This window comes from Ciconia boyciana, unplaced genomic scaffold, assembly GCF_034638445.1.
Source record: "Ciconia boyciana unplaced genomic scaffold, ASM3463844v1 HiC_scaffold_38, whole genome shotgun sequence".
Lineage (NCBI taxonomy): Eukaryota > Metazoa > Chordata > Aves > Ciconiiformes > Ciconiidae > Ciconia > Ciconia boyciana.
In genome coordinates this window covers 509,827-624,831 of record NW_027328406.1, presented here as the reverse complement: position 1 = coordinate 624,831, position 115,005 = coordinate 509,827, and the positions used below count along the sequence as shown (strand labels likewise).

Genomic DNA, 115,005 nt, shown 5'->3' with positions numbered 1-115,005 from the left:
GCGGGGAGGGGCGGGGTGGGGAGGGCGGGGCCGGTTTTTTTAATAAAAAGGCGGAGAAACGGCACGAGGCGACGGCTCTTCTTGGGGAGGGGCGGCGGGTCCCCACCCCCGGTAATTGGCCCTCACCCCTTCATTAGCCCCTCCCCTTCATTAATGAGCCCCCGGATTAATTTACCCCCCTTAATTACCCCCTTAATTACTCTCTCTTAATTACCCTCTCCTTAATTACCCCCTTAATTAATTACCCCCTTAATTAGCCCCCATTAATTAGCCCCATTAATTAATTAGCCCCCATTAATTAACCACCTTAATTGGTCCCCTAGGATTACCCCTCCCAATAAATGACCCCCGATTAATTTACCCCCTTAATTACCCCCCTTAATTACTCTCTCTTTAATTACCAGCTCTTTAATTAGCCCCTTAATTAATTACCCCCTTAATTAGCCCCCATTAATTAATTAGCCCCATTAATTAATTAAACCCCATTAATTAACCACCTTAATTAGTCCCCTAGGATTACCCCTCCCAATTAATGACCCCCGGATTAATTTACCCCCTTAATTACCCGCTCCTTAATTACCTCCCCTTAATTACCCCCTTAATTAATTAGCCCCATTAAATAATTAAACCCCATTAATTAACCACCTTAATTAGTCCCCTAGGATTACCCTCCCAATTAATGAACCCCTGGATTAATTTACCCCCTTAATTACCCCCCTTAATTACCCTCTCCTTAATTACCCTCTCCTTAATTACCCCCTTAATTGCCCCCATTGATTAATTAAACCCCATTAATTAACCACCTTAATTAATGAGCCTCCCGGATTACCCCTCCCAATTAATGAACCCCTGGATTGACCCCCTGGATTCATTAATCCCCCTTAATTAATTACCCTCAATTAATTAACCCCTTAATTAGTTAGCTGCCATTAATTAATGAGATGCCATTAATTAACCCCCTTAATGAGCCCCCTGAATTACCCCTCCCAATTAATGAACCCCCGGATTAATGAACCCCCCGGATTAATTAGCCCCCTTAATTAGCCATTAATTAACCCTCTGGATTAATTAGCCCCCCTTAAAGAACCCCTCATTAATTCACCTCTATTAATTAACCCCTTTAATTCATTACCCGCCCTTAATTAATTAATCCCCCTGGATTAACCTCCCGTGTATTAATTAATCCCCTTTAATTAACCCCTTGCATTAAGTAGTCCCCCTTAATTACCCCCTTAATTAATTAATACCCTTAATCCCCCTTAAATACCCCCCCTTAATTACCCCGTAATTAATTAACCTCTCTGGATTAATCCCTTGGATTAATTAACCCCAGAATTAACCCCTTAATTAATACCCCTTAATTACCCCTCTTAATTAATTAACCCCCTGGATTAACCCCTCCCAAATTAATTAACCGCCTTTAATTAATTATCCCCCTTAATTAATCAACCACCTCAATTAATGAACCCCCCGAATTAGCCCTCCCGAATTAATTAGTCCCCATTAATTAATCCTCCGTAATTACCCCTCAATTAATTACCCCCTGAATTACCCCCCCCAATTAATTAGCCCCCTTCATTAAGCCCTTTGAATTAATTAGACATTAATTAACACCCCCTTAATTAATGAGCCCCCTGGGTTACCCCTCTCAATTAATGAACCCCCTGGATTAATTAACCCCGGATTAATTAGCCCTCCCTTAATTAATGAGCCATTAATCACCCCCTGAATTAATTAGCCCCCATTAATTAACCCCTCTTAATTACCCCTTTAATTAATTCCCCTCAATTAACGCCCCCTTAAATAATTAACCTCTTAAATAATTAATCCCCCTTTATTAATTAGCTGCCAATAATTAACCCCCTTAATTTATTAGCCCCTTAATTAATTAATCCCCTGGTCCTCCATTAATTAATCCCCTGGATTGACCCCCCGAATTAATTAGCCCCTTAATCAACCCCTTAATTAATTAACCCTCGTTAATTAATCTCCCTGAATTAATTAGCCCCTGAATTAACCCCCTTAATTAATTAACCCCATTAATTACTCAATTAGCCCTCCTTAATTAATCTCCGTGAATTAATTGACCCCTGAATTGATTACCCCCTTAATTACACTCCTTAATTAACCCCTTAATTAGCCCCTTGTATTAATTAGCCCCCATTAATTAACTCCTCCTTAATTTAATAGCCGCCTTAATTAACCCCTTAATTAACCCCCTTAATTACCCCGTATTAATTACCCCTATTAATCCCCTTAACTAATAACCCCTTAATTAAGCCCCTTAATTAAGCCCCATTAATTAACCTTATTTATTACCCCCATTAATTATTGCCCCCGGGTATTGACCCCTGCGGTTGCCCCACCCCCCGTAATTAACCCGCTATTAATTAACCCCTCATTAATTAACCCTCCATTAATTAAAACCCCCTTAAGTAAATCCCCATTAATTAAATCTCCCGTTAATTAGCCCCCATTAATTAGCCCCATCAATTAAACCCCTATTTATTAGCCCCTTAATTAAATCCTCATTAATTAAATCCTCATTAAATCCCCCATTAATTAAACCCCACATTAATTAAACGCCCAATAATTAATCCCCTCATTAAACCCCCATTAATTAGCCCCATTAATTAATCCAATAGCCCCCATTAAACTCCCTCATTAATTAAGCCCCCGTTAATTAACCCCGATTGATTAAACCCCATTAATTATCTCGCCCGTTAATTACCCCCACTAATTACCCCATCAATAATTAACCCAATTAGCTCCCATTAACCCCTATTAATTAACCCATTAATTACCCCTCCCATTAATTACTCAATTAATTACCCCATTACCTTCCCCCTCACAATTACCCCCCATTAATTAACCCCCCATTAATTAATTAACCCCCTCATTAATTACCTCTCCCGGGGCAGAGCCCCCTGCAATTACTCCCCATTAATTACCCCTAATTACCTCCCATTAATTACCCCTCACTAATTTAGTCCATTAATCACCACCCATTAATTACCCCTCACTAATCACCCCATTAATTACTCTCCCTCATTAACCCCCCTCACTAATTACCACCGTTAATTACTCTCATTAGTTACTCCCTCATTAATTACCCTCGCTGTTAATTACCCCTCACTAATCACCCCCATTAATTGCGCTCTTATTAATTACTTCTCACTTATCACTCTCATTAATTACCCTTCCTCATTAATTACCCCTCATTAATTACTCCTCACTAATCACCCCCATTAATTATCCCTCCATTAATTACCGTCTCATTAATTACTCCATTAATTACCCCTCACTAATCACCCCATTAATTACCCTCCCTCATTAATTACTCCATTAATTACCCCCTCACAAATCACCCATTGATTACCCCTCACTAATCACCCCCATTAATTACCCTCCCCATTAATTACCCCTCACTAATCACCTTCATTAATTACCCCTCACTAATTACCCTCATTAATTACTCCCCATTAATTACCCTTCACTAATCAGCCCCATTAATTATCCCTCCATTAATTACCCCATTAATTACCCCTCACTAATCACCCCATTAATTACCCTCCCTCATTAATTGCTCCATTAATTACCCCTCACTAATCACCTTCATTAATTACCCCTCACTAATTACCCTCATTAATTACTCCTCCATTAATCACCCCTCACTAATCACCCCCATTAATTACCCTCCCTCATTAATTACCCTCATTAATTACCCCTCACTAATCACCTTCATTAATTACCCCTCACTAATTACCCTCATTAATTACTCCTCCATTAATCACTCCTGACTAATCACCCCCATTAATTACCCCTCACTAATTACCCTCATTAATTACTCCTCACTAATCACCCTCATTAATTACCCCTCACTAATCACCCCCATTAATTACCCTCCCTCATTAATTACTCCATTAATTACCCCTCACTAATCACCTTCATTAATTACCCCTCACTAATTACCCTCATTAATTACTCCTCCATTAATCACCCCTCACTAATCACCCCCATTAATTACCCTCCTCATTAATTACTCCATTAATTACCCCTCACTAATCACCCCATTAATTACCCTCCCTTATTACTCCATTAATTACCCCTCACTAATTACCCTCATTAATTACTCCTCACTAATCACCCCCATTAATTACCCTCCCTTATTACTCCATTAATTACCCCTCATTAATTACTCCATTAATTACTCCTCACTAATCACCCTCATTAATTACCCCTCACTAATCACCCCCATTAATTACCCTCCCTCATTAACCCCCTCACTAATTACCTCCCCGTTAATTCCCCCCCCAGGGGCAGAACCCCCTAATTCCGCCCCCATTAACCCCCTCATTAATTAATTAATCCCCCATTAACCCCCTCATTAATTAATTAATCCCCCATTAACCCCCTCCCTAATTAACTCCCCATCAATGACGGCCTCCGCCCACCAGGCGGCGCTCTCTCCCCTTTCCCGCCTCCCCCGTCACGTGACGCGGGCGCCGCCGCGCTTTCCCGCCGCCGCGCATGCGCCTCCCCCACCCCGTCTCTCCACACACACACACACGCACTCCCTCCCCCCCCGCCCCGCGGGCTGCTCACCCCGGAAGCGGAAGCGCCGCGCCGGGAAGCATTTCCGGGGGGAGCAGCGCGGGAGGAGGAGGAGGAGGAGGGAGGAGGAGGAGGAGGAGGAAGGCGGCGGTGCGGGGGTCCCGGTCCCGGCCCCGGGGCCTCCCCTCATGGCGCTCAGCCTCGACCGCGAGGCCTACTACCGCCGCCTGAGGCGGCTCTACGGCAGCTGGCAGGTGGGGGAGGGGCGGGGGAGGGGCCTGAGGGGGTGGGGGAGGGGTGGGGAGGGGAGGGCTGGCGGGGGAGAGGGCCTGGGAATGGGGGGGAGGAGGGCGGAAGGGTTGGGGCGGAATGGGGCGGTGGGGGGAATGGGGGAGGGGTTTGGGGGGTGGGGAGGGGTTTCGGGGGCTTGGGGGTGGGAGGAGGGGCTCGAAGAGGGGTAGAGGGCCTGGGAGGGGGAGGGAGGGTTTGGGGAGCAGGGGTGGGGTTTGGGGGGTGGGGAGGGGCTTGAGAGGGTAGGGGTCTGGGAGGGGGGAGGAGGGTTTGGGGGTGTTGTGGGGTGGGGGAGGGCCTGAGGGGGTAGGTGCTGAGGAGGGGGGAATGGGAGAGGGAGGGGTTTGGGGGGACGGGGGGTGGGGGAGGGTTTGGGGGGTGGGGAGGGGCCTGAGGGGGTTTAGAGACTGAGGAGATGGGGAGGGGAGTTGGGGGCGTTGTGGCGTGGGGGAGGGGTTTGGGGGTGGGGGAGGGCCTGAGCAGGGTTTAGAGGCTGGGGGAAGGGCAGGGGAGGGGTTATGGAGGGGGTGGGCTTGTGAGGGGTGGGGAGGGGCCTGAGAGGGGGTATTGGGGAGGGGAGGGGCCGGGGGGTGTGTGGGGTGGGGAGGGGCGGGGGAAGTATGTTGGGGGATGGGCCTGAAAAGGGGTGGCAGAGGAGTGGGGAGGGGCAGAGGGATGGGGGTTCGCAGGGGAGGGAGGGGTGAGTGATGGCGCTGCCCCTCCCCCCCCCCCCCCCATCTTTTTCGCAGAAGGGGGAGGAGGAGTACGGGGGGGTGGACGCCATCGTGGTGGCGGTGGGGGTGGACGAGGAGATCGTCTACGCCAAGTCCACCGCCCTGCAGGTGGGTGGGGGCCCAGCACCCTTGGGTGGGGCCTCGTCACCCTTGGGTGGGGCCTCGTCACCTTTTTGGGGGGTCCCACCACCCTTGGGATGTTCCTCAGCATTAGGAACGGTCCCACCACCACCCCTGGGGGGTCCCACCAACCCTTGGGGGGGTCCCAGCACCCTTGGGTGGGGTCTCGTCACCCTTGGGTGGGGCCTCGTCATCTTTTTGGGGGGTCCCACCACCCTTGGGACGTTCCTCAGTCTTAGGAACGGTCCCACCACCACCCCTGGGGGGTCCCACCAACCCCTGGGAGGTCCCACCAACCCTTGGGGGGGTCCCAGCACCCTTGGGTGGGGGCTCGTCACCTTTGGGTGAGGCCTCGTCACCCTTGGGTGGGGTCTCGTCACCTTTTTGGGGGGTCCCACCACCCTTGGGATGTTCCTCAGCATTAGAAAGGGTCCCACCACCAACCCCTGGGAGGTCCCACCAACCCCTGGGAGGTCCCACCAACCCTTGGGTGGGGCCTCGTCACCCTTGGGTGGGGCCTCGTCACCCTTGGGTGGGGTCTCGACACCTTTTTGGGGGGTCCCACCACCCTTGGGACGTTCCTCAGCATTAGGAACGGTCCCACCACCACCCTTGGGAGGTCCCACCAACCCCTGGGAGGTCCCACCAACCCTTGGGGGGGTCTCGTCACCCTTGGGTGGGGTCTCGTCACCTTTTTGGGGGGTCCCACCACCCTTGGGAGGTTCCTCAGCCTTAGGAACGGTCCCACCACCACCATTGGGAGGTCCCAGCACCATTGGGAGGTCCCAGCACCCTTGGGTGGGCTCCCAGCACTCTTGGGTGGGGTTCTAGCACCCTTGGGAGGTCCCACCACCACTTTTGGGTGCATCCCACCACCCTCAGGAGGGGTCTCATCACCTTTTGGAGGAGTCCCACCACCCTTGGAGGTTCTCACCGTCCTTGGGTGGTCCCACCACCACTCTTGGATGGGTCCCACCACCCTTGGGTGGGGTCTCATCACCCTTTTGGGGGAGTCCCACCACCCTTGGGAGGTCCTAGCACCACGCTCAGGGGGTCCCACCACCCTTGGGTGGGGTCTCGTCACCTTTGTGGGGGTCCCACCACCCTTGGGTGGGTCTGTGTCACCCTTGGGTGGGGTCTTGTCACCTTTGAGAGGTCCCACCACCACCCCTACATGGGTCCCACCACCTTTGGGGGGATCTCATCACCTTTGGGGGGGTCCCACCGCCCTTGGATGGGTCCCACCACCCACAGGAGAGGCCTCACCACCTTTTGGGGGGGTTGCACCACCCTTGGGAGGTCCCACCACCACCCTTGGATGGGTCCCACCACCCTTGGAGGAGGTCTCATCACCCTCAGGATGGGTCTCACCATGGTTGGGGGGGGGGTCCCATCACCCTTGGAGAGTCCCACCACCACCCTTGGATGGGTCCCACCGCCACCCCTGAGAAGGGTCCCACCGCCACCCTTGAGAAGGGTCCCACCACCACCCTTGAGAAGGGTCCCACCATCACCCTTGGACAGGTCCCACCACCCCCTTTGGGAAGGGTCCCACCACCCCCCTTGGGAAGGGTCCCACCACCCCTTGGACAGGTCCCACCACCTTTGTGTGGGTCCCACCACCCCTTGGGAAGGGTCCCACCACCCTTGGGTTTTCCACCACCATTTGGGAAGGGTCCCACCACCCCTTGGGAAGGGTCCCACCACCCTTCTGTGGGTCCCACCACCCTTGGGTTTTCCACCACCCCTTGGGAAGGGTCCCACCACCCCTTGGACAGGTCCCACCACCCTTGGGTTTTCCACCACCATTTGTGAAGGGCCCCACCACCCCCTTGGGAAGGGTCCCACCACCCCTTGGACAGGTCCCCCCACCTTTGTGTGGGTCCCACCACCCTTGGGTTTTCCACCACCCTTTGGACAGGTCCCACCACCCTTTGGGAAGGGTCCCACCACCCCTTGGACAGGTCCCACCACCCTTGTGTGGGTCCCACCACCCTTGTGTGGGTCCCACCACCCTTGGGTTTTCCACCACCCCTTGAGAAGGGTCCCACCACCCCTTGGAGGGGTCCCACCACCCTTGGGTTTTCCACCACCCCTTGGGAAGGGTCCCACCACCCCTTGGGAAGGGTCCCACCACCCCTTGGGTTTTCCACCACCCTTGAGAAGGGTCCCACCACCCTTGGACAGGTCCCACCACCCTTGGACAGGTCCTACCACCCTTGGGTTTTCCACCACCCCTTGGAGGGGTCCCACCACCCTTTGGGAAGGGTCCCACCACCCTTTGGGAAGGGTCCCACCACCCCTTGGACAGGTCCCACCACCCTTGGGTTTTCCACCACCCCTTGGGAAGGGTCCCACCACCCCTTGGACAGGTCCCACCACCCCTTGGACAGGTCCCACCACCCTTGAGAAGGGTCCCACCACCCTTGGACAGGTCCCACCACCCTTGGGTTTTCCACCACCCCTTGGAGGGGTCCCACCACCCCTTGGACAGGTCCCACCACCCTTGTGTGGGTCCCACCACCCCTGGGAAGGGTCCCACCACCCCTTGGGGGGCCACCTCACCCCCCCAGATGGCTAACGTGTGTGTGTCCCCACCCCCACCCCAGACGTGGCTGTTCGGCTACGAGCTGACGGACACCATCATGGTGTTCTGCGAGGAGAAGATCCTCTTCATGGCCAGCAAGAAGAAGGTGGAGTTCCTCAAGCAGGTGGCCCACAGCAAAGGCGGGGAGAGCGCCAACGGCGTCCCCGCCATCACCCTCCTCGTCCGGGAGAAGGTGAGGACCTGCCGGTGGGGTCCTCAGGGTGGAGGTTGGGGTGGGGATGGAGGTGGAGATGAGGTGGAGGTGGAGATGAGGTGGAGGTGAAGATGATGAAGCTGGAGATGAAGGTGGAGGTGGAAGTGAAGATGAACATGGGATGGAGGTGGAGATGAAGGTGGACGTGAGAGAGATGGAGATGAAGGTGGAGGTGAAGGTGGACATGGGATGGAGGTGGAGATGAAGGTGGACATGAGATGGAGGTGGAGATGAAGGTGGACGTGAGAGAGATGGAGATGAAGGTGGAGGTGAAGATGAAGATGAACATGGAATGGAGGTGGAGGTGGAGATGAAGGGGAGGTGAAGGTGGAGGGGAAATGGAGATGAAAGTGGAGGTGACAACGAACATGGGATGGAGGTGGAGATGAAGTGGAGGTGAAGGTGGACCTGAGATGGAGGTGGAGATGAAGGTGGAGGTGAAGATGAACATGGGATGGAGGTGAAGATGAAGGTGGAGGTGAAGGTGGACATGAGATGGAGATGAAGATGAAGGTGGACGTGAGAGAGATGGAGATGAAGGTGGAGGTGAGATGGAGGTGGAGGTGAAGATGAACATGGGATGGAAGTGGAGATGAGATGGAGATGAAGTGGAGGTGAAGGTGGACCTGAGGTGGAGATGGAGATGAAGGTGGAGGTGAAGATGAACATGGGATGGAGGTGAAGGTGGACATGAGATGGAGGTGGAGATGAAGTGGAGGTGAAGGTGGACATGAGATGGAGATGAAGGTGGAGGTGAAATGAACGTGGGATGGAGGTGGAGATGAAGGTGGACATGAGGTGGAGGTCGAGATGAAGGGGGAGGTGAGATGGAGGTCGAGATGAAGTTGGAGGTGAAAGTAGACGAAGTGGACGGTGGGACGGAGGTGTTGGAATGGAGAAGCAGAGATGGAGATGAGGTGGAAGTGAAGGTGAAGATGAGGACGGGGATGAAGGTGGACAGGAGATGGAAGTGGAGATGAGGTGGAGGTGGAAGTGGAGATGAAGATGATGGAGCTGGAGATAGAGGTGGACGTGAAATGGAGGTGGAGATGAAGGTGGAGGTGGAGATGAAGATGGGATGGAAGCGGAGATGAAGGTGAAGATGGGGATGAAAGCGGAGGTGAAGGTGGACGTGAGGTGGTGGTGGGGATGGAGGTGGAGGTGAAGGTGATGGAGCTGGAGATGAAGGTGGAGGTGAAGGTAGACAGGAGGTGGAGGTGGGATGGAGCAGTTGGGATGGAGAAGTGGAGATGGAGATGAAGGTGAAGATGGGGCTGGGGATGAAGGTGGAGGTGAAGGTGGACATGAGATGGAGGGGGAGATGAAGATGAAGGTGAAGATGGGGCTGGGGATGAAGGTGGAGGTGAAGGTGGACATGAGATGGAGCTGGAGAAGAAGATGAAGGTGAAGATGGGGCTGGGGATGAAGGTGGAGGTGAAGGTGGACATGAGATGGAGCTGGAGATGAAGTGGAGGTGAAGATGAATGTGAGGTGGAGGTGAAGGTAGACGAGGTGGACGTTGGGATGGAGGTGTGGGGATGGAGGTGGAGATGGCAGTGAAAGTGAAGATGAGGACGGGGATGAAGGTGCACAAGAGATGGAAGTGGAGATGAAGGTGGAGGTGAAGATGAACATGGAATGGAAGTGGAGATGAGATGGAGATGAAGTGGAGGTGAAGGTGGACCTGAGATGGAGGTGGAGATGAAGGTGGAGGTGAAGATGAACATGGGATGGAGATGGAGATGAAGGTGAAGATGAGGATGAAAGCGGAGGTGAAGGTGGAGATGAGGTGGAGGTGGACGTGGAGATGAAGGTGATGGAGCTGGACATGAAGGTGGAGGTGAAGGTAGACAGGAGGTGGAGGTGGGATGGAGAAGTGGAAATGGAGATGAAGGTGAAGGTGGGGCTGGGGATGGAGGTGGAGGTGAAGGTGGACATGAGATGGAGGTGGAGGTGAAGATGAACGTGGGATGGAGGTGGAGATGAAGGTGGACGTGAGATGGAGATGAGGTGGAGGTGAAGGTGGACATGAGATGGAGGTGGAGATGAAGGTGGAGGTGAAGATGAACGTGGGATGGAGGTGGAGATGAAGGTGGACGTGAGATGGAGATGAAGTGGAGGTGAAGGTGGACATGAGATGGAGGTGGAGGTGAAGATGAACGTGGGATGGAGGTGGAGATGAAGGTGGACGTGAGATGGAGATGAGGTGGAGGTGAAGGTGGACATGAGATGGAGGTGGAGGTGAAGGTAGACGAGGTGGAGGGTGGGATGGAGAAGTGGGGATGGAGGTGGAGATGAGGTGGAGGTGAAGATGATGGAGCTGGAGATGAAGGTGGAGGTGAGATGGAGATGAAGTGGAGGTGAAGATGGACATGAGATGGAGATGGAGGAGGTGGGATGGAGAAGAGGTGAAGGTGGACATGAGATGGAGGAGATGGGATGGAGAAGTGGAGATGGGGATGAAGGTGGACGCGAGATGGAGGTGAGGATGAAGATGAAGATGAGAGGATGGGGGTGAAGGTGGAGGTGAGATGGAGATGAGGTGGAGGTGAAGGTGGTGGAGCTGGAGATGAAGGTGGAGGTGAAGGTGGACGTGAGATGGAAATGAAAATGGAGGTGGAGGTGGGATGGAGAAGTGAAGATGGGGCTGGGGATGAAGGTGGAGGTGGGGATGGGGATGAAGATGGACGTGGAGATGAAGATGAAGGTGACAAACAGAGCATGGGGGTGGAGGTGGAGGTGAGGTGGAGATGGAAGTGGAGGTGATGGAACTAGAGATGAAGGTGGAGGTGAAGGTGGACACGAGATGGAGATGAAGGTGGATGTGGGATGGAGGAGTTGGGATGGAGAAATGGAGATGGAGGTGCAGATGAAGGTGAAGATGGGGCTGGGGATGAAGGTGGAGGTGGGGATGGAGGTGGACATGAGGTGGAGGTGAAGATGGACATGAGATGGAGATGAAGGTGGAGGTGAAGGTGGGATGGAACCGTTGGAATGGAGAAGCGAGGGTGAAGATGAAGGTGGACGTGAGATGGAGATGAGGATGGAGATGAAGGTGAAGATGAGAAGATGGGGATGAAGGTGGAGGTGGAGATGAGGTGGAGATGGAGCTGGGAAAATTGGCGTGAAGATGGAGGTGGACATGAGATGGAGGTGGGATGGAGGTGGAGGTGAAGGTGGAGGTGGGATGGAGGTGGAGGTGAAGGTGGAGGTGGGATGGAGGTGGAGGTGGGATGGAGGTGAAGGTATGAAGATGGGAATGGAGGTAGGGTGGAGGTGGAGATGAAGGTGGACATGGGGATGGAGAGGTGGAGATGAGGTGGAGGTGGACGTGGAGCTGCGGATGGGGGTGGGGGATGGAGGTGGGGTGGAGGTGGAGATGGTGATGGAGAAGTTGGAGTGGAGGTGGAGATGGAATGAAGGTTGACGTGGAGGTGGGGTGAAGGTGGAGGTGGGATGGAGGTGGAGGTGGAAATGGGATGGAAGTGGAGATGGGATGAAGGTGGAGGTGAAGGTGGAGGTGGGATGAAGGTGGAGGTGGAGACGGGATGGAGGTGGGATGGAGGTGGAGGTGGGATGGAGGTGGAGGTGGGATGGAGGTGGAGGTGGGATGGAGGTGGAGATGGGATGGAGGTGGAGATGGGATGGAGGTGGAGATGGGATGGAGGTGGAGGTGAAGGTGGAGGTGGGATGAAGGTGGAGGTGGAGACGGGATGGAGGTGGGATGGAGGTGGAGGTGGGATGGAGGTGGAGGTGGAGATGGGGTGAAGGTGGAGGTGGGATGGAGGTGGAGGTGGAGGTGGAGGTGAAGGTGGAGGTGGGATGGAGGTGGAGGTGGGATGGAGGTGGAGGTGGGATGGAGGTGGAGGTGAAGGTGGAGGTGGGATGAAGGTGGAGGTGGAGACGGGATGGAGGTGGGATGAAGGTGGAGGTGGGACGGAGGTGGAGATGGAATGAAGGTTGACGTGGAGACGGGATGGAGGTGGAGACGGGATGGAGGTGGAGGTGGAATGAAGGTTGGAGGTGGAGGTGAGGTGAAGGTGGAGGTGGGATGGAGGTGGGATGGAGGTGGGATGGAGGTGGAGGTGGGATGAAGGTTGACGTGGAGGTGGAGGTGGGATGAAGGTTGACGTGGAGGTGAAGGTGGAGGTGAAGGTAGAGGTGGGATGGAGATGGAGATGAGGTGAAGGTGGAGGTGGGATGGAGGTGGGATTGAGGTGGAGATGGAATGAAGGTTGACGTGGAGGTGGGATGAAGGTGGAGGTGGGATGAAGGTGGAGGTGGGATGGAGGTGGAGGTGGGATGAAGGTTGACGTGGAGGTGAGGTGAAGGTGGAGGTGAAGGTAGAGGTGGGATGGAGATGGAGGTGGAGGTGGAGGTGGGATGAAGGTGGGGGTGGGATGAAGGTTGACGTGGAGGTGGGATGAAGGTGGAGGTGGGGTGGGATGGGATGAAGGTGGAGGTGGGATGAAGATGCAGGTGGAGGTGGGGCGGGACGGGATGAAGGTGGAGGTGGAGCTGGGACGGAGATGGAGCAGAGCTTCGGAGATGGAGGTGGTGGCGGAGACGGGATGGAGACAGACCTGGCGAGAAAGAGATGACACGAGACGGAGGACGGCCACCGTGGTTGACCCTTCGAGGGTGACCCACCCCAGGGCGGGGCCGAGCACCCATTTTTTCCCCGTTTTGCCCCAGAACGAGAGCAACAAAGCCAACTTTGAGAAGATGATCGAAGCCCTGAAGGCCAGCAAGGGCGGGAAGCGCATCGGGGTCTTCAGCAAGGACAAGTTCCCCGGGGACTTCATGAAGAGCTGGAACGACTGTCTCAGCAAGGAGGGCTTCGAGAAGGTCCGCGGAGGTGCCACCACCCCCAACGTCCCCTGTGGGGCCACCTTGATGGTGTCCCCCCCGACGTTGGTGTCCCCCCCGACGTTGGTGTCCCTCCCGACGTTGGTGTCCCCCCGACGTTGGTGTCCCTCCCGACGTTGGTGTCCCTCCCGACGGTGGTGTCCCTCCCGACGGTGGTGTCCCCCCCGACGGTGGTGTCCCCCCCGACGGTGGTGTCCCTCCCGACGGTGGTGTCCCTCCCGACGTTGGTGTCCCTCCCGACGGTGGTGTCCCTCCCGACGTTGGTGTCCTCCCAACGTTGGTGTCCCCCCCAACGTCGGTGTCCCCCCGACGTCGGTGTCCCTCACAACGTTGGTGTCCCTCCCGACGTTGGTGTCCCTCCCGACGTTGGTGTCCCCCCCAACGTTGGTGTCCCTCCCGACGTTGGTGTCCCCCCCGACGTAGGTGTCCCTCACAACGTAGGTGTCCCCCCGACGTTGGTGTCCCTCCGACGTTGGTGTCCCTCCGACGTTGGTGTCCCCCACAACGGTGGTGTCCCCCCCGACGTTGATGTCCCTCCCGACGTTGGTGTCCCTCCCGACGTTGGTGTCCCTCCCGACGTTGGTGTCCCCCCCGACGTTGGTGTCCCCACAACATTAATGTCCCAATGACGCTGGTGTCCCCAGCGTTGGTGTCCCCTACAACGTTGGTGTCCCCAACGTTGATGGCAACATCGTTGGTGTCCCCCGGACGTTGGTGTCCCCAACGATGTTGGTGTCAACAACATTGGTGTCCCCAGCGTTGGTGTCCCCCACGATGTTGGTGTCCCCAACAACCTTGGTGTCCCCCGTGACGTTGGTGTCCCCAGCATTGATGTCAACGACGTTGGTGTCCCCATGACGTTGGTGTCCCCATGACGTTGGTGTCCCCCCAGTGCTGGTGTCCCCCCAGCATTGGTGTCCCTCACAACGTTGGTGTCCCCAGCGATATTGGTGTCCCCCCGACGTTGGTGTCCCCAGCAATATTGGTGTCCCCAGCGATATTGGTGTCCCCAACGTTGGTGTCCCTCACAACGTTGGCGTCCCCAACAACGTTGGTGTCCCTCACAACGTTGGTGTCCCCAATGATATTGGTGTCCCCAATGATATTGGTGTCCCCCCGACGTTGGTGTCTCCCCGACGTTGGTGTCCCCAACGATATTGGTGTCCCCAACGTTGGCGTCCCTCACAACGTTGGCGTCCCTCACAACGTTGGCGTCCCCCCAACGTTGGTGTCCCCACAACGTTGGTGTCCCCACAACGTTGGTGTCCCCACAACGTTGGTGTCCCCAACAACGTTGGCGTCCCCAATGATATTGGTGTCCCCCCGACGTTGGTGTCCCCCCGACGTTGGTGTCCCCAACGATATTGGCGTCCCTCACAACGTTGGCGTCCCTCACAACGTTGGGTGTCCCCAACTTTGATGTCCCCTACGTTGTCCCTCATAGGTGGACATCAGCGCCGTGGTGGCCTACACCATGGCGGCCAAAGAAGATGGGGAACTCAACTTGATGCGCAAGGCGGCCGCCATCACCTCCGAGGTCTTCACCAAGTTCTTCAAGGAACGGGTGATGGAGATCGTCGACGCCGATGAGGTCAGGGAGATCGCTTTTGCGGGGGGGGGGGGGGTCCTAAAAAAAAAAGCCACCGCCGAGGTCAGGTGATGTCATAACGATGTCATCACCCCCAGAAAGTCCGGCACAGCAAATTGGCCGAGTCGGTGGAGAAGGCCATCGAGGAGAAAAAGTATCTGGCGGGGGCCGACCCCTCGGCGGTGGAGATGTGTTACCCCCCCATCATCCAGAGCGGTGGCAACTACAACCTCAAGTTCAGCGTCGTCAGGTGGGGTGGGGACAATTCTCCAAGAAGTCCAAGAAAAGGGAGTTTTCTCCTCAAAATCCACCGGGGGGGGGGGGATGGGACTTTTCTCCACCCCGATTTGTCCCCGTGGGGTGGGGTGGGACACCCCAAGTTGACGTCTCCACCCAACGCGTAGTGACAAGAACCACATGCACTTCGGGGCCATCACCTGCGCCATGGGCATCCGTTACAAGTCCTACTGCTCCAACCTGGTGAGGACCTTGATGGTGGACCCACCTCAGGAGATGCAGGACCACTACGCCTTCCTCCTTCAGCTCCAGGAGGAGATGTTGAAGGAGATGCGACACGGTGAGGACCAGCCTTGAAGTTCTACGAGGGGGTGGACCTCCTCGAGAGGCCGCCACCACCGATACGTGGACGGTGACGGTGGTGGTGACATCTCCTTCTCCTTCCAGGAACCAAGCTCTGCGACGTCTACGGCGCCGTGATGGACGTGGTGAAGAAGCAGAAGCCGGAGTTGTTGAGCAAGATCACCAAGAATTTGGGGTGAGGATGGGGGGTTTTGGGGGTGAGGAGGGACACAGGTGAGGAGGTTGGGGACCTCTTGATGGCCATCTCTCCGTATCTCACCAGCTTCGCCATGGGCATCGAGTTCAGGGAGGGTTCCTTGGTCATCAACAGCAAGAACCAACACCGGCTGAAGAAGGGTGAGGAGCACTTCATCCCACCTCCAGTGGTCCTCTTCCCCCAAAAAGAGGTCCTCTTCCACCCCAAAAGAGGTCTTCTTCCCCCAAAAAGAGGTCTTCTTCCCCCAAAAAGAGGTCCTCTTCCCCCCCAACGAGGTCCTCTTCCCCCCAACGAGGTCCTCTTCCCCCCGAGGTCCTCTTCCACCCCAAAGAGGTCGTCTTCAACCCAAATGAGGTCTTTTTCCACCCAAACGAGGTCCTCCTCCACCTAAATGAGGTCCCCTGCTTCCACCCCAACATTGTCCTCCACCCAAAATTGTGTCCCACCACCCCAAAATTGTCCTCTTCCACCCCAAAATTGTGTCCCACCACCCCAAAATTGTCCTCTTCCACCCCAAAACTGTGTCCCACCACCCTAAAACTTCTCCCACCACCCCAAAATTGTCCTCTTCCACCCCACAACTTTGTCCCACCACCCTAAAACTTGTCCCACCACCCTAAAACTTGTCCCACCACCCCAAAATTGTCCTGTTCCACCCCAAAACTTTGTCCCACCACCCCGAAACTTTGTCCCACCACCCCAAAATTGTCCTGTTCCCCCCAAAACTTTGTCCCACACCCCAAAACTGTCCTCTTCCACCCCAAAACTGTCCTCTTCCACCCCAAAACTTGTCCCACCACCCCAAAACTTGTCCCACCACCCTAAAACTTGTCCCACCACCCCAAAACTTTGTCCCACCACCCCAAAATTGTCCTCTTCCACCCCAAAACTTTGTCCCACCACCCCAAAATTCTCCTCTTCCATCCCAAAACTGTGTCCCACCACCCCACAACTTTGTCCCACCACCCCAAAATTCTCCTCTTCCACCCCAAAATTGTCCTGTTCCACCCCAAAACTTTGTCCCACCACCCCAAAATTGTCCTCTCTCACCCCAAAACTTGTCCCACCACCCCAAAACTTGTCCCACCACCCCAAAATTGTCCTGTTCCCTCCCAAAACTTTGTCCCACCACCCCGAAATTGTCCTCTCTCACCCCAAAACTTGTCCTACCACCCCAAAACTTGTCCCACCACCCCAAAATTGTCCTGTTCCCCCCAAAACTTTGTCCCACCACCCCAAAATTGTCCTGTTCCCCCCAAAACTTTGTCCCACCACCCCAAAATTGTCCTCTTCCACCCCAAAAATTCTCCCACCACCCCAAAACTTTGTCCCACCACCCCAAAATTGTCCTGTTCCCCCCAAAACTTTGTCCCACCACCCCAAAATTGTCCTCTTCCACCCCAAAACTTCTCCCACCACCCCAAAACTTCTCCCACCACCCTAAAACTTGTCCCACCACCCCAAAATTGTCCTCTTCCACCCCAAAACTTGTCCCACCACCCCAAAACTTTGTCCCACCACCCCAAAATTCTCCTCTTCCACCCCAAAACTTGTCCCACCACCCCAAAACTTGTCCCACCACCCTAAAACTTGTCCCACCACCCCAAAATTGTCCTGTTCCCCCCAAAACTTTGTCCCACCACCCCAAAACTTTGTCCCACCACCCCAAAATTGTCCTCTTCCACCCCAAAACTTGTCCCACCACCCCAAAATTCTCCTCTTCCACCCCAAAATTGTCCTGTTCCCCCAAAACTTCTCCCACCACCCCAAAATTGTCCTCTTCCACCAGGCATGGTCTTCAGCATCAACGTCGGCTTCTCCGACTTGACCAACAAGGAAGGCAAGAAGCCGGAGGAGAGGACCTACGCCATGTTCATCGGGGACACCGTCCTGGTGGATGAGGTGGGGGACGAGGGTCCCTGTCCCCGAGTGTCGTCCGTGTGTCCGTCCCCCCCAAATTCTTCCTCCCCAACCCACGCTCTTCCTCCTCCAGGAGGGTCCCGCCACCGTCCTCACCGCCGTCAAGAAGAAGGTCAAGAACGTCGGCATCTTCCTCAAGGTGAGGCCGCGAGGTGGAGGGAGGGGGGGGACACACAAAAAAAGGGGTGACCCCCTCGATTTTGGGGCAGGAACCCCGTTTTGAGCTATTTGAGACCCCCCTTTTTCTTTCACCCCCCCACAATTTGGGGTTGTTTGGGGGGTTTGTTTTTGACCTCCAAAAAAGAACGAAGACGAGGAGGAAGAAGAAGAAGAAAAAGACGAAGCCGAAGATCTTCTCGGCCGCAGCTCCCGGGCGGCTCTGCTGACCGAGAGGACGCGGGTGAGTTGTCCGCCCCGCCGCCAGAACCCCCAAAATTTTTTTTTGGGGGGGGTTCTGAGGTCATCTCTGTCCTCAAGAACGAGCTGACGGCGGAGGAGAAGCGCCGAGCCCACCAGAAGGAGTTGGCGGCTCAACTCAACGAAGAGGCCCGCCGGCGGTTGACGGAGCAGAAGGGCGAGCAGCAGATCCAAAAGTAACCCAAAATCGAGGTGGTTTTGGGGGGGTAAAATGGTTTTTTTTGGCCTCGATTTTGTTTTGGGGGGACCCACCCCCTCCCGCGTACATCACCCCCCCACACCCCGTCTCCTGGTAGGGCTCGCAAGTCCAACATCTCCTACAAGAACCCGGCCTTGATGCCCAAGGAGCCCCACATCCGGGAGATGAAGATCTACATCGACAAGAAGTACGAGACCGTCATCATGCCCGTCTTCGGCATCGCCACCCCTTTCCACATCGCCACCATCAAGGTGAGGGGGCACCCCCCAAAAAAAATGCCCAAGACACCCCAAAAACCTCCCAAGAAACTTCAAAAACCTCCCAGGAAAACCCAGAAACCTCCCAAGAAATCCCAAAAATCTCCCAAGAAACCCTCAAAACATCTCAAGAAACCCCAAAAACATCCCAAGAAACCCCCAAACCTCCCAAGAAACCCCCAAAACATCTCAAGAAACCCCAAAATCTCCCAGGAAACCCCAAAAACATCTCAGGAAACCCCAAAAACCTCCCAAGGAACCCCAAAAACCTCCCAAGAAACTTCAAAAACCTCCCAGGAAAACCCAGAAACCTCCCAAGAAATCCCAAAAATCTCCCAAGAAACCCTCAAAACCTCCCAAGAAAGCCCAAAAACCTTCCCAGAAACCCCCAAAATGTCTCAAGAAACCGCCAAAACCTCCCAAGAACCCCAAAAACATCTCAAGAAACCCCAAAACCTCCCAGGAAACCCCAAAAACATCTCAAGGAACCCCAAAACCTCCCAAGAAACCCCAAAACCTCCCAAGAAACCCCCAAAACATCTCAAGAAACCCCAAAACCTCCCAAGACACCCCAAAAATGTCTCAAGAAACCCAAAACATCTCAAGAAATGCCAAAACCTCCCAAGGAACCCCAAAAACCTCCCAAGACACCCCAAAAATGTCTCAAGAAACCCAAAACCTCCCAAGAAACCCCAAAAACATCTCAAGAAACCCCAAAACCTCCCAAGAAACCCCAAAAACCTCCCAAGACACCCCAAAAACGTCTCAAGAAACCCAAAACCTCCCAAGACACCCCAAAAATGTCTCAAGAAACCCAAAACATCTCAAGAAATGCCAAAACCTCCCAAGAAACTCCATAAACGTCTCAAGGAACCCCAAAACCTCCCAAGAAACCCCAAAAACCTCCCAAGACACCCCAAAAACGTCTCAAGAAACCCAAAACCTCCCAAGAAACCCCCAAAACATCTCAAGGAACCCCAAAACCTCCCAAGAAACCCCAAAACCTCACAAGACACCCCAAAAACCTCCCAAGACACCCCAAAACGTCTCAAGAACCCCAAAACCTCCCAAGAAACCCCAAAACGTCTCAAGGAACCCCAAAACCTCCCAAGAAACCCCATAAACGTCTCAAGGAACCCCAAAAACCTCCCAAGAAACCCCCAAAACATCTCAAGGAACCCCAAAACCTCCCAAGACACCCCAAAAACCTCCCAAGAAACCCCCAAAACATCTCAAGGAACCCCAAAACCTCCCAAGACACCCCAAAAACCTCCCAAGACACCCCAAAAATGTCTCAAGAAACCCAAAACATCTCAAGAAATGCCAAAACCTCCCAAGAAACCCCAAAACCTCCCAAGACACCCCAAAAACCTCCCAAGAAACCCCATAAACGTCTCAAGGAACCCCAAAAACCTCCCAAGAAACCCCAAAAACCTCCCAAGACACCCCAAAAACCTCCCAAGAAACCCCATAAACGTCTCAAGGAACCCCAAAAACCTCCCCAGAAACCCCAAAACCTCCCAAGAAACCCCCAAAACATCTCAAGGAACCTCAAAACCTCCCAAGAAACCCCAAAACCTCCCAAGACACCCCAAAAATGTCTCAGGAAACCCAAAACCTCACAAGAAACCCCAAAACCTCCCAAGAAACCTCCAAAACATCTCAAGAAACCCCAAAACCTCCCAAGAAACCCCAAAAACCTCCCAAGACACCCCAAAAACATCTCAAGAAACCCCAAAAACCTCTCAAGACACCCCAAAAATGTCTCAAGAAACCCAAAACATCTCAAAAAATGCCAAAACCTCCCAAGAAACCCCAAAAACATCTCAAGGAACCCCCAAACCTCCCAAGAAACCCCAAAACCTCCCAAGACACCCCAAAAACCTCCCAAAGAACCCCAAAAACCTCCCAAGACACCCCAAAAACGTCTCAAGAAACCCAAAACCTCCCAAGAAAGCCCCAAACCTCCCAGGACACCCCAAAAACGTCTCAAGAAACCTCCAAAACCTCCCAGGACACCCCAAGACCTTCTGAGGTCCTGGTTCTGGACGTGGTGGGACAAGGAGAAGGTCAGCTGGTCCTGGAGAGCGGGGGATGGGGAGGTGGGGGGGTGGATTTTGGGGTGCAGCTTGAGCCCAGCTTGGAGATGTTGAGGTTTTGGGGTTCCACCTGACCCCCAGCGGTGAGTGGTGGGGTTTTGGGGTTCCACCTTCTCCCCACCTTCAACCTGAGGTAGTTTTGGGGTTCCACCTTCTCCCCACCTTCACCCAAGGTGCTTTTGGGGTTCCACCTTCTCCCCACCTTCACCCAATGTAGTTTTTGGGGTTCCACCTTCTCCCCACCTTCACCCATGGTGCTTTTGGGGTTCCACCTTCTCCCTACCTTCAACCCAACGTAGTTTTTGGGGTTCCACCTTCTCCCCACCTTCACCCAAGGTGGTTTTGGGGTTCCACCTTCTCCCTACCTTCAACCCAACGTAGTTTTTGGGGTTCCACCTTCTCCCCACCTTCACCCAAGGTGCTTTTGGGGTTCCACCTTCTCCCCACCTTCACCCAAGGTGCTTTTGGGGTTCCACCTTCTCCCTACCTTCAACCCAACGTAGTTTTTGGGGTTCCACCTTCTCCCCACCTTCAACCTGAGGTAGTTTTGGGGTTCCACCTTCTCCCTACCTTCAACCCAACGTAGTTTTTGGGGTTCCACCTTCTCCCCACCTTCACCCAAGGTGCTTTTGGGGTTCCACCTTCTCCCCACCAAACTTTTGAGGTGACATCCCTCCACCTCTTCATTTTTGGGGTGACACCCCCCCACCACCCTTTTCTTCTGTCCTCCTAGAACATCAGCATGTCGGTGGAAGGTGACTACACCTACCTACGCATCAACTTCTACTGCCCGGGCAGCGCCTTGGGACGCAACGAGGGCAACATCTTCCCCAACCCCGAGGCCACCTTCGTCAAGGAGATGTGAGCCACCGCTTTTGGGGGGGCGGGTGGGGACTTCATGAGGTCCCCGAGGTCACCCTCAACTTCTTCTGATCTTCTCCACCACCAGCACCTACCGTGCGTCCAACATGAAGACCCCGGGCGAGCAGACGGTGCCGGCGGTCAACCTTCAAAACGCTTTTCGGATCATCAAGGAGGTCCAGAAACGCTACAAGACCCGAGAAGCTGAGGAGAAGGAGAAGGAGGTGAGGACCAAGGAGAAGGTTTTTTGGGTTTTTTGAGGTCTCCTTGGTCTCTTGAGAAGTTGAGGACCTCCCACCCAACTTCTTCTGGTCTTCTTCAGGGTATCGTCAAGCAAGACTCGTTGGTCATCAACCTCAACCGCAGCAACCCCAAGTTGAAGGACCTCTACATCCGTCCCAACATCGCCCAGAAGAGGATGCAGGGTTCCTTGGAGGCCCACGTCAACGGTATGGACTTGGGGTGGGACGGATGGACCTCCTGAAGGTTTGAGGACAACCTTTGTCCCTCTCACCCCTAATTGTCCCCACCCCAGGTTTCCGCTTCACCTCGGTGCGTGGAGACAAGGTGGACATCCTCTACAACAACATCAAGCACGCCGTCTTCCAACCTTGCGACGGGGAGATGATCATCGTGCTCCACTTCCATCTCAAGGTCTTCTTCTGGTGGGGGATGAGCGGTGGCTTTTTTTTTGGTTTTGGGGTGGGGGGGGGGGGTTTGGTGGAAGGAGGTGACGGACCTTCTCCGGTGACACCTTTTGTCCCCCACCCCACCGCCAGAACGCCATCATGTTTGGGAAGAAACGTCACACGGACGTCCAGTTCTACACGGAGGTCGGGGAGATCACCACCGACTTGGGCAAACACCAACACATGCACGACCGCGACGACCTCTACGCCGAGCAGGTTGGTGGAAATGAGGACCGAGAAGAAAAAAGGTCCTTCGAGAAGCTTTTTGGGGTGGCACCGGCATGGAGATGACCTCTTCCTCCTCTCCAAAAAAACCAACCCCACCCCAGATGGAACGGGAGATGCGCCACAAGCTGAAGACGGCCTTCAAGAACTTCATCGAGAAGGTGGAAGCGCTCACCAAGGAGGAGCTGGAGTTCGAGGTGCCCTTCCGGGAGCTGGGGTAAGTGGAGACCAACCCCACCGGTGGCTTTTGGGAGGTCCACCATCTTCTTTGGGGTCTCCTCAGGTCTTTTTGGGGTCTCCTCAGGTCTCTATGGGGTCTCCTCAGGTCTTTTTGGGGTCTCCTCATCTCTTTTTGGGGTCTCCTCAGCTCTTTCTGGGGTCTCCTCAGGTCTTTTTGAGGTCTTCTCAGGTCTCTATGGGGTCTCCTCAGGTCTCTATGGGGTCTCCTCAGCTCTTTTTGAGGTGTCCTCATATCTTTTTGAGGTCTCCTCAGGTCTTTTTGAGGTCTCCTCAGGTCTCTATGGGGTCTCCTCAGGTCTTTTTGGGGTCTCCTCAGCTCTTTCTGGGGTGTCATCAGGTCTTTTTCAGGTCTCCTCAGGTCTTTTTGGGGTCTCCTCAGGTCTTTTTGGGGTCTCCTCATCTCTTTTTGAGGTCTCCTCAGCTCTTTCTGGGGTCTCCTCATCTCTTTTTGGGGTCTCCTCAGGTCTCTATGGGGTCTCCTCAGCTCTTTTTGAGGTCTCCTCAGCTCTTTTTGAGGTCTCCTCAGGTCTTTTTGGGGTCTCCTCAGGTCTCTATGGGGTCTCCTCAGCTCTTTCTGAGGTCTCCTCATCTCTTTTTGAGGTGTCCTCATCTCTTTTTGAGGTGTCCTCAGGTCTTTTTGGGGTCTCCTCAGCTCTTTCTGCGGTGTCCTCAGGTCTCTATGGGGTCTCCTCAGGTCTCTATGGGGTCTCCTCAGCTCTTTCTGGGGTCTCCTCATCTCTTTTTGAGGTCTCCTCAGGTCTTTTTGGGGTCTCCTCAGGTCTTTTTGAGGTCTCCTCAGCTCTTTTTGGGGTCTCCTCAGGTCTCTATGGGGTCTCCTCAGCTCTTTTTGAGGTCTCCTCATCTCTTTTTGAGGTCTCCTCAGGTCTTTTTGAGGTCTCCTCAGCTCTTTCTGGGGTGTCCTCAGCTCTTTTTGAGGTCTCCTCAGGTCTTTCTGGTGTCTCCTCAGGTCTTTCTGAGGTCTCCTCAGGTCTTTTTGGGGTCTCCTCAGCTCTACTGGGATGTCCTCATATCTATTGGGGTGTCCTCAACCATTTTTGAGATGTCTTCATGGATTTTTGAGGTGCCCTCATGTTTTTTGGGGTCTCTTCATGGTTTTTTGGGGTGTCCTCAGCTCTCTTTGGGGTCTCCTCATCTCTTTTTGAGGTCTCCTCAGCTCCTTCTGGGGTCTCCTCAGGTCTCTATGGGGTCTCCTCATCTCTTTCTGGGGTGTCCTCATCTCTTTTTGAGGTGTCCTCAGGTCTTTTTGGGGTCTCCTCAGGTCTTTTTGAGGTCTCCTCAGCTCTACTGGGGCGTCCTCATCTCTATTGGGGTGTCCTCAACGATCTTTGAGGTGTCCTCATGGTTTTTTGGAGTCTCTTCATGGTTTTTTGAGGTGCCCTCATGATTTTTGGGGTCTCTTCATGGTTTTGGGGTGTCCTCATGCTTTTTTGGGGTGTCCTCATGGTTTTTGGGGTGTCCTCACCTGTTTTGAGGTGTCCTCCTGGATTTTTTGAGGTGCCCTCATGGTTTTGGGGGGTCTCTTCAGGGTTTTTGGGGTGTCCTCATGCTTTTTCGAGGTGCCCTCGAGGCTTTTTGGGGTGTCCTCATGGTTTTTTGGGGTGTCCTCATCTCTTTTGAGGTGTCCTCCTGGTTTTTGGGGTCTCTTCATGGTTTTTTGGGGTCTCTTCATGGTTTTTTGGGGTCTCCTCATGGTTTTTTGAGGTGCCCCCATGGTTTTTTGGGGGCTCTTCATGGTTTTTGGGGCTCTCTTCACGTTTTTTTTGGGTCTCCTCACAGTTTTTGGGGTCTCCTCACGGTTTTTTGGCATCTCTTCACAGTTTTTTGGGGTCTCTTCATGGTTTTTGGGGCTCTCTTCACGGTTTTTGGGGTCTTCTCATGGTTTTTTGGCATCTCTTCACAGTTTTTTGGGGTCTCTTCATGGTTTTTGGGGCTCTCTTCACGGTTTTTGGGGTCTCCTCACAGTTTTTGGGGTCTCCTCACGGTTTTTTGGGGTCTCCTCACGGTTTTTGGGGTCTCCTTATGGTTTTTGGGGTCTCTTCACGGTTCTTTGGGGTCTCTTCGTGGTTTTGGGGGTCTCTTCATGGTTCTTTGGGGTCTCTTAACGGTTTTTGGGGGTCTCTTCATGGTTTTTGGGGGTCTCATTGGTTTTTGGGGTCTCCTCATGGTTTTTTGGGGTCTCCTCACGGTTTTTGGCGTCTCCTCATGGTTTTTTGGCGTCTCTTCATAGTTCTTTGGGGTCTCTTCATGTTTTTTGGGGGTCTCTTCATGGTTCTTTGGGGTCTCTCCATGGTTTTTGGGGGTCTCCTCACGTTTTTTTGGGGTCTCCTCACGGTTTTTTGGGGTCTCCTTATGGTTTTTTGGCGTCTCCTCACGGTTCTTTGGGGTCTCTTCGTGGTTTTGGGGGGTCTCTTCATGGTTCTTTGGGGTCTCCTCACGGTTTTTTGGCATCTCTTCACAGTTTTTGGGGGTCTCATTGGTTTTTTGGGGTCTCCTCATGGTTTTTTGGGGTCTCCTCATGGTTTTTCAGGGTCTCTTCACAGTTTTTTGGGGTCTCTCCATGGTTTTTTGGGGTCTCTCCATGGTTTTTTGGGGTCTCTTCATGGTTTTTGGGGACTCCTCAGGGTTTTTTGGGGTCTATTCACGATTTTTTGGGGTGTCTCATGGATTTTTTGGGGTGTGTCCCCCCCGGCAGCTTCAACGGCGCCCCGTACCGCAGCACCTGCCTTCTCCAACCCACCAGCAGCGCCTTGGTCAACTGCACCGAGTGGGTAAGTTGAGGTAGGGTGGTGATTTTGGGGGGGGGGCGCGACCACCAGAACTTGGGGGGCTGCCCCACTGATGTCTTCTCCTCCCGCCCCACCCCAGCCCCCCTTCGTGGTGACCTTGGACGAGGTGGAGCTGATCCACTTCGAGCGGGTCCAGTTCCACCTGAAGAACTTCGACATGGTCATCGTCTACAAGGACTACAGCAAGAAGGTCACCATGATCAACGCCATCCCCGTCGCCTCCCTTGACCCAATCAAGGAGTGGCTCAAGTAAGCTCCGCCCCTTCCCTCGCCTGCCCCGCCCGCCCCACCCGCCCCGCCCACTCACCCTCCTCTTCCTCCTCCAGCTCTTGCGACCTCAAGTACACGGAGGGCGTCCAGTCCCTCAACTGGACCAAGATCATGAAGACCATCGTGGATGACCCCGAGGGCTTCTTCGAGCAGGGGGGATGGTCCTTCCTGGAGCCCGAGGGCGAGGTACCACGCTTGGGGGTTGTCCCCACCCCTGGGTGTCCCCACCTCCAGGTTCTCCAGGTTGTCCCCACCATTGGTGTCCCCATCTCCAGGTTCTCCAGGTTGTCCCCACCCCTTGGTGTCCCCACCTCCAGGTTCTCCAGGTTGTCCCCACCATTGGTGTCCCCACCTCCAGGTTGTCCCCATCTCCAGGTTCTCCAGGTTGTCCCCACCCCTTGGTGTCCCCACCCCTTGGTGTCCCCACCTCCAGGTTCTCCAGGTTGTCCCCACCATTGGTGTCCCCACCTCCAGGTTGTCCCCATCTCCAGGTTCTCCAGGTTGTCCCCACCCCTTGGTGTCCCCACCCCTTGGTGTCCCCATCTCCAGGTTCTCCAGGTTGTCCCCACCATTGGTGTCCCCACCTCCAGGTTGTCCCCACCTCCAGGTTCTCCAGGTTGTCCACACCCCTTGGTGTCCCCGCCTCCAGGTTCTCCAGGTTGTCCCCACCTCCAGGTTGTCCCCACCCCTTGGTGTCCCCACCTCCAGGTTCTCCAGGTTGGCCCCCCCCTTGGGGTCCCCACCTCCAGGTTGTCCCCATCTCCAGGTTCTCCAGGTTGTCCCCACCCCTTGGTGTCCCCACCCCTTGGTGTCCCCATCTCCAGGTTCTCCAGGTTGTCCCCACCCCTTGGTGTCCCCACCTCCAGGTTGTCCCCATCTCCAGGTTCTCCAGGTTGTCCCCACCCTTGGTGTCCCCACCCCCAGGTTCTCCAGGTTGTCCCCACCTCCAGGTTGTCTCCACCTTTGATGTCCCCACCTCCAGGTTCTCCAGGTTGTCCACACCCCTTGGTGTCCCCGCCTCCAGGTTCTCCAGGTTGTCCCCACCTCCAGGTTGTCTCCACCTTTGATGTCCCCACTACCAGGTTCTCCAGGTTGTCCCCACCATTGGTGTCCCCACCTCCAGGTTCTCCAGGTTGTCCCCACCATTGGTGTCCCCACCTCCAGGTTGTCCCCACCTCCAGGTTCTCCAGGTTGTCCCCACCTCCAGGTTGTCTCCACCTTTGATGTCCCCACTCCTAGGTTCTCCAGGTTGTCCCCACCTCCAGGTTGTCCCCACCCTTGGTGTCCCCACCTTTGATGTCCCCACCCATAGGTTCTCCAGGTTGTCCCCACCCCTTGGTGTCCCCACCCTTGGTGTCCCCACCGCCTCCTCCTGGTTGTCCCCAGGGCAGTGACGCGGAGGTGGGCGAGTCCGAGTCGGAGATGGAGGACGAGACCTTCAACCCTTCGGAGGAGGACTACGAGGAGGAGGAGGAGGACAGCGATGAAGATTACTCCTCCGAGGCCGAGGAGTCAGGTGCGGGGGGGGTGGGATGTCCCCAAGGGTGGTGGCACGTCCCCAAGGAGGACGTTATGGCCTCAAGGAGAGCGTGGTGTCCCCAAGGAGGGTGGCCCATCCCTCAAGAGGCCACCACGTCCCCATGGAGGCCCACCAAAACCCCTGGGAGATACCAACCATGTCCTCTTGGAGGCCACCACGTCCCCAAGAAAGGTGTCACATCCCCTTGGAGGCCACCGCGTTGCCTTGGAGGCCACTAGGTCCCCATGGAGGCCCACCACAACCCCTTGGAGATAACAACCATGTCCCCGTGGAGGCCACCATGTCCCCAAGGAAGGTGCTACATCTCCTTGGAGGCCACCACGTCCCCATGGAGGCCACCACATCTCCATGGAGTCCCACCACAACCCCTTGGAGATCCCAACCACTTCCCCTTGGAGGCCACCATGTCCCCAAGGAAGGTGTCATGTCCCTCTGGAGAGTGTCACATCCCCATGGAGACCACCACGTCCCCATGGAGTCCCACCACAACCCCTGGGAGATACCAACCACCTCCTCTTGGAGGCCACCATGTCCCCAGGAAGGATGTCACGTCCTTAGAGGCCACCACGTCCCTGTGGAAGCCCACCACATCCCCATGGAGGCCACCACGTCCCCATGGAGTCCCACCACAACCCCTGGGAGATACCAACCACCTCCTCTTGGAGGCCACCACCTCCCCTTGGAGGCCCCCCCGTCCCCATGGAGGCCCCCCCGTCCCCATGGAGGCCCCCCCATCCCCATGGAAGCCCCACCCCCTTGGAGATCCCACCCCACGTCCCCATGGAGTCCCACCACAACCCCTGGGAGATCCCCTCTCTGCCATCTTCTAGAATATTCCAAGGAGTCCCTGGGCAGCGAGGAAGAGAGCGGCAAAGACTGGGACGAGCTGGAAGAAGAAGCCCGAAAAGGTGAGTCCAAGGTGGGGGGGGGGACCCCCCAAAAAATTTGGGGGGGACCTCCCTGACCCCCCCCCCGCGTCTTCTCCTCACCGCAGCCGACCGGGAGAGTCAGTACGAGGAGGAGGAGGAGCACGGCCGCAGCCGGAAGAGGAAGGCTCCCGCCGGCCGGGGCGCCCACCCCCGCAACCCGGGGCCCCCCAAAAAGAAGAGGAAGTAGGGGACCCCCCCACCCCCACCCCACCCCGAGACATTTTGGGGGGCCCCCGGAAAAAAATCGGGGGGGGTCCTCTGTGGAATTTTGGGGTCCCCCCGGAACAATTTGGAGATGTTTCCCCCCGAAAGTTGGGGTTCTCCTCAAAAGTTGGGGTTCTCCTTAAAAATTTTGGGGTTCTCCTTAGAAATTTGGGGATTCTCCTTAAAATTTTGGGGTTCTTCTTCAAAATTTTGGGGTTCTCCTTAAAAAAATCGGGGTTCTCCGTAAAATTTTGGGGTTCTCCTTAAAATTTGGGAGTTCTTTTTCAAAATTTTGGGGTTCTCCTTAAAAAAAATGGGGTTCTCCGTAAAATTTTGGGGTTCTCCTCGAAATTTGGGGATTCTCCCCAAAATTTGGGGGTTCTCCTTAAAAATTTTGGGGTTCTCCTTAGAAATTTGGGGATTCTCCTTAAAATTTGGGGGTTCTTTTTCAAAATTGTGGGGTTCTCCTTAAAAAATTTGGGGTTCTCTGTAAAATTTTGGGGTTCTCCTTAGAAATTTGGGGATTCTCCTCAAAATTTTGGGGATTCTCCTTAAAATTTGGGGGTTCTTTTTCAAAATTGTGGGGTTCTCCTTAAAAAAATTGGGGTTCTCCTAAAATTTTGGGGTTCTCCTTCAAAATTTGGGGGTTGTCCTCAAAATTTGGGGGTTCTCCTTAAAAAATTTGGGCCTCTCCTTAAAATTTTGAGGTTCTTTTTGAAAATGTTGGGGTTCTCCTCAAAATTTGGGGGTTCTTTTTCAAAATTTGGGGGTTCTCCTTCAAAATTTGGGGCTGCTTCTTAAAATTTTGGGGGTCTCCTTCAAAATTTTGGGGTTCTTCTCCTAAATTTGGGGGTTGTCCTTCAAAATTTGGGGGTTCACCTCAAAATTTGGGGGTTCTTCTCCAAAATTGTGAGGTTCTCCTTCAAAATTTTGGAGCTCCTCAAAATTTTGGGGTTCTTTTTCAAAATTTGGGGGTTCTCCTTCAAAATTTGGGGTGTTCTTACTGAAAATGTGGAGGTTCTTCAAAATTTTGGGGTTCTTCTCTAAAATTTGGGGGTTCTTCACCACAATTGTGGGGTTCTCCGTCCAAATGTTGGGGTTCTTCTCCAAATTTTGCTATTTTTGCCCAAAAATTTTGCAAAAATTGGCAAAATTTGAGCAAATTTTGCAAAAATTTGGCATTCTCCTGAAAATTTGGGGGTTCTCCAGAATTTGCGGGTTCTCCTTCAAAATTTGGGGGGGGTTCTCCTAAATTTTGGGGTGTCCCCCCCAAATTTTTGAGGTGTTTCCCCTCAAATTTGGGGTTCTCCTCAAAATTTTGGGGTTCTTCTCCAAAATTTGGGGGTTCCCCTCAAATTTTGGGGGTCCCCCTATAATTTTGGGGGGTTCCTCTCAAAATTTGGGGTTCCCTGCCCCTCCCCGACCATTTTTTTGGGGGGGGAACCCCCAAAATCTGATGGGGGACCCCAAAAATGGCGGGGGGACCCCAAAAATCGGCCAGGGGGTCCCCAAAATTTATCGGGGGTCCCCAAAAATCCAGGGGGGTCCCCCCAAAATGCCACTGGAGGGGGAACCCCCCCAAAAACCACCTGGGGAACCCCAAAACTCGGGGGGGGCCCCAATTTCTCACCGAGGGGACCCCAAAATCCCACTGGGGGATCCCCAAAACCCCCTGGGGGACCCCAAAATCCATTGGGGGAACCCCAAAACCCCACGGGGGGACCCCAAAATCCATTGGGGGACCCCAAAATCCCCCTGGGTGACCCCAAAATCCCCACGGGGGACCCCAAAACCCCACGGGGGACCCCAAAACCCCACAGGGGACCCCAAAATCCATTGGGGGACCCCAAAACCCCACGGGGACCCCAAAATCCATTGGGGGACCCCAAAATCCCCCTGGGCGACCCCAAAACCCCCGGGGGACCCCAAAATCCATTGAGGGACCCCAAAACCCCCGGGGGACCCCAAAATCCATTGGGGGACCCCAAAACCCCACGGGGACCCCAAAATCCCCTGGGCGACCCCAAAACCCCCCGGGAGGACCCCAAAATCCATTGGGGGACCCCAAAACTCCACGGGGGGACCCCAAAATCCATTAGGGGGACCCCAACCACCCCCGGGGGGGACCCCAAAACCCCGCCGTGGGGGTGTCCCCCCCTCTTTTTTTTTTGTTTTTTTTTTGTTGTTTTTGTTTGTTTTTTTTTTTAATTTAGCTGTATTTATCGGCGGGGGGGAGGGGTCCCCCTCTTTTTTGGGGGGTCCCTCTTTGGGGGGCCCCCTCTCTTTTTTGGGGTGCCCCTCCCCCCCCCCACAGGCGTCTCTTTTCCGTAGCCGGTAGCTCTCGCTCTTTTCCAAACGTTCAATAAAAAAGTGGTTTTTTTAAGGTTTTTTAACTAAAAAGCGCATTTTTCGACCCCTCCCCCCGTACCCCCAGATCCCCCCTGAACCCCCAAATGGGGCGAAACCAGTTGGAATGGGGAAAAACCAGTTAAAATTGCGTTAAACCAGTATAAATGGGGTTAAAACCAGTTTAAATTGGGGTGAATCCAGTTAGATTAGAGAAAAACCAGTTTGAATTGGGGCGAAACCAGTTGGAATGGGGAAAAAACAGTTTGAATTGGAGCGAAACCAGTTGGAATGGGGACAAACCAGTTTAAATTGGGGCAAAACCAGTTGGAATGGGGAAAAACCAGTTTGAATTGGGGCAAAACCAGTTGGAATGGGGAAAAACCAGTTTGAATTGGGGCGAAACCAGTTGGAATGGGGACAAACCAGTTTAAATTGGGGCAAAACCAGTTGGAATGGGGACAAACCAGTTTAAATTGGGGCAAAACCAGTTGGAATGGGGAAAAACCAGTTTGAATTGGGGCGAAACCAGTTGGAATGGGGAAAAACCAGTTTGAATTGGGGCGAAACCAGTTGGAATGGGGAAAAACCAGTTTGAATTGGGGCAAAACCAGTTGGAATGGGGAAAAACCAGTTTGAATTGGGGTGAAACCAGTTAGAATGGGGAAAAACCAGTTTAAATTGGGGTGAATCCAGTTAGATTAGAGAAAAACCAGTTTGAATTGGGGTGAAACCAGTTGGAATGGGGAAAAACCAGTTTGAATTGGGGTGAAACCAGTTGGAATGGGGAAAAACCAGTTTGAATTGGGGTGAAACCAGTTGGATTAGAGAAAAACCAGTTTGAATTGGGGCGAAACCAGTTGGAATGGGGAAAAACCAGTTTGAATTGGGGCAAAACCAGTTGGAATGGGGAAAAACCAGTTTGAATTGGGGTGAAACCAGTTAGAATGGGGAAAAACCAGTTTAAATTGGGGTGAAACCAGTTAGATTAGAGAAAAACCAGTTTGAATTGGGGTGAAACCAGTTGGAATGGGGAAAAACCAGTTTGAATTGGGGTGAAACCAGTTAGAGAAAAACCAGTTTGAATTGGGGCAAAACCAGTTGGAATGGGGAAAAACCAGTTTGAATTGGGGTGAAACCAGTTGGATTAGAGAAAAACCAGTTTGAATTGGGGCGAAACCAGTTGGAATGGGGAAAAACCAGTTTGAATTGGGGCGAAACCAGTTGGAATGGGGAAAAACCAGTTTGAATTGGGGTGAAACCAGTTGGATTAGAGAAAAACCAGTTTGAATTGGGGCGAAACCAGTTGGAATGGGGAAAAACCAGTTAAAATTGGGGCGAAACCAGTTGGAATGGGGAAAAACCAGTTTGAATTGGGGTGAAACCAGTTAGAATAGAGAAAAACCAGTTTGAATTGGGGCAAAACCAGTTTAAATTGGGGCAAAACCAGTTAGAATGGGGAAAAACCAGTTAAAATTGAGTTAAACCAGTATAAATGGGGTTAAAACCAGTTTGAATTGGGGTGAAACCAGTTGGAATGGGGAAAAACCAGTTTAAACGGGGCAAAACCAGTTTAAAATTGAGTTAAACCAGTATAAATGGACTTAAAACCAGTTTAAATGGGGCGAAACCAGTTTAAACAGGGTTAAAACCAGTATAAAGGGGGAGAAACCAGTTTAAAATTGAGTAAAACCAGTTTGAATGGGGCGAAACCAGTTAAAATGGGGAAAAAACAGTTTGAATGGGGCGAAACCAGTTTAAATTGGGTGAAACCAGTTTAAAATGGAGTTAAACCAGTATAAATGGGGTTAAAACCAGTTTAAATGGGGAAAACCAGTTTAAATGGGGAAAACCAGTTGGAAGGGGGCAAAACCAGTTTAAAATGGGGTGAAACCAGTATAAACGGGGTCAAAACCAGTATAAGGGCGGGCGAAACCAGTTGAAATGGGGCTGGACCGGTTTGAACTGGGACCAAACCAGTTTGAAATGGGAAAACCAGTTTAAATTGGAGCGAAACCAGTTTAAATGGTGTAAAACCAGTTTAAACGGTGTAAAACCAGTTTAAACGGGGTCAAACCAGTTTAAACGGGGTCAAACCAGTTTGAATGGGGCCAAACCAGTTTGAAGTGGAGTTAAACCAGTTTAAACGGCGCGAAACCAGTTTGAACTGGGGCGAAACCAGTTTGAATTGGGCAAAACCAGTTTAAATTGGGGCGAAACCAGTTTAAATGGGGCCAGACCAGTTTGAGGGGGAGCTGACCCCGTACGAACTGGGCCTAGACCAGTTCAAACCAGTATAAACCCGCCCAAACCAGTACGAACTGGGCCCCGCCATGACACCCGCTGCCGGCCCCGCCCCTTCGCTGGCCACGCCCCGCCTTCGCGATGGGCAGCCGGGCCGCGCAATCGCCTCCCGCCGATCCCTTCGCCTCGGCCAATCCCCGCCCGCGCTGCCTTGGCGTCCCGCCCTCCCGCTCGCCAATCAGCCGGCGCCAGGGGAGGGCGCCGCGCGTGCGCGCCGCAACGCTCCCGCGTCCATCATCCCGCCCCGCCTGGGGGCGGGGCCAGCGCGGGCACGCCTCCCCCTTCCCTATTGGCCTAGCGGGAGGCGGGCGGCGCGCTCAGCCAATCACCCTCCTCCCCCGCCCCCGCCGCTTGATTGACAACCCGACTCCACCACTCCCCGCCGCTCCTCCCCCTCCCGCGCTGCGGCGGCCCCCTCCCTCCTATTGGCCGCCCGCCTGACGGACACCCCTTTGACCCAATCAGCGCCCCGGGATTGGGCAGCGAGGGGGCGGGCCCGCTCCCTCTCCCCCTGCGAGCGGCGCAGAGGGCGGCGCGGGCGCCATTTTGTGAGCAACCCCCGAAGGCGGCGGCGGCGGCGGCGGGAGCGGAGCGGGGCCGGAGCGGTGAGGGGAAAGGGCGGGAGGGGAAGGCGAGGGGCGCTCGGCGCGGGGAGCGGGGGACGTTGCGGCGGGGGGGGGGACGCGGGGTGAGGAGGAGGATGATGAAGATGATGGGGGGGGATAATGGCGGCGCAGCCCCCCCCCATCCCCCTCACGCTGTGAGGGAGCGAGGCGGGAAGATGAAGGCGGAGGATGAGGAGGAGGGAGGAAGATGAGGAGGAGGAAGATGGGGGGGCAGCGTGGGGAGAAGGGGGTCGCCCCCTCAGCCCTGTGAGGCGAGGGGGGCGTGGCTTGATGCTGGGGGCGTGGCTTGACGCTGGGCGTGGCTTCAGGTTGGGGGCGTGGTTTAAGGCGGGGGCGTGGCGGGGGCGGCTCCTTGTGCTTCTCTTCCAGGTTCCTCCCAGCAGCACGGCTCCCCTCCCCCACCCTCCCCCCCAGTTTGGGGTTCACCTCTCCCCTCCCCCCTTTGGTGGCATAACCCCTCCCCACCCCGTTTTTGAGGGAAAATCCCCCTTTTAAAAACTTTCCCCCAATATTTTGCAACATTTTGGGGGGTAAATCAGGATTTCCTCCCCCAGGCGTTTTAGGGGACACAATGACGTCAGCCCCCCCTTTTCCACGTCATTGGGGGGGGCAGGGCGGCCGGGCACCCTTACCAACCCCCAACTGTTGGGGGGTCGAAATGGGGAAAACCCTTTTCCCCCCAATTTTGGGGCGAAACCGCCCCAAAATCGCTTTTTCCACCTGGGTTGGGGGTCAAAGGTCGGTAAATCCGCCCCTCCCCTCATGTTGGGACCCAGCGCCCCTCCCCAATATGGGGGCAAAACCCCCTGAAATCTTCCCCTCCCCCTGAAATTTTCCTCCCCCCACGTTGTAGGGCAAGACCCCCAATTTTTCCCCTCCCCCGCAATTTTTCCTCCACCCCTAATTTGGGGCACCCCCCCGAATATTCCCCCCCCCCCAAATTTTTTCCCCTCCCCCCAATTTCGTTGCAACCTCCACATTTTTCCCCTCCCCTCCAATTTCCCCCTCCCCCATCAATTTTGGGGCAAAACCCCCAATTTTTTCCCTCCCCTCCAGTTTTGGGGCAAAAACTCAAATCCCCCCCAACTTCTCCCCCTCCCCCCCCCAAACTCTGGGCCAAAACCCCAAATTTCCCCCTCCAATTTTGGGGCAACTTCCCCCATTTTTCCCCTTCCCCCACAATTTTGGGACAAATCCCCCATTTTTTCCCCTCACCCCAAATTTTCATTCAACCCCCGAATTTTTCCTCCCCCCAATTTTGGGGCAACGCCCCCCATTTTTCCCCTCCCCCAAATTTTGGGGCAAACCCCCAAATCCCCCCGAAATTCTCCTCCTCCCGAATTTTGGGGCAAAACCCCTGATTTCCCCCCCCCTCCGATTTCCCCCCCCCTCCAATTTTTCCCCTCCCCCTCCAATTTTGGGGCAATCCCCCCATTTATCCCCTCCCCCACAATTTTGGGGCAAAACCCCTCTAAATTCCCCCCCCCATACCCCCTCCCCACCCCCCACATTGGTGGGGTCCCCCCTCCGCCCCCCAAAATAAAAAATTCAGGTCCTCTGCTCCCCCCCAAGGGAGCCCGGCCCCTCCCCTCTCAGTGGGGAGGGGCGCCCCACCCCACCCCCATCCAAAAAGTGTGTGTGGGGGAGGGGAATCCCCCAAATTCGGGGGGGTGGGGGTGGGGGAGGGGGGGGGCGCTCAACCTCTCCCCTTCTCCTTCCACAGGGCCCAGCGAGGCGCAGCCCCCTGCGGCGGAGCCGGCCCCTCCCCACCCCCTCCCCACCGCCCTGCCCTCCCCCATTTTCGGCCCCTCCCCCACCCCCCTTTATTTATTTTTTTTTTTTTAATTTTTTTTTAAATTTTTTTTTTTTTTCCACCATGGCGGCGGCGCGGGGGAGGGGGAGCAGGGGGCGGCGGGGGAGGGGGAGGCGCGGCGGGGAGGGGCGGGGGAGGGGCCTCGTTTTGGGGGCGGCGGAGGGGGAGGGGCCCCCCGCCCTACCCGCCCCGCCCCCCCTCTTTTGTCTTTTCACAGCGCGATTTTTTTAGAGCCGGCGGCGACCGTAAGTGGCAACCATTTTTGGTGGTTTTTGGTGGTTTTTTTTGTTTTTGGTTTTTTTTTCCAATTTTTAATTATTTTTGCTGGTTTTTTTTATTGTTTTTCCCGGGTTTTTTATTGTTTTGGGGCTCCCCCCCCCCCCCTCCTTCCCCCCAGCCCCGCCCCGCCCTCCCCAAGCCCCGCCCAAAGCCCCGCCCGCCCCCTCCTCCCCCTCCCCACGCCACCTTTTCCCATGGGGGAGGGGGAGGATGAGACTGGCCCGCCCCTCCCCACCCGCCCCTCCCCGCCGGGATTTTAAGGGGTTTTGAGGGATTTTCGTGGGTTTTGGTTTTAAAATTTTTATTATTATTAAAATTTTATTATTTTTTATTTTTTTAAATTTTGGAAATTTTTTTGGTTTTTTAACTTTGGATTTTTTGATTTTTTTTTTTTGCTTTTTAACTTTTTTTTTTTAGTTTTTTATTTTTAAATTTGAATGTTTTCAACAGTTTTTTACTTTGTTTTTTTTTAACTTTCTGAATTTTTATTTTTCATTTTTCGATTTTTGCTTTTTTTTTTTAATTTTTGTTTTTTTTTTCCCAAATTTTAGAATTTTTTTTTAAATAATTTTTTATTTTGCGATTTAAAGTTTTTGATTTTTGTTTTACTTTTAAAAAAATTTTTTTCCTCTTTATTTTTCCAAATTTTCCCTTTTTTTAAAATCTATTTTTTTAAAAAAAAAAGTAATTATTTTTTGTAGCTTCTCCTTTTTCCCGCCGTCTTCCGGGCCCGCCCCTCCCCCACCCCCCAAGCCCCGCCCTCTCTCCACCCCTCCCCACCCCTCCCCACCCCACCCCCCCCCCACGCCGCCGCCGACCCACGGACGCCCCTCCCCCCCATCCACCGGAGCGGCTCAACCCCCCCCTCCCCCCCACGGTAAGAGCCGGGGGGGGCGGGGCTCGTTACCCCGGCGCTCGCTAACGAAGCGGGCGGGGCCAAGGAGGGCGGGGCCAAGAAGGGGCGACCCCACCCCACCCCCCATCACCCCCTCCCCCACCCCACCCCCCAAGAACGGGGTTGGACGGGCGGGGGAGCCCCTCGTTAGGTGGGGCGGGACCGAGGGTCGTTAACGAGGCCCGGTAACGAGACGCGGGGACGATTGGGGGGTCCCCGGGCTTAATTAAAGGGGGGCTAACGAGCGGCGGTAACGAAGGAGGAGGGGCTAACGAGGTCATGGGGGCTCCCTCTAATTAATTAGGGGGGGCGGCCCCTCGTTAGGGCTAACGAGCGCGGAGGAGTGGCGCTAATTAGGGCTCCCCAAAAGTTAATTGGGGGGGGGGGTGTCAGCTCCTCGTTAGCGTGGCCTGAAGGGTTTGACGCTAACGAGCAGCGTTAACGAGGGGCGGCGCTAACGAGCTGAGAGATGGGGGTTGGCCCATGGGGATGATGGACGCCTGGAGGGTCCCGCCCCCTCGGGGCTCCCCAAAACCTCGTTGGGGAGGATCAGCCCCTCGTTAACGACCTGGGTGGTTAATGAGGCTCGTTAATGGCGTGCGCCGTTAACGAGCGAAGCAGCGTGGCCGTTGGCCAATGGAGGTGGTGGTTGGCCAATGGCGATGATGGACGCCTCAAAGTCCCCGCCCCCTCAGGACCCCCCAAACCCTTTGGGGGGTGGGGTCAACCCCTCGTTAACGACCTGGGGGTCCTGTTGCTAATGAGCCTCATTAACGACAAGCGCCATTAACGAGCAAAGCAGCGTGGCGGTTGGTCGTTGGCCGTTGGCCAACGGAGGTGGCGGTTGGCCAGTGGAGTTTGATGGACACCTCGAAGTCCCGCCCCCTCAGGACCCCCCAAAACCTTTGGGGGTGGGGTCAGCCCCTCATTAACGATCTCGGGGTCCTCTTGCTAATGAGCCTCGTTAACGACAAGCGCCATTAACGAGCAAAGCAGCGTGGCGGTTGGCCGTTGGCCAATGGAGTTTGATGGACACCTTAAAGTCCCCGCCCCCCCAGGGCCCCCCAAAACCCCTTGGGGTGGGCGGGATTTCCCATAACGACCTGGGAGGGGCCAGTGCTTAATGAGCTTCGTTAATGACGAGCGCCGTTAACGAGCGCAGCAGCATGGCGGTTGGTCGTTGGCTGTTGGCCAACGGAGGTGGCGGTTGGCCAGTGGAGTTTGATGGACACCTCGAAGTCCCCGCCCCCTCAGGACCCCCCAAAACCTTTGGGGGGTGGGGTCAGCCCCTCATTAACGATCTCGGGGTCCTCTTGCTAATGAGCCTCGTTAACGACAAGCGCTGTTAACGAGCAAAGCAGCATGGCGGTTGGTTGTTGGCCGTTGGCCAACGGAGGTGGCGGTTGGCCAGTGGAGTTTGATGGACACCTCGAAGTCCCCGCCCCCTCAGGACCCCCCAAAACCTTTAGGGGGGAGGGTCAACCCCTCATTAATGATCTCGGGGTCCTCTTGCTAATGAGCCTCGTTAACGACAAGCGCCGTTAACGAGCAAAGCAGCGTGGCGGTTGGCCAAGTTGGCTGTTGGCCAATGGAGTTTGATGGACACCTTAAAGTCCCCGCCCCCTCAGGACCCCCAAAACCTTTGGGGGTGGGGTCAGCCCCTCATTAACGATCTCGGGGTCCTCTTGCTAATGAGCCTCGTTAACGACTAGCGCCGTTAACGAGGGCAGCAGCATGGCGGTTGGCCAAGTTGGTGGTTGGCCAACGGCGATGATAGACACCTTGAAGTCCCCGCCCCCTCAGGACCCCCCAAAACCTTTGGGGGGGGGGTCAACCCCTCATTAACGACCTGGGGGTCCTCTTGCTAATGAGCCTCGTTAACGACGAGCGCCGTTAACGAGCGCAGCAGCGTGGTGGTTGGCCGTTGGCCAAGCTGGTCGTTGGCCAAGTTGGCCGTCGGCCAACGGAGGTGGCGGTTGGCCAGTGGAGTTTGATGGACACCTCAAAGTCCCCGCCCCCTCCCTCAGGACCCGCCCCCCCAAACCCCCTTGTGGGGAGGGGGGAGGAGCGGGCGCGCTCTCCCCTAACGACCTCCTGCCCCTAACGAGCCCCCTCCCCCCCCCCCGGCTCGCTCCTCGCCCCCGTCACCCCCACCCCTCCCCACCCCCCGGGTGCTTTTGGAGGTGTCACCCCCCTCCCCCTCCTCTCTCGTAGGTGTCCTCCCCTCCCCCGCCATGGCCAGCAACGTGACGAACAAGACGGACCCGCGCTCCATGAACTCCCGGGTCTTCATCGGCAACCTCAACACCTTGGTGGTGAAGAAGAGCGACGTGGAAGCCATCTTCTCCAAGTACGGCAAGATCGTCGGCTGCTCCGTCCACAAAGGCTTCGCCTTCGTCCAGTACGTCAACGAGCGCAACGCCCGGGCGGCCGTGGCCGGGGAGGACGGGCGCATGATCGCCGGGCAGGTCCTGGGTGAGTGCCGGGACCTCCGGGGACCTTCGGGGACCTCCGGGGAGCTTCTGGGGAGCTTTGAGGAGCTTTGAGAACTTCTGAGGAGCTTCTGGGGAGCTTTGAGGAGCTTCTGGGGAGCTTTGAGGAGCTTTGAGGAGCTTCTGGAGAGCTTTGAGGTCTTTTGAGGAGCTTCTGGGGAGCTTTGAGGTCTTTTGAGGAGCTTCTGGGGAGCTTTGAGGAGCTTTGAGAACTTCGGAGGAGCTTCTGGGGAGCTTTGAGGAGCTTCTGGGGAGCTTTGAGGTCTTTTGAGGAGCTTCTGGGGAGCTTTGAGGACTTTTGAGGAGCTTTGAGGACTTTTGAGGAGCTTTGAGGACTTTTGAGGAGCTTTGAGGACTTTTGAGGAGCTTCTGGGGAGCTTTGAGGAGCTTTGGGGAACTTCTGAGGAGCTTTGAGGTCTTTTGAGGAGCTTCTGGGGAGCTTTGGGGAGCTTCTGGGGAGCTTTGAGGACTTCTGGGGAGCTTCTGGGGAGCTTTGAGGACTTTTGAGGAGCTTTGAGGACTTCTGGGGAGCTTTGAGGACTTCTGGGGAGCTTTGAGGACTTTTGAGGAGCTTCTGGAGAGCTTTGAGGAGCTTTGAGAACTTCTGAGGAGCTTCTGAGGAGCTTTGGGGAGCTGCTGAGGAGCTTTGAGGTCTTTTGAGGAGCTTCTGAGGAGCTTCTGGGGAGCTTTTGAGGAGCTTTGAGGACTTCTGGGGAGCTTTGAGGAGCTTTGAGGTCTTTTGAGGAGCTTCTGGGGAGCTTTGAGAGCTTCTGAGGAGCTTCTGAGGAGCTTTGGGGAGCTTTGAGGAGCTTTGAGAACTTCTGGGGAGCTTCTGAGGAGCTTTGAGGTCTTTTGGGGAGCTTTGAGGAGCTTCTGGGGAGCTTTGAGGTCTTTTGGGGAGCTTTGAGGTCTTTTGGGGAGCTTTGAGGAGCTTCTGGGGAGCTTTGAGGTCTTTTGGGGAGCTTTGAGGTCTTTTGGGGAGCTTTGAGGAGCTGCTGAGGAGCTTTGAGGAGCTTCTGGGGAGCTTTGAGAACTTCTGGGGAGCTTCTGGGGAGCTTTGAGGAGCTTTTGAGGAGCTTTGAGAACTTCTGAGGAGCTTCTGGGGAGCTTTGGGGAGCTGCTGAGGAGCTTTGAGGTCTTTTGAGGAGCTTCTGGGGAGCTTTGAGAGCTTTGAGGAACTTTTGAGGAGCTTTGAGAGGTTTGAGGACCCTTTGGGGGACCTTTGAGGAGCTTTGGGGACCTTTTGAGGACCCTTGAGAACTTCTGGGGCCCTTGGGGAGGGCCCTGGCCGCGGTGGGCGGGTCCCTCGGCGCGGGCTTGGGGACGGCGTCGCTGATGCTGGAGGCCATCGCGGGGGCTGGGGGCCGGGTGGAGGACGCCTTGGGTGGCCCCGTGGGCCTTCAGGTGGCCCCATGGACCTTCAGGTGTCCCCATGGACCTTCAGGTGGTCCTGGAGGCCTTCAGGTGGCCCCGTGGACCTTCAGGTGGCCCCACGGCCCTTCAGGTGGCCCCCCAGATTTCTAGGTGGCCCCCCAGATTTCTAGGTGGCCCCCCAGATTTCTAGGTGGCCCCCCAGATTTCTAGGTGGCCCCATGGCCCCTCAGGTGGCCCCACAGATCTCTAGGTGGCCCCAAGGCCCCTCAGGTGGCCCCAAGGCCCTTCAGGTGGCCCCACAGATCTCCAGGTGGCCCCATGGCCCCCCCAGTGGCCCCACGGGGTCGCAGCCCCACAGATGCCCCATAGAAGCCCCAGACCTCCCCGTAGGTGCCCCATAGCCCCCCCAAACCCTTCCCCAGCCCCACCGGTGCCCCATAGGCACCCCCAAACCCTCTCCCCTGCCCCACAGATGCCCCACAGCCCCCCAAACCACCCCATAGGTGCCCCACAGAACCCCCAAACCCCCCATAGACACCCCATAGCCCCCCAACCCCCTCCTCTGCCCCACAGACACCCCAGACCCCCATAGGTGCCCCATAGAACCTCCAAACCCCACCTCCAGCCCCACCAATGCCCCCCAGACCCCCAAACCCCCCATAGGTGCCCCACGGCCCCCAAACCCCCTCCCTGGCCCCACAGATGCCCCATAGGCACCCCCAAACCCCTCCCCAGCCCCACAGATGCCCCACAGACCCCCAACCCCCCATAGGTGCCCCACAGCCCCCCAAATCCCCTCTCCAGCCCCACAGACACCCCACAGCCCCCAAAACCTCCCCAGCCCCACAGACACCCCATAGCCCCCCAAAACCCCTCCCCAGCCCCACAGCCCCCCAAAACCCCCTCTCCAGCCCCACAGACACCCCACAGCCCCCCAAACCCCCTCTCCAGCCCCACAGACACCCCACAGCCCCCCAAACCCCCTCTCCAGCCCCACAGATGCCCCACAGCCCCCCAAACCCCTCTCTCCAGCCCCACAGATGCCCCACAGGCCCCCCAAACCCCTCCCCAGCCCCACAGACACCCCACAGGCCCCCAAACCCCCTCTCCAGCCCCACAGATGCCCCACAGCCCCCAAAACCCCTCCCCAGCCCCACAACCCCCCAAACCCCTCCGTAAGTACCCCCAGGCCCCCCCAAGACTCCCCCAGCCCCACGGCCGCCCCAACCTCCTCCTCCCCCAGACATCAACCTGGCGGCCGAGCCCAAGGTGAACCGCGGCAAGGCGGGGGTGAAGCGCTCGGCGGCCGAGATGTACGGGTCAGTAGCCGCCCACCTTCTCCGTCCCCCCTCGTCAGGTCGGGACCTTTTTTCTTCTATACCCCCCCTCCCCCCTCCCCCCTCGACCCCTATAGATTGAATTCAGCGGGGGGCGGGGAGGGGAGGCGACTCCCCGCCCCCTAACTCCTGCCCCACACCGCCGCTCACCCCCTTCCCTTCCTCCCCGCCCCACAGATCCTCCTTCGACCTGGATTACGACTTCCAGCGCGATTATTACGACAGGTAACCCATCCCCCACCCCCCATCCCCTATAGACGGGCGGGGCTTAACCCTAACCCCGCCCCCTAGGATGTATAGCTACCCCGCCCGCGTCCCCCCGCCGCCCCCCATCGCCCGCGCCGTCGTCCCCTCCAAGCGCCAACGCGTTTCCGGCAACACCTCGCGCCGGGGGAAGAGCGGCTTCAACTCCAAGAGCGGGCAGCGCGGCTCCTCCTCCAAATCCGGGAAATGTAAGGCGGGACGAGAGCTCGGGGGAGGGGGCGGGGGGGTGTTTTGGGGCGAAAAACGGAGATTTGGGGGCTCTGTTGGTGTGCAGTGAAAGGCGACGACTTGCAGAGCATCAAGAAGGAGCTGAGCCAGATCAAGCAGAAGGTGGACGCGCTGCTGGAGAGCCTGGAGAAGATCGAGAAGGAGCAGAGTAAGCGGGGGAGGGGGGATTTGGGGCGGGGGAGGGGGGTGCCCATCCCCCTCCTCACCCCTTGTTTGCCTCCCCTCCCCCCAGAGCAGAAGAGCGAGAAGGCGGAGGAGGAGCAGGGGGGCAGCGCGGCCAAGAAGGAGGAGGGGGGCGGCGGGGTCAAGGCGGAGGCGGGGGCGAGGACTCGGCGGAGGAGGGCGACCTGCTGGACGACGAGGAGGCGGAGGAGCGGGGGACGACCAGGTGAGGGGGCGCTGTGGGGCTGGCCCCACAGCGGGGTGGGGGGCGGGGGGCTGGCCCCATGGCGGGGTGGGGGGGATCTGGGGGGGGGGTGGAGTGGGGGGTGGAATCTATGGGGCGGAGGTGGGGAATCTATGGGGCGGAGGTGGGGAATCTGTGGGGCGGAGGCACGGAATGGGGGCGGAGCCACAAAATGTGAGGGGTGGAGCCACGGAATCTCTGGGGCAGAGGCACGGAATGGGGAGTGGACCCACGGAATCCATGGGGCGGAGGCACGGAATGGGGGAGTGGAGCCACAGAATCTATGGGGCAGAGGCACGGAATGGGGGGACGGAGCTGTGGAATGGGGGAGTGGACCCACGGAATCCATGGGGCGGAGGCACGGAATGGGGGAGTGGAGCCACGGAATCCATGGGGCGGAGGCACGGAATGGGGGGACGGAGCTGTGGAATGGGAGGGCGGAGCCATAGAATCTATGGGGTGGAGCTGTGGAATGGGGGGCGGAGCCACGGAATGTGAGGGGTGGACCCACGGAATCTATGGGGCGGAGGCACGGAATGGGTGGGCGGGGCTGTGGAATCTGTGGGGTGGAGCCACGGAATCTGTGGGGTGGAGCCATGGAATGGGGGGTGTGGACCCAGGGAATCTATGGGGCAGAGCCACAGACTATGGGGCGGAGCCATGGAATGGGGGGTGAAGCCATGGAATGGGGAGGTGGACCTGTGGAATGGGGGGGCGGACCCACGGAATCTATGGGGCAGAGCTGTGGAATGCGGGGGCGGAGCCATGGAATCTATGGGGTGGAGGCACGGAATGGGAGGGGTGGACCCATGGAATCTATGGGGCAGAACCACAGAATAGGGGGGTAGAGCCACAGCATGGGGGGGCGGAGCCGTGGAATGGGGGGGGCGGACCCACGGAATCTATGGGGTGGAGCCACAGAATGGGGAGGTGGACCCATGGAATATGGGGGGTGGAGCCACAGAATCTATGGGGTGGAGCCACAGAATGTGGGGGGCAGAGTCATGGAATCCATGGGGCAGACCCACGGAATCCATGGGGCAGAGCCATGGAATCTGGGGTCAGACCCACGGAATCTGTGGGGCAGACCCAGAGAATCTGCCCCCATAGGGCAGACCCATGGCATCTGTGGGGTGCACCCATGGAATGTATGAGGTGGATCCACGTAATCTGGGGGGGGGGGGGGGCCATGGAATGTGTGGGGCAGCTCCACAGCATCTGTGGGGTGGACCCACGGAATCTGCCCCCATAGGGCAGACCTATGGAATCTGTGGGGCAGCCCCAGCAAATCTATGCGGCAGCCCCATTGAGTCCATGGGGCAGCCCTACCAGCCTTGTAGGACCAGCCCCACTGAATCTATAGGGCACACCATAGAATATGGGGCCAGCCCCATAGAATCTAGTGAGCAGCTCCACCGCACCTCTAGAGCCAGCCCCGCCGACTCGATGGGGCAGCCCCACCCAATGTATAGGGCAGCCCCACCCAATCTATGGGGCAGCCCCACACATTCTCCCCCCCTAACTCCGCTCCCCCCCCCCCAGCTCGAGTCCATCAAGGGCGACGAGAAGGAGGCGGAGGAGGGCGAGGACGACCGGGACAGCGCCAACGGCGAGGACGATTCCTAAACCCCCCTGCCCCACAACTGAGCCGGGACCCCCAACCTGCGCCCCCGCCCCTCCCCCGCCGTGTTCGTGGTGTCGTGACCCCTCCCCCATAGGTCGGCTTCGCCCCTCCCCCATTCGCTCCCCTCCCCCCACCCCCCACCCCCTTTTAATTTTGATACCTCGTTACGACTTGACGATTAAAGGACGGATGGTTTGTAGACGGCGGTTGGGGGGCTGGCCCTCGGCGTGACCCATAGCGCCCCACAAGTGCCCCAGAGCCAGCCCTATAGTGCTGCTCCTGCCCCATAGCCCCCCTCCTGCCCCACAGGTGCCCCATAGGCTTCCCTGTGGGCCGCCTGCTGTCCCGTAGCAGCGCTCCAGCCCCATAGCCAGCCCTATAGCACCTCTCCTGCCCCATAGATGTCCCATGGCCATCCCTATAAGCCGCTCTGCTGCCCCACAGGTGCCTCATAGCACCTCTTCAGCCCCACAGATGCCCTGTAGCCCCTCTCCTGCCCCACAGGTGCCCCATAGTGCTCCCTATGGGCTGCCTTCTGCCCCACAGGTGCCCCATAGCTCTCCCTATAGCTCTTCTGCCCCATAGCCAGGCCTCTAGCACTGCTCCAGCCCCATAGCTCTCCCTATAGCCCCCCTCTTCCCCCCTACCCAGTCCCCTAGCCCCTCCCCCACCGCCCCCAACTTCTTTACCCCAGGGTCCCCCAAACCGCCCCTCCCAAGATGGCGGCCCCATGGGGCACTGACCCACACAAGATGGCGGCCTCAGTGGGGCGCTCTGACCCACACAAGATGGCCGCTTCCAAATTTGGGGGGGGGGGCTTTGACCCTCCCAAGATGACGGCCCCCATGGGGCGCTCTGCCCTCCCCAAGATGGCGGCCGCCAGCCCGACACCCCCGCCACACACACCCGCCCCGCCCCCTTGTAGGCGGGGCCATCGGCGCGGCAGCCAATCAGGATCGTGGGCGGGCCCAAGGCCTTTATTGCCGGCCCCTCCCACCTCGGGCAGCGCCGGCACCGGGAGCCCCAGCAGCTGTACTGGGAGCCAGACTGGGAGCACCAGTAGCTGTACTGGGAGCACTGGGAGCATTGGGAGCAGCACCCAGAGCACCAGGAGCAGCATCGGGAGCTGTACTGGGAGCCCCAGCAGCCATACTGGGAGCACTGGGAGCACCACCCAGAGCACCGGGAGCCAGACTGGGAGCCGTACTGGGAGCCCCAGCAGCCATACTGGGAGCACTGGGAGCACCACCCAGAGCACCGGGAGCCAGACTGGGAGCCGTACTGGGAGCCCCAGCAGCCATACTGGGAGCACTGGGAGCACCACCCAGAGCACCGGGAGCCAGACTGGGAGCCGTACTGGGAGCCCCAGCAGCCATACTGGGAGCACTGGGAGCCAGACTGGGAGCACCAGCAGCTGTACCGGGAGCCATACTGGGAGCCAGACTGGGAGCACTGGGAGCAGCACCCAGAGCACCAGGAGCGGCATCGGGAGCCAGACTGGGAGCCGTACTGGGAACGCTGGGAGCCAGACTGGGAGCCATACTGGGAGCCCCAGCAGCCATACTGGGAGCCAGACTGGGAGCCATACTGGGAGCCCCGGCAGCCATACTGGGAGCCATACTGGGAGCCCCAGCAGCCAGACTGGGAGCCATACTGGGAGCACTGGGGACGTCGTTGCGCAGTGCCAGGCGGGGCGGGGCCAGGGCGGGCGGGGGCGGGCGGCGCCCGTTGACGACCAATGAGAGCGGGGAGGGCACGCGGATGCCCAGGAAGGAGAAGGTCTGGCTCCAGTGGAAACCAGTACAAACCAGTAGAAACCAGTCGGGGCCCGCAGGCGCCTCCCAGTTCAACCCAGTCCCGCCCAGTTCCCTCCCGGAGTATGGCCCCCAGTCCCTCCCAGTGCCCCCAGTCCCTCCCAGTGCATCCCAGTCCCTCCCCAGTCCCCCCAGTCCTTCCCAATTCCCTCCCAGTCCCCTCAGTCCCATCCCAGTCCCCCCCAGTCCCCCCAGTCTCTCCCAGTCCCATCGCATTCCCCCCAGTCGCAGTCCCAGTCCCCCCCAGTCCCATCCCAGTTCCCCCCCAGTTCCCCAGCCCCCCCCAGTCCCCCAGTCCCTCCCAGTCCCCCAGTCCCAGTCCCAGTCCCCCCAGTCCCATCCCAGTTCCCCCCACTCCCCTCCCACTCCTCCCAGTCCCCCCAGTCCCACCCCAGTTCCCTCCCAGTCCCCCCACTCCCCCAGTCCCTCCCAGTCCCTCCCAGTCCCCTCCCAGTCCCCCCAGTGCCCCCCAGTCCCCTCCCAGTCCCCCCAGTCCCCCCCAGTCCCCTCCCAGTCCCCCCAGTTCCCTCCCAGTCCCCTCCCAGTCCCCCAGTCCCCCACTCCCCCAGTCCCTCCCAGTTCCCTCCCAGTCTCTCCCAGTCCCCCCACTCCCCCCACTCCCCCCACTCCCCCAGCCCCCTCCCAGTCTCCCCAGTCCCCAGTCCCAGTCCCCCAGTCCCCTCCCAGTCCCCTCCCAGTCCCCCACTCCCCCCAGTCCCCTCCCAGTCCCAGTCCCAGTCCCCCAGTCCCCCAGTCCCCTCCAGTCCTCCCCAGTCCCCCCAGTCCCCCAGTCCCATCCCATTCCCCCACTCCCCCAGCCCCCTCCCAGTCTCCCCAGTCCCCCAGTCCCCCACTCCCCCAGTCCCTCCCAGTCCCCCCAGTCCCCTCCCAGTCCCCCCAGTCCCATCCCATTCCCCCCACTCCCCCAGTCCCCTCCCAGTCCCAGTCCCAGTCCCCCAGTCCCCCAGTCCCAGTCCCAGTCCCCCAGTCCCCCAGTCCCCCAGTCCCCCCAGTCCCCCAGCCCCCCAGTCCCAGCCCCCCCAGTCCCAGTCCCCGTGCCCACCTTGCCCTGGTGCTGCAGGTGGTGCTGGCGCAGGTGGGGCTCGGGCACGGCCAGGGCGTCCCCCACCAGCAGCCCCCAGGCGGGCGCCGCGTTGTACACCGTCACCGCCGCCACCGCGCCCGCCCCGTCCGCCAGCCCCACCGCGCTGCCGCGCCCGCGTCACCACCGCCGCCCCGCACGCGGGACGCCGAGGGACGCCGAGGGACGCCGAGGGGACGCGGGGACGCGGGGACGCCGAGGGGGACGTGGGGACGCAAGGACATGGGGACGTGGAGGGGACACCGCGGGGACGCCGAGGGGACGCCAAGGGGACACGGGGACACGGAGGGGAGGGGGGGACGCCAGGGGGGACGCGGAGGGGATGCGGGGACGCGGGGACGCCGAGGGGGACGAGGGGACGCCGAGGGACGTGGGGACGCAGAGGGGACACCGAGGGGACACGGGGACGTGGGGACGCGGGGACATGGGGACGCCAAGGGGACAGCCGAGGGGACGCAGAGGGGACACAGGGACACGGGGACACCGAGGGGATGCGGGGACGTGGGGACACCAAGGGGGATGTGGGACACGGAGGGGGACATGGGGACACGGGGACACAGAGGGGGACGCGGAGGGGGACGTGGGGATGTGGGGACACGGGGACATGGGGACACGGAGGGGATGCGGGGACGTGGGGACACGTAGGGGGACGTGGGACATGGAGGGGGACGCGGGGACGTGGGGACACTGAGGGGACGCGGGGACACCGAGGGGATGCAGGGACGCAGGGACATGGGGACATGGAGGGGGATGCGGAGGGGACATGGGGACACAGGGACATGGGGACACAGGGACGTGGGGACACATAGGGGGACATGGGACACAAAGGGGGACGCGGGGACATGGGGACATGGAGGGGGACACGGGGACGCGGGGACATGGGGACGCCAAGGGGATGCGGGGACGTGGGGACGCTGAGGGGATGTGGGACACGGAGGGGGACATGGGGACACGGGGACACAGAGGGGGACGCGGAGGGGACGTGGGGACGTGGGGACATGGGGACGCGGGGATGTGGGGACACATAGGGGGACACGGGACATGGAGGGGGACGCGGGGACGTGGGGACACTGAGGGGACTCAGGGGACGCAGGGACGTGGGGACATGGAGGGGGATGCAGAGGGGACACAGGGACATGGGGACACGGGGACGTGGGGACACAGAGGGGACATGGGACACGGAGGGGGACACGGGGATGCGGGGACGTGGGGACACGGAGGGGGACACAGGGATGTGGGGACGTGGAGGGGACACAGAGGGGGACATGGGGACGCGGGGACACGGGGACACGGAGGGGACGCAGAGGGGGACACAGGGACACGGGGACGTGGAGGGGGACACAGGGATGTGGGGACGTGGGGACGCGTAGGGGACGTGGGGACGCAGGGACGCCGAGGGGACGCGGGGACACCGAGGGGGACGCGGAGGGGGATGTGGGGACACGTAGGGGGATGTGGGGACGTGGGGACACAGGGACATGGGGACGTGGGGACGGAAGGGGACGTGTAGGGGGACATGGGGATGCAGGGACGTGGGGACGTGGGGACACAGAGGGGGACATGGGGGACACGGGGACGTGGGGACACGTAGGGGGACATATGGGGACAGCGGGGGACGGATGGGGACATATGGGGACATAGGGGACCAGAGGGGACGCGGGGACGGGGGGACGGGTAAGGGGACGGGGACACCTGGGGATGGGGTGACAGGGGGTGACACGGGGGTGACACGGGGTGACACGGGGGGTGACACAGAGGGTGATGGGGGGTGACATGGGGGTGACAGGGAGGAGGTGACACGGGGGAGGTGACAGGGGAGTGACATGGGGGGTGACACGGGAGGTGACACGGGGGAGATGATGGGGACAGGGGGTGACAGGTGACAGGGGTGGCAGGGGAGGTGACAGGGGTGATGGGGGTAATGGGGGAAGTGACACAGGGGAGGTGACAAGGGGGAGATGATGGGGGTGACAGGAGGTGACGGGGGAGGTGACAAGGGGGAGGTGACAGGGGAGGTGACGGAGGGTGACAGGGGTGACAGGGGAGGTGACACAAGGGGAGGTGACAAGGGGGAGGTGACGGGGGGAGGGTGACGGGGGAGGTGACAAGGGGGAGGTGACAGGGGGTGACAGGGGTGACGGGGGAGGTGACAAGGGGGAGGTGACGGGGGAGGTGACAGGGGGGTGACGGGGGTGGCGGGGGAGGGGCGGGGGCTGGCACTGACTAGGGCACGCGCTCCTCGGGGCTGAGGCAGAAGAGGACGCGGCCCAGCAGGACGCGCCGGGGGTTGGCCCCGGGCCGCAGGGCGGGCAGGGGCGGGCAGGGGCCCCCCCGCCCCCCCCAAGGGGCCCAGCAGGGCGGGGGGCACCGGCCCCTCCAGCCCCCGCCGCTTCCCCGCAGCTTCCCCTGCCGGGGGACAAAGGGGGGGCCTCGGGGGTCGGGGGGAACCCCAAAACCACCGGGGTTCCCCCACCCCCAACAAAATCCCCCATTCCGTGTGTGTCCCCCCCCAGCCCCGCAAGTGCCCCCAAATCCCCCTCAGACCCCCCAGCCCCGCAGTGCCCAGTGCCCCTGCAACCCCCCAGGGACTCTCCCCACCCCACAGAACCCCCTGGGACCCCCAAGTGCCCCCCAGCCCCCCTTTATCCCCTAAATCCCCCATTATGCCCCCCAACACCCCCCCAGCCCCACAGACACCCCCCAGCCCCATAGACCCCCCGCCAGCCCCACAACTGCCCCAAGCCCCCCCATATCCCCCGGGCCCCCCAGCCCCACAGACCCCCCTGTCCCCCCACCCCCAAATCCCTCCCCCCACCTCCAAGTGCCCCCCACACACACACACCCCCAACAGGCTCCGCCCTCCCCCGGCCTCGCCCCGCCCCTGCCTCACCCGATTGGCCAGCAGCGTGCAGAGGCGCCCCAGGAAGTCGAGGAGGTGGGCGTGGCGCCGGCGAGGCTCCTCCCACCCGGGGGCCAGGGCCGCCGCCCGGCCCAGCCCCTCCAGCGCCGCCCCGAAGCGCTCCTCGTACTGCAGCAGCTGCGGAGCCGACAGCTCCCATTGGCTGATGGGCCCGGGGGGACGGCCCTCATTGGCCCGACGGACCGCCACTCAAAGCCGCCCGCCCGCCTACACGCCGCCCCCCCCCCCCCGCGCCGGCCACGCCCCCGCGCGTAACAGAGCGAGGCTATAGGAGGGTGGGAGGGGGTGGCCACGCCCATGGGAAACGCCCCCCCTCCCGGAGGGGAACGCCCCCTCGGGGCGGCCACGCCCCTGCATGTAAGGGAGCGAGGCCATAGGAGGGTGGTGGAGGTGGACACGCCCACGGGAACGCCGCCTCGCCACAGGGAACGCCCCCCCTCAGACCAGCCACGCCCCCCCACTTCAATGAGCGAGCCCATAGGAGGGGAGTGGAGCTAGCCACGCCCACGGGAACGCCCCCTCGGCCTGGCCACGCCCCCAAGCTTAAAAGAGAGATGCTATAGGAGGGTGGTTGTGGTGGCCACGCCCACGGGAACGCCCCCTCGCCACAGGGAACGCCCCCCTCAGACCAGCCACGCCCCCCCACTTCAATGAGCGAGCCCATAGGAGGGGAGTGGAGGTAGCCACGCCCACGGGAACGCCCCCTCGGCCTGGCCACGCCCCCAAGCTTAAAAGAGAGATGCTATAGGAGGGTTTTTGTGGTGGCCACGCCCACGGGAACGCCCCCTCGCCGCAGGGAACGCCCCCTCAGACCAGCCACGCCCCCCCACTTCAATAAGCGAGCCCATAGGAGGGGAGTTGAGGTGGCCACGCCCACGGGAACGCCCCCCTCGGGCTGGCCACGCCCCCACGCGTGGCTGGGAAACCCTATTGGAGGACTGCTGCGCTGGCCCCGCCCACGGAAACGCCCCCCCACCCCACCCCACGGGCTCGCTGCTGCCGCGGCTCCCCCCACCCCGCGCCAGGCCACGCCCCCAAGCCAAGCCACGCCCCTGCATTAGCCCCATCGCCTCCCCAGTCCCGTGGAGCCCCAGCCCCCTAGCCCCGCCCCCAGCCCCTAGCCCCGCCCCCGGCGCCCCATTGGCTGGCTCACGGTGGCGCGGTTGAGGTGCAGGTCAGGGTTATTGGCCGCCTCCGGGTCCACCCGCTCCTGGGGGGCGGAGACATGGGCTTGCCCCAGAGCCCCGCCCCATAGCGACGCCCCACCCCATAGCGACGCCCCCATAGTGAAGCCCCGCCCCATAGCAACCCCCTGCCCCATAGCGACACTCTACAGGCACACCCCGCCCCATAGCCCCGCCCAATCCTGTAGCCCCGCCCCAGTGACACCCCGCCCCATAGCCCCGCCCCATAGCGAAACCCTGCCCCATAGCGATGCCCTGCCCCATAGTGACACCCCATCGTGACACCCCGCCCCATAGCCCCGCCCAATCCCATAGCCCCACCCTAGACACCCTGCCCCATAGCTCCACCCCATAGCAACACCTGCCCCATAGCCCTGCCCCATAGCCCCGCCCAATCCCGTAGCCCCACCCTAGTGACACCCCACCCCATAGCCCCGCCCCCATAGTGAAACCCCGCCCCATCGCCCCGCCCCTAGCAATACCCTGCCCCATAGTGACACCGCATAGTGACACCCCACCCCATAGCCCCGCCCCATAGTGACACCCCACCCCATAGCCCCGCCCCATAGTGACACCCCACCCCATAGCCCCGCCCCTAGCAATGCCCTGCCCCATAATGACACCCCACCCCATAGCCCCGCCCCATAGTGACACCCCACCCCATAGCCCCGCCCCATAGTGAAACCCCGCCCCATCGCCCGCCCCCCTAGCAATACCCTGCCCCATAGTGACACCACATAGTGACACCCCGCCCCATAGCTCCCGCCCCATAGTGACACCCTGCCCCATAGCCCCGCCCCATAGCAGCACCCCATCCCATAGCCCCGCCCCCTAGCAATGCCCTGCCCCATAGTAACACCCCATAGTGACCCCTGCCCCATAGCCCCGCCCCATAGTGACCCCCTGCCCCATAGCCCCGCCCCATAGCCCCGCCCCCTAGCAATGCCCTGCCCCATAGTGACACCCCATAGCGACCCCCTGCCCCATAGCCCTGCCCCATAGTGACCCCCTGCCCCATAGCCCCACCCCATAGCAGCACCCCGCCCCACAGCAATGCTCCCGCCCCTAGCAGCACCCTGCCCCATAACACCCCCCGCCTTGTAGCCCCGCCCCACAGCCCCCCACGCCCCACAACCCCGCCCCATAGCCCCACCCCATAGTGAAACCCCGCCCCATAGCCCCGCCCTGCCCCATAGCACCCCCCATAGCCACACCCTGCCCCACAGCCACCCCCTAACAACCCCCACCCCCAACAGCCCCCCGCCCCCCAGCCCCCAAGTGCCCCCCAGCCCCCAAGTGCCCCCAGCCCCACTCACGGCCTGGGCGCAGGGCCCCAGGGCCCGGGCGCGCCGCCCTCGGGGCTCTGCCCCCCGGCGAAGAAGAGCGAGACGTAGGCGTTGCCCAGCACGTCTGGGGGCGGGGCAGGCCTCAGCCCCACGGCGCCCCACGGCCGGCCCCACCCCACGCCTCGGGGCACCCAAAGGACCCCCCCAAGGGCACCCCCGGCCCCACAACCCCCCTGGCTGCCCCCCAGGGCCCCCAACAGGATCCGCCCCCAGCCCCATAGCCACTCTCCAGCCCCACAGAATCCCCCCAGCCCCACAAGTGCCCCCAAAGCCCCACATATCCCCCCGGGACACCCCCCAGCCCCATAGCGACCCCCCAGCCCCATAGAACCCTCCCCAGCCCCACAAGTACCCCCCAAATCCCCCCCGGACCCCCCCCAGCCCCATAGAGGCCCCCCCAGCCCCATAGCAGCCCCCCAGCCCCACAAGTACCTCCCAAATCCCCCCCCAGGACTCCCCCCCAGCCCCACAGAGGCCCCCCCAGCCCCATAGCAGTCCCCCAGCCCCACAAGTACCCCCATATCCCCCCCAGGACCCCCCCAGCCCCATAGACGCCCCCCCAGCCCCATAGCAGTCCCCCAGCCCCACAAGTACCCCCCATATCCCCCCAGGACCCCCCCCAGCCCCATAGACGCCCCCCCAGCCCCACAGCGGCCCCCAGCCCCATAGCGGCCCGCCAGCCGCCCCAACTCACACCAGGAGCGGCCGTCGGTGGGGGCGCAGCGGACGGCGGCCTCGGCCTGGGCCAGGCTCTCGCGCAGGGCCCCGCCCTCGCCCCCGCCCGCAGCGCCATCGACAGCAGCCGCCGCGCCTCCGCGTCCTCCCCCTGCCACGGGGCCGGCGCGTGGGGCTGGACCCACGGCGGCGTGGGGCAGCCCCACGGGGAAGGGGGAACCACGGCAGGGGGGCAACCCCCCCTGCCCCGCTCGGAGGGGCCTGAGGTGACCCCCCAAGCCCCCCAGCAGCACCCTGACCCCCACCCTGACCCCCTGCCCCACACGAAACCCCCCGACACCCCCACCCAGCCCCCCAGCACCCCCCAAGCCCCCCAGCAGCACCCTGACCCCCACCCCACATGCAAACCCCCAAAACCCCCCATAACCCCCCATCATCACCCTAAAGCCCCCGAAATGACCTCACAGGACCCCCCCACCCCCCAGCAGCACCCTGACCCCACCCTGACCCCCACCCCACACTAAAACCCCCAAAACCCCCATAACCCCCCCAACACCCCAAAACCCCCCATCAACCCCTAAAGCCCCGAAATGACCTCACAGGACCCCCCACCTCCCCAGCAGCACCCTGATCCCCACCTTGACCCCCACCCCACACTAAAACCCCCAAAACCCCATAAACCCCCCCATAACCCCCCAACACCCCCAAAACCCCCCATCAACCCCTAAAGCCCCCGAAATGACCTCACAGGACCCCCCACCTCCCCAGCAGCACCCTGACCCCACCCTGACTCCCACCCCACACTAAAAACCCCCATAAACCCCATAAACCCCCCAAACCCCCTATAAGCCCCCCAACACCCCCAAAACCCCCATAACCCCCCATCATCACACTAAAGCCCCGAAATGACCTCACAGGACCCCCCCACCCCCCAGCAGCACCCCGACCCCCACCCCGACCCCCCCTCCCCATCACTCACGTGGGCGAGGGCGCCGGCAAAACAAGCGCGGGCCCCTTCCAGATCCCCCCGTTTCCACCGCGCTTCCCCCAGGCGGGTCCAAGCCGGGCTTAAACCCGGTTCCAACTTGACGGCCCGGCTCAAGGCCTCCTCCGCCCGGGCGGCTCCCGCCGGGCTGACCCCCAGCGCCCGCGCCCGTAGCACCAACGCCCGGCCCCGCCCTTGGGGTGACACTGCCGGAGAGGGGGGGGGGGGGACAGGGACACGAGAGCGGGAGACGCTTAGGGGGCAGCCATGGGGCGGGAAGAGGGCGCGGGGGGGGCCCTTTGCTCGCTCGTCTCCTACCCTGCACCTCCTCCATCAGGCGCAGCGTCTTCTCCATCTCCTCCGCCAAGGTCGCCGCCGGGTCGCGGGGGTCACGGGCGGCGGCGCGGGCGAGGTCGCGGGCGGCGGCGCGGTCGAGGTCGCGGTCGAGGTCGCCGCCGGCGGCGTGGGGCAGGCGGTCGCGGAAGCGGTACAGCTCCGTCACCAGGTCCTGGGATGGGGGGGGGGACAGACACGAGGTGAGGGGGGGCCCAGGTGTCTGGGACCCCCCCAAAAAAAGGGGGACCCAGGAGTATGGGAACCCCCCACCCTCTATTGTGGGGGAGCCAGAGGCCAGGACCTCCCCTCATCCCCCTCAAAAAGGGGACCCTGAGTCCGGGAACCCCCCCAAAAGGGGAGACAGAGTCTGGGACCCCCCCCCACCCCACCCAAAAGGGGAACCAGGAGTACGGGACCCCCACCCCCAAAAAGGGGACTCAGAGGTCGCGAACCCCCACAACCCCTCAAAAAGGGGACCCAGAGATTGGGAACCCCCAACTCCCCCCCAAAAGAGGACCCAGGCAGGCTGGGACCCCCCCCAACACCCCCAAAAAGGGGACCCAGGAGTCCAGGACCACCCCACCCCCCAAAAGGGGACCCAGGTGTCTGGGACCCCCAGCCCCTCAAAAAGGGGACCCAGCAGCCCAGGAACCCCTCCCTCCCCTTTTGGGGGACCCAGGAGTCCAGAACCCCCCATCCCCCAAAAAGGGGACCCAGAGTCCAGGAACCCCCAACCCCCCCAAAAAGGGGACCCAGGTGTCTGGGACCCCCCTCATCCCCAAAAAGCAGACCTAGGCGTCTGGGAACCCCCCAAACCGGGACACAGAAGTCGGGAACCCCCAACCGCCCCTTTTGGGGGACCCAGGAGTCCAGGATCCCCCCAGTGGGGAGATAAGGTCCAGGACCCCAAACCCCCCAAAAAGGGGACCCAGAGGTCGGGAACCCCCCTCCCTCCCCCTTTTGGGGGACCCAACAGTCCAGAACCCCCTAATTCTCCCCAAAAAGGGGACCCAGACTCCAGGAACGCCCCACAACCCCCCCAAAAAGGGGACACAGAGGTCGGGAACCCCCAACCCCCAAAAGAGGGGACCCAGAGGTTGGGAACACCCCTGTCCCCCAAAAAGGGGACCCAGACTCCAGGAACCCCACGACCCCTCCAAAAGGGGACCCAGAGGTCGGGAACCCCCCTCCCTCCCCCTTTTGGGGGGCCAAACAGTCCAGAACCCCCTAATTCCCCCAAAAGGGGACCCAGACTCCAGGCACCCCCAACCCCCCAAAATGGGGACCGAGGCCTGCAGGACCCTCCCTCAACCCCCCAAAAATGGGACCCAGAGTCCGGGACCCCCCTCCCCAAAAGGGGACCCAGGCCCCTCCCTCCCCCACCTCCAGCCTCCTCAGCGCCTCCTCGTCCCCATCCCCCCTCGGCCTCTCCCGCCACCGCCGCCGCCGCCTCCTCCTCCTCCGCCGGCGCCGCCATGACAGCTCAAGCCACGCCCCCACCACCAGCCACGCCCCCACCACCAGCCACGCCCCCCTCCGCAGCGCCCCCCGGCGGGCGGGAGGGCGGGAAGCGGTGGGAGCATGCGCAGAGGCGCCGCACACACACCCCCCCCCCCCCCTCCATTAAAATCAGCCCCTCCGGTCGCCCCCGAGGGAGAAGAAGCCGCCCGGGGCGGGGGGGAAGCGGCCGAAGAGCGTCCCGAAGGGGTCCCGCGGGGTGGGCTCCGCGTCGGCGGCTCCTGGGGGGGGACACGGACACGGGGGGGGGGTGTGGGGAGGGGGGAGCGAGAGACGCACAACATGGCGGCAGGGCCATCTCCAACATGGCGGACGGGCCGCGCTCAAGATGGCGGACGTAGCACTGCCAATGGCAGGCCGGCCACACTGAAGATGGCGGCCGAGCTCAAAATGGCGGCAGAAGCACACTCAAAATGGCGGAGATCACACGCCCAACGGCAGCCCGGCCACACTCAAGATGGCGACAGGGCCACAACCAACATGGCGGCCACACCACTCCCAATAGCAGCCCCCCACCTTTAAACTCAAGATAGCGGCCGGGGACCACACTCAAAATGGCGACCGGCCACACTCAAAATGGCGTCCAGGCCACACTCAAGATGGCGGCCAACCCCCCCCAATCCAGGCATGGCAGCACGGCCACACTCAAGATGGCGGCTGGCCGCCACCACCACCACCACGCTGGCCAGGCCACACACAAAATGGTGGGCAAAGCAGCACCACGGTTACCCGGCCACACTCCAAATGGTGAGGTGTATACAAATATATATATGTGTGTATATATAAAAAATATATTAAAATACATATATATAAGTAAATAGGTATATATATGCTCATTATACACACACACACCCCCCCCCCCAAGGATGGCATGCCACACACAAAATGGCTGCCAGGCCACACTCAAGATGGCGCCCACTCACTTGGGGGGTGGCGGGGCGCGGGGTGGCCGTGGCCGTGGCGCGGCCAGGCGCGGTTGGCGGCAGCGGCGGCGGCGGTGGGGCGGGCGGCAGCGGCGCGGAGGCGGTCGTAGAGGCCCCGCAGGCGGCGGTACTGGCGCTGTCGGTGGGCCAGGCGTCGGGCCATGGAGGCCATCTGGGCCCGGCACTGCGCCAGCCCCGCCCGCAGGGCCAAGGACTCCGCCCGGGCGGCCGCAAGCTCCGCCTCTCCCCGGCGAAGCCCCGCCTCCTGCTGACGGCGCTCCTCCTCCACCTGCGGGGGGACAAGATGGCCGCCCTCCCCTCAGGGTGAGGGAGAAGATGGCCGCCCTCCCCTCAGGGTGAAGACAAAATGGCTGCCCTACCCTCAGGGAAGGGGACAAGATGGCCGCCATCCCCTCAGGGTGAGGGACAAGATGGCCACCCTCCCCTCAGAGTGAAAACAAGATGGCTGCCCTCCCCTCAGGGAAGGGGACAAGATGGCCACCCTCCCCTCAGGGTGAAAACAAGATGGCTGCCCTCCCCTCAGGGAAGGGGACAAGATGGCCGCCCTCCCCTCAGGGTGAAGTCAAAATGGCTGTGCTCCCCTCAGGGAAGGGGACAAGATGGCCACCAACCCCTCAGGGTGAAGACAAAATGGCTGCCCTACCCTCAGGGAAGGGGACAAGATGGCTGCCCTCCCCTCAGGGTGAGGGAGGAGATGGCCACCATTCCCTCAGGGTGAGGAAGAATATGGTCACCATTCCCCAAGGGAAGGAGACAAGATGGCCGCCCTCTCCTCAGGGTGATGGTGAGGATGGCCGCCCTCCCCTCAGGGAAGGGGACAAGATGGCCGCCATCCCCTCAGGGTGAGGGACAAGATGGCCACCCTCCCCTCAGGGAAGGGGACAACATGGCCGCCCTCCCCTCAGGGTGAAGACAAAATGGCTGCCCTACCCTCAGGGAAGGGGACAAGATGGCTGCCCTCCCCTCAGGGTGAGGGAGGAGATGGCCACCATTCCCTCAGGGTGAGGAAGAATATGGTCACCATTCCCCAAGGGAAGGAGACAAGATGGCCGCCCTCTCCTCAGGGTGATGGTGAGGATGGCCGCCCTCCCCTCAGGGAAGGGGACAAGATGGCCGCCATCCCCTCAGGGTGAGGGACAAGATGGCTGCCCTCCCGCCAAGCCCCTCCCTCAAGGAAGGGGACAAGATGGTGGCCCTCTCCATAGGGAAGGGGACAAGATGACAGCCATCCCCTCAGGGTGAGGAAGAAGATGGCTGCCATCCCCTCAGGGAAGGGCACAAGATGGCTGCCCTCCCGCCAAGCCTCTCCCTCAAGCAAGGGGACAAGATGGCCGCCCTCTCCTCAGGGAAGGGGGCAAGATGCCCGCCCTCCCCTCAGGATGAAGACAACATGTCCGCCCTCCCGCCAACCTCTCACCTGGCGGCTCCACACGGCGAGGGCGCGGGCGGCCGCCTCCATGACGGCGGCGGGGGGCAGCCCGGCCAACGCGCGGCTCTGCCCAGCGCAGCGGCGAGTGGCCGGGGGCCGGCGGTGGCGGGGACAGAGGCGGTGGCGGCAGGAAGGGAGAGCGTCGGCGTCCATGCGGCGTCGAGAGCGTGAGGAGAAGCGCTCGGCCGCCATCTTGGGGAGGAGAGGAGGGGACAAGATGGCGGCGGAGCGTGAGGGAGAGACCTGAGGGGAAGGAGACAAGATGGCGGCGGAGCGTGAGGAGAGACCGGAGGGGAAGGGGACAAGATGGCGGCGGAGCGTGAGGAGAGACCGGAGGGGAAGGGGACAAGATGGCGGCGGAGCGTGAGGGAGAGACCTGAGGGGAAGGGGACAAGATGGCGGCGGAGCGTGAGGAGAGACCGGAGGGGAAGGGGACAAGATGGCGGCGGAGCGTGAGGAGAGACCGGAGGGGAAGCAGGAGGCACAGACAAAATGGCCGCCGCACGCCACCCCACTGGTGACGGGAGACCCGAGTGGAAGCCGGGGACACGCACGCACAAGATGGCCGCCTCCCACGAGGAGAAACCTGCGGGGAAGGGGGCTGAGGGACAAGATGGCGGCCGGGCCGCGCCCCACTGGTGACAGCGACCCGCGTGGAAGGGCGGGAAGAGGGCGGCAGCCCTGGCGGGAAAGGGGCTCTGCGCATGCGCGGCTCTTCCCGCCTTTCCCCCTCGCCACGCCCCCTCGTGGCTGGCCCCGCCCCTTCTCCCCTCAGCTGAGGCAGCAGCGGGAGCAGCGCGGGTCGGTGTCGTTCTCCCTTTTTAACTCTTCCCTTCATGCCCCGTTTCAATTTCCCCTTTATTCCCCCTTTTCTCCCCTTTTCACTTTTCCTTTTATTCCCCAATTTTCCCTTTATTCCCTATTTTTAACCCATTTTCCCTTCCTTCCCCTTTTCAATTTTCCCTTCCTTCCCCTTTTCAATTTTCCCTTCCTTCCCCTTTTCAAACCCATTTTCCCTTGATTCCCCCTTTTTAAACCCATTTTCCCTTGATTCCCCCTTTTTAAACCCATTTTCCCTTCATCCTTTTTCCATTAATTCCTTATTAATTTTCCTTTTATTCCCCCTTTTTTAACACATTTTCCCTTCATTCCCCTTTTCAATTTTCCCTTGATTCCCCCTTGTTTTAACCCATTTTCCCTTGATTCCCCCTTGTTTTAACCCATTTTCCCTTGATTCCCCCTTGTTTTAACCCATTTTCCCTTCATCCCTCTTCCATTAATTCCTTATTAATCTTCCCTTTATCCCCCTTGTTTTAACCCATTTTCCCTTTATTCCCTATTTTTAACCCATTTTCCCTTCCTTCCCCTTTTCAATTTCCCCTTTATTCCCCCTTTTTAAACCCATTTTCCCTTCATCCCTTTCCCATTAATTCCTTATTAATTTTCCCTTGATTCCCCATTTTTTAACCCATTTTCCCTTCATTCCCCTTTTCAATTTTCCCTTTATCCCCCTTGTTTTAACCCCTTTTCCCTTTATTCCCCCTTTTAACCCATTTTTTCACCCCCCCTTTTTAACCCATTGTCTCTTTATTCCCCTTTTTAAGCCCATTTTCCTTCATTCCTCCTAATTTTCCCTTTATTCCCCCCTTCAACCCGTTTTCCCATTCCTTTTTTCTTAATCTATTTTCCCTTTATTCCCCCTTTTTTAACCCATTTCCCCTTCATTCCCCTTCTCAATTTTCCCTTTATTCCCTTTTAATTTTGCCTTCATTCCCCCTCTTTAAACCCATTTTCCCTCGGTTCTCCGTTTTAATTTTGCCTTTGTTCCCCATTTTTAAACCCATTTTCCCTTTATTCCGCTTTTTTAACCCGTTTTGCTTTCATTACCTTTTAATTTTCCCTTTATTCCCCCCTTTTAATGCGTTTTCCCTTTATTTCCCCCTTGATTCCCCCTTTTTTAACCCATTTTCACTCGTCCCTTTTTAAACCTTTTCCCTTTCTTTCCTCTTTTTAAATCCTTTTTCCCTTTCTTTCCCTTTTTTAACCCCTTTCCCTCTATTCAATTTTTTTAACCAAAGCCTTTTTCCTTACTTTTAACACATTTTAAAAAATTATTTCCAACCCATTTTTCCCTTATTTTTTCCCCTTTTATTTTTAAATGACATTTTCCTCCCAACCCATCCAGAAAAGGTAATAAACCCATTAAATCCAACAATTAACCCTATTTTTTTCACCGTTTATAAAACAAACCCAACAACAAACCCAGAGTAGTTTAAAAAATTTAATAATTTCACCCAGTAACCGGTTAAATTGGGAATCTCGATTTAACGCCCTCCAATTACGAACCCTTGGCGCACCGACGCGGAAATTAAACATTTAAAAGCACATACAAATCTAAATTAAACATTTATAGCCGCACGAAAGTGCAAATTAAACATTTAAAAGCGCACAAAAGCGCAAATTAAGCATTTAAAAGGGCAGGCAAGCAAAATCCAAACGTTTATAAACGTATTAAAATATTTAGAAGGGCAACCCGGCTCCGGCGCCTGCGTGTCCCTGCTTCTTGCCGTGAGGAAAACGACTGAAAAAAAGGCAGAAAAAGAAATGAAAACGACAGAGAAAAAAAAAAAAGAAAATTAATTATATTAATAAATTTATTATTACATTAAGTAACGGTGAAAAAAAAAAATTTTAAGGGTTTTTAGAAGGGGCAGGAGAGGGGCCACGTGGGTCGGGGAGGAGTAGGGAGAGGCAAAACTGAGGTAAAAAATCCCCCCGTTCATACTAAAAAAGACAAAAACTAACTTAAAAGAAAGAAAATTAACTGTTAAAGCTTAAAATAAATTAAAAATAAGGAGAAAATAGGGGGTTTATTCAGCCGGGCACCCCCCCCCCGCGGCCGGTTCCCGCCGCCGGCTGCAGCTGAGGGGAGAAGGAGGAGGCGGCGCCGCAGCCGGAGCCCCCGGGATCCCCCTCGCTCCCTCCCCGGGACGCCCCCGCTCCCTCCGCGGTGCCCCCCGGAGCCCCTGTGCGACCCCCCAAAATCCGGTGGAGCCACGAACCATCCGTTCCTCCCCCGGGCGAAGAAGGAGCCGCTACCGCTGCTCTGCGACGCCGCTAAAACCCCGCTCGCCCGCGGCTGACGGCGACGGGGGGAACGCGGGTCGGGGGATCGGGGACAACCGGGACCCGCCGCTTCCCTCCCGCCTTCGCCTTCCCCTTCGCTCCGTTACCGGTAGCATCCGCTCCCTCCGCCGCCTCGCCACAGACTGAGGCGCCCACCGCGCTGCGCCACCGCCCCCTCCGCCGCACCACGCCCCCAGCCCTCCCATTGGCCGCCACGCTGCGGGGGGAGGCGTGGCCTCGCCCGCCCGCCCCCTCTGCGCCAGCGAGCGCAACGAGGGGGCGGGGATAGTCAAATGAGCGAGGCTGAGGGCGTGGCTCGCCGTTGAGTGGCAGCGGAGGGGCGCGGCTTGCGGCAGGGTGGGCGGGGCCAAGACACCATACCGCCCCAAAATACCCCCCAGCCCCCCCCAAATAGACCCCAAATGGCCACAATAACAAAAAATAGCCTCGAAATAACCTCAAGTAGCCCCAAAATAACCCAAAGTAAGCGAAAACAACCCCAAAATATCCTAAAATAACCCCAAATAACTTGAAATAGCCCCGAAATATCCCCAAATAACAAAAAATAACCTGAAATAGCCCCAAAATAGCCCAAAATAACAAAAAAAGTAACCTCAAATAGCCCCAAAATAACCTAAAATAGCCCCAAAATAACCTGAAATAGCCCGCAAATATCCCAAAACAACCTAAAATAGACCCCGAAATAACCTAAAATAGCCCCAAAATAGCCCAAATTACCTAAAACAACCCAAAATACCCCCAAATCCTCCAATTTCCTCCAATTCACCCCCCCAAATCCACCGCATTTACCCCCAAATCCCAGAAATTTTCACCAAAACCCCCCAGATTTGCCTCAAAATCCCCCCAAGCCCCTCAAATTCCCCCAATTTTCCCCCAAAACCCAAATTCACCCCCCAAACCCCTTGGATGGGCCCCACATCTATGGGGCAGGCCCCACATCTATGGGGCGGGGGGACCCAGACGTCCGGGAGCTCCCCACCCCCCCCCTTATATCCATATAAAGAGGCGGAGCCAAAACCTGGGGGGGTGGAGACTTTATAGAAAAGTGGGCGGGGCTTGGAGCCGGTGGGCGTGGCCATATAGGGCGTGGCCACCTGGGGGGAGTGGCCAGGTCAATCCCTCCAGGTCACTTCCACCTCGTCCGTCCGGTACCTGGGGGGGGGAGGGGAGAGGTCAGAGGTCATGGCAGCCAGATGCCTGGGTCCCCCCACCCCATAGACGTGGGTCCCACCCCATATGTGTGGGTCCCGCCCCATATATGAGGGTCTGGCCCCATAGATGTGGGTCCCAGCCCCATATATGCAAGTCCCAACCCCATAGATGTGACTCCCAGCCCATACATCTGCATCGCAGCCCCATAGATGTGCATCCTGCCCCATATATATAGACCCCAGCCCCACATATGGGGGTCTCACCCCATGTACCTGCATCCCCACTCCATATGTGTTTGGCCCACCCCTATATATGTGGGTCCCATCCCCATGTATATGGGTCCTGCCCCCATATATACAGGTCCCAGGCCCCTACATGTGGGTCCCACCCCATAGATGTGGGCCTCAGCCCCACGTATGTGGGTCCTGCCCCCTATATCTGCATCCCAGCCCCATATATGTGGGTCCCAGCTCTACATATGTGGGTCCTGCTCCATATACGTGGGTCCTGTCCCCATATACGCGGGTCCCAACCCCATAGATGGGGGTCCTGCCCCATATATCTGTGTCTCAGCCCCATATATGTGGGTCCCAGTGCCATATATGCACGTCCGAGGCCCACATATGTGGGTCCCACCCCCCTATTCATGGGTTCTGCCCCACATATATAGGCCCCAGCCCCATATAGCTGCATCTCAGCCCCATATATGTGGGTCCTGCCCCACATACATGGGTCCCGGCCCCATATATTTGTGTCGCAGCCCCATATGCGTGGCTCCCAGTCCCATACGTGTGGGTCCTGCCCCACATATATGGATCCCACCCCCCCATATGTGGGTCCCGTCCCACATATGTGGGTCCCAGCCCCATACGTGTGGGTCCCGGACGCCCGGGTCCCCCCTCACCTCTGGGTGATCCCTGATTGGGCGAGCTCGGTCACTTGCCCCGCCCTCAGCATCTCCCAGCCGGCCTGAGCGATCATGGCCCCGTTGTCCACGCAGAACCTGGGGGAGGCCCCCGAGATGTGGGGCCAGCCCCATAGATGCACCTCCCCACCGCATACGTCTCTGTCTCACCCCATAGATGTTCACCCCAGCCCCGTAAATGTGGGTGCCACCCCATAGATGTATGTCTCCACCCCATATACCTGGCTCCCGCCCCACAGATGTGACTCCCAGCCCTATAGATGCGAGTCCCAGCCCTGTAGATGTAGGTCCAGCCCTATAGATGTGGGTCCCAACCCCCAGATCTGGGTCCAGCCCCATAGATGTGAGTCCCAGTCTCCTAGATGTAGGTCTAGCCCCATAGATGTGGGTCCCAGCTCCCTAGATCTGGGTCCAACCCCATAGATGTGAGTCCCAGCGCTATAGATGTGGGGCCAGCCCCATGGATGTGGATCCCCACCCCATATATCTGGCTCCCGCCCCCTAGATGTGAGTCTCAGCCCTATAGATGTGGGGCCAGCCCCCTAGATGCAAGTCCCAGCTCCATAGATGTGGGTCCAGCCCCCCAGATGTAGGTCCCCAGCCCATATATTCAGGGCCTGCCCCATAGATGTGAGCCCCAGCCCCACAGATGTGGATCCCGACCCCCTAGATGCAAGTCCCAGCCCCTTACATGTGGGTCCCAGCCCTATAGATGCAAGCCCCAGCCCCACAGATGAGCATCCCACCCCCTAAATGTGGGTCTAGCCCCCTAGTTGTGAACCCCAGGCCCACAGATATGGGTCCGCACTCGCCATATGCGCGTCCCACCCCTAGCTGTAAGTCCCAGCCCCATAGATGTGGGTCCAGCCCTATATATCTCGGTCCCATCCCCGTACTTACGCCCCCAGGCCTCTACATGCGAGTCCCAGCCCCACAGATATGAATCCCCACCCCCTATATCGGGGTCCCCGCCCCCTAGGTGTGGGTCCAGCCCCCTAGGTGTGGGTCCCAGCCCCACAGATGGGGGTCCCCGCCCCACCTCTCGTCGCTGGGGCAGAGCTGGGCCCCCCGGGCGCTGCACATGCTCTGCAGCATCTCCTGGAGGCGGCGGTTACCTGGGGGGGGGGAGGGGCGGGGTGGGGGTGGGGCCGGACACCTGGCTCCGCCCCACCCCAGAGATGTGGGTCCCGCCCCAGAGATGTGGGTCCCGCCCCAGAGATGGGGGTCCTGCCCCAGAGATGGGGGTCCCAAACCTTATACATGGGCCCCCCTCCCCTAGGTCTGGGCCCCGCCCAATATCTGGGGCCCCGCCCCTTCACACAGGCCCCACCCCCTAGACATGGTTCCCACCCCCTGGGTCTGGGTCCCGCCCCTAAGTGTGGGCCCCACTCCCTAGGCATAAGTCCCACCCCTGGGTCTGGGCCCGCCCTGTATCTATGGGTCCCACCCCATATCTGTGGGCCCCGCCCCATATCCCTGGGCCCCGCCCCCATATCTACGGGTCCCGCCCCATATCCCTGGGCCCCGCCCCCATATCCATGGGTCCCGCCCCATATCCATGGGCCCCACCCCGATTGTAGGCCCTGCCCCCCAATCCTCCCTCCCCCATATACAGGCTCCTGCCCCACACCCGTGGGTCCCGCCCCCTAACCACGACCCCGCCCCCTTGGCGATGGCCCCACCCCCAGGACTGTGACCCCGCCCCCGGGCGTGGCTCCCCAGCCCCCTTATAGACAGCCCCCCACCACCCATGGGCCCCGCCCCCGGGTGTGGCCCCGCCCCCGGATGTGACCCCGCCCCCCAGGGGGCGTGTCCTTACGCACAGGCCACGCCCCCCACCAGCAGCAGGTGGGAGGCCCGGGTGAGGGCCAGGGCCCGCTCCGTCACCTCCGCCAGCATGGAGAAGGCCGTCTCCTGCCCCACGGCGGCACCGCCCCGTCAGCCGCGCCCCGGAGGCGCCCCAAAACCCCCTTAACGGGCCCCAAAACCCCTTAATGTGCCCCAAAACCCCTTCATGGGCCCCAAAACTCCCTTAACAGACCCCGAAACTGCCTTAATGTGCCCCAAAACCCCTTTAACAGACCCCAAAACCGCCTTAATGTGCCCCAAAACCCCCTTAACGGGCCCCAAAACTCCTTCATGGGCCCCAAAACCGCCTTAATGTGCCCCAAAACCCCTTAACAGACCCCAAAACCCCTTCATGGGTCCCCAAACCCCTTAATAGACCCCAAACCACCTTACTGTGCCCCAAAACCCCTTCATGGGCCCCAAAACCCCTTACTGTGCCCCCAAACCCCTTAACACTGCCCCCAAACCCCTTAGTAGACCCCAAAGCCCCCTTAATGGAGCTCAAAACCCCTTAATAGACTTCAAAACCGCCTTAATGTGCCCCAAAACCCCTTAACGGGCCCCAAAACCCCTTAATACACCCCAAAACCCCTTAATAGACCCCAAAACCCCTCATGGGCCCCAAAACCCCGAAAGTGCCCCAAAACCCCTCATCCCACCCCAAAGCCCCTTAATGTGCCCCAAAACCCTTTAATAGACCCCAAAACCCCTTGCTGTACCCCAAAACCCCTTAGTAGACCCCAAAACCCCTTCATGGGCCCCAAACCCCCTTTAATAGACCCCAAAACCCCCTCATGGGCCCCAAAACCCCCAAAAGCGCCCCAAACCCCTTAACCCCCCCAAACCCCTGAACAGCCCCCAAAATGCCTTTATTAGACCCCACCCCCCAACCCCCCAACCCCTGAATAGCCCCCAGAGCCCTTCATTACCCCCCGCGCCCCAAAATGCCCCAACCCCACTCGACGTCCCCACGCCCCCGCAATTTCCCACCCCCGAATATCGCCCCACACCCCTTAACCCCCACCCCTTCATCACCCCCACACCCCTTCACCCCCAAATGCCCTTAACGCCCCCACACCCCTTAAGCCCCCCAACCCCTTAATATCCCCCACACCCCTTCACCCCCAAACCGCTTCATCAGCCCCCCACCCCTTAAGATCCCCCCACCCCTTAATATCCCCCACACCCCTTTAACACCCCCCCACACTTCACCCCCACACCCCTTTAATGCCCCCCACACCCTTAAACCCCCCAAACCCCTTCATTCCTTTAACACCCCCCCAAACCCCTTAACACCCCCCAAACCCTTAACCCCCCCACCCCTTCATCACCCCCCAAACCCCTTTAACCCCCAAACCCTTTAACAGCCCCCAAACCCTTAACCCCCCAAACCCTTTATCAGCCCCAAACCCCCTTAACCCCCCCAAACCCCTTAACAGCCCCCCAAACCCCGTTAATGTCCCCCCACCCCTTGACCCCCCACCCCTTAAGCCCCCCAAACCCCTTCATCACCCCCACACCCCTTAACCCCCCCACCCCCTTTAACACCCCCCAAACCCCTTAACCCCCCACCCCTTAATATCCCCCCAAACCCCCTTAATATCCCCCACCCCTTAACACCCCACCCCTTAACCCCCCCAAACCCCTTCAATGTCCCCCCCACACCCCTACCCCCCCCACCCCTACCCCCCCGCCCCCGGGTCCCACCTGGAGGAGAAGCAGAGATCCTCGGGGTCGCCTCCCGACGCCAAAAGTTTGGGGGTCACAGCCTGGGGTGGGGGAGGGCCGCACAGAAGGGTGACCGGGGGGCACACTGGGTGTCCCCCCCAAAAACACCAGCGGGGGGGTGTGGGGGGGTCCCTTACCTGGAGGTGGGAGAGGAGCCCCGAGAAGGAGACGTCCATGCCCTTCACCACGTAGGGCAGCTCCACCAGGCGCTGGCCCCTGCGGCCGGGGGCGTCAGGGGACCCCGCCCTGGGGGGGCACCTGATAGCCGGGGGATGGGGGCACCCTGACAGGTGGGGGGGGGGGCAGCTGCTCCTGTTCCACATGAAGGGCTGGGGGCTATACTGGGGGGACCAATTACCAGTCAACAAATGGCCATGAGTTTGATTTAAAATACAAAAGGGCCAATCATGAGTCAATTATGAGCTCACCAGATAAACGATTGAAGACAAAATTAAATGAAATCACCAAACTGGGGGGGTATGAAAGGGATGAACACCTAAATTCAACGAAATGATTTAAATAATCAATGGGATTTAAATAACGAAATGATTTAAATAAGATGATTTAAATTGTCTTAACCGAATACAACAATCAACGATTTGGATTTAGAAGGTCAACAAAGTATCAATTAAATGACCACTGCACAACAAAAATAAAACAATTACAATTTCATGAAAATGATTTAAATTATGAAAATGATTTGGTGGTGATCTATCAATCCAGTAAATTAACCAGTCAATTACCATGAAATGATTTAAATAATGAATAACAAATATGAGCGATTTAAATACAAAATCAATATGATGAGTCGGATTTAACAATGTAATTGAAATAAAAGGGATTTGGGGGGATTTAACAATAATCAATTATGAATAGAACACCAATAATGAATCGAATTATAAACTGGGGGAAGGACAGGGTCAATTAAATGTATCCGAATTAAATAATTAAACGAAATAACTGGGGGGCACGAAGCAATCAAGTAAAATAAAGTTTGTCCACTGAACAATCAAAGGATTAAAATGAAGGTCACGAATTTACGAATCAATTTAAATGAATGTATCATACACCAATCAATTGGTGACACCAAAGAGGCTGAATTATGAAGGATGATTTAACGAATACCGATGATCATGAAATAACAAGGGCTGGGGGCTACCAAAGGGGCTGCTAAATAAAGCTGGGGGGCATTAAGGGTTTTGGGGTGTTAAATGGGGGCGCTATAAAGGGGTCATACTAAAGCGGTCGGGGGGCTACCATAGAAGTGGGGACGACACTAAGGAGCTTTTGGGGTGTAATAAGGGGATTGGGTGGCTACTACAGACGGGGGACTACTAAGGGGGTTGGGGGCTTACGGGGTTGGGGGGCTACTGAGGGGTGGGGTGGCTACTGAGGGGGGTGGGTGCAGACAGGGCCCCCCTCCTCACTCCTGGCCAGCTGCTCGATGTTGTAGCCGGGGCTGGGGTCGTTGGAGATCTGGGGGGGGGGGAGGGGAGGGGTTAACGGGCTCCCCGCGGGGCGGGGCAGGGCGGGGCCGGGGCGTGGCCCCTGACGTCACAGCGGGGGGCGGGGTCACCTGGAGGAGGCGGGCGAAGCGGTCGAGGCAGTTGCCCACGGCCAGGTCCAGCGTCTCCCCGAAAATCCGGTAGCGGCGGCGGGAGAAGGCGATCACCTGGCGGGGCGGGGCGTCATGTGACGTCACGTGATGTCACGCGACGTCATGTGACATCACGCGGCGTCACGCGGCGCGACCGGAGCCCGCCCCTCGTGGCGTGCGGGCGCGTCGGCGCGTTATCGCGTAGCGCGGCGTGCTGGCGCGTGTCCTGGCGCGTTGTCGTGTGTTGTGGCATGTCGGGGCGTGTCGTCGCGCGTCGCGGTCGTGCGTCGTGGCGTGTCATCACGTGGCATCCCTCGTTATCATCACGTGACGCGCCACGTCACCGCGTGACATCCCTCGTTAGCAACGCGTGACGTCGCGCGTCACGCCGCGGCGCGCCGTATTGCAACGCCGCGTCCCATGACATCATCACACGGCATCCCGTGTCATCGCACGACCGCCCAAGTCGTGACGTGACATCCCGTGTCGTCGTGTGACATCCTACGCTATGACACAACATCCCGTGTCATCGTGTAACGTCACAAGTCATGACGCGATGTGCCGTGTCATCACGTGACATCCCTCGTTATCACTACGTGACGCGCTGTGTCATCACGTGACATCTCATGTTACTATCACGGCATGTCACGTGTCGTGTCGTGACATCCTGTGTTATGCCACAACATCCTATGATGCCATTGCATGACATCCTGTGTCATCACGTGACATCGCGTGTCATGACGTGGCATCCTGTGTCATCACGTGACATCCCTTGTTATCGCTATGTGACGCGCTACGTCATCATGTAACGTCTCACATTACCGTCACGGGATGTCATGCGTCATGCCGTGACATCCCATGTTATGCCCCAACACCCCACGACGCCATCGCATGACATCCTCTCTCATCACATGACATTGCGTGTCATGACGTGGCACCCCGTGTCATCATATGCCATCCCGTGTCATCGCATGACACCCCAAATCACGACGTGACATCCCGTGTCCCGACACGACCCCCCCGCGTGTCACCGCGTGCCATCCCAAGTCTCGACACGACATCATGTGTCACCGCGTGACGTCCCGCGTCACCGCGTGACGTCCCGTGTCATCACCCCGTGACGCCCCGCGTCATCGCCCCGTGCCGTGCCACGTCGCCGCACCTCACCTCACCGCCGCGCCCCGCGTCACGCCGCGCCGTCCTATGCCGCCCTCCCGCTTAACGTGACGCCCCGCGGCCCCGCCCCCCGCCCCGCCCCCGCGCGGGCGCGTTACCTGCGTGTTGCCGCCGCTGACGTAGAGGACGAGGGGGTCGCGGGCGCGGCCCAGCAGCCGCCCCATCTCGATGTGCCCCACGCAGTGGTTGACCCCCAGCAGGGGCAGGGCCCAGAGCTGCGCCAGCGTCCGCGCCACCGCCGCCACCACGGCCAGCGGGGCCCCCATCCCCGGCCCTGCGCCCCCCGGGGAACACGCTAAGGACACGCTAAGGACGCGCGAGACGGACGCCTCCCGGGGGGGTCCCTGTGGGGCTGGGGAGGGGACAAAATGGCGGCGGGGGGCCCGGGGGGCTCCTGTCTGGGGGTTTCTGGGGAACATGCTAAGAACATGCTAAGGACATGCTAAGGACGCATGAGCCGGAGGCCTCCTGGGGGGTCCCTGTGGGTCTGGGGAGGGGACAAAATGGCGGCTGGGGGCCCGGGGGGCTCCAAGCTATGGGTTTCTGGGGAACATGCTGGGGGCTCCTGTGGGTCTGGGGAGGGGACAAAATGGCGGCTGGGGGCCCGGGGGGCTCCAAGCTATGGGTTTCTGGGGAACATGCTAAGGACATGCTAAGGACACGTGACCCAAACGCCTCTCAGGGGCCCCTGTGGGGCAGGGGAGGTGACAAAATGGCGGCGGGGGGCTGGGGGGGGCCTCATCCGTGGGCTTCTGGGGAACACGCTAAGGACACGCTAAGGACACGCGACCCACATGTCTCCCGGCAAAGCCCCGCCCCCCCCCGCCCCAGGCCCCGCCCCCCCCCCGTACCCCTGGTGAAGGCGACGGCGTCGAGGTCGCGGGGGCGGAGCCGGGCGTCGGCCAGGGCGTCGGCCACCAGCCCCAACAGCGCCCCCCGGTGGTGGCGGCCGGTCGGGCCGGGGGCGAAGCCTGGGGGCAGGGGGCACCGTGACGTCACCGGGGGGCGGTGACGTCACCGGGGGGGCTGGGGATGTCGTAGGCGGGGGGAGGGGAGGACATGGCGGGGGAGTGATGTCACGGGGAAGGGGGTGATGTCACCGGGCGGCTTCTGGGGTGTTGCGGGAAGGGGCCTCGGGGGGGTGGGAAGTGACGTCATGGGGCGGGCGGGGGAGTGTCTCGGGGGAAGTGGCATCACGTGGTGTCAAGTGATGACATCATGGGGGCGGGTCCTGCCGGGAATGGCATCACAGGAGGGTCGGGGGGTGGGGGTAGGAGTGATGTCACGGCGGGGATCAGTGATGTCATGGGGGGCTCCAAGGGGCCGGTGATGTCACGGGGAGGGGCCTCCCGGGAACGATGACATCACACAGGCGGCGGGCTCCCAGGGAAGTGATGTCATGGGGAGGGGCGGGACGTCATGGCGCGGGGGTGGGGGGGGCCAAGAGGCGGAGCGACGTCACGGAGAGGGCTGGGGGGAAGGGCTTGGGAGAGAGTGACGTCACGGGGCGGGTGACATCACGGGGAGGGTGGCGAGGGGGAGGGACGTCATGGGGTCTGGGGAAGGGGAGGCTGACGTCACGGGGCGGGGGAGGGGTCTGCAGGCCGGCAGTGACGTCAGCGGAGGGGCGGGGGGATCCGCGCGGGAAAGGGGGGCGGCGCCGGAAGGGGGGCAGTGACGTCAGGCGCCTCACCGTGCCCGGGCGGCGTGACGTAGGTGGCGCGGCGGTTGCTGAGGATGACGCCGTCCCGCACCACCCCCGCCCCCACCTTGTTGGCGGAGCCCTCCAGCCCCAGCACCGTCGGCATGGCGTCACTCTGACGTCAGCGCCGCGTCACCGCCGCGACCGCCTCCCGCCGCCGCCGCTTCCCGCCGCCGCCGCCGCCACGCGCCGCTTCTGGCGCCGCCCGAGCGCGTCACTTCCGGCCGCCGCGCGCCCGAAGTGACGCGCCCGCGCGGCGCCCGCCCTCCCCCCCTCGTGACGCGGCGACGCTTCCGCTTCCGGTCCCGCCCCCGCCCCGCACGCGGAGCCGCTCGGGCGCGCGCGCTGCCGCCGCCGCCGCCGCTGATTGGTCCCGGCCTCGCACCGGGAGGCGCCGGTTGGGCGGTGCTTAAGGTACGGCGGGCGCTGATTGGCTGCGGGGGGCGATGATTGGTGGGGGGCGGGGGGCGGCGGTACGGGGGGGGCGGGCGCTGATTGGCTGCCGCTTGCGGGGGGTGGGGTGGGTAAGGGGGAGCTGATTGGCTGCGGGGGGACGGGCGCTGATTGGCTGCCGCGGGGCGAGGGGGGGGTGGGGGGGGTAACTGGTCTGTTTGGGCGCTGATTGGCTCCGGTTTGGGCACCGGTGGGCGCTGATTGGCTCCGGCTTGGCCCGCGGGGGACGCTGATTGGCTCCGGTTTGCGCACCGGTGGACGCTGATTGGCTCCGGTTCGGGCTCCGGCGGGCTGAGATTGGCCGCCACGTGGCCACGGCGGGCGCCGATTGGCTGCGGCGCGGCGGCGGCGGCCCCTGATTGGCCGATTCAAGCGAGGCGGCGCGCTGATTGGCTGGCCGGCGAGGGAGGGGGCGGGGCGGGATTCCCGCGGGGGCGGGGCCCGCGCTGACGCCTGTCTCCCTCTTCCAGGGGCGGAGCTTGATCCCGAGGGGCGTGGCCACACCCCGGGGGGCGGAGCCTGAGCCCCGAGGGGCGGAGCCCGAGCCCAGGGCAGAGCCCCGGGGACGAAGCCTCAGCCCGAGGGGGGGGGGGCGGGGCGGAGCCGGGGCCCGGTGGGCGGAGCCTGTGGCGGAGGGGGTGGGGCTTGTGGCCGAGGGGCGGGGCCTGCGGCGATGCCGAAGCGCAGCAAGAAGGAGGCGGCCGACGGCGACGCCGGGGAGGGGGCGGGTGAGTGCCCCCCAGTATGGACCAGTACGGACCAGTATGGACCAGTACAGTCCAGTATAGACCAGTATGGACCAGTACAGACTGGTATAGACCTGCATAGACCCGTGCGGACCAGTACAGACCAGTATAGATTGAGCAGTACGGACCAGTACAGACCAGTAGAGGCCAGCACAGACCAGTATAGACCTGCATGGACCAGTATAAGCCAGTATAGATCAGTATAGACCAGTACAGACCAGTATAAGCCAGTATAGACCTGTATAGACCAGTACAGACCAGTATAAGACAATATAAGCCAGTATAGACCAGTATAGACCAGTACAGACCACTATAAGCCAATATAGGCCAGTATAGGCCAGTACAGACCAGTATGGACTAGTACAGACTAGTATGGAGCTGTATGGACCAGTACGGACCAGTATAGGCCAGTACGGTCCTGTATAGACCAGTATAGATCAACCAGTACGGACCAATATAGGCCAGAACGGACCAGTATAGGCCAGAACAGACCAGTATAGAGCTGTATGGACCAGTATAGACCAGTATGAACCAGTATGGACCAGTACACACAAGTATAGACTAGTACAGACTACTATGAACCAGTACAGACCAGTATGAACCAGTACAGACCAGTATAGGCCTCTATAGACCAATATAAGGCTGTATAGATTTCTATAGACTGGTATAAACCAGTACAAACCAGTGTAGACCAGTATGGACCAGTATAGATGAGTACGGAGTAGTATAGACTTGTGTAGACCAGTATGGACCAGTATAAACCACTACAGACCAATATAGATTTATATAGCTCAGTACAGACCAGTATAGACCAGTATAGACCTGTAGGGACCACCATAAACCAGTATAAAGCAGTATAGACCAGTATGAATCAGTACAGACCAGTATAGACCGGTATGGATTAATATAGACCAGTACAGACCAGTATAGACTCATATAGACCACTGTGGACCAGTACAAACCAGTATAGACCAGTATAGATTGATGTAGACCAGTATGAACCAGTACAGACCAACATTGGGGGGGGGGCGGGGGGGGCAAACCAGTATAACCCAGTATGGATCTCCCAGTTGTTTCTCAGTGCTTCCCAGTATGTCCCAGTATATCCCAGTGCCCCTAAACCCCCTCCCAGTCCCTCCCAGTGGCTCCCAGTGCCATCCCAGTCCCTCCCAGTTCCCTCCCACTGCTTTCCAGTCCCATCCCAGTCCCTCCCAGTTCCCTCCCAGTGCTTTCCAGTCCAATCCCAGTACCATCCCAGTGCTTCCCAGTCCCCCCAAGTTCCTCCCAGTTCCCTCCCAGTCCCCCCCAGTCCCTCCCGGTCCCCCCACAGTCCCTCCCAGTCCCCTCCCAGTCCCCTCCCACTCCCCCCAGCCCCCTCCCAGTCCCCCCAGTCCCTCCCAGTCCCCCCAGTCCCATCCCAGTCCCCCCAGTTCCCTCCCAGTCCCCCCAGTCCCATCCCAGTCCCCCCAGTCCCTCCCAGTCCCTCCCAGTCGCCCCCCAGTCCCTCCCAGTCCCCCCAAGTCCCCTCCCAGTCCCCCCAGTCCCATCCCAGTCCCTCCCAGTTCCCTCCCAGTCTCCCCAGTCCCCCCCAGTTCCCCCCACTCCCCTCCCATTCCCCCCCAGTCCCCCAAGTCCCCTCCCAGTCCCCCCCAGTCCCATCCCAGTCCCTCCCAGTTCCCTCCCAGTCCCTCCCAGTCCCCCCAGTCCCCCCCAGTCCCTCCCAGTTCCCTCCCAGTCCCTCCCAGTCCCCCCAGTCCCCCCCAGTCCCTCCCAGTCCCCCAGCCCCTCCCAGCCCCTCCCAGTCCCCCCAGTTCCCTCCCAGTCCCCCCCCAGTCCCTCCCAGTCCCCTCCCAGTCTATCCCCAGTTCCCTCCCATTCCCCCCCAGTCCCTCCCAGTCCCCCCAGTCCCCCCAGTTCCCTCCCATTCCCCCCAGTCCCTCCCAGTCCCCCCAGCCCCCCTGACCCCGCCTCCCCGCAGGGCGCCGCCCCCGGAAGGCGGGGCGATCGGAGGCCCCGCCCCCGTACGAGGACCCGCCCCGCGGGAGGTGGCGCCGGGCGGGCAGCGCTGCACGCTGCGCGTGACGTCATGGAACGTGGGCGGGCTGCGCGCGTGGGTGCGCAAGGGGGCTGCAGGTAGGGGGACCCGGAAGTGGGGGACCCGGAAGTGGGGGGACCCGGAAGTGGGAGGGACCCCGGAACCTGGGGAGGGCGGCGACCCGGAACTGGGGGGAGGGGAGGGGGACCCGGAATGGGGGGGCTGGGACCCAGGCGGGACCCGGAAGTGGGGGGACCCGGAAGTGGAGGGGACCCCGGAACCGGGGGTGGGGAGGGGCTGGGACCCGGAAGTGGAGGGGGACCCTGAACTGGGGGAGGGGGCCCCGGAAATGGGGGGACCCCGGAACCTGGGGTGGGGAGGGGGCTGGGACCCGGAAGTGGAGGGGACCCCGGAAATGGGGGAGGGGGGCCCCGGAAATGGGGGATCCCGGAACCCGGGGTGGGGGGACCCGGAACGGGGGGTGGGGAGGGGCTGGGACCCGGAACTGGGGGGACCCGGAAGTGGAGGGGACCCCGGAACTGGGGGAGGGGAGGGGGCTGGGACCCGGAAGTGGGGGGACCCCAGAACCTGGGGGGGACCCTGAAAATGGGGGGGGATGTGGGACACCCGGAAGTGGGGGGGGCCGCTAAAATGGCGGGGAGGGATCTGAAAAGGGGGGGAATCGGGGGGGGCGGGGCAGGTGATGGGGGAGGGGCCCGGGTGTGGGGGGGCCCCAGGTGACCGGGGGGTCCCCGCCATCTCGGGGCCCCCTCTCCCCGCAGTGGGTGCAGGAGGAGGCCCCCGACGTCCTCTGCCTGCAGGAGACCAAGTGCGGGGGCCCGGCCGTGCCCCCCGAGGTCCGCGCCCTCCCCGGGTTGCCCCACCAGTTCTGGGCTAGCCCCGAGGGCCGGCCGGGCTACGGCGGCGTGGGGCTGCTGGCCCGCCACGAGCCCCTCAGCGTCACCTACGGCATCGGTGAGGAGCGCCCCCCACCCCGCCACGGGACCCCAAGTAGCCCTCGGGACCCCAAGTAGCCCCCATGACCCTCAGGTAGTCACCCGGGACGCCCAAGTAGCCCCCTGGGACCACCAGGTAGCCCTTCGGGACCCCTAAATAGCCTCTGGGACCCCCAAGTTGCCCCCGGGACCCCAAGTAGCCCCTGGGACCCCAAGTAGCCCCAATGACCCTCAGGTAGCCCCCCGGGACTCCTGAGTAGCCCCCGGGATGCCCAAGTAGCCCCCTGGGACCACCAGGTAGCCCTTCAGGACCCCTAAATAGCCTCCGGGACCCCCAAGTTGCCCCCGGGACCCCCAAGTAGCCCCCATGACCCTCAGGTAGCCCCCTGGGACCCCCACATATCCCCTGGGACCCCCAAGTAGCCCCGGGACCACCAAGTAGCCCTTCGGGACCCCTAAATAGCCTCTGGGACCCCCAAGTTGCCCCCCAGGACCCCTGAGTAGCCCCGGGACCCCCAAGTAGCCCCCATGACCCTCAGGTAGCCCCCGGGACCACCAAGTAGCCCCCGGGACCCCTGAGTAGCCCCCGGGACGCCCAAGTAGCCCCGTGCGACCCCAAGTAGCTCCCCACGACCCCTAAATATCCCCCCGCAACACTCAAGTAGCCCCCCAGGAGCCCCAAGTAGCCCCCTGGGACCACCAAATATCCCCTAGGACCCCAAGTAGCCCCCGGGACCACCAAGTAGCCCCTTGGGACCCCTAAATAGCCTCTGGGACCCCAAGTAGCCCCCATGACCCCCAGGTAGCCTCTCGGGACCCCTAAATAGCCCTCCGGGACCCCAAGTAGCCCCCAGGACCCCTAAATAGCCCCGGGACCCCCAAGTAGCCCCTGCAACACCCAAGTAGCCCCCGGGACCCCCAACTATCCCCCACGACCCCCAAGTAGCCCCCAGGACCCCAAGTAGCCCCCTGCAGCCCCCAAATAGCCCCCACAACCCCAAGTAGCCCCCTGTGACCCCCAGGTAGCCACCCGGGACCCCAAGTAGCCCCCACGACCCTCAAATAGCCCCCGGGACCCCTAAATACATTCTGGGACTACCAAATAGGTTCTGGGGCCACCAAATATTCTTTGGGACCCCCAACACCGCCGCAGGACCACTGAATTTTCTCCCGGGCTTCCAATTGTTGCTTTAAGGCCCCAAAATCTTCATGATTGACCCCAAAACGCGGCCAAACTGTCCCCACCCCCCCCCGGGACCCCCAAGTAGCCCCCGGGACCCCCAAGTAGCCCCCAGGACCCATAAGTAGCCCGTAGCCCCCAAAATCTCCCCCTGCCCCCCGATTTGTCCTTGTTGGCCACCAGCCCTCTTCGGTTGGCTCCCAGTTGCCCCCCGTTGCCCCTTACTTGCCCCCAGTTGCCCCTTACTTGCCCCCAGTTGACCTCCAGTTGGCCCTGGTTGCCCCCAGTTGGCCCCAGTTGCCCCCAGTTGTCTCACGGTTGCTCCCAGTTGCCTCCCATTGGGTCTAGTTGCCCCCAGTTGCCTTCCAGTTGCCCCCAGTTGCTCTCCAGTTGCCCCCCCAGTTGCCTCAGTCGGCCCCAGTTGCCCCCAGTTGATCTCCAGTTGCCCCCAATTGCCTCACAGTTGCCCCCAGTTGCTGCCCAGTGGCCCCCATTGCCCCCAGTTGCCCCCAATTGTCTCAGTTGATCTTCAGTTGCCCCCAGTTGCCCCCCAATTGCCCCCCACTTGCCTCAGTTGCCCCCAGTCGCCCCCGTTGCCCCCAGTTGCCCCCAACTACCTCCGTTGCCCCCATTGCCCCCCAACTGCCTCATTTGCCCTCCAGTTGCCCCCAGTTGCCCCCATTGCCCCCAGTTGCCCCCAAATGCCTCAGTTGCCCCCAGTTGCCCCCAACCGCCTCAGTCGCCCTCCAGTTGCCCCCAATTGCCCCCAGTCGCCCCTGTTGCCCCCAACTACCTCAGTTGCCCCCAGTTGCCCCCAATTGCCCCCAGTTGCCCCCAACTGCCTCAGTTGCCCCCAGTTGCCCCCAATTGCCCCCAGTTGCCCCTAACTGCCTCAGTTGCCCCCAAATGCCTCAGTTGCCCCTAGTCACCCCCCAACTGCCTCAGTCGCCCTCCAGTTGCCCCCAGTCGCCCCTGTTGCCCCCCAACTACCTCAGTTGCCCCCCAATTGCCCCCAGTTGCCCGCAGTTGCCCCCAACCGCCTCAGTCGCCCTCCAGTTGCCCCCAATTGCCCCCAGTTGCCCCCCAACTGCCTCAGTCGCCCCAATTGCCCCCAGTTGCCCCCAACCGCCCTCCAGTTGCCCCCAATTGCCCCCAGTTGCCCCCCAACCACCCTCCAGTTGCCCCCAATTGCCCCCAGTCGCCCCCGTTGCCCCCAACTACCTCAGTTGCCCCCAAATGCCTCAGTTGCCCCCAGTTGCCCCCAACCGCCCTCCAGTTGCCCCCAATTGCCCCCAGTCGCCCCTGTTGCCCCCCAACTACCTCAGTTGCCCCCCAATTGCCCCCAGTTGCCCCCTAACTGCCTCAGTTGCCCCCCAACTGCCTCAGTTGCCCCTAGTCACCCCCAACCGTCTCAGTTGCCCTCCAGTTGCCCCCAGTCGCCCCAATTACCTCTGTTGCCCCCAGTTGCCCCCCAGTTGCCCCCAGTCACCCCCCAACTGCCTCACCCCCTCCCCCGCGCTCCGGCCCGCCGTGACCCTCCCCCCTCCCCCGCAGGCGAAGAGGAGCACGACCGCGAGGGCCGGGTGGTGACGGCCGAATTTCCCGCCCTTTTTGTGGTGGCCGCTTACGTCCCCAACGCCGGGCGGGGCTTGGCGCGCTTGGCCTACCGCCAACGCTGGGACGCCGCCTTCCGCTCTTACCTCACCCGCCTCGACGCCCAAAAACCCGTCGCCCTTTGCGGCGACCTCAACGTCGCCCACGCCGAAATCGACCTCCGCCACCCCCAGGCCAACCGCCGCTCGGCCGGCTTCACCGCCGAAGAGCGCGAAGGTTTCGGGGCGTTGTTGGACGCCGGTTTCCTCGATTCCTTCCGCCATCTTTATCCCGACGTGCCGTACGCCTACACCTTCTGGACCTACTTGGGGGGCGCCCGCGATCGCAACGTGGGGTGGCGCCTCGATTATTTCGTCATCTCGCGACGCTTGGAAGGGGCCCTGTGCGACAGCAAGATCCGCTCCCGCGTGCTGGGCAGCGACCACTGCCCCATCACCCTCTACCTCGCCCTATAGCGCCGCCGCCGCCGCCGCCGCCGCGTGAGTTTCCCCCTATAGCCCCGCCCTCCCCCCCCCGCGGGAAGCCCCCCTGAACGGCCCCAGGTTGGGTTGAGGTGATGTCGTCATGGTCCATATGACGTCACGATGGTGCCATCGAGCTCTACTTGGGCGTAATTCCACCCTGAACAGCCCCCGGATTGGGTTGAGGTGATGTCATCGTGATCAATACGACATCACAATCATCCCATCAAGCTCTACTTGGGTGTAATTCCAGCCGAAACACCCCCAAATTGGGTTGTGGTGATGTCATCGTGATCAATACGACATCACAATCACCCCATTGAGCTCTACTTGGGCGTAATTCCAGCCGAAACACCCCAAATTGGGTTGAGGTGATGTCATCGTGGTCCATATGATGTCATGATGGTGCCATCGACCTCTACTTGGGCATAATTCAAGCCGAAACACCCCCAAATTGGGTTGAGGTGATGTCATCGTGATCAATACGACATCACAATCATCCCATCAAGCTCTACTTGGGCGTAATTCCAGCCGAAACGCCCCCAAATTGGGTTGTGGTGACGTCATCATGATCAATACGACATCACAATCATCCCATCGAGCTCTACTTGGCCATAATTCCACCCAAAACGCCCCCAGACTGGGTTGAGGTGATGTCGTCGTGGTCCATATGACGTCACGATGGTGCCATCGAGCTCTACTTGGGCGTAATTCCACCCTGAACAGCCCCCGGATTGGGTTGAGGTGATGTCATCGTGATCAATACGACATCACAATCATCCCATCAAGCTCTACTTGGGTGTAATTCCAGCCGAAACACCCCCAAATTGGGTTGTGGTGATGTCATCGTGATCAATACGACATCACAATCACCCCATTGAGCTCTACTTGGGCGTAATTCCAGCCGAAACACCCCAAATTGGGTTGAGGTGATGTCATCGTGGTCCATATGATGTCATGATGGTGCCATCAAGCTCTACTTGGGCATAATTCAAGCCGAAACACCCCCAAATTGGGTTGAGGTGATGTCATCGTGATCAATACGACATCACAATCATCCCATCAAGCTCTACTTGGGCGTAATTCCAGCCGAAACGCCCCCAAATTGGGTTGTGGTGACGTCATCATGATCAATACGACATCACAATCATCCCATCGAGCTCTACTTGGCCATAATTCCACCCAAAACGCCCCCAGACTGGGTTGAGGTGATGTCGTCGTGGTCCATATGATGTCACGATGGTGCCATCAAGCTCTACTTGGGCGTAATTCCACCCTGAACGCCCCCAAATTGGGTTGAGGTGATGTCATCGTGATCAATACGACATCACAATCATCCCATTGAGCTCTACTTGGGCGTAATTCCAGCCGAAACACCCCAAATTGGGTTGAGGTGATGTCATCGTGGTCCATATGATGTCACAGTGGTCCCATCAACCTCTACTTGGGCGTAATTCCACCCTGAACGTCCCCAAATTGGGTTGAGGTGATGTCATCGTGATCAATACGACATCACAATCATCCCATCAACCTCTACTTGGGCGTAATTCCACCCTGAATGCCCCCAGACTGGGTTGAGCTGATGTCATTGTGATCCATATGATGTCACGATGGTGGCATCAACCTCTACTTGGACGTAATTCCACCCTGAACAGCCCCAAATTGCGTTGAGGTGATGTCATCGTGATCAATACGACATCACAATCATTCCATCAACCTCTACTTGGGCGTAATTCCAGCCAAAACACCCCCAAATGGGGTTGAGGTGATGTCATCATGGTCTATATGATGTCACGATGGTCCCAGCAACCTCTACTTGGGCATAATTCCAGCCGAAACACCCCCAAATGGGGTTGAGGTGATGTCATCGTGATCAATACGACATCACAATCATCCCATCAAGCTCTACTTGGGCGTAATTCCAGCCAAAACACCCCCAAATAGGGTTGAGGTGATGTCATCGTGGTCCATATGATGTCGCAATGGTCCCACCAACCTCTATTTGGGCGTAATTCGACCCTGAACAGCCCCAAATTGGGTTGAGGTGATGTCATCGTGGTCCACATGACATCACAATGGTGCCATCAACCTCTACTTGGGTGTAATTCCAGCCGAAACGCCCCCAAATTGGGCTGCGGTGACGTCATCGTGATCAATACGACATCACAATCATCCCATCGAGCTCTACTTGGGCGTAATTCCACCCTGAACAGCCCCAAATTGGGTTGAGGTGATGTCATCGTGATCAATACGACATCACAATCATCACATCAACCTCTACTTGGGCGTAATTCCACCCGAAACGCCCCCAAATTGGGTTGAGGTGATGTCATCATGATCAATACGACATCACAATCATCCCATCGAGCTCTACTTGGGCGTAATTCCACCCGAAACGCCCCCAGACTGGGTTGAGGTGATGTCATCGTGGTCCATATGATGTCACGATGGTGCCATCAAGCTCTACTTGGGCGTAATTCCAGCCGAAACGCCCCCAAACTGGGTTGAGGTGATGTCATCGTGATCAATATGATGTCACGATGGTGCCATCAAGCTCTACTTGGGCGTAATTCTACCCTGAACGCCCCCAGATTGGGTTGAGGTGACGTCATCGTGATCAATACGACATCACAATCATCCCATCGAGCTCTACTTGGCTGTAATTCCACCCGAAACGTCCCCAGACTGGGTTGAGGTGATGTCATCGTGATCAATATGATGTCACGATGGTGCCACCAACCTCTACTTGGCCGTAAATTTGCTCTAAGTGCCCAGAAATGACGTTACAGATGATGTCATCACGCTCAACATGGCGTCACGACGGTCCCATCAACCTCTCCTCGGCCCTAACTCCACCCCAAACGCCCGTATACAAAGTCTGCGCGATGTCATCGCGGTCTATATGGCGCCACGACGATCTCACCGACCTCTCGGTGACCCTATAGACATCCTATGGCTCCATACGTTGGGTCTCCATGAGGTCATCGTGGTCTATATGGGGCCACGGTGGCCCCATCAGCCTCTCGTTGACCCTATAGACATCCTATAGCTCCATAGATTGGCTTTACATGAGGCCATCACGGTCTATACGTGATCCTGGTGGCCCCACGAATCCGTCGTTGACCCTATAGGCATCCTATAGCTCCATACGTTGGGGCTGCAGGAGGTCATCATGGTCTGCGTTGACCCTATAGACATCCTATAGCTCCATAATTTGGCTCTACATGAGGCCATCGTGGTCTATATGGGGCCACGGTGACCCCATCAACCTCGAGTTGACCCTATAGACATCCTATAGCTCCATAGCTTGGATTGACGTGAGGTTATCACGGTCTATACGTGATCCTGGTGGCCCCATCGACTTCTACCTGACCCTATAGGCACCCTACGGCTCCATAGGGTGGGTCTCCATGAGGCCATCGTGGTCTATATGGGGTCACGGTGGCCTCATGAGCCTTTACTTGTCCCTACAGACATCCTATAGATCCATAGGGTGGCTCTGCATGAGGCCGTCACGGTCTATACGGCGTCCCGATGCTTCTACGCGGGCCTGCAGCCGTCCTTCCCGCCCATAAGCTCCATCTATACGGGACCGTCGCGCTCTTCCCAGCGCCGCGCTGGTCCCACCCGCCTCCGCCTGACCCTATAGACATTTCACTCACCCTCCGCCCCTCCTATAGCCCTCTATAGGGATCTATAGGGGGTCACCCCCCCCCCTCTCCTTGGGGCCCACCGGCTCCTCCCTGGCCCTACAGCCACCATAGGGTCCTCGCCCCCATACGTCTCGAGCTTCTTGCTGGGGTCACCCTATGGCCAGGGGCCCTATAGCCTCCTATAGCCCCCGCCTCCATGCATGAGCTCCTCCTATAGGGCTGGAGAATCTATAGGTGCCCCACAGGGGCCTTGCGGTGCTACGGGGGCCCACAAGCCTTCCTATAGGGCATTCCTATATAGACCCCGTAGAGACACCCCGCCCCCCATGACCCCCTATAGATTGCCCCTGACCTACACAGCCCCACAGAGACCCCCCCCAGCCCCTATAGATCCTCTCCCAGCCACTACAAGCTCCCCCCAGATCCCACTCAACCCCTATAGCTCCTCCAGACCCCTATAGATCCCCCTGACCCCTAGAGCCCCTCCTAGCTCCTCTAGGTCCCTCCCATCTCCTATAGAACGCTACAGATCCCCCCCACCCCTATAGAACCCCCAGGTCTGCCCCCAACCCTTACAGCCCCTATCTGACTCCTATAGATCCCCAGCTGACCCCTATAGGTCCTCCCCACCCCTTACAGACCCCACCTGACCCCTATAAATCCTCCCCCACCCTTATAGACCCCACCTGACCCCATAGACCCCCACCTGGCCCCTATAGATCCCCCCAACCCCCATAGATCCCCACCTAACCCCTACAGATTTCTGACCCCTATAGATCCTACCCCCTACCCTTACAGCCCTGACCTGACCCCTATAGACCCCATCTGACCCCTATAGATCCCCACCTGCTCCCTATAGATCCCCACCTGATCCCTATAGACCTCGTCTGACCCCTATAGATCCCCACCTGATCCCTATAGACCTCGTCTGACCCCTATAGATCCCCACCTGCCCCCTATACACCTCCTCTGACCTCTATAGATCCCCACCTGACCCCTATAGACCCCGTCTGACCTCTATAGATCCCCACCTGCTCCCTATAGACCCTATCTGACCACTATAGATCCCCACCTGATCCCTATAGACCTCGTCTGACCCCTATAGATCCCCACCTGCTCCCTATAGACCCCATCTGACCCCTATAGATCCCCACCTGCTCCCTATAGACCCCATCTGACCCCTATAGATCCCCACCTGCTCCCTATAGACCCCGTCTGACCCCTATAGATCCCCACCTGACCCCCATAGACCCTCCCCCACCCTTACAGCCCTCCCTGACCCCTACAGATCCCCCGACCCCTATAGATCCCCCCACCCCCTTATAGCTCCTCCCGCTCCTTACACACCCCCCGATCTATTGGGGGGGTCTCCACCCCATAGCCCCTCCCCCACCCCATAGCCCCTCCCCGAGCCCCTATAGCCCCCATAGGGGCTGGCGCAACCCTCAGGGATCCCTCCCCCCTCCCCTATATATTTTTTACCCCCCGGGGGGAAGCCAATAAACTCCGTTGCTGAACCACCCGGGTGTGGGGGGCCCCGAGGAGGGGATTTATTTACAGCCCTGGCCCCGCCCCCCCCGCTTTGGGGGAGGAGCTACTCCTTAAATAGATATATACAGCGAGGGGCGGGGCCTATGTACAGCGGGGGGCGGGGCTGGGGCCGGGCGCATGCTGGGAAGGGGGAGGAGCGTGCCCCGTCGCCCGGAGGGTGGGGCCAAGTGCATGCTGGGAGGGGAGGAGGGCGGGGCGGGGGACCAAGATGGCGGCCAGGTTGGAAGAGGCGCGCCAAGATGGCCGCCGCCTCAAGGCGGGTGAGCCAAGATGGCCGCCGCACCGGAAGGAAATGCCCAAGATGGCCGCCGGACCGGAAGAACCCATCCAAGATGGCCGCCGCACCGGAAGGATCTGTCCAAGATGGCGGCTCCACGCGTCGTTAGCGTGTCACAAGCGTGGCCGGTGACGTCACAGGCGCTCGGGGCGGGTCCGAAGCACGTGACGTCACCGGGCGTGGCGGAGGCGTGTCCGCGGCGCGTCACGTGACGCAGGCGTGGCGCGTGATGCGGGCGTGTCACCTGATGCGGGCGTGGCCGGCAGACGTCACGTGTCATAAATGTGTCCGAGCCGTGTCACGTGATGCGGGTGCGGCCCCCAAAGTGTCACATGACGCAGGCGTGTCTGACGTCACGTGTCGTAAGCATGTCCGAGGCGTGTCACGTGATGCAGGTATGTCCGAGGCGTGTCACGTGACGCAGGCATGTCACAAGCGTGTCACATGACGCAGGCGTCTCCGATGCGTGTCACGTGATGCAGGCGTGTGCGACGCACGTCACGTGATGCAGGCGTGTCGCAAGCGTGTCACATGACGCAGGCGTGTCCTAGGCGTGTCATGTGATGCAGGCGTGTCTGAGGGATGTCACGTGATGCAGGCGCGTCCGACGCGTGTCATGTGACGCAGGCGTGTCACAGGCGCATCCCGTGTCATTGACGTGTCAGAGGCGCGTCACATGACGCGGGCGTGTCCCGGCCGCCTCACGTGACGCAGGGGCGTGGCCGCCGCCTCCCATCCAATCCCAGAGGCCGGGGCGGGGCTGTGGGGGTGGGGGTGGGGAGGGGGCGTGTCCTCGGGGAGGGAGGGCGGGGCGTGTGGGGTGGGCGTGGTCAGGCGCGGGGGGGGAGGGGCTGGCTGACGCGGACGCAGCCCCAATAGGCCGCCCGCAGCAGACACGCCCCCGCCCCCGCCCCCAGCAGGGCCCAGCCCGCGTGCAGGGGGCGGAGCCGCCGCGCCGGCACCCACGTGCCCACCTGGGGGGAGGGGCCTCGTCGGCGGGGGGGGGAGGGGCGCATAGACGCCCCTCCCCCCCCATATACCCCCCCCCTCCCCCCCCATGCGGGTTCCTGGATCCCCCTTTAGCCCCGCCCCCTTTAACCCCTCCCCTTGAAGCTCCTCCTGCCCCTCCTCCTCCAAGCCCCTCCCCTTAGGCCACTCCCTCCAAGCCCCTCCCCTCAAGCCCCCTCCCCACGCCCCGCCCCGAAGCCCCTCCTCCTCCAAGCCTCTCCCCTGAAAAAGCCCTGCCCCTCGAAACCCCGCCCTCTCCAAGCCCCGCCCCTCAAACAACCCTCCGCACCCCTGTGTCTCCCGAAGGCCCGCCCCTTTAGGCCCCGCCCCTAAACCCACCCCTCGAAACCCCTCCTCCAGACACCTCGGTCCCCCTGCCCCGCCCCTTTAGGCCCCGCCCTCCAAGCCCCTCCCCTCTCGAAGCCCCTCCCTCAACAACCCCAAACCACCCCGCTCCCCAAACCCTCACTCCCTTTAAGCCCCACCCCTTTAAGCCCCAACCCCTTCACCCCTTTAGGCCACGCCCCTTTAGACCACGCCCCCTCCCTTCACACACACACCCACCCCCCGCTCAACCCCCTCCCCACCTCCCCCTCGAGGCCCCTCCCCGTCGAAGCCCCTCCCCATCGAAGCCCCGCCCCTCCCCGAGGCCCCGCCCCCCCCAAGCCCCGCCCTCCCCAGGCCCCGCCCCTCACCGCCAGCCCGGCGGCGGCCCCGGCCATGAGCAGGGCCATGAGGAGGCAGCACAGGCAGCGGCGGCGCGGGAAGCGGCGGCCAATGGCGGAGCTGGGGGCGGAGTCAGGGCGGGGTCACGGCGGGGGGAGGGGCCAGCCATCCGGGCCACGCCCCCACCCCTCCCCCCAAAAAGGGGGCGGGGCCGGTACTTACACCTTGCGGCAGTGCGGGCAGCGGGCCAGGGTGCGGTCGGTGAGCTCCGCCCACTGCGGGGAGGGGGCGGGGTCAGTGCTGACCCACACTTAGGGGGCGGGACCCACACTTGGGGGGCGGGGACCCATGTAAAGGGGGCGGGACCCACACTTAGGGGGCGGGGACCCACACTTAGGGGGCGGACAGATACATGCACAGGGGGCGGGACCTCCATCTAGGGGGCTGGTACCCATATATAGCGGGCGGGACCCCCACTGGGGGGGCGCGACCCACACTTAGGAGGCAGGGACCCATATATAGGCGCAGGGACCCACACTTGCGGGGCAGGACCCACACTTGCGGGCGGAGACTACCACCTAAGGGCGGGGATGCAAAAATAGGGGCGGGACCCACACTTAGGGGCAGGGACCCATGTATAGGGGTGGGATCCGCACTTGGGGGCGGGGACCCACACTTGGGGGCGGATTACCACCTAAGGGGCACGGACACAAAAATAGGGGGCGGGACCCACACTTAGGGGGCGGGCACCACCACCTAAGGGGCAGGGACCCATGTATAGGGGGCGGGGACCCATGTATAGGGGCGGGGACCCCCACTTGGGGGCGGGACCCACACTTGGGGGCGGGGACCACCACCTAAGGGGCAGGGACCCATGTATAGGGGGCGGAGACCCCACTTGGGGGCGGGGACCCATGTAAAGGGGGCAGTACCCACACTTAGGGGCGGGGACCCACACTTGGGGGCTGAGACCCACACTTGGGGGGGACAGATACATGCACAGGGGCGGGACCTCCATCTAGGGAGCAGGGACCCATGTAAAGGGGCGGGCACCCACTTGGGCGGGCCCCCACTTAGGGGCGGGGCCCCACACTTGGGGGCGGGGCCCCACACTTGGGGGGCGGGGCTCACCAGGAAGGGCCCCCCGCAGTGCCCGCAGGCCACGCGGACGCCGCCGGGGGGGTCGGGGCTGGGGCCCCTGCCTGGACGGGGCCCAGGTTGATGATGCGCTTACTGGGGGCACTGGGTTACACTGGGGGCACTGGGAGCGGGGGGAGGGGTGCCGGGGCGCCCCTCCCCCCCGGGCTCCACCCCCCAGTGCCTCCCAGTATGGCCCAGTGACCCCCCAGTGCCTCCCAGTATGGCCCAGTGACTCCCCCAGTGCCTCCCAGTATGGCCCAGTGGCCCCCCAGTGCCTCCCAGTATGGCCCAGTGGCCCCCCAGTGCCTCCCAGTATGGCCCACAGCCTCCCAGTCCAACCCAGAGCCCCACAACCCCTCCCAGTGTCGTCCCAGTCCATCCCAGTACCCCAAAGCTCCCTCCCAGTATCCCCTGGGGCCCTCCCAGTCTCTCCCAGTGCCCCCAAACCCCTCCTAGTCTCTCCCAAGGTCCTCCCAGTAGATCCCAGTCCCTCCCAGTGCCTTCCCAGTACACCCCAGCATCCCCAAACCTCCTCCCAGTCTCTCCCAGTTCCCTCCCTGTCTATCCCAGTCCCCCCAGTTCCCTCCCAGTCGCCCCCAGTCTCTCCCCGCCTCTCCCAGTTCCCCCCCCGTTCCTCCCAATCCCCTCCCAGTCCCCCCAGTCTCCCCCAGTCTCTCCCAGTTCCCTGTCAGCCCCCTTCCAGTCCCCCTCAGTCTCTCCCAGTCTCTCCCACTCCCCCCAGCCCCTCCCAGTCCCCCCAGTCCCCTCCCAGTCCCTCCCAGTTCCCTCCCAGCCCCCTCCCAGTCCCCCCAGTCCCTCCCAGTTCCTTCCCAGTCCCTCCCAGTTCCTTCCCAGTCCCCTCCCAGTTCCCCCAGTTCCCTCCCAGTCCTTCCCAGTTCCCCCAGTTCCCTCCCAGTTCCCCGTCAGCCCCTCCCAGTCCCCCCAGTCCCTCCCAGCCCCTCCCAGCCCCCCCAGCCCCCTCCCAGTCCTTCCCAGTCCCCCAGTCCCCTCCCAGCCCCTCCCAGTCCCTCCCAGTCCCCCCAGCCCCTCCCAGTCCCATCCCAGTCCCCCCAGTTCCCTCCCAGTCCCCCCATTCCCTCCCAGTCCCAGTCCCCCCAGTCCCTCCCAGTCCCCCAGCCCCCCGCCCCCAGTGCCCCCAGTCTGACCAGTAGGGCCGAGGGCAGGCGATGCGCTGGGCCGAGGCCTTGCACACCAGCAGGCAGTTGCAGGGGCACCGCACGTATTTCTTCCCCCCGGGGGCCGTGCGGATGGGCTGGGGGCGGGGCCTCGTCTCCCGGCCACGCCCCTGCCCGGCCACGCCCCGCCAAGCCCCGCCCGCACGCCCTTCCCCGAAGCCCGAGGCCCTTTTGGCCACGCCCCCCCCTCGGGCCCCACCCTCCACCCTCTGACCCCACCCTGCCCCTCCAGACCCCGCCCTCACTCTCAGACCCCGCCCTCCCCCTCCAGACTCCGCCCTCACTCTCAGACCCCGCCCTCCCCCTCCAGACTCCGCCCTCACTCTCAGACCCCACCTTCTCCTCCTCAGGCCCCACCCTCCCCTCCAGACCCCGCCCCTCCCCTCATCCCCACCCCTCCCATCAGCCCCCGCCCTCTCCCCTTCAGACCACGCCCCTCCTCCTCAGGCCCCGCCCTCCCCCTCCAGACCCCGCCCTCCACCCTGACTCCACCCTCCCCTCCAGACTCCACCCTCACTCTCAGACCCCACCCTCTCCTCCTCAGGCCCCGCCCTCTCTCTCCAGACCCCACCCTCCCCCTCCAGCCCTGCCCTCTCCCCTCATCCCCCGCCCTCTCCCCTTCAGGCCCCGCCCTCCTCCCTCAGGCCCCGCCCTCCCCCTGCAGACCCCGCCCTCTCCCCTCAGCCCTCACCCTCTCCCCTCCAGACCCCACACTCTCCCTCTCAGGCCCCGCCCTCCCCTCCAGGCCCCGCCCTCCCCTCCAGGCCCTGCCCCTGCCCTGGCCCCGCCCCTCACCGTGGCCTCCCCGCAGCCCCCGCACTTCACCACGTGCTGGTGGGTTTTCCCTCCACGCTGATTGGCCGCTGGCACACGCGGCACGTGACCGCCGGCCCCGCCCCACCCTCCGGGCTGCCCAATGGGGAGTAAGGGGCGGGGCCTCCCCGGCAGCACCGCCGGTGGCCCGCCCCGCGGTGCCTGGCAACAGGGGGGGTGGTGTGGTGAGCGGCGCCTAAGCCCCGCCCCCTCCTCCTCTTAGCCCTGCCCCTTCCCCAAGCCCCACCCCTCCCACAGGCCCGGTGATCCCAAGCCCCGCCCCGCCTTTCAGCCCCGCCCCTTCCCTCAAACCCCACCCACTTTGGCCCTGCCCACACAAGCCCCGCCCCTCCCTAAGCCCCCCTTAGGGCTGTGCTCTGGCCCTGCCCACCCATTAAGCCCCACCCCTTAAGCCCCCACCCTCAAGGCCCCTCCCGCAGGCGCTCAGGCCCCGCCCACCGCCTTAAGCCCCGCCTCCCGAGGCCAGCAGACCCCACCCCTTCCGGCCCCGCCTCCACACACAGGCCCCGCCCTGTCGCCCGGCCCCTCCCACCAGCCACCCGCTGCCTCCAGCTCCGCCCCCTCTGCGAAGCCCCGCCCACCCTCAGGCCCCACCCTCCCACCTCACCCCTCCAGGCCCCGCCCCAGCGGGCCTCGACCCCGCCCCTTCCTGTAAGCCCCACCCCTTCCCACCTCACCCCCGGCCCCTTTTGCCCAAGCCCCGCCCCTCCCGCTAGGCCCCTCCCACAGGCTGTCTAGGCCCCGCCCCTCAGCCTCCACCCCCCGCCTCCTCCCCTCGGCCCCGCCCCTTCCCCAAGCCCCGCCCCTTCTCCTCCCGGCCCCGCCCCGAAGCCCTCCCGCCTCCCTCCGGCCCCGCCCCCTCCCGGCAGAAGCCCCGCCCTCCCCGCAGGCCCTGCCCCACTCACCCACCGCCGCGGCCCCCCCCGGGCCCCCCCCCGCTCCCGGGCCCGGCCCCGCCTCGGCCGGCAGCAGCGGCGAGCGCTCCCCGTCCGCCATGACAGCGCCGCCCCGCCCCTCGCCCGCCCATTGGCCCGCCCGCCTCACGTGACCGCTGCCCCCGCCCTCCCTCAGCGCCGTTGCCCGGCGACCCGCCTTCCCCGCGCTCCTATTGGCCGGAGTGCCTCACGTGATCACTCCCCCTCCCCGCCTCAGCGCCGTTGCCGGGCGACCCGCCTTTCCCCCGCTCCTATTGGCTCGCCCGCCTCACGTGATCACTCCTCCGTCCCTCCCCTCCCGCCCCCAGCGCCGTTGCCGGGCGACCCGCCTCCCCCGCGCTCCTATTGGCCGGCGCTCCTCACGTGACCCACCCCACCACACCGTTGCCGGGCGACCGGCGCCCTCCCCTTCCTCCCATTGGCCCGCGCTCCCCCTTCCCCCCAGGCCCCGCCCCTCCACCCCGCCGTCTCCATAGCGACGAGGCGCCGGGGATTGGTCGGCGGCCGCCCGAGGGGCGTGGCCGGAGGCGTGACGTCACGGGCGGAACCTTTTATAAGCGGCGGGGCGGGGGGGGGAAGCGCTCGTAGTCGGCGGCGACATGGAGGGCAGGTGGGCAGCGCGCATGCGCGGGGGGACACCCTCCCCCACCCCCCCCCGAGGCCTGGGACCCCCGGGGGGGGAGGGGCAGGGAGGGGGAGGGGCCGCGCTCCCCTCCCTCCCCCCCCTCCCCCTTCATGGGGGTCTCTCAGCCAATGGGAAGGCGCCGCCGGGGCTCACACCCCCGCGGCGGCCAATCAGAGAGGGAGGGAGGGGCCACGCCCATTTGAGGGGGAGGGGAAGGCCGTGAGACCCCGGTGGGGGGAGGGGGGATTGGGAGACCCCCGCCCCTCCCCCCCCCCCAGTCCCACATGTGTGGGTCCAGCCCCAGAGATGGGGGGCTCGGCCCCTCCCCCCGCCCCTGCCGACCGCCGGGGGTGGGGGAGGGGCGGGGTGGGGGAGGGGCGGCCCCTCCCCCGTCCCAAGTCCGTTTGGCTTCGGGGCCGGGCGGGGGCAAGGTCCGGGTGGGGGTGGGGCACCCTATGGGGCTGGGGTCCTGCTATGGGTCCCGCCATGGGGCTGGGGTGCTGCCATGGGGCACCCTATAGGGCTTGGGTCCTCCTATGGGTCCCACCGTGGGTCTCGGGTCCTGCTATGGGGCACCCTGTGGGGCTGGGGTCCTGCTATGGGGCACCCTATGGGGCTGGGGTCCTGCTATGGGTCCTGCTATGGGTCCTGCTGTGGGGCTGGGGTGCTGCTATGGGGCACCCTATAGGGCTTGGGTCCTCCTATGGGTCCCACCGTGGGTCTCGGGTGCTGCTATGGGTCCCACTGTGGGGCTGAGGTGCTGCTATGGGGCACCCTATGGGGCTGGGGTCCTGCTATGAATCCTGCTGTGGGGCTTGGGTCCTCCTATGGGGCACCCTATAGGGCTTGGGTCCTCCTATGGGGCACCCTGTGGGGCTGGGGTGCTGCTATGGGTCCCGCCATGGGGCTGGGGTGCTGCTATGGGTCCCGCCATGGGGCTGGGGTTCTGCTATGGGTCCCGCCATGGGGCTGGGGTGCTGCTATGGGGCACCCTATAGGGCTTGGGTCCTCCTATGGGTCCCACCGTGGGTCTCGGGTGCTGCTATGGGGCACCCTGTGGGGCTGGGGTGCTGCTATGGGTCCCACCATGGGGCTGGGGTGCTGCTATGGGGCACCCTATAGGGCTTGGTTCCTCCTATGGGTCCCACTGTGGGTCTCGGGTCCTGCTATGGGGCACCCTGTGGGGCTGGGGTGCTGCTGTGGGTCCTGCCGTGGGGCTTGGGTGCTGCTATGGGGCACCCTATGGGGCTTGGTTCCTTCTATGGGTTGTGCTGTGGGGCACCCAATGGGGCTGGGGTGCTGCTATGGGGCTGGGTGCTGCCATGGGGCACCCTATGGGGCTTGGTTCCTTCTGTGGGTGCTGCTATGGGGCATCCTATGGGTCTCGCGTGCTGCTGTGGGTCCCACCGTGGGTCTCGGGTGCTGCTATGGGGCACCCTGTGGGGCAGGGGTCCTGCCGTGGGTCCCGCCATGGGGCTGGGGTGCTGCTATGGGTCCCCCTGTGGGGCTGGGCTGCCTCCATGGGTGCTGCCGTGGGTCTCGGGTGTCTCTGGGGGTCCCCCTGTGGGGCTGGGGTGCTGCCGTGGGTCCTGCCGTGGGGCGCCCTGTGGGTCCTGGGTGGCACCAGGGGCCATTGTATGGGTCTGACCTGCTTCTGGGGGTCCTGGGTGCTGCCGTGGGTCACGCTATGGGTCGTGGCTGCCCCTATGGCTCACTCTATGGGTCCTGGGTGCTGTTGGGGGTCACGCTATGGGTCTTGGGTGCTCCTATGGGTCACGCTATGGGTCATCATTGATGTTGGGGGTCACCCTAGATGTTGGGGGTCACGCTATGGGTCTTGGGTGCCCCTGTGGCTCATTCTATGGGTCCGGGGTGCTGTTGAGGGTCACGCTATGGGTCCGGGCTGCCCCATGGGTCACTGTTGCTGTTGGGGGTCACGCTATGGGTCTGGGGTGCCCCCATGGGTCACGCTATGGGTCCGGGGTGCTGTTGGGGGTCATGCTATGGGTCCTGGGTGCCCCCACAGGTCATGCTATGGGTCCGGGGTGCCCCTATGGCTCACCTTATGGGTCCCTATTGCTGTTGGGGGTCACGCTATGGGTCCGGGGTGCCCCCATGGGTCACGCTATGGGTCCGGGGTGCTGTTGGGGGTCACGCTATGGGTCTTGGGTGTTCCTATGGGTCACGCTATGGGTCATCATTGATGTTGGGGGTCACCCTATGGGTCCTGGCTGCCCCCGTGGGTCACCCTATGGGTCCTGGGTGCTGTTGGGGGTCACGCTATGGGTCATCATTGACGTTGGGTGTCACGCTATGGGTCCTGGCTGACCCTATGGCTCACCCTATGGGTCCGGGGTGCTATTGGGGGTCGCGCTATGGGTCCTGGCTGCCCCTGTGGGTCATGCTATGGGTCCTGGCTGACCCTATGGCTCACCTTATGAGTCCAGGGTGCTGTTGGGGGTCACGCTATGGGTCCAGGCTGCCCCTGTGGGTCACGCTATGGGTCTTGGGTGCTATTGGGGCTCACGCTATGGGTCCGGGCTGCCCCTGTGGGTCACGCTATGGGTCCGGGGTGCTGTTGGGGGTCACACTATGGGTCCGGGGTGCTGTTGGGGGTCGCGCTATGGGTCCGGGCTGCCCCTGTGGGTCACGCTATGGCTCCTGCCTGCCCCTATGGCTCACCCTATGGGTCTCGGGTGCCGTTGGGGGTCACGCCATGGGTCCGGGGCGCCCCCTCCGGGTGCCGTGGGGTGACCCCCATGTGTCCCCCCCCAGCTACGAGGCCTGCGCGGCGGCGGCGGCCTGGGTGAGGGCGCGGGCGGGGGTCGCCCCCCGGGTGGGGCTGGTCTGTGGGTCGGGGCTGGGGGCCCTGGCCCAGGAGCTGGCGGAGGCCCAGGCCTTCGACTACGCCGACATCCCCCACTTCCCCCGCAGCACCGGTCAGCCCCACGGCGGCACTTGGGGGGCGGGAGGGCGCTGGGGGGCTGGGTTTGGGGCTGGGAGGGCACTTGGGGGGCTGGGTTTGGGGCTGGGAGGGCGCTTGGGGGCTGGGTTTAGGGGTGGGGGGCGCTGGGGGCTGGGAGGGCGCTTGGGGGCTGGGTTTGAGGCTGGGAGGGCACTTGGGGGGCTGGGTTTAGGGTGGGGGCGCTTGGGGGGCTGGGGGCGCTTGGGGGGCTGGGTTTGGGGCTGGGAGGGCACTTGGGGGCTGGGAGGGCGCTGGGGGGCTGGGTTTAGGGGTGGGGGCGCTTGGGGGGCTGGGTTTGAGGCTGGGAGGGCACTTGGGGGCTGGGTTTAGGGGTGGGGGTGCTTGGGGGCTGGGAGGGCGCTTGGGGGCTGGGTTTGGGGCTGGGAGGGCACTTGGGGGCTGGGTTTAGAGGTGGGGGGCACTTGGGGGCTGGGTTTGGGGCTGGGAGGGCACTTGGGGGGCTGGGTTTGGGACTGGGGGCACTTGGGCTGGGGGCACTTGGGGGCTGGGTTTGGGGCTGGGAGGGCACTTGGGGGCTGGGTTTGGGGCTGGGAGGGCACTTGGGGGCTGGGTTTGGGGCTGGGGGACTTGGGGGCTGGGAGGGCACTTGGGGGCTGAGTTTGGGGCTGGGAGGGCAATTGGGGGGCTGGGTTTAGGGGTGGGGGGCGCTTGGGGGCTGGGTTTGGGGCTGGGAGGGCACTTGGGGGCTGGGTTTAGAGGTTGGGGGCACTTGGGGGCTGGGTTTGGGACTGGGAGGGCACTTGGGGTCTGGGAGGGCACTTGGGGGGCTGGGTTTGGGGCTGGGAGGGCACTTGGGGGGCTGGGTTTGGGGCTGGGGTCCACTTGAGGGGCTGAGGGGTCTGCTTTGGGGTTGGGAGGGCACTTGGGGGCAGGGGGCTGTTGGGGGTCCTTTGGGGCCACTTAGGGGCAGAGGGGTCCACTTGGGGGCTCACTTAGGGGCAGTGGGTGCCCTTGGGGACCCTTTGGGTGGCCACTTGGGGGGGGGGCAGGGGAATCGCTTGGGGGGGGCTGGGAGGGCACTTGGGGGGCCGGGGAGGGGGTGGGTGTGGGGTGACTTATGGGGCTGACCCCCAAGTTCTCCCCACAGTGCAGGGCCATGCGGGGCGCCTGGTTGTGGGGCGCTTGGGGGACGTCCCCTGCGCCGTCCTGCAGGGCCGCTTCCACCTCTATGAGGGCTACAGCCCCGCCCAGGTACCCCCCGCCCCATAGATCTGCCCCCGCCCCATAGATCTGCCTCTTGCCCCATAGACAATGAGCTCTCACCCCATAGAGCCCTCTCCCGCCCCACAACTACGCTCTCCCACCCCATAGATCTCTGTCCCACCCCATAGCTACTCTGCCGTGCCATAGCTATGTTCTCCTGCCCCATAGATCTTTCTTCTGCCCCATAGACAATGACCTGCCACCCCATAGATCTCTATCCCGCCCCACAGCTCCGCTCTGCCACCCCATAGATCTCTCTCCTGCCCCATAGACAATAAGCTCCGCCCCCGCCCCACAGCCAGTCCCTCCTGCCCCCTAGGTATGCTCTCCTGCCCCATAGCCCTGCCCCACGGCTGCTCCTGCGGCCCCATAGCTATGACCTTCCACCCCCAGCTCCACCCCCTGTCCCCCAGCTCCGCCCCCAGCTACTCCCCCCTGCCGCATAGCCCCGCCCCTAGCTCCGCCCCCTGCCCCCTAGCTCCGCCCCCGCCCCTAGCTCCGCCTCCCAGCTACTCCCTCCTGCCCCTAGGTATGCTCTCAGGTTCCCCCTGCCCCGTAGCTCCACCCCCACCCCATAGCCCCGCCCCGGCCCCCAACTACTCCGCCCCTGCCCTGTAGCTCCGCCCCCCGCCCCATAGCTCTGCCCCCCAGTTCCTCCCTGCCCCAAGGTATGCTCCCCCGCCCTGTGGCTCCGCCCCCGCCCCATAGTTCCGCCTCCATCTACCTGCCCCTAGCCCCTCCCCCTGCCCCTAGCCCCTCCCCCGCCCCTAGCCCCTCCCCCTGCCCCTAGCCCCTCCCCCTCCCCCAGCCCCGCCCCCAGCCCCGCCCACCGCCCCTCCCGCAGGTGGCCATGCCGGTGCGGACGCTGGCCCTGCTGGGCTGGTGCTGCCCAACCCCGCCCCTAGCCCCGCCCCCCAGCCCCTAGCCCGTCCCCCTCTCCTAGCTCCGCCCCCAGCTACTCCCTCCTGCCCCCTAGGTATGCTCTCTGGTTCCCCCTGCCCCGTAGCTCCACCCCTGCCCCGTAGCTCCACCCCCGCCCCATAGCCCCGCCCCCGGCCCCATAGCTCCACCCCCAGTTCCTCCCTCCCTCCCCTAGGTATGCTCCCCCGCCCTGTAGCTCCGCCCCCCGCCCCATAGCCCCTCCCCCGCCCCCAGCCCCGCCCACCGCCCCTCCCGCAGGTGGCCATGCCGGTGCGGACGCTGGCCCTGCTGGGCGTGCACACGCTGGTGCTGACCAATGCCGCGGGCAGCCTGGGCCCCGGCCCCGCCCCGGCCGCCTCCTGGTGCTCCGCGACCACATCGACCTGCCCGGGCTGGCCGGGCGCAGCCCATTGGCCGGCCCCAACGACCTGCGGTCAGTGGGCGGGGCCTCCGCGGGGGGTTACTGGGGGTTACTGGGATTTAATGGGGATTTATTGGGGTTTATTGATGATTTATTGGGGTTTATTGAGATTTATTGGGGGTTTATTGGGATTTATTGGGAATTTATTGGGGTCTATTGGGATTTATTGGGATTTAATGGAAATTATTGGGGGTTTATTGGGGGATTTATGGGGGATTTATGGGGGTTTATTGGGGGTTTATTGGGATTTATTGATGATTTATTGGGTGTTTATTGGGATTTATTGGGGTTTATTGGGGATTTATCAGTTTATTGGAGGGTTATTGGGGGTTATTGGGGGTTATTGATGATTTATTGGGGGTTATTGATTTATTGGGGGTCTATTGGGAATTTATTGGGGTTTATTGGCATTTATTGGGGATTTATTGGTGATTTATCAGTTTATTGGGGGTTTATTGGGATTTATTGGGAATTTATCAGTTAATTGGGGGTTCATTGGGGGTTCATTGGGGATTTATTGGGGGTCTATTAGGAATTTATCAGTTTATTGGGGGTTTATTGGGGGTTTATTGGGATTTATTGATGATTTATTGGCAATTGATTGGTTTATGGGGATTTATGGGGGATTTATTGGTAATTTATTGGTTTATTGATGATTTATGAGCATTTATCGGGGATTTATTGGGGGTTTATTGGTAATTTATTAGTTTATTGGGGGTTTATTGGGGATTTATTGGGGGTTTATTGGGATTTATTGGGGGTTTATTGGTAATTTATTAGTTTATTGGGGGTTTATTGGGGATTTAGTGGGATTTATTGGGGATTTATTGGTAATTTATTAATTTATTGGGGGTTTATTGGTAACTTATTGGTTTGTTGGGCATTTGTTGGGGATTTATTGGTTTATTGATGGTTTATTGGGGATTTATTGGTGACTTATTGCTGATTTATTGGTAATGTGTTGGCTTATCGCTGATTTATTGGTAATCTATTGGTTTATTGGGGATTTATTGCTGTTTTATTGGCAATTTATTTGTTTATGAGCAACTTATTGGTGATTTATTGGCAATTTATGGGTTTATTGACGGTTTATTAGTGGTTTATTGATGATTTATGGGTTTGTTGATAAGTTATTGGTCATTTATTGAGCATTTATGGGTGATTTATTGGTTTATTGATAATTTATTGATGGCTTATTGATGATTTATTGGTTTATTGATGGTTTATTGGGGATTTATTAGGGATTTATTAGTTTATCGATGACTTATTGCTGTTTTTTTTAGCTATTTGGGGGTGGTTTATCGAGGATTTATCAATGATTTATTGGTCATTGATTTATGGTTGATTTATCGCTGACTTATCAGTGATTTGTCGGTAATTTATTAATAATTTATCAGTGATTCATTGGTGATTTATCAATGCTTTATCGGTGACTTATCGGTAATTGATCTATCGCTGACTTATTACTGACTTATCAATGATTTATCAGCGATTTATCAATGATTTATCGATGACTTATGATTTATCAATGATTTATCGCTGATTTATCGGTGATTGATCTATTGCTGATTTATCAATGATTTATCAATGATTTATCAATGATTTATCAATGATTTATCAATGATTTATCAGTAATTGATCTATCGCTGACTTATCACTAACTTATCAATGATTTATCGGTGATTTATCAATGATTTATCGGTGATTGATCTATCGCTGATTTATCACTGACTTATTGGTGATTTATCAATGATTTTTCAATGATTTATTGGTGATTGATCTATTGCTGATTTATTAATGATTTATTGGTGATTTATCAATGATTTATTGGTGATTGATCTATCGCTGACTTATCACTGACTTATCAATGATCTATCGGTGATTTATCACTGACTTATCAATGATCTATCGCTAATTTATCACTGACTTATCAATGATTTATCGGTGATTGATCTATCGCTGATTTATCACTGACTTATCGGTGATTTATCAATGATTTATCGCTGATTTATCACTGACTTATCAATGATTTATCAGTGATTTATCAATGATTTATCAATGATTTATGGGTGACTGATTTATCGCTGACTTATCACTGATTTATCGCTGACTTATCACTGATTTATCGCTGACTTATCACTGATTTATCGGTGATTGATCTATCGCTGATTTATCAATGATTTATCAATGATTTATCAATGATTTATCGGTGATTTATCAATGATTTATCAATGATTTATCGGTGATTGATCTATCGCTGACTTATCAATGATTTACCGGTGATTTATCAATGATTTATCAATGATTTATGGGTGATTGATTTATCGCTGATTTATCGCTGACTTATCGGTGATTTATCAATGATTTCCGGCTGACTGATCGCTGACTGACGGGCGATTGATCGCTGATCGACTGATGGGCGGTTTCTCCCCCTCCCCCCCAGGTTCGGCCCCCGCTTCCCCCCCATGGCGGCCGCCTACGACGCGGGGCTGCGGCGCTTGGCCCTGAGCTTGGCCCCCCCCGAGCTCGAGGCCCGGGCCGGCGTCTACTGCGGGGTGGGGGGGCCCAGCTACGAGACCCGGGCCGAGTGCCGCCTCCTCCGGCGCCTGGGCGCCCACGCCGTCGGTGAGTCGGCCCCGACACGCCCCGACACGCTTCCCCTCCCCCCCGGCGTGATCGGACGTGACGGGGCGAGGGCACGGGCGGTGGGGCGGAAGCGGGGGCGAGGGGGGGGTTGGACACGGTAAGGAGGTGTTAAAGGGGGGGTGTGAGGGGCTGAACACGTGAAGGACATGCTAAGAGGGGCTGAGCGTGCTAAGGACATGCTAAGAGGGGCTGAACATGCTAAGGATAAATGCTAAAGACATGCTGAGAGGGGTTAGACATGCTAAGGACATGCTAAGAGGGGCTGAACAGGCTAAGGACAAATGCTAAAGACATGCTGAGAGGGGTTAGACATGCTAAGGACATGCTAAGAGGGGTTAAACATGCTAAGGAGATGTTAAAAGGGGGTTATGAGAAGCTGAACACGCTAAGGACATGGTAAGAGGCTGAACATGCTAAGGACAGATGCTAAGGACATGTTAAGAGCAGTTAAACATGCTAAGGACATGCTAAGAGGGGCTGAACATGCTAAGGAGGTGTTAAAAGTGGGGGTATGAGAGGCTGAACACGCTAAGGACAAATGCTAAAGACATGCTAAGAGGGGTTGGACATGCTAAGGAGGTGTTAAAAGGGGGTTATGAGAGGCTGAACACACTAAGGACATGGTAAGAGGAGTTAAACATGCTAAGGAGATGTTAAAAGGGGGTATGAGAGGCTGAACACGCTAAGGACATGCTAAGAGGGGCTGAACACGCTAAGGACAAATGCTAAAGACATGCTGAGAGGGGTTAGACATGCTAAGGACATGCTAAGAGGGGTTAAACATGCTAAGGAGATGTTAAAAGGGGGTTATGAGAAGCTGAACACGCTAAGGACAAATGTTAAAGACATGCTAAGAGGGGTTGGACATGCTAAGGACATGCTAAGAGGGGTTAAACATGCTAAGGAGATGTTAAAAGGGGGTTATGAGAAGCTGAACACGCTAAGGACATGGTAAGAGAGGCTGAACATGCTAAGGACAGATGCTAAGGACATGTTAAGAGCAGTTAAACACACTAAGGACATGCTAAGAGGGGCTGAACATGCTAAGGAGGTGTTAAAAGTGGGGGTATGAGAGGCTGAACACGCTAAGGACATGGTAAGAGGGGTTGAACATGCTAAGGACAGATGCTAAAGGCATGCCAAGAGAGGTTAAACATACCAAGGACATGCTAAGAGGGGCTAAACACGCTAAGGAGGTGTTAAAAGGGGGTTATGAGAGGCTGAACACGCTAAGGACATGCTAAGAGGGGCTGAACACGCTAAGGACAGATGCTAAAGACATGCTGAGAGGGGTTAGACATGCTAAGGACATGCTAAGAGGGGTTAAACATGCTAAGGAGAGGTTAAAAGGGGGATATGAGAAGCTGAACACGCTAAGGACATGGTAAGAGAGGCTGAACATGCTAAGGACAGATGCCAAGGACATGCTAAGAGGGGTTAAACATGCTAAGGACATGTTAAGAGGGACTGAACACGCTAAGGACAGATGCTAAGGACATGCTAAGAGGGGTTAAACATGCTAAGGACATGCTAAGAGGGGCTGAACACGCTAAGGACAGATGCTAAGGACATGTTAAGAGCAGTTAAACATGCTAAGGACATGCTAAGAGGGGCTGAACATGCTAAGGAGGTGTTAAAAGGGGGGGTATGAGAGGCTGAACACGCTAAGGACATGGTAAGAGGGGTTGAACATGCTAAGGACAGATGCTAAAGACATGCTAAGAGAGGTTAAACATACCAAGGACATGCTAAGAGGGACTAAACACGCTAAGGACAGATGCTAAGGACATGCTAAGAGGGATTAAACACACTAAGGAGATGTTAAAAGGGGGTTATGAGAGGCTGAACACGCTAAGGACATGGTAAGAGGGACTGAACATGCTAAGGACAGATGCTAAAGAAATGCTAAGAGGGGTTAAACATGCTACGGACATGCTAAGAGAGGTTAGACACGCTAAGGAGGTGTTAAAAGGGGGGTGTGAGGGGCTGAACACGCTAAGGACATGGTAAGAGGGGTTGAACATGCTAAGGACAAATGCTAAAGACACGCTAAGAGGGGTTAAACATGCCAAGGACATGCTAAGAAGAGCTGAACATGCTAAGGACAGGTCAGGAAAGAGATATGAAAGGCTAAACATGCTAAGCACATGCTAAGAGGGGTTAAACACGCTAAGGAGATGTCAAGAGCAGGGAATAAGAGGCTGAACATGCTAAGGACATGCTAAGAGGGGCTGAACATGCTAAGGACGTATCAAGAGCAGGGAATGAGAGGCTGAGCACGCTAAGGACATGCTAAGAGCAGAGTGTGAAAGGCTGAACACGCTAAGGACGTACTAAGAGCAGGGTATGGAGCGGCTGAACACGCTAAGGACACGTTGAGGACACGGTGCACGTGTTAAAGGCGAAACATGGAGTTAAGAACATGCTAAGAACACGCTAAGTAAGGGTAAGCATCAGGCAACACGCTAAGGACACACCAGACACAGTAAGAAAGGCTGAAGGATATGCAGGGCACGCTAAGAACACGCTAAGGCCACGCCAAGCACGTCAAGGGAGGCTCCTGACGCTGGAGTAACACGCTAAGGGCGTGCGAAACGTGTTAAGGAAGGCTGAACGCGCTTAGAACACGCTAAGGACGTAAGAACACGCCAAACAAGGGCTGAGCACGCTAGCGGCGTGCCGGGTGCGTGAGGAAAGCCGGAGCACGCTAAGCACACGTGAGGCCGGGCACGCTCGGGACAGGACGAACGCGTCGGGAGACACGCTAGGCTGACCTGCTGAGGGAAGGACCGACACGCTAAGAACACGCTAAGCCCACGCGAAGCCCCTCGGGTCCGCCGTGACCCTGCGCACACGTTAAGAACACGCTAAGACACGCCAGGAGTGGGCGAGCAGTTGGGAACCCGCGAGGAATTTACCACCCCCCCCCCTTAAGCCTGTTGTAAGAACACGCTAAGCCCACGCGAAGCCGCCCGGGGCCGCCGCGAGCTTGCGCACACGCTAAGAACACGCTAAGCCCGCGCTAAACGCTCCCGACGCGGGTCGTCTCCCTCCCCCTCCCCCCAAAATGACGCCCTGAGGAGCCCAACCCCTCCCCGCGTCCCCTCCCCGCGTCCCCTTCGCGTCCCCTTCGCGTGTCCTAAGCGTGTCCTAAGCGTGTCCCGCCTTCTCCTTGCAGGCATGAGCACGGTGGCGGAGGCGGTGGCGGCCCGGCACTGCGGTTTGCGTGTGCTGGGGCTGTCGCTGATCACCAACGCGGCGCCGGGGGATGACGACGACGACGACGACGACGACGACGACGCCGGGGTGGGGGAGGGGCGGGTGGGGGAGGGGCAGGCCCCCCCCGCGCCCCTCCCCCCGGCCACGAGGAAGTGCTGGCGGCCGCTCAAGCCGGGGCCCGGCATCTCCGGGCCCTTTTGGTGGCCCTGGCCCCTCACTTGGCTCAGCTGGAAACCGAACACGCTTAGGACACGCTTAGGACACGGCTTAGGACACGGCTTAGGAGACGGCGGCGGCGTCATGGCGGCGTCGTCATGGCGGCGGCGTGGCGGCGTGGCGTCGTTCCCCCGTCGGTTGAGGGCTGGAGGTGACGGCCGTCGCCTCTCCGGCCCGTGTCGCTTGCGTGTCGGTAGCGTGTTAATCTTCTCCGTGGGTCCTTATGGGTTGTGCTTCCGTCCACGTGTCCGTCCCGTGTCCGTCCCGTGTCCGTCCCGTGTCCGTCCCCGTCTCAATTCCCCGTTGATTTTGCCTTAATTCCGTGTCGCTTGCCTGGTCATTGCGTGTCGGTCACGTGTGCGTCCCGTGTCGGTCACATGTGCGTCCCGTGTCGGTCACGTGGCAACTCTCTGCTTCCCCCATTGGTGCTGCCTTCGTCACGTGTCCGTCCCGTGTCCTTCCCGTGTCCGTCCCGTGCCAACGGTGTCGATGCCACAGGGATCCCGTGTCACTCCCGTGTCACTCCCATGTCAGTCACATGTCGGTCCCCTCTGCAGCCCGCCTCCAGCCCGTGTTGGTCGCGTGTCGGTCCCATGTCGGCACCACGCCCAGCCCGTGTCAGTGGCGTGTCCGTCCCGTGTCCATCGCATGTTGACCCAGCTCCATGCTTCGTCCATCCCGTGTTGATCCGTGTCCCTCCCGTGTCCCATGTCCATCCATGCCCATACCATGTCTGTCCCGTGTCCATCCCGTGTCCTGTGTCCGTCCCGTGCTGATCTGGGCCCATCCCGTGTCCAACCCGTGTCCCCCGTCCATCCCATGTTGATCCATGTCCATGCTGTGTCCATCCCGTGTTGATCTGGGTCTGTCCCGTGTCCATCCCGTGTCCCATGTCCGTCCCATGTTCATCTGGTTCTGTGCCATGTCCGTCCCGTGTCCATCCCGTGTTGATCTGGGTCCACCCCGTGTTGATCCACGTCCATCCCGTGTCCGTCCCATGTTGATCCATGTCCGTTCCGTGTCCATCACGTGTCCCATGTCCATCCCATGTCCCGTGAGCATCTCACGTCCATCCCGTGTCCATCGCATGTTGAGCCGGGTCCATCCCGTGTCCATCCCGTGTTGACCCGCATCCATCCCGTGTCCATCCCGTGTCCCGTGAGCATCCCGTGTCCATCCCGTGTCGATCTGGGTCCGTCCCGTGTCCCGTGTCCGTCCCATGTCGGTCCATGTCCGTCCCATGATGATCCACTTCCGTCCCGTGTCCGTCCCGTGTCCATCCCGTGTCCACCCCATGTCAATCTGGGCCTGTCCCGTGTCCATCCCGTGTCCATCCTCCGGTGACCCATGTTCATCCCGTGTCCATCCCGTGTCCCATCTCCATCCCATGTTGATCCATGTCCATCCCGTGTCCCGTGAGCATCCCGTGTCCATCCCGTGTTGATCTGGGTCCGTCCCGTGTCCCGTGTCTGTCCCGTGTCCACTCCGTGTCCGTCCCATTCCCCCCGTCCGTCCCGTGTCCCGTGTCCGTCCCGTGTTGCTCCATGGCCATCACGTATTGGGCCAGCTCCGTCACATGACCCACGTCCGTCACGTGACCCACGTCCATCACGTGTCCGTCCCGTGTCCGTCACATGACCCACGTCCATCACGTGTCCGTCACGTGACCCATGTCCATTACGTGTCCGTCCCGTGTCCGTCACATGACCCATGTCTGTCCCGTGTCCGTCCCGTGTCCGTCCCTCCCCATTGCCACGTCCCTTCCCCTCCCCCCCCCGCCCGAGGACCCGCCCCCGGGACCACGCCCCTCCCCCTCCCCTCCCCCAATTAACCACGGGCATTAACCCCTCCCCGCCCCCAATTAAAGTCCGCGCATAATTAACGCGTCGCTCCCGTCCCCGTGACTTATTCCCGCGCATGCGCATAATTAATGAGGGGGAGGGGCCAGCCCACTCCCTCCCCCCCCCCCCCGCCCCGTTAATTACCCGCCAGGAATTAATTAACGAACCCGGCCGAACCCGCGCCTGATTGGGCACGGGAACGAGGCCGGGAGGGGGTGGGGGCGGGGCTAATTAACAGCCGGGCCAATCAGCGCCGTGGCGTGACGGGGGAGGGGCGGGGCTATAAATAGCCCCGGGGGGCCCCCTCCCCCCTCCCCCGCCTTTCCCATGGGAAAAAGCGCGGGGGCGGGGGAGGGGCGGGGTGGGGAGGGGCGGGGGTGGGGGAGGGGCCGAGCGGGGGTGGGGGAGGGGCCGAGGGGGTGGGGAGGGGCTGTTTTCGGCAAAGGCGAGTGAAGGTGGCGGGCAGGGGCCGGGCGGGGTTGGAAGGGGGAGGGGAGGGGGGAACCCCCTCCCCCACCCCGGGGATGAGGGGGGAGGGAGGGGTCGTGACCTCTGACCCCTCCCCGCCCCCCATCCCCCCAGGTTATGGAGCTGCGCGAGGCCGCCCCTCCCCCGAGGGCAAGGTGAGACCCCTCCCCCCCCAAAGCGTCCGGGGGTGGGGAGGGAAGGGATTCCCCCTCCCCCTCCCCCACGTCGCGTCCCCTCCCCCCCGCGCGGGAGGGGAGGGGCGGAACGGGGCGGATTTGGGGCGAAACGGGGGAATTTGGGGGGGGGGGGGGTGACGCGTGGTGGGGGAGGGGCGGCGCGGGGGAGGGGCGGGGTGGGGGGAGGGGATTTGGGGGGAAGGGGGCGGGGGCGGGGCAGGGGAATTTGGGGTCAAAAAGGGAGTTTGGGGTAAAACCGGGCGGTTTGGGGGTCGGAAGAGGGAATTTGGGGTGAAAAAGGGAATTTGGGGTCAGAAAGGGAATTTTGGGTCAGAAAAGAGCAATTTGGGGCAAAAAAGGGGCATTTGGGGTCAGAAAAGGCCATTTTGGGTAAAAAAGGGTAATTTTGAGGTCAGAAAGTTTGATTTGGGGTCAGAAAAGGTCATTTTTGGTAGAAAAGGATAATTTGGGGTCAAAAAAGGCAATTTGGGGTCAGAAAGGGCAATTTTGGGTCAGAAAGGGGAATTTGCGGGCGAGAAAAGGTAATTTGGGGTAAAAATGCATAATTTGGCGCCAGAAAAGGCAATTTTGGGTCAAAAAGGGCAATTTGGACTCAGAAAGGGCAATTTGGGGTTAGAAAAGGGAATTTTAGGTAGAAAAGGGTAATTTGGGGTCAGAAAGGGCAATTTGGGGTAAAACAGGGTAATTTTGGTGTCAGAAAGTATGATTTGGGGTCAGAAAGGGGAATTTTGGGTCAGAAAAGGTAATTTGGGGTAAAAAGGGAATTTGGAGTCAGAACAGGTGATTTGGGGCAGAAAAGGGTAATTTTGGATCGCAACAAAGGCAATTTTGGGTAAAAAAGGGTAATTTTCATGTCAGAAAGGCCAATTTGGGGTCAGAAAGGGCAATTTTGGGTCTAAAAGGGTAATTTTGGGTCACAAAAGGCAATTTGGGGTGAGAAAGGGGAATTTGGGGGGTCAGGAAAGGCAATTTTGGGTAAAAGAGGGTAAGTTTGGGTCAGAAAAGGCAATTTTGGCTCAGGAACAGCAATTTGGGGTCAGAAATGGTAATTTTGGGTCGGAAAGGGCGGTTTGGGGTCAGAAAGGGTGATTTTGGGTCAGAAATGGGAATTTTGGGTGAAAAAAGGGTAATGTGGGGTCAGAAAAATGCAATTTTGGGTCAGAAAGGTGAACTTGCAGGTCAGGAAAAGTAATTTTGGGTAAAAAAGGGTAATTTTAGGTTAGAAAGGGCAATTTGGGGTCAGAAAGGGCAATTTGGGGTAAAAAAGGGTAAGTTTGGGTCAGAAAAGGCAATTTTGGCTCAGAAACAGCAATTTGGGGTCAGAAAGGGGAATTTGGGGTCCCGACGGGGAATTTGGGTGTAAAAGGGGCATTTTGGGGGCAGCAGGGCCCAATTTGGGGCAGAATGAGCAAATTCTGGCGCCCGAGGGCCTGGTTTGGGTGGAAAGGGGCGGTTTTGGCGCGGAACGGGTGGCTGGGGGAAAAACGGCCGGTTTGGGGGAAATGGGCGATTTGGGGGAAATGGGGGATTTTGAGGGGGAAAACGGCCAATTTGGGGGAAACGGCCAATTTTGGGGGAAATGGGCGATTTGGGGGAAATGGGCAATTTGGGGAAAAATGGGCAATTTTGGGGGAAATGGGCGATTTTGGGGAAAATGGCCAATTTGGGGGAAATGGCCAATTTTGGGGGAAAATGGGCAATTTGGGGGCAAAACGGCCAATTTGGGGGAAACGGCCAATTTTGGGGGGAAATGGGTGATTTGGGGGAAAATGGGCAATTTGGGGGGAAATGGCCGATTTTGGGGGGAAATGGCCAATTTTGCGGAAAATGGGCAATTTTGGGGAAAATGGACAATTTTTGGGGAAAGCGGCCAATTTGGGGAAATGGCCAATTTTGGGGAAAATGGGCAATTTGGGGGGAAAATGGGTGATTTGGGGGAAAATGGGCAATTTTGGGGGAAAATGGGCAATTTGGGGGAGATGGGCGATTAGGGGGTCGGAAGGCTCCATTTTGGGCCCAAAGAGGCCGTTTTAGGGGCGAAAAAGCCGATGTTGGAGTCGCCCGCCCGCTTTTGAGGGTGATTGGGGGGAGGGCGATTTGGGGGTAAAAGGGGCAGTTGGGGGAGGGAGGGAAGGGCGATCTGGGGGCTCGGGGGAGGGCGCCGTTTTGGGGGTTCCGCGGGGATTTGGGGGCGAAAAGCAGCGTTGGGTTTTTGGGCGGCGGGCGCCGGCTGGGGGGCGGGGGATGGGGCTCCCTCCCCCCCCCCACCCCTCCCCCTCCAGCAGGGGACGGTGTTGGAGACGCCCTTCGGGGCCGTCAGCGTCACCCTGGTGGGGACGCCCGCCCCGGCCGCCCCGCCCTCCTCACCTTCCCCGACGTCGGCCACACCCGTGAGTCCCCTCCCCCCTTCCCCTCCCCCGCCCCTCCCCCGCCGGGGTCCCATGGCCGAGGCCCTCCCCTCCCCCAGACGAGTCCTGCTTCGCCCCCCTCTTCGCCCACGAGGAGATGCGGGAGATCGTCAGGAACTTCCTCGTCGTCCACGTCGACCCCCGGCATGGAGGAGGGCGCCCGCCCTACCCCCAGGGTTGGTGACCCCTGACCCCCCGCCCCTGACCTCCCCGTGACCCATAAACGCCCCAGCACCCACCGCTGACCCCCTTGGCCCTGCCCCCCCCTCGCCGTTGACCCTGGCGTCTCTCTGCTGACCCCCAGGTGACCCGTTGACCCCCAGTTGACCCCAATGACCCCCCGTTGACCCATTGACCCCCAGTTGACCCCGCTGACCCCCCGTTGACCCCGTTGACCCCCAGTTGACCCCATTGACCCCCCAGTTGACCCCATTGGCCCACCTTTGACCCCACTGACCTCCCTGTTGACCCCCAGTTGACCCCACTGACCCCCAGTTGACCCCGTTGGCCCATTGACCCCCAGTTGACCCCGCTGACCCCCCCGTTGACCCCATTGGCCCACCTTGACCCCACTGACCTCCCTGTTGACCCCCAGTTAACCCCGCTGACCCCCCGTTGACCCATTGACCCCCGTTGACCCCAATGACCCCCCGTTGACCCCATTGACCCCCAGTTGACCCCGTTGGCCCCTTGACCCCCAGTTGACCCCATTGACCCCCAGTTGACCCCATTGGCCCACCTTTGACCCCACTGACCTCCCTGCTGACCCCCAGTTGACCCCGCTGACCCCCGTTGACCCCATTGACCCATTGACCCCCAAGTTGACCCCACTGACCCCCCGTTGACCCCATTGGCCCACCTTTGACCTCACTGACCTCCCTGCTGACCCCCAGTTGACCCCGCTGACCCCCTGTTGACCCCAATGACCCATTGACCCCCAGTTGACCCTGTTGGCCCTCCTTTGACCCCACTGAGCCCCGTTGACCCCGCTGAACCCTCAGTTGACCCTGTTGTCTCTCTGTTGACCTCACTGACCCCTCAGTTGACCCCGCTGACCCCTGTTGACCCCCTGACCCCCTGTTTAACCCCCTTGTCCCTCCATTGACCCCGTTGACCCCCAGGTGACCCCGTTGACCCCCCAGTTGACCCCGTGGTCCCTGCATTGACCCTGGTCACCCCGGTTGACCCCCATTGACCTTCATTGACCCCCACTGACCCCTGGTGACCCCGGTGACCCCCTGAGCCCTCGCTTGACCCCGCATTGACCTCCTGCCGCCCCATCGTGACCCCTTGACCCCTCATTGACCCCTCGTGCCATGGCTTGACCCCAGCGACCCCCCTTGACCCTGCTGACGGCCCTGAGCCCCAGCCTGACCCCGTTGACCCCCTGTTGACCCCGTTGACCCCTGATGACCCCCTTGACCCCCATTGACCCCCATCACCCCACACCTTCCCCTTGACCACCGTTGACCCCCTGCCCCCACCTTGACCCTTTCGGCCCCCCGACCCTCGACCCCTTTGACCCCCATCCCCCATCTTGACCCCTCATTGACCCCTGCTTGACCCCTTGACCCCTCATTGACCCCTACTTGACCCCTTGCCCCCATCACCCCACGCCTTCCCCCTTGCCCCCACCCCCACCTTGACCCTGCTGTCCCCCTTGCCCCTCAACTTGACCCCTTGACCCCGCCTTGACCCCGTTGACCCCCTTGACCCCGGTGACCCCCGTGACCCCGCCCCTCCCCAGGTACCAGTACCCTCCCTGGAGCAACTGGCCGAGATGATCCCCTGCATCCTCCAGTACCTCAAGTGAGTTGGGGGGCACCCCACGGCGAGGGGGCGGGGCAGGGGGGGAGGGTGCCCCTCCCCCACCCCTAGCCGGGGTCACGACCAGCTTGACCTTTCCTCTCCCCCCCGCCAGCATCGCCAGCATCATCGGCATGGGGGTGGGGGTCGGCGCCTTCGTCCTGGCTAAATTCGGGGTGAGTTGGGGGTCGCTGTGGGTCTGGGGGGTTGTGGGGCAGCTATGGGGCTGGGGGGGGTCTTGGGGGCAACTTTGGGGGTTTGGGGGTCTTTGGGGGTCCTGGGGGATTTTGGGGTGTCTCGGTTGGGAACTTGGGGGTCGCTGTGGGTCTGGGGAAGATTTTGGGGGTCGCTGTGGGTCTGGGGGGTTATGGGGCAGCTGAGGGGGGCTTGGGGGTCTGGGGGGCCCTGGGGGATCTTGGGGGCAACTTAGGGGTTTGGGGGGTCTGGGGGAGATTTCGGGGTGTCTCGGTTGGGAACTTGGGTGTCGCTGTGGGTCTGGGGGAATCTTGGGGGTCGCTGTGGGTCTGGGGGGTCGCTGTGGGTCTGGGGGGTCTCTGTGGGTCTGGGGGATTTTGGGGTCGCTGTGGGTCAGGGGAGTCGCCGTGGGTCTGGGGTCCCTGTGGTCTGGGGGGTCCCTGTGGGTCTGGGGGTTCTCCGTGGGTCTGGGGGATTTTGGGGGTCGCTGTGGGTCTGGGGGGTCTCCGTGGGTCTGGGGTCGCCGTGGGGCGCCGTGGGGCGGGGGTGACCCCTCGGCCACAGCTGCTGTGCCCCACGGCGGTGGAGGGGCTGGTGCTGGTGAACATCGACCCCCAGGCCAGGGGCTGGATGGACTGGGCCGCCCACAAGGTGGGTGGGGCCACGGGGGAGGGTGGGGCCAAATGGGGCGGGGTTAAAGGGGTGGGGCCAAAGGGGGCGGGGTTAAAGAGGGCGGGGGCCAAAGGGAGGGGCGGGTCTTTGGGGCACCACCGGCTCCTGGGGCCCTGTGGGGCTCCTGTGGGGCAGCTATGGGGCACCTATGGGTCCCTATGGGGCTCCTATGGGTCCCTGTGGGGCTATGGGGCACCTATGGGGCTCCTATGGGGCTCCTATGGGTCCCTATGGTGCTATGGGTCCCTATGGGGCTCCTATGGGTCCCTATGGGTCCCTATGGGGCTATAGGGCACCTATGGGGCACCTATGGGTCCGTATGGGGCTCCTATGGGTCCCTATGGTGCTATGGGTTCCTATGGGTCACCTATGGGGCTCCTATGGGTCCCTATGGGGCTATGGGGCACCTAGGGGGCTCCTATGGGGCTCCTATGGGTCCCTATGGGGCTACGGGGCACCTATGGGGCATCTATGGGTCTGTATGGGGCTCCTATGGGTCCCCATGGTGCTATGGGTCCCTATGGGGCTCCTATAGGGCACCTATGGGGCTACGGGGCACCTATGGGGCACCTATGGGTCCGTATGGGGCTCCTGTGGGTCCCTATGGTGCTATGGGTCCCTATGAGGCTCCTATGGGGCTATGGGTCACCTATGGGGCTCCTATGGGGCTCCTATGGGTCCCCATGGTGCTATGGGTCACTTATGGGTCACCTGTGGGGCTCCTAGGGGACACCTATGGGTCCCTATGGGGCTATGGGGCACCTATGGGTCCGTATGGGGCTCCTATGGGGCTCCTATGGGTCCCTATGGTGCTATGGGGCACCTATGGGGCTCCTATGGGGCTCCTATGGGTCCCCATGGTGCTATGGGTCACTTATGGGTCACCTGTGGGGCTCCTAGGGGACACCTATGGGTCCCTATGGGGCTATGGGGCACCTATGGGGCACCTATGGGTCCGTATGGGGCTCCTATGGGTCCCCATGGTGCTATGGGTCACTTATGGGTCACCTGTGGGGCTCCTAGGGGGCACCTGTGGGGCTCCTATGGGTCCCCTATGGGTCTCCTGAGGGTCCTCTCTGGGTCCCCATGGCTCTATGGGTCACATAGGGGTCTCCTATAGGTTCCCTATGGGTCCCCTATGGGTCTTCATGTTCCTATGGGTCCCCTGTGGGTGCCGTGGGTCCCTGTGTGTCCCTATGGGTCCCTGTGGGTGCTGTGGGTCCCTGTGGGTCCCTATGGGTCCCTATGGGTGCTGTGGGTCCCTATGGGTCCCTGTGGGTGCCGTGGGTCCCTATGGGTCTCTATGGGTGCCGTGGGTCCCTATGGGTCCCTGTGGGTGCTGTGGGTCCCTGTGGGTCCCTATGGGTCCCGTGGTTCCCTATGGGTGCTGTGGGTCCCTATGGGTCCCTGTGTGTCCCTATGGGTCCCTGTGGGTCCCTATGGGTGCTGTGGGTCCCTTTGGGTCCCTGTGGGTCCCTGTGGGTGCCGTGGGTCCCTATGGGTCCCTATGGGTGCTGTGGGTCCCTGTGGGTGCCGTGGGTCCCTATGGGTCCCTGTGGGTCCCTATGGGTGCCGTGGGTCCCTATGGGTCCCTATGGGTGCTGTGGGTCCCTGTGGGTGCCGTGGGTCCCTATGGGTGCCGTGGGTCCCTGTGGGTCCCTATGGGTCCCTATGGGTCCCTGTGGGTGCCGTGGGTCCCTATGGGTCCCTATGGGTGCTGTGGGTGCCGTGGGTCCCACGGGTGCCGCTCCCGCAGCTGTCGGGGCTGACGTCCTCCACCACCGAGATGATCCTGGCCCATCTCTTCACCCAGGGGGGGCCGGGGGGCACTTGTGGGTCCGGGGGGCACTTGTGGGTCCCAGGAATCACTTATGGGTCCCGGGGGCACTTATGGGTCCCAGGAATCACTTGTGGGTCTGGGGGGGTCAGTTATGGGGCCCAGGAGGCACTTGTGGGTCTGGGGAGGTTGGTTATGGGTCCCTGGGGGGGCACTTGTGGGTTCCAGAGGCCACTTGGGGGTCCCTTGGGGGGCACTTATGGGTCCCAGAGAGCACTTGTGGGTCACAGGGATCGGTTATGGGGATCCCAGGGGGCACTTGTAGGTCCCAGGTGGGCACTTATGGGTCTTGGGAGGTCACTTATGGGTCCCGGGGGGGGCACTTATGGGTCCGGGGAGTCACTTATGGGTCCCAGGGGTCATTTATGGGTCTGGGGGGGTCACTTATGGGTCCTGAGGGATCACTTATGGGTCCCAGGGGTCACTTATGGGTCCTAGGGGGGTCACTTATGGGTCCTGAGGGGTCACTTATGGGTCCCGGGGGTCACTTATGGGTCCTGAGGGGTCACTTATGGGTCCCAGGGGTCACTTATGGGTCCCGGGGTGGTCACTTATGGGTTTGGGGGGTCATTTATGGGTCCGGGGGTCACTTATGGGTCCTGAGGGGTCACTTATGGGTCCCGGGGGTCACTTATGGGTCCTGGGGGATCACTTATGGGTCCCGGGGGGTCACTTATGGGTCCTGGGGGATCACTTATGGGTCTGGGGGTCACTTATGGGTCTGGGGGGGTCACTTATGGGTCCTGAGGAGTCACTTATGGGTCCCAGGGGTCACTTATGGGTCCCGGGGATCACTTATGGGTCGGGGGGTCACTTATGGGCCCTGGGGCGTCGCTGGGGGCTCTGTGGGGCGGGCGGTGGGGCGGGGGCACTTGGGGGTCGCAGCTCTCTGCCCCCCAGGAGGAGCTGGCGGCCGCCCCTCCCCCCGTGCGGCGGGGCCGGGAGCGGCTGGGGGCGACGCCCAACGCCCCCCTGCTGTGGGGGATGTACAACAGGTGGGGGAGGGGCGGGGGCACGGGGGACTGGGGGACTGGGGGACTGGGGGGCTGGGATGGACTGGGGGGACTGGGGGGACTGGGAGGGACTGGGAGGGGACTGGGAGGGGACTGGGGGGGCTGGGGGGACTGGGAGGGACTGGGGGGACTGGGGGGACTGGGGGGACTGGGAGGGACTGGGGGACTGGGGGGGCTGGGATGGACTGGGGGGACTGGGAGGGGACTGGGAGGGAACTGGGGGGACTGGGAGGGACTGGGGGAACTGGGAGGAACTGGGGGGACTGGGAGGGGGCTGGGGGGGACTGGGAGGGAACTGGGGGGGACTGGGAGGGACTGGGAGGGGACTGGGAGGGGGCTGGGGGGGGACTGGGGGCACTGGGAAGGGACTGGGGGGCACTGGGAGCACTGGGAGCAGCCCTGTCCCCTCCCCCGCAGCCGCGGGGACCTGGGCCTGGAGCGCAGCGGGGCCGGCAGCCTGCGGTGAGCGACCCCTGACCCCGTGACCCCTGACCCCGCGACCCCTGACCCCATGACCCCTGATCCCACGACCCCAGACCTTCACAGCTCTGGCACCTGCTGACCCCTTAAGGACCTACTGACCCCCCGTGACCCCTGACCCCCTCGTGACCTCTGACCCCCAACCTCTGCTGACCCCTCAGTGACCCCTGACCCCTGTGACCCCGCCCCATCACCTGACCCCTGCTGATCCCCGACCCCTCATGACCCTTGACCCCAACCATAGCCCCAATCCCCCTTGCTGACCCTTTGACCCCTGACCCCAACTATCACCTTGACCCCATCACCCTTCACCCCCGCTGACCCTGACCCTTTGACCTCTGACCCCAACCATGACCCCTGGCTCCCACCCCACCCCTCCCCCGGCGACTCCTGACCCCTGCTCACCCCACCCCTTTGACCTTTGACCCCGTGCCCCTCCCCCCCGGGTGACCTCTGACCCTGAGGTGACCCTTGACCCCGGCTTGACCTTTGACCCCCCAGCTGCCCGGTCCTGCTGGTGGTGGGCGACAACTCCCCGCACGAGGATGCCGTGGTGAGTGGGGGGAGGGGCGGGGTCCCGTGACCCCTCAGGTGACATCACGCGCCCCCCGGGTGATGTCACGTGACCCCTGGCTGACGTCACGCGCCACACCCCGCCCCCATGAGGTCACGTGACCCCCCCCTCCCCCCCCCAGGTGGAGTGCAACTCCAAGCTGGACCCCACCCAGACCTCCTTCCTCAAGGTGACCTTTGACCCCTGACCCCCGGCCTGACCCCTGACCCCCCCGTCCACCCTGACCTTTGCCCCCTGACCTTTCACCCCCACGATTCGTTTGCAGATGGCGGACGGAGGGGGCAGCCCCAGCTCACCCAGGTGAGGGTCAGAGGTCAGCGGGGGTCAGGGGTCAGCAGGGGGTCAGGGGTCAGCGGGGCCGGGGGTCAAGGGTTGTTGGGGTGGTCATGGGGGTCAGGGGTCACTGGGGGTCAGAGAGGTCATTGGGGCAGTGGACGTGAGGGGGGGTCAGAGATCATTGGGGTCATGGGGGGTCAGGGGTCACGGTGGTTAAGAGCACTCAGAGGTCACAGCAGGGGTCAGAGGTCATTGGGCTCGAAGGGGTCAGGGGTCACCGGGAGGCGGGGGCGGTCACAGCTGATGGGAGGCCAAGGCGGGGTCGGGGGTCACGCAGGTTAAAGGTCACCGGGAGGCTGCTGGGGTCACG

General features: G+C 60.3%; 9 protein-coding genes across 11 annotated transcripts in view; 5 read left to right on the top strand and 4 right to left on the bottom strand.

Annotated features, from left to right (window-relative positions):
- Positions 1-4,674: 4,674 nt before the first annotated feature.
- SUPT16H (SPT16 homolog, facilitates chromatin remodeling subunit) lies at positions 4,675-30,239 on the top strand. 3 transcript variants are annotated; one of them, XR_012040046.1, is made up of 27 exons: positions 4,675-4,808; positions 5,595-5,687; positions 8,309-8,479; positions 13,196-13,348; positions 14,814-14,960; positions 15,056-15,207; positions 15,362-15,534; positions 15,642-15,732; positions 15,820-15,893; positions 17,543-17,655; positions 17,747-17,812; positions 17,978-18,073; positions 18,151-18,266; positions 18,387-18,540; positions 21,379-21,506; positions 21,595-21,730; positions 21,829-21,955; positions 22,042-22,160; positions 22,286-22,411; positions 22,525-22,637; positions 25,374-25,449; positions 25,547-25,716; positions 25,794-25,923; positions 27,050-27,253; positions 28,108-28,185; positions 28,272-28,809; positions 29,118-30,239. XR_012040046.1 is itself a non-coding variant. In XM_072849272.1 (26 exons), the coding sequence occupies exons 1-26, from the start codon at positions 4,743-4,745 to the stop codon at positions 28,551-28,553; spliced, it is 3,354 nt and encodes a 1,117-aa protein (XP_072705373.1). In that variant the 5' UTR covers positions 4,675-4,742; the 3' UTR covers positions 28,554-30,239. The 3 variants fall into 3 exon arrangements, 2 of the variants coding, with proteins under 2 accessions (XP_072705373.1, XP_072705374.1); XM_072849272.1 differs by having other exon boundaries at positions 28,272-30,239; XM_072849273.1 differs by lacking the exon at positions 29,118-30,239 and having other exon boundaries at positions 4,677-4,808; positions 27,124-27,253; positions 28,272-28,517.
- A 3,343-nt stretch (positions 30,240-33,582) lies between these two features.
- Positions 33,583-44,520, top strand: HNRNPC (heterogeneous nuclear ribonucleoprotein C). Its single transcript, XM_072849277.1, is given in 10 exon segments — positions 33,583-33,665; positions 35,717-35,744; positions 38,888-39,148; positions 41,783-41,858; positions 42,054-42,101; positions 42,168-42,328; positions 42,415-42,663; positions 42,666-42,740; positions 42,743-42,756; positions 44,317-44,520. Coding segments are annotated over 8 exon segments (948 nt in total). The 5' UTR covers positions 33,583-33,665; positions 35,717-35,744; positions 38,888-38,907; the 3' UTR covers positions 44,401-44,520.
- Positions 44,521-45,360: 840 nt separating this feature from the next.
- TTC5 (tetratricopeptide repeat domain 5) lies at positions 45,361-56,343 on the bottom strand. The gene is given in 13 exon segments (XM_072849225.1): positions 45,361-46,179; positions 47,276-47,420; positions 49,539-49,720; positions 50,205-50,351; positions 51,388-51,444; positions 52,735-52,764; positions 52,767-52,828; positions 53,459-53,530; positions 53,533-53,590; positions 54,419-54,630; positions 54,743-54,932; positions 56,144-56,219; positions 56,279-56,343. Coding segments are annotated over 13 exon segments (2,100 nt in total). The 3' UTR covers positions 45,361-45,375.
- Positions 56,344-56,389: 46 nt separating this feature from the next.
- CCNB1IP1 (cyclin B1 interacting protein 1) lies at positions 56,390-59,263 on the bottom strand. Its single transcript, XM_072849223.1, has 3 exons — positions 58,640-59,263; positions 57,202-57,490; positions 56,390-56,499 (listed from the first exon to the last, which is right to left on the bottom strand). Exons 1-3 carry the CDS (start codon positions 58,841-58,843, stop codon positions 56,390-56,392), a joined length of 603 nt encoding a protein of 200 aa, XP_072705324.1. The 5' UTR covers positions 58,844-59,263.
- Positions 59,264-60,918: 1,655 nt separating this feature from the next.
- OSGEP (O-sialoglycoprotein endopeptidase) lies at positions 60,919-72,129 on the bottom strand. Its single transcript, XM_072849279.1, has 12 exons — positions 71,918-72,129; positions 71,076-71,195; positions 70,323-70,498; positions 69,028-69,123; positions 68,880-68,927; positions 67,589-67,669; positions 67,435-67,492; positions 65,699-65,794; positions 64,915-64,990; positions 63,855-63,953; positions 62,817-62,950; positions 60,919-61,232 (listed from the first exon to the last, which is right to left on the bottom strand). The coding sequence occupies exons 1-11, from the start codon at positions 72,030-72,032 to the stop codon at positions 62,911-62,913; spliced, it is 1,005 nt and encodes a 334-aa protein (XP_072705380.1). The 5' UTR covers positions 72,033-72,129; the 3' UTR covers positions 60,919-61,232; positions 62,817-62,910.
- A 243-nt stretch (positions 72,130-72,372) lies between these two features.
- Positions 72,373-80,926, top strand: APEX1 (apurinic/apyrimidinic endodeoxyribonuclease 1). Its single transcript, XM_072849222.1, has 5 exons — positions 72,373-72,379; positions 72,870-73,107; positions 75,104-75,239; positions 75,943-76,135; positions 78,851-80,926. Exons 1-5 carry the CDS (start codon positions 72,373-72,375, stop codon positions 79,363-79,365), a joined length of 1,089 nt encoding a protein of 362 aa, XP_072705323.1. The 3' UTR covers positions 79,366-80,926.
- Positions 80,927-85,634: 4,708 nt separating this feature from the next.
- Positions 85,635-90,692, bottom strand: PIP4P1 (phosphatidylinositol-4,5-bisphosphate 4-phosphatase 1). Its single transcript, XM_072849221.1, is given in 10 exon segments — positions 85,635-85,826; positions 86,556-86,646; positions 86,749-86,801; positions 87,658-87,719; positions 87,722-87,759; positions 88,833-88,939; positions 89,658-89,701; positions 89,704-89,798; positions 89,800-89,837; positions 90,654-90,692. Coding segments are annotated over 10 exon segments (711 nt in total). The 3' UTR covers positions 85,635-85,682.
- Positions 90,693-91,224: 532 nt separating this feature from the next.
- PNP (purine nucleoside phosphorylase) lies at positions 91,225-104,703 on the top strand. Its single transcript, XM_072849276.1, is given in 7 exon segments — positions 91,225-91,241; positions 94,032-94,195; positions 95,330-95,433; positions 96,625-96,706; positions 96,709-96,799; positions 99,231-99,412; positions 102,612-104,703. Coding segments are annotated over 7 exon segments (1,209 nt in total). The 5' UTR covers positions 91,225-91,230; the 3' UTR covers positions 103,187-104,703.
- An 8,537-nt stretch (positions 104,704-113,240) lies between these two features.
- LOC140645806 (uncharacterized) overlaps positions 113,241-115,005 on the top strand; it is an 8,623-nt gene continuing 6,858 nt past the window's right edge. The window contains exons 1-5 of the mRNA XM_072849274.1: positions 113,241-113,287; positions 113,723-113,767; positions 114,287-114,338; positions 114,481-114,528; positions 114,625-114,659. Coding sequence (XP_072705375.1) covers positions 114,331-114,338; positions 114,481-114,528; positions 114,625-114,659 — 91 coding nt within the window. The 5' untranslated portion in view covers positions 113,241-113,287; positions 113,723-113,767; positions 114,287-114,330. The remainder of the gene's footprint in view (positions 113,288-113,722; positions 113,768-114,286; positions 114,339-114,480; positions 114,529-114,624; positions 114,660-115,005) is intronic.

Coding starts and splice junctions, on each gene's coding strand:
- SUPT16H (XM_072849272.1), top strand. CDS start 4,743: ATGGCGCTCAGCCTCGACCGCGAGGCCTACTACCGCCGCCTGAGGCGG. Junction 5,688..8,308: donor CCAAGTCCACCGCCCTGCAG/GTGGGTGGGGGC, acceptor CCCCCACCCCAG/ACGTGGCTGTTCGGCTACGA. Junction 25,717..25,793: donor CCAATCAAGGAGTGGCTCAA/GTAAGCTCCGCC, acceptor TTCCTCCTCCAG/CTCTTGCGACCTCAAGTACA.
- CCNB1IP1 (XM_072849223.1), bottom strand. CDS start 58,843: ATGGCGGCCGAGCGCTTCTCCTCACGCTCTCGACGCCGCATGGACGCC. Junction 57,491..58,639: donor TCGCCGTGTGGAGCCGCCAG/GTGAGAGGTTGG, acceptor GTCCCCCCGCAG/GTGGAGGAGGAGCGCCGTCA. Junction 56,500..57,201: donor CGCGCCCCGCCACCCCCCAA/GTGAGTGGGCGC, acceptor GTCCCCCCCCAG/GAGCCGCCGACGCGGAGCCC.
- OSGEP (XM_072849279.1), bottom strand. CDS start 72,032: ATGCCGACGGTGCTGGGGCTGGAGGGCTCCGCCAACAAGGTGGGGGCG. Junction 64,991..65,698: donor GCTGGTGGGGGGCGTGGCCT/GTGCGTAAGGAC, acceptor CCCCCCCCCCAG/GTAACCGCCGCCTCCAGGAG. Junction 63,954..64,914: donor CTCTGCCCCAGCGACGAGAG/GTGGGGCGGGGA, acceptor GGCCTCCCCCAG/GTTCTGCGTGGACAACGGGG.
- APEX1 (XM_072849222.1), top strand. Junction 75,240..75,942: donor TGGGCGGGCTGCGCGCGTGG/GTGCGCAAGGGG, acceptor CTCTCCCCGCAG/TGGGTGCAGGAGGAGGCCCC. Junction 76,136..78,850: donor CAGCGTCACCTACGGCATCG/GTGAGGAGCGCC, acceptor CCTCCCCCGCAG/GCGAAGAGGAGCACGACCGC.